The following is a 135,097-nucleotide window of genomic DNA, read 5'->3' as shown; positions in this document are numbered from 1 at the left end:
CAATGATTAATTACATCAGACAACAAAATAATCATGCCTTTCTGTCTGCTTCATAAGCTTGACTCATTAATGAAGAGTTCACAAGCTTAAGATCCTCTCTTGGGCTTTAGCGAGCTGTTATTGATAGGAAACAAATCAGATAACCTCACATACACCCGTGAATGGCGGAAACATTAACTGTGCTAACATGTTGATGCTTCTCATATCTCTGATTCATAGAGTGAAGAAAATCTCACAATTCAGACTCTTTTGATTTCTCGTGAAATGTGAATTTATATCTTGCAGTTCTGATTTCTTTTCTCAGATTTGTGAGATCTACATTTGCAATTGAAAGTTTTAAAGTCAGAATTGCGAGATAGGAAATGGGTTGCGAGATAGGAAATGGGTCCCATGGGTTGCCAGATTGAGGACTTGCAACAGAAATGAGTGTAGACTATGGAAGGTGATGAGCCTTACGTTGTTAGTTGATGAGTCAATTCATTTGCATTTGAATGTTTCTGGTCATAGAGTTTTTTTTAGATAGTCACCCAGGCTTTAGGTCTGGTAGAATCTGTGATCTTTGATCTCTGGCTTCCATGGCTGCAATACACTGTTTTCCAATAACTGGCAGCCCAGGGTATCAAAACACTATTGGATAAATTGGCAGTGGGTGGACTCACACAGACCAAAACAAAAACAGACATTTTGACACAGATAACACATTTTAAAGCCTATGCTACAGCCCTTAATAACTGGCTGTAGTATTGTTTTTTCACAGGAACAAATATATGAGCTTAGCATGTTTCCAAATATCTGCAAATATATTATGGTAATTTTTTATGCTTTAGTACGATCGTAAAATAACATGCAGCACAAGTTTGCATATTTGAGGAGAGTATATATCTGGCCTTGTTTGTTCACCGGTGATAGGCTTTAGCATGCAGCACTATTTCTTCATTATGCCCAAAAGAACCAAAAGTTTCCAAGTTAATTTAATCAGAATAACTAGTTAAAGTAAAAGTGTGGTTCTGTCCTAAAAAAGCTAATTGAAACTGTCTTTCTTAAACTGGATGAATGAATATGAAAGCTGTGTGTCATCTCAGAGTGATTAATCATAATTAGGAAGCTATTTAGTGGTTATACTTCATAGCAAGATGTCATGTCTCTGCCTCTGATAAAGTGATAATTAACCCCTAATCATCTTCTTTCTCAAGGAGCACCACCTTTATTATGATGAATATAAGGAAGTGGACAACTGGGATTGCATCCAAAAAAAAAAAAAAAAAAAAAAAAAAAAACAAACAGCAGAAGGTAAGAGAAGCGCCACGTGAGCAGAGTATAGTTTTGTCACCAGTGCATTGTATTGTGCCTTCCACATTAGTGCCAGACCAGGTCACCCTATATGAGATAAATATATAAAATGCAATAAATACAAGGGCAACAATTTGTTTAATTCATATTGAATATGTAGAGTGACAACAATTACTTCGTCATTAAAATGTTTCCAACAAAGAAATGGATTGACAACAGTCAGCTTGTTGAACAAACACTTTATTGGGATAATCTACCTAATGTTGGCTGAAACAGTAGCATGTGTCCAGCGGGCAACACTGTTTTCAGGGTAATCAGATTAAAGTCAACGAAATTCTACAAAACTTAAGAGAAAAAATTATCATGTGTAGTGATAAAATAGCTTTCCTGCAAACGATCAAATGAAAAATGTGAATACTAAACGTAAAGGCAAAATCAAAACAAAAGATTTACAGTTACAGTAAAAAAATAAATAAAGTTTGGTAATGGTGGAATTGAACCCGGTCGATCGCATCAAAAATGACTTTGGCAAGCACATTACTATTTACGCCACTGGACTTGTTGATTAACTGTTGTTTTAATAGTGAACTGATGTTCAGCTGTTTTTTTAAATAGTCAACTTATTTTCGAGTCATTGTCATAAAAGCTTTGTAAACACGGTCATGGACATGAAGATACATCTTTCATTTCATCATGCTGAATGCTCAATAAATGACACGGTCATCACGTTTTCAGGCCATTGCAAGTTTAGTCATTTAGCACAACCCTATAAACACACTCACTAGACCGAAAATCCAAGATGGCGGAGATGTGCAATTAGCCCATTACCCCCCTTTAACCCAAGTTCATTTTAATGACGCGTTCATAAATGAAGATCAGCGCAGACAAAGGCTGCAGACAGCACACCTTGTTTGTTGTCTTTATTTTATAAAAGCACAAAGTTTTGTTTTTATTATGTCTGTATACAAAAAAAGTAGACCCTTTACAGATTCGATTGATGTATTGCTCTTATCTGTACGATTAAAACTGAATGTGTAATTTAAGTTATTTTCAGGGTTACGAGGAGAAAATGCCTGGTAAGCATCCACTTGAGTATTTTGCAGTGTGCTTTCAGAGTCCATATGAAACCCTCCACCTTCCCCAGCTCCACTTGTCTAGGTCTGCTATGGGTTATTTCATCTGCTATTTGTGCAGCAGCAGTATCTCTTAAATACTCCCAGCACCGTAACACCAAAAGCACCGGCAGTACGTTTCTGTACTCGATTGCAGCAGTAATCTACAACTACAGCAATAAACAACAGCAGCAGCAATCCAGCAGATCTATTCCGCCAAATACATTAACATTGTTAAATCAGTTAACATGCCGAAATCTTCCAAGTCTTGTCATGATAGAAATATATAAATATAAAACAAATGGACATTTATCTAAATATTGTTCTTGAATAAAGATTGATTTGAAAAAAAAGAAGGAATTTACACCAATGTGATTTAAAAAAAACAAACAATTTTTTTACCTGTTCATAAATTATCCATATGAACTCACTGAGAACAAAGAAATATGCCTTTACTCATATTTGGCTCTTAGGCATTAATTCTGAACCTTTTTTCCTGAAAGTCTTCAGCTGCACTGAATATTAAATTCCCGTGTGTTAGCTGAATCCATGAGGGGAACGGAGTTCGCAGACGAGCATGAATACGCCATATTTACAGTTTGTGAGGATTCTTCCCGAGTGCAGTATCACGTTCAGCAGAGCTGGGAGCTAATTTTCACAGTCTATGAGGAGGATGACCACATTAATCACTACTTTGAATTTTGAATCCTGGCACTTTCACGCAAGGCAGCTTTCCATGCCTTTGAGGGAGATAAGGCAATCTTTCACCATCTCTAATAGAAGGAAAAAAGAGAGGGGGTGAAGCAGATCGAAAAAGAGGGCGAGGGTGGGCGAGGAGTTTGTCCACCCTTGATTTGATCCAATCAGCCCAGTGGACCATTCATTTACAAAATAGCTAAAAATGTATATTACTCATAAAAGCAACCTTTAGTGCTTCGACGGACTTGCCGAAGAGAGACTCTATGCAAATGCGAAAGACAATAAGATAAAAAATTACATAAGAGAAAATCTCTGAACTCGGAGAGATAAGCCACTGATGGCTTAGCCAAAAAGAGAGGCTCATTTGCTGTGATGATTATTCACATTTCAACAACAAAAAGTTTCTCTTTTATAACTGAAACGTACAGTGAAAATACTACTTAATATGCATCAAAGAGAAAACTTAATAAAGCCACAGAATTCAGCTTATTTTCATAGACAGGTATGAACAAGGCTTTAACAAATAGTTTAGATAGGATTGAAGCAACATGCATTGTGCTTTTTTAATAATCTGCTTTTAAAATATTTAATTTGTCTCTGCTATCTGCTTTTTTAAAAGACTGTTAAAAGGTTATTTGCCGCACAGAATAAAAATAAACCATAGGCTTTAACTTTACACTTATGATGAATAAGAAGAAGTAGTCAAATATTAAAGGATCACCCGTTAATGAGAAACAAAGACGGTCTTATTATGATTAATTTCTGACTGAATAAGCAAAGTCCCTCTCGCTGTTGTTCCAGAGCTGAAGACAACATAATAAGATCAGCGGGCGGTAACCTGTCATGACTGTCGACTCACTTCATGCTTGGCCTCTAATGTGAGATGCTAGAGGTGTGGGATTTTTGCAGAGGGCTAAACTTTGAATGTCACATTGATCACACTTGCTGATTCGGCTGTCAGGATTGTAATTAATGTCGTTTTAGATGTTCTCAAACTGTCATCGCTGGTAAGAGTACAGATGTTCTGCATTGGGTCTGTGACTTGCGGTGTATTTTTACCACAGTGCCATTTATGTTTTAAAGGGCAGTTGACAGTCATATTAGCAGTTTATTTTAGGCATTTTGATACTTGGTTCCCAATAATGAGTTATAAGAAGTGGAAAATGAGGCCTTGTAGCAATGGGGATTAAAATCTAAATGCTATGTAGAGCAAATTATTAAAGAACAGTTATAAATGAAATAGATTAAACTAAAAAGTTACATAATTAAAAATATTACTATAAGTGGATTTTACAGTAAATAAACATTGAAGAGTAAACTAATATTATTTATGCACAGCAAATTATATACAAATAACTCAAATCAAAAACATTTGTTATTATATTAAAATGTTATTATTATATGAAATGACTTCAAATCAGAAAAAAATATTTTGTAAATACACAAATTATATATTTTAAAATTACATTTACAAATTCAGTGTATTAAAGTTATACACTGAACTTATGTTGAGAAAATTATAAAAGAAAAAATATAAATCAAAAAGATTAAATAGAAAATTATGAAAAATTATAAAATTAAACAATAGTGCATTTCTTTGAAAATACATTGAAGAGAATGTTAATATTGCTCATGTACAACAGATAATAAAATGACTAAAATATAAAATTATATAAAAAATACAGTGATGAGATAATATATACACACACACACACACACACACACATATGGGGTGTTGATGACACAGTGGATAAGACACATGCCTTTGGTGTGTATATATACAGTACAGACCAAAAGTTTGGACACACCTTCTCATTCAAAGAGTTTTCTTTATTTGCATGACTATGAAAATTGTAGTCACACTGAAGGCATCAAGGGCTATTTGACCAAGAAGGAGAGTGATGGGGTGCTGCGCCAGATGACCTGGCCTCCACAGTCACCGGACCTGAACCCAATCGAGATGGTTTAGGGGTGAGCTGGACCGCAGACAGAAGGCAAAAGGGCCAACAAGTGCTAAGCATCTCTCGGGGAACTCCTTCAAGACTGTTGAAAGACCATTTCAGGTGACTACCTCTTGAAGCTCATCAAGAGAATGCCAAGAGTGTGCAAAGCAGTAATCAAAACAAAAGGTGGCTACCTTGAAGAACCTAGAATATGACATATTTTCAGTTGTTTCACACTTTTTTGTTATGTATATAATTCCATATATAATTCCACGTGTGTTAATTCATAGTTTTGATGCCTTCATAGTGAATCTTTAATTTTCATTGTCATTAAAATAAAGAAAACTCTTTGAATGAGAAGGTGTGTCCAAACTTTTGGTCTGTACTGTATGTGGTTTTCATATCCTTTCAACAAACAAGTCAAAACTTCCATTTGTCTTTTTTCACCACTGAAATTAACAAAAATAAAAGACTTGCAGTAAATCAGCTTATTTACTTTGTTAAAGCCACTTGGCAAAAATGTGACTGAGTGTGTTATTTTTCCACTAACTTTGCATGTTTAGCACTAGCTTGTTTTGTGTGTCATAGCAAATTCTGGTGATTTTTGTACCTTCGTCATGGTTAGCAGAGCTGCAGGGTTTCCCAATGTGATTAGCTTAAAACTGGCTCTGAATCCTGCCATGGAGAAAGTGATTTGCTGGGGCGTTTGAAGTTGGCGGCAATTTTAGGAAGCCTTTGAGTGGCTGTTTGAACTGCATTTGACCCGTCCGTTCCATCCTTTCAGTGTTTGGTCTGGCGTTCGGAGGGTGTTTGATTAAAACTTCACATTAGCCTTTGATGAGAACAGGCTTCTCCTTTGTAGTGCACTCTCCATCTGGCGCTCCGGCCACCATACGGCTGCCATCTTCATTGTGACATGCCCACATTCCCTCCAGTCACTGTTAAAGGGAGACTCCCCCCCCCCCCCCAAAAAAAAAATAGTGTCAATAGACTCACTCTCATTCTAAATTCATATGAAGTGTTCTTTTTGATTTTTTACACATTAATAATAGTATTATTATTATTATTATTATTATTATTATTTTAAAGGTGTCAAATGATGCAGTTTCACATTTTCCTGTCTCTTTGGAGTGTTTCAAGCTCTTGGTGCATAAAGAAGATCTGTAAAGTTACAAGACTAAAGTCTCAAATCCAAAGAGATATTTTTTATAAAAGTTAAGAGTCAACTATGGCCCCCAAAACACCCCCACATGTATACGTCACGATGTTGGAAGATTTGCATAATGCCGTCCATAACTTTTCGCTGTAGTATGGTTTTTGCCGCCATGTTGTTGAAAAGCTGTGTTTTGTTGTGAAAGCGAAACTACTTTGTTTGGTCTTCCAAAATAGGGTGATATCTGCTTTATCATGCCTAGAGCTGATCTGTGCTGGTCGCTGAGGAAATACATCAACTTCACGCTGTGAATTGCCAGAACGGCTTTCACCATGGAAGAGGTCCAGCCCCGGGGTCGTCAAATTTGCCTTTTGTTGAATCCTCTGGCCACACCGTTTTCTTACCCACCAGCCATTCCTCACTCAAGCCCACGGTGAGTGATGCATTTTACGGAGCTCTGAACCTGTAGACAAGCCTACAATGGGTTTGTGCTCAAAGGCTGTTCTATATAGTTTGCAAGGACAATCTAGCGCTTCTGACTCACAGTCTGTAAGTACTGTACATGTTTTATATTTAAAGAATTTGCCAATCACAATGAACTGGATAGCTGGCCAATCAGAGCACACCTCACTTTTCAGACCGATGAGCTTTGTAAATATCGACACGTTTCAGAAAGGCGGGGCATAGAGCAGAAACAATAATGCACAGTATGTGGAAAATAATGTTTTTTTTTTCTTAAGGGGGGGGGGGGGTGAAAATGCTATTTCATGCATACTGTGTTTTTTACACTGTTGAAGAGTTGGATTCCCATGCTAAACATGGACAAAGTTTCCATAATTAAGTTGTACGTTTGAAGGAGTATTTCTGTTCCAAAAATACCTCTTCCGGTTTGTCACAAGTTTCGGAAAGTTTTTTTCGAGTATGGGTCTGTGCGACGTTAGATGGAGCAGAATTTCCTTATATGGGTCCTAAGGCACTTCTGCCGGAAGAGCGCGCGCTCCCGTATAGCGAGGCTTAGAGCACAGACATTCACTGATCAGAGCGAGATCGAAATGTCACAAAAGAAGTGTGTTTTTGGTTGCCAGGGCAAGACAACCCTGCACAGATTACCAAAAAAAACAGCATTAAGGGACCAGTGGATGGAGTTTATTATTTTTACAGAGCATCAACGGAGTTTTGCAAGTGTTTTTGTTTGTTCCCTGCATTTCGAAGATGCTTGTTTTACAAACAAGGCCCAGTTTGACGCCTGATTTGTATATTGTTTATTTCTTAAAGGATAATGCAGTCCCAACGAAAAAGGCTCACGATCGTGTGTTGGAACCGCAGGCGGTGAGTAAAACTGCTTCAAATATCTCTGTGTTGTTAACTTAGCTATCGGCGCGTAAGCACATCAAGTAAACAACATGCACTTTCCACATGTACACCTTAAAAAAAAAAAAAAAAAAAAAAAAAAAAAAAAAAGACGACATGAAGTGGAACTTAGTCATTTTCCAAAACCGCTAAGCAAATATATAGAGTTTCAATACATACCACATAGAGACGTCCTGCTGTAGTCGTTGCTGTGGCTGCTGCTCTTGTTCAATTTCAGCCTCTGGATCTGATTCTGGATAATTAATATACGGATGAATCTGACTGTTAGCCATGCTTTGTTTTGGATGATGTTTTTTTCCTCACGGTAATGTCACAGCTTCCAGCTCTCAACGCAAAAGCCTACTCGCGCTCGTGATTCTTTAGCTCCGCCCACACGTCACGCCTCCAGCCGCTCGTGTTTTTCCGGGAAAAATCGGTACAGATTATCTTTCTCTTATAAATATAATAAAACTAAAGATTTTTGAAGTTATGAAGGATGCAGTACTACTCTATAGGTACTCAAGATTAACAGGATATTGAGTGAAAGTGAGCATTTCACCCCCCCTTTAAACAGCATAAACACATTGCATTACACCAAATACACAAAATATTGTTCTTTTTAGCGACATCATATTAACCCTTGATATACACTCACCTAAAGGATTATTAGGAACACCTGTTCAATTTCTCATTTCTCATTATCTAATCAACCAATCACATGGCAGTTGCTTCAATGCATTTAGGGGTGTGGTCCTTATCAAGACAATCTCCTTAAGTCCAAACTGAATGTCAGAATGGGAAAGAAAGGTGATTTAAGCAATTTTGAGCGTGGCATGGTTGTTGGTGCCAGACGGGCCGGTCTGAGTATTTTACAATCTGCTCAGTTACTGGGATTTTCAGGCACAACCATTTCTAGGGTTTACAAAGAATGGTGTGAAAAGGGAAAACATCCAGTATGCAGCAGTCCTGTGGGCGAAAATGCCTTGTTGATGCTAGAAGTCAGATGAATGGGCCATCTGATTCAAGCTGATAGAAGAGGAACTTTGACTGAAATAACCACTCGTTACAACCGAGGTATGCAGCAAAGCATTAGTGAAGCCACAACACGCACAACCTTGAGGCGGATGGACTACAACAGCAGAAGACCCCACTGGGTACCACTCATCTCCACTACAAATAGGAAAAAGAGGCTATAATTTTCACAAGGTCACCAAAATTGGACAGTTGAAGACTGGAAAAATGTTGCCTGGTCTGATGAGTCTCGATTTCTGTTGAGACATTCAGATGGTAGAGTCAGAATTTGTAATAGTAAACAGAATGAAAACATGGATCCATCATGCCTTGTTACCACTGTGCAGGCTGCTGCTGGTGGTGGTGTAATGGTGTGGGAGGTTTTTTCTTGGCACACTTTAGGCCCCTTAGTGCCAATTGGGCATCGTTTCAATGCTACGGCCTCCCTGAGCAATGTTTCTGACCATGTCCATCCCTTTATGACCACCATGTACCCATCCTCTGATGGCTACTTCCAGCAGATAATGCACCATGTCACAAAGCTCGAATCATTTCAAATTGGTTTCTTGAACATGACTGTGAGTTCACTGTATTAAAGTGGCCTCCACAGTCACCAGATCTCAACCCAATAGAGCATCTTTGGGATGTGGTGGAACGGGAGCTTCATGCCCTGGATGTGCATCCCACAAATCTCCATCAACTGCAAGATGCTATCCTATGAATATGGGCCAAGATTTCTAAAGAATGCTTTCAGCACCTTGTTGAATCAATGCCACGTAAAATTGAGGCAGTTCTGGAGGCAAAAGGGGTTCAAACACAGTATTAGTAGGGTGTTCCTAATAATCCTGTAGGTGAGTGTATATATCATGTCTCTGTGTGTGTGTGTGTATGTACAGTACATATATATATATATTGTCCGCATCCCAAGCAGCAAGCAGCCAAATGTTCCATCTCATCTTTTTTTTTTTTTTTTTTTTTGTGAGATAATCATGTTTTTTTATAATTTAAAATTATTTTTGGATGAAATATTCCTTTAAATATTTTTCATACACCGGGAAAAGTCTTTGAAAAGTGTATGTCTGCAAGGTTGTATCAGAAAAAAAGAGCAAGAGATGATGTAATTGCAACAAGAGAACAACAAGTCCTGCCAAAAACAGATGACGTAAGACAACAATGTATGCCATGATGACTTAATACAGAGCAGTATTTTGCTAATACAATAATTTTTTTGTAAACCACACTCATCTTATCCGTTATCTAGGCATGAGCATGATTCACCGCAATACTAATTATTACATTTATTACGTTTTCTCCATAAATAGGCGACTCCATTAGACTACACGTGAGTGCTGCTGCAGGTTTATATATAGACCCGCATAGTGACCCTTACCATCTGCTGCCACATAGTGCCACAAAATGGCAGGCCGCGGGGAAGCGAGGCAGGTAATTCAAGGCTGTCGTGTGCCATACGCGCCACCCGAGCGTCCATCAAGCTCCCCAGCAGTGCCTCTCATGCTGCTGTATGTTGGAGTTTATGGAACACTTGGAGGCAGACACACGGCTGGTTAGTGCGGGCTGTCCCGCATCACAGTGCAACAGGATGAGATGGGACATTTGACTGCTTGTTGCTTAAGGGATATGGACAAAGAAAATCTTCGTTTTAATTAGTACTGTCAAAAGATTAATCACGTCCAAAATAAACATTTTTGTTTACATAATATGTGTGTGTAAGGTGTATATCTACTATGTATATATAGATACAAAAAATCTGGTAGCACTTTATTTTACAGTCCTGTTACTCATGTACATACTATGTACTTATTATAGTAATTACAATAACTATGTAGTTACCTTGTATTACCAGAACTTTCTTAGATAAATATACTGTAAGTACACTATAAGTACATATTAGTACACATACTGTAAAATAAAGTGCAACCAAAAATCTTAAACATATTTACATGCATATACATTTATATATTTGTATTCTTATATTTTATATTATAGAAACATTTAATATATAAAAATAACATAGTTTTCTTAAATTTATACATGCATGTGTTTGTATTTAGACTGAACAAAATCATAAATGCAACACTTTAGTTTTTGCACCCCTTTTTCCTGAACTGAACTCAAAGATATAAGACCTTTTCTATGTTGACAAAAGGCCTATTTCTCTAAAATATTGTTCACAAATCTGTCTAAATCTGTGTTAGTGAGCACTTCTCCTTTGCTGAGATAATCCATCCACCTGGCATATCAAGATGCTGATTAGAGAGCATGATTATTACACAGGTGTGCCTTAGGCTGGCCACAATAAAAGGCCACTCTAAAATGTGTAGTTTTATCACACAGCACAATTCCACAGATGTCACAAGTTTTTTTAGGGAGCGTGCAATTGACATGCTGACTGCAGGAATGTCCACCAGAGCTATTGCCTGTGAACTGAATGTTCATTTCTTTACCATAAGCTGTGTTCAAAGGCATTTCAGGGAATTTGGCAGTACATCCAACCGGCCTTACAACCGCAGACCAAGTGTAACTGCACCAGCCCAGGACCTCCACATCCAGCATTTTCACCTCCAAGATCATCTGAGACCTGCCACCCAGACAGCTGCTGGAACAATTAGTTTGCATAACCAAAGAATTTCTGCAAAAACTGTCTCAGGGAAGCTCATCTGCATGCTCGTCGTTCTCATTGGGGTCTCGACCTGACTGCAGTTCGTCATTGTAACCGCCTTGAGCAGGCAAATGCTCACATTCGATGCCGTCTGCACTGGCTTGGTGCACTGGAGAGGTGTTCTCTTCCCAGATGAATCCTGGTTTTCACTGTAAAGGGTAGATGGCAGACAGCATGTATGGCTTTGTGTGGGTGAGTGGTTTGCTGATGTCAACATTGTGGATCGAGTGGCCCGTGTTGGTGGTGAGGTTATGGTTTGTCAGTTTTGTATGTTATTGACAACGAACACAGGTGCATTTTATTGATGGCATTTTGAATGCACAGAGATACAGTGACGAGATCCTGAGGCCCATTGTTGTACCATTCATCCACAACCATCACCTCATGTTGCAGCATGATAATACACGGCCCCATGTTGCAAGGACCTATAGACGATTCCTGGAAGCTGAAAACATCTCAGTTCTTGCATTGACAGCATACTCACCGGACATGTCACCCATTGAGCATGTTTGGGATGCTCTTGATCGGCGTATACAACAGCGAGTCCAGTTCCTGCCAATATCCAGCAATATCCAGTTCTTTCCAATATCCAGTGATAAAGTTAGAGTGTCAAATAAAGATGGAAGAGATGTGTTTTAAGACGATTCTTGAAGATGGCTAAGGACTCAGCTGCTCGGATTGAGTTGGGAAGGTCATTCCACCAGGAGGGAACATTTAATTTAAAAGTCCGTAAAAGTGACTTTGTGCTTCTTTGGGATGGCACAATCAAGCGACGTTAACTTGCAGAACGCAAGTTTCTAGAGGGCACATAAGTCTGAAGTAACAAATTTGGGTAAATGGGTGCAGAGCCAGTGGTATTTTTGTAGGCAATCATCAATGCCTTGAATTTTATGCGAGCAGCCATTGGAAGCCAGTGCAAATTGGTAAACAGAGGTGTGACGTGTATTCTTTTTGGCTCATTAATTAATCTTTCTGCCGCATTCTGAATTAATTGTAAAGTTCTGATATAATTGGCTGGAAGACCTGCCAAGAGGGCATTGCAATATTCCAGCCTGGACAGAACAAGAGCTTGAACAAGGAGTTGTGCAGCATGTTCCGAAAGAAAGGGCTTGATCTTCTTGATGTTGAATAAAGCAAATCTGCAGGATTGGACAGTTTTAGCAGTGTGGTCTGAGAAAGTCAGCTGATCATCAATCATAACTCCAAGGCTTCTAGCTGTTTTTGAAGGAGTTATGGTTGAAGTGCCTAACTTGATGGTGAAATTGTGATGGAACGATGGGTTTGCTGGAATCACAAGCAGTTCTGTCTTGGCAAGGTTGAGTTGAAGGTGATGGTCCATCATCCAGGAAGAAATGTCTGTTAAACAAGTTGAGATGCAAATAGCTACCGTCGGATCATCAGGATGGAATGAGAGGTAGAGTTGAGTGTCATCAGCATAGCAGTGGTATGAAAAGCCATGTTTCTGAATGACAGAACCTAATGATGCCATGTAGACAGAGAAGAGAAGAGGTCCAAGAACTGAGCCCTGAGGCACCCCAGTAGTTAGATGTTGAGACTTGGACACCTCACCTCTCCAAGATACTTTGAAGGACCTATCTGATAGGTAAGACTCAAACCATTGAAGTGTGGTTCCTGAGATGCCATTTGCCAGTAGGGTTGATAGGAGGATTTGGTGATTAACCGTGTTAAAAGCAGCGGACAGATCAAGCAGGATAAGTACTGAAGATTTGGATTCTGCTCTTGCCAGTCTTAGAGCTTCAACAACTGAGAGCAAGGCCGTCTCAGTTGAATGTCCACTTCTGAAACCAGATTGGTTGTTGTCAAGGAGATTGTTGTCTGTGAGAAATGTAGAGACTTGTTTGAACACAGCTCTTTCAAGTGTTTTTGCAATGAAAGGAAGAAGAGAAACTGGTCTGTAGTTCTCTAAAAGAGATGGGTTGAGGTTGGGTTTCTTAAGTAATGGAGTTATACGTGCCTGTCTAAATGATGAGGGGAAAACACCAGTGTGGAGGGAAGTGTTGATGATGTGAGTGAGTGCAGGTATAACTGCAGGAGAAATGGCTTGAAGAAGATGAGATGGAATAGGATCAAGCGGGCAAGTAGTAGGGTGATTAGAAAGGATGAGTTTTGAGACTTCTGCCTCAGAGAGTGAAGAGAAGGATGTAAATGAGTGTAAGTTTGCTGGTGATATGAGCTTGAATGATTGTGGTGTGGAAAATTGTGCACTAATGTGTTTAATTTTATTAATGAAAAACGTTGCAAAGTTGTCAGCTATTAGAGATGAACTAGGAGGGGGAGGAGGAGGACAAAGAAGTGAGGAAAATGTTTTAAAAAGCATGCGAGAGTTTGATGAATTGTTAATTTTGTTATGGTAGTATGTCTTTTTAGCAGAGGAGACATTAGCAGAGAAAGAAGATAGGAGTGACTGATACACAATAAGGTCAGTAGTATTTTTGGACTATATATATATATATATATATATATATATATATATATATATATATTGTTTTGGACATTTGTTTTGTAGATATGTTCTGCCAGGGAAACTACAGTAGCTTTATGAGGAAGAACAGACTCCATGTTGTGGCGGTGTTAACGAGAGATGTTTCAGTCCCACGTGATCCATCAATGTGTGATCACTTCTTCTTTCTTAGATCTCTTCAGCTCTTTCTCACAGAAGCACACAGTGTTTCTTCCACAAAATACCACTTGTCGTATGTTATTTTGATCGTGCCTTAATGATGTCCCATTGACAATTTCTTAGGAAACAAAGAGCTGCACTCGAAGAGAAAGGAAATATTCTTGATTTTAATGAGAGGGTTTGCTTATGAGCTATGAGATGTATGGTTTACACTGATTACAAGTTCTATCACATTCTCTCTCTCTCTCTCTCTCTCTCTCTCACACCCACACACACACCCACACACACACACACAAACAAAATGGCTGCTTTATTGTTATCTTAATTTTTTTCTTTATTAACCTAAAGTAGGGCAGAACTTGAAATAACAAAAATCCACCATATGTTCAGATTTGGGTACATCTGTGTATTTACTTAATTCTTTTTTGTGTGTTTTTGTTTTTGCTGTTAACTCAGAAGTCATGCAAATTATGTTTAACTTCAGTTATTGCTTATGCTAGCGTTAATAATGTAGAAATATATATCAAACAACCACTGAACTCTTTCATAATGCTGTAAATGCCACAGCAGCTTTGATGTTGAAATTTAGTTATATGCTTTAATCATGTGATTGTTCTTGTGGCACTTGTGGCAAATTTTTATGGAGCATCATTTGTGTGTGTGTGTGATTCTCCACGTCTGGTGAAAGGCGAACAGCTGTAAAGCTCAGACGCCGGGCTGCTATCGTCTCCTCCTGAGGATTAGTAACTGGAGTGCTAAAGAAGCCTCTGCTGCTAAAACGCTAACGCTAGTGCATCTAAAAGCACACTGCAGAGGAAATGAAATCATTTTCTGTGCCTCTGTTAATCTGAACACTATCTGGATATTCTAGGTGCTAAAGGAGTCTATTTGAAAGTATGAAATCAATCCGTATGATTTAGTCACCCATCCTTAAAATGTTCTAGTCTCTTTTCCACACCGCAGAGGCACAATAGATGTTCTTGACCTTAAAATAGGCATGTATAGAGGAAGGAGCCGTAAACGCTGCAAAAAGTATTGTTCCCTGTTAGAGCTTTGGTCTGGAAGATAGTGTATTATGTAATAAAGTTGTTTGCAATTTTTTTTCTTTGTCACAATACAGTTTGAATGAAAGTATATACGCAGCCATTTAAAAGTTTGAGGCTGGTAAGATTAAGAAGGAAATCTCTTATGACTTAAAGTCTTTTAGCTGATACTGTATATGGAAAAACGTGCTTTCTGCATTCATAATCATTTTTTTTTTGTATATTAATTACCTTACAGTATGTGACATTTACTCAGTAGTTGTACTTGATTTTGCTAAAAATCTATCTGACCAGTGCCACTCATTGCACATGTTACCATCTGGATGTTTTACATGCTCAGCTATTTGTTCCTTGTTGCCAAGCAACATGACACTTTTATAATATATTTGTGAAGGTTTATTGTTTGCCATCATTGAAGTCTGTTAAAAATGAACAGGAAAACCACAGTTTCAAATGGCATGATTTGAGAAATCAAGATGTCTGCAGCACAGATGTTTAGTACTTTGAGTTATGGAATAGCTCAAGCACAAATGAACAGGCCATGCAAGAGGTAGATGAGTTTGTTTGTTGTTGAGAAATTGAGCATTACATCACTTGCTCACCAATTGTTATGAAGGGAGTCAGAGGCGTTCGGATCCAAATGCAGTATTTATTTAGCGAATGGCATCAGGGATAACCGGAATCGAAACCAGAAACAAGCAGAGATCGGGGCAGGCAGCAGAGAAATCAGAGAGTCAAATACACAGTCCAAAGGTCAAACACGGGAATAACAAACACAGGGGGGGAAAAACCGCTCGGAAATGTCAGACAGGCTAAATAAGACTTCACAGTGAGTGAAAGTAATTGTGCTGCTTTTATGTGTGTGTAAATGAGGTGCAGGTGTGGCAAGGTGATTGTGATGCAGTGACTCATGGGGAATGTAGTTTGGGTGTGGTGCAACAGTATGAAAGGTGCTAGTGTCCAAGTGATGATATGGTGACATTTGGTGGTTGATGGGTGGAATGGTCCTGAGTGGAGTGCCCTCTACTGAAGTTCATGGGCACTCCATCTAATGATCGTGACACCAATGGATCCTCTGCAGTTGCAGTAAATGGGTGCCATCAGAATGAGAGCCCAAACAGCTGATTTAAAAACAGATTATGGACTTATGTTTTAACCAGAAGAAACTTTTAAAGTTAAAAACATCTTAATGATGAGTTTGTTTATTGCAATCACAGCTTATTTTTTTTTTTTTTTTTTTTTACCAGATGTTATCTGGAGTCGTGTGGAATACTGTGATGTGTTTTTTTTTTTTTTAGCTGTTTGGACTTGAAATTTCTCCAAATCTGTTTCAATGAAAAAAACTCATCTGTATTATGGATGACCCGAGGATGAGAAAATTGTCTGCAAATGTTAATTTTGGGGTGAACTGTTCATTTATTTTTAAGTATGAGGAATAATAACTGAGCAACAATAGCATTTGAACAACATATAAGCTCTAAATTGGCCTGGAGTTCTAAATAGAGGCTCTAGACTCATCCAAATGTCTTGGCCCTCTTGCACGTAGGCATCTTGCTCACAGGAGCTAGCTGTGACCCAGCACAACATCTTCCCTGTGTTCTCAGCCTGAGCAGGAAAGACATTGGCAGGCGAAACGCAGACCCTCCCTTTGGCCCAGAATCCCCCCAGTGTCTCTCCTTCCCTCTTCCTCTCATCTTCTGTCAGTTTCTCTCGCCCAGCTGCAGAGCAAGAGATGGAGCAAGACCCATTTGTGGTAGCACTGCTTTACTACAAACTTTTATTAATGACATTTGACAAATGCTTATTATAAAACAAATCATTCTAGTTCTGTTTAGAAGAACTGTATAATTCTACATGATCCTATGGAATACTTGACTTTGACCGGTCAATTGTAATATTATTTTTGTCAGATATTTTGATATAATGAAAAATTATTATAAAAAAAATATAAAGATATACTGTATTTAAGTTTCATATCTCTCATGTGACTCATGCACTTTCTTTTTGCATAGTGAAATAATTTGGTAACACTTTACAATAAAAAAAACACTTTACATCGATTCACATATGAATCCTGATTCTGCCTTCTAGCGATTCGCATCAATTCACAAATTTCTAAAATCGATTTTCTAGATAATATAATAATAATAAAAACATGATGTTGTCGGAAGAAAAAAGCATTAGCAATGGAGGAAGTTTCAATGACTCGCAAATTAATAACCTCTCCCTCAGACAGGTGTGTTTTTATAACGAAATACTGGTGCGTTTGATGTCCACTGTGCACAAAAAATGGGATTAAAAATCTCAAATTTCTAAAAATGAATATGAATCGAATCATGAGGTACCGAAAGATTCCCACCTATACTTTCCACAAAGGTTAGGTTTATTTACATTAGTTAATTACATTACTTCTACATCATTTATTAATATTGACATCATTTATTAAAATTAATACATTTTTCAAAACAAAAGTTCTACAAAAATAGTTAACGCACTATAAACTAATTCTAATTCAAACTAATTCATATTTCCTCACTTAGAAATGTCAATAAACCATGATTTCGGGGGTTTTAATGACTTAATGAAAACAGAAAAAGTTACCAATTTTCTGTATAAGCCATACTGTATATGTACAATCAAACAGTCAAACATATTGGTTGATGGATTGTTTACATTTGAGAAGATGAGCTTTATGCATGAAGTAAATATGCTGCAAATTAGCATAATGTGTAAAAAATATATTTTCCAAAGCCAAAACGTTTGTGCATTTCAGCAGAAATCTGAAATCTGTTATGCAAAATGTGTTGATGCAGTGATACACTAGCAGAAAAGGAGTGTTCTGTAGTGAGAAATTGAGATTTTTGTATGGATTAAGTTGAATCAATGTGAGCAAAGCAAATAGTGACTCCAGTTTGGAGGTTGGAGGTCTAACTGAATCAGATATTGCAATGAGAAATGCTCTGAGAAGAGATGAAGCTGCAAGCCGATACGCAGACATCATTTTATCAGCACCTGAAGCACTTAATCAGAAAATCCATCAGACGACGGCGACGGAGGTGGCCTCTTGTTCATAAATAATAACAGACTGATCTGAAATTGAATGTCCTGCTTTTTAAAAGGAGGGAGGAAGGATTTTTGATATCCAATATGCAGCATCACTTTGAGATTTTAAAGATTCTGATAAAGTTGTACTATTTATGTTATTCTTTACAGTACTATCACAGTAAACCAGTTTCGTTGACCATTAAATAATTAAAATTAGTGCTGTATTTTAAGCGCATTTGGAAAGAGTTGTACGGTAGATGCCATTTGAGATTAAAAAAAAAATACAAAATTATCTAGATATTGAAAATAAAGCAGGAAAATCTGAATACGGTATCTGGTTCTAATGTTTGCTATATTCAGTCAGATTAGACTGTGTGTATGTATAAGTGTTTTAGTAGTGGGTTTAGTTAAAAAATGTAACATTGATATTTGCAGTGCTATATGCTGTCATAAAGGTTAAAAAAAAAAAATACCCCTTATATTTTATTATTAAATAATTATTTATTGTACCTTGGTAAACTAAAAGTCTTTATTATGTAGAAAAAAAAAAATAGAAATTATAATAAAACATATAACTGTCAAATGTATAATATATATGTACATATACATACATACACAATATATATTACACAAGTGACATTTTTTCTTATTAAAATCTGAAAGCAATATTTTTTTTAAACAAATAAAATAAATACATTCAAAATGTATTTATCAATTAAAATATGCATAGAAATGTGGCCAGAGATGTAGGAGGTGTGCGGGATGTAAAACTAGGGATGTGCATATTCCAAACCCTTGCCTTCTGATTGGCTGCTCTCTTTGACAGGCACTGCTGGACACGCCCCCATGCTGCGCCTGGTGGTGTTGCATGTGCCCAAGTGCAGGCAGGCAGTTTTGAAAGCAGTTTCTGATCGAGACTACTGCTCCGATTCTACACTGGCAGAGAACGAGAGAGGGAGTGAGCGAGGGCGAGGGGAGAGCGAACGAGAGAGAGACAGGGGGAGAGAGAGAGAGAGAGCTTTCTCCCCGTGCGCTGGGTCCACATTTGCACGATGGCATCAGATCCAGGGCTGCTGCCCCTCTTAGTGTGGACTATATCAATGCAGGTCCTGGGCTCCAGAGGAACATCTACCAATGAAGGTGAGCGTGGATGTGTGTGTGTGTGTGTGAGTGTGCAGCAAATAGAGACAGGAATTTATGTTGTCTTGCTTTCAGATGACAGAATGATATATATAGGGAGACCGGGGCTAGTTGTCACAAGGGGAAGTTGTCACAAGCTTACTATGATTGTCAGTGTAAAGTTAATCAAATGTGTTTTATCTAGCAGAAGGTCTTGAATTTTAACAGTTTTTATTCTGCCCTCCAAACTAAAATTCCTTTATCATCATATTTTTGTTACAGATGTTAGATAAATGCAGTAAAACAAGAGTGACATACATTAAGATAAAAGCCAGCTATATAATGAACATAGATTTGAATCATGCTTTTTAGGACAAGGTTGTTTTTCATAAACACCATATGTAATTGGGGCAGGTTGTACCAAGTTGTTTAAATGTTTCAATAATTTAATATTTTTGCATTCTACGTTTTCTAGTTTTACATAATTTGGAATGAATTACACTGAAAAGCCTATAATAGGCTGTTTAAAGGTAGATTTCCATTGTAACTATATAGTCTATAGTGTGACAACATGCCCCGCTATCACTAAAGGTAAATCTGCGTTCAGTAAACTGCCCAATTATGGTGCAAATGGCTTTTTATGTTTAAAAAATATTGATTTTCAAAAATCAACCTTCTTTGAGAAATATTTAAAGTGTGACAACTAGCCCCGGTCTCTTCTTAGTGATACTTGGTGATGAAGTATTTGTATGCGTCAGTGCAAAAGCCAAGAAAACTTTATTTGAGAGAGACGTGCATGTCTGCGTATAAACAACAACAAAACGATTCTGATCATAGAAAGTCCTTGTAAGTCATATAATTAAATAGATGTGAGTGTGTGTGTGTGGGCTGATCTGTTGTTGTGAAAGAGGGAACACGCCGCCTGTTTGGATCTGTCATTGTGATTGAACTGATGCCGTCACTTTTTCTGAGTTCTGCTGGGCTCATCGGTGCGATGACATACACAGAGAGAGCGTTTCTGATTCTTCTCAGGGTTGCTGATAGAAGTCTACCATCATATCATACACTACATGTGATTCTTAATAGCAGCGATCCTATATTTTTAGCACTCAATTGCCAAAAAGAGCACTGTCTGGAAATATATTAGATGTACTAATGTTGTACAGCTTATCATACCTAACATCAGATCATCGCTTGAGTTGTTCTTTTACACACACACACACACACACACACAGACACACACACACACAGACATGCTGTGCATTGTTGTCTTGTTAAGTTGGCAGTGTCCTGTGTGCTCTGTCCGGCTCTGTCCAAAATAAAGGATGAAATAGTCTGGTGGAGGAAAAAAAGGTAGATAACCTCTGCTCTACACAAAAAACATTTACATTTGAAATGATTTAACAATAGCGTTACAGTCTGATGATGTCAGCATGCTAATCTCGTGCATAATGGAAGGTGTTTGTTCATAAAATGTGCATTTATCTTTTAGATAAACTAAAACAGAATCCTATGTACATATTTACATTTACCTATTTAATTAATCTCTTTTATTATAAATAAAGTATATTACAAATGATACATTCTGAATATATGTATATTTACTATGTATAACATAGATATTTCTGTGAATAAGTTTAATAATACTTAAATTGTTTTAGTTGATGTCAATAATTCTTTATTTAACTTCATTACATATTTACAATTACATATTTATTTAGCTTATTATGAAATACAATATATTCTATATTAATATAAATCGCAAATATATTATAAATTAATCTTATGAATGACTCTATTCTATTCTATTCTATTCTATTAATTTTCTGTTTACTAAAGTAATAGTAGTTAAAGTAATACACAGTGTTTTAGTTGCTGTTAATAATTCTTTACTTAATATTTAATGAATTTAGTTTAATATGAAAAATATCATAAATTAAAATATATTACAAATATATTATGAATTCCATTCTATTCTATTCTTTGTAGAATATAATCAGAGATCTGATTCAGATTCACAAACAGTTGTACATCTCTAGATTACTGTCAATATTTTGTTGCGAACAGTAAATAGATGTTAACGTACTGTATCTTTTTTTTTTTTTTTTTTTTTTACAAAGAAATAACTGTGTTTTAAATCGCAACGTTACTGTGGAGCATTGTTGAAAACCCAGGCTGTGGAATATTACAGTCATCGGTGGTTGATTTCTGTTTTACTGTCATATCGTATTTGTTTACTACGAGGACAGGACACAGTTTTGACCTGGTGACCTCATCCAGCCTCTGGATACGTGACTGTTTTCCCCCGGTTTCCAGCCGTAGCATGTTTTTGATCTCAGGGAGAGGGTTTGCGTGTGTGACACGGATGTTCTGCTCAGACACACTAAGTGAACACACGGTTCGCGTGATGTCTCTGCCTCCCCAGTCACTGTCACAGACGGTTCAATACAGCGTAAAGACCGCTGAGGTGAGAGAGAGCTCGAGATGCAGTCTGGAAAACACTCCAGACGAGAGAATGGACGACACGCAGGAAAGTTCTCACAGTGGCTTTATCTCTCCGTTTTTAAGACAGAAATCCAATGCATAAATGATATTTAAGATCAAGACTTGAAGTTGTGTGTCTTTACAGGAACTGGCTTTCAGAAACAAACCCATCCTTGAGAAATATCCACTGAAGAAAGACATGTGACAACTAGCCCCGGTCTTCCTTATGCAGTATAAAAACAAATAAACCTTTCAATTTCAGCTTTCATTTAACACCCGATGCTTTCAAAGACTTCTCTCCTGAAATTTGGTGTGAACGAGTTGCAGTGACAAAAGAAAACAAGGCACCTATTTTGAGCTCTCAATTGATGAAACGCATGTTTGAAATTCGAAATAACTGTGTTCTTTAATGCTATGCCGTTCGGTGCATTACTGCTGATGCATTTGGTGTTTCGCCAAATTGTTCCATTAACCTACACAAAAGTCCTTAGAAAATTCCTGTCGAAATGCATTTTTACCTGCCCTAAAGTACTGTAGCTGTTGTGCGAGTGCAAAATGAACCTGGAGATATGCAGTGCAAGTGATTTTTCTCTGTCGTGACAATTGTTAAAGATGAATCGTTTGGTATGAGACGCTAAAACTCAATGCATGTTTTGTCATCATTTAAAAGGACATTAGAAAATGTTGACATCAAATACACTAACAAAGAGAGAGAGAGAGAGAGGAGTGGTTATGAACAGAGCAAAAAAAAAAAAATACTTTAAATTAAATGTTTTAATCATCGGGCATCCAATCAAACATACTTATAACTATAGATTTGGATAATTTTAGAGTTTGATTGATAAATTGACCCAGTTCTAAATCTTTCTTTCTTTGCTGAAAGACATTAACAGAGGAAGATATACCCAGTTAATTTCACATTTCTGTTGACTGAAGGACAAGTGCAAGGAAAAACATTATTAAGAGACAAAAAAAGTTTGGTTAAGTGCCTTCTTGTCTAGAGTTTAGTTCTCCGCTGTGTAATTTTCTAGATTGGCCCTTAATCCAGAACATCATTGGAATACTTATCAGCGGATCTGTGCAATCCATATTAGAAACCAAATCAATTTTAGTCAGACAGTTTCTCAAAGACTCCTTGCATGGTGATAAATGAATGAAATATTGTTTGAAGCTAGACCTTTTCCCCTACATGATTGGCACCTTTCTGATTAGAAAAGATTAGCGTCAATGTTGTTTCGTCTAATATTAATGCTCTGTTCATACACTGTAAAAAGATTATTTCAGTATTACATGCTTAATTTAATTGTTTACTTTTTTCAGTGTATATGAACTGTTCTTTTCTAAATCTTACTCTAGAAATTAACTGAATTTAATTCGGATGAAACTATCTCCTTTTATCCAAAGCAACTTACAAAAGAGGAAAATAGCAAGCGATTCATCATAAAGAGATAAATAAACATAAGAAGTGGTCACAAGTTTCGGACAAGCATTTAGATTAGTATTATTATGATATTTAAGCAGCACTGAGATATTATTATCGTTTGTATTAATATATTGAATTTTCTGTTTTCATTATAATTTTAGTTAAGTTTTAGGTTTGTTGTGTTTTTAACAGTTTTAATAGTTTTAGTGTTTTACCGTTTGTTTTATGTAGACATAAAATAAACACTAAAACACTTAAACTATTAACTATTAGTTTATTTAATAAAGTAAATCTATTAAAAACATTTTCAAGAATTGAAATTATATATATATATATATATATATATATATATATATATATATATATATATATTATTTTATTTCAATTCATGAAAATGTTTTTGAATAGATTTAGTTTTAGTTTCTGTTTCAGTTAACTATATTAACCCTGGATAGATTATAGTAAATATCACGAGTCCATGAGTCATGGTTATTTATTTTTTTATACATTAAAAAAGTGTTTAATTCATAAAATCATAATTGATGTATTATGTCTGTAAAATCTGAGTATTTTGTAAAAAAAAAAAAAAAATGCAAATTGTGTAAGGTGCTTTGTTTTCTAAACTTAAGTATAGACTTAAGTGAAAATTCTTCGAGTGCAACAAACAAAACAGAAAATTCTACTTTATATTTTCTACTTGTGCCGTATGTGATCTAAATTCTACACGCTTCCATTTCTGCATGTAAGTTACATCAAGCTTCGATGCCTTTAAAAGAGGGAAGAAAAGTGACTGTTGAAGTGTAACAGTGGGAAAGAAAAGATCCCAAAGCAAATCCTTATCTTCCCATGAAGGAAACAATAATTCCCGAACAAGACTGTCAAATCCCTTTCGTCTCTTTATATCCATGCGGGAGGCCGAGGAAAGAGACGGCAGTCCTGCTCTGTAATTGGGGTCTCAGCATCACAGGGTTCATGCACGATTTCAGGTGGGTTACGCACAATTTCCCCGATGTGTCCTGCTGTTTTGAGGTCTCGCACTGCCCTGCTTTTGCAGGATGCATTTGCTCTGATCTGTTTAGTGTTTTTTTACAGAGCGTCTTGTCTGAGATGCATTACGATTTCTTACATGTCCGTCCTCGGCGTTGAGAAAAAGCAGAGCCGAAAACCTGCATGTGGCTCTCGCCGTCTTGGGAATCTGATATTGATTGCGGTCCGTTTGTGACTTTGGTAAGTGTGAATTTGGCAATGGGTGAGAGACACTAGGCTTTTCAAGGGAGGCTGTAGTGCTTTACCATCTGACTGATAACACAAAAGGCTGTGGGTTCAGTTCCCAGAGGAGAACAAGAGGGACACTGAGAGCCTGTAAAGATTTACACTGCATATAATCATCTTACTCAGCCTGGGTTTTGCTTGCTGTTGCTCCAAAGTTTGGGGGAGTAATTTTAATGCAGTAAAATAGTGCTTTTACTCAAAAAAATAATTAAAACTAACAAAAACAAAAAAATAAAATAAAATAAAATAAAATAAAAGAATATAAAATAAAATAAATAAATAAATAAATAAATAAATAGAAAAGAATCATGTTTTCTACAAAAAATAAAAATCTAAATAAATAAATAAAATAAATAAATGAATAAATAAGAAGCACTACTGTTTTAACATGAATAATAATAATTACAAATGTTTATTTGTGCAGCCTTCTGAACGATCAAGTGACACTGAAGACTGGAGGAATGATGCTGAAAAATCAGCTTTGCATCACAGGGATAAATGACCTTTTACAATATATTATAAATAATAGAAAAGCATTATTTGAAATCGTAATGTTGTTTCAAAAATAGTATTGTTTTTACTGATTTTTGATGATATACATGCAGCCTTGGCGAGCATATATTTATTTATTTTTTTATTTAAAATAACAATCTAACCAATCCCATGCTTTTGAATAGAAGTGTAGATCATGAAAAAAACTTGCACGTAAGCAATTTGACTAAACCTGAGCAATTACAGTATGTATTTACTTCAAGTTCACCAGCCATTCAGGATCTTGCTTTGCTGAAACGTTTGTCTAAGGCACAGTGTTATCTGTGCAGCATCAACAGATAGAGAGCATCTTTAACAGACAACACTGTTGACTGTCTGGGTTTGCAGCTGTGTGTTTGCAGAACTGAACTTGTGTTACAAGGATTTCTAAATCAATACAGGCAGTTTGGCGCTCGTGTTCAGTGCAGCCAAGGCTTCAGATCGCGAAAAACAATGAGAAGACTCCAGTTTGGAGACTCGATTCACAGAAATAGCATACGTTATTTGATGTTGCTGAATGCATTTTGCATTTGTTCCCGACCCTATAGTGAAATGATGTCAGTCTGTGCAATTTGCTCTCTGCCAGCTGCAGTACAAGCCTGACAGAGACGAACAGACCTGACAGGGAGAAAGAAAGAAAGAGCCACTTGCTGCTGTTTCTTAGGAGGAAGGGAAGGCGATAGAGAGTGTGAGAGCACTAGAACGAAAGGAGATAGATGGTGGAAAATGGAGTGGCCCACAGCAGACATAAACGAATGCCCGTGTTGAACTTTGTGGCAGTGCTTGTGCCGTGACAATCTACTGCTCCAGCCGGAGGGCCTGTTTCTGTCACGCTGACCAGATGCACCTCAGCCTCTCTGCGTGATGGAGAGCTCCTCAAATAGTGATTCTTCACCCCGCAGAGACGCTTCCTCCAACTAGAGATCAGCCCGCTCTTCGATGAAGGAACTAATCTGCTTTGAAATAATTGGATTAGGTTTCGTCCCAAACATTTATTAAACCGACAGTCGCCATTAATTGTGCCAGGCCAGGATTAGGCTTTATCTGAACGGACACCTTTTAAAGTTTGGTTTTTGCCAGAATTGGGCACAATCTCATTGATACACATTTATATACTGATTTTTATTTTTATTTTAATTATTGAAAACTTTAAGAATGCATTTTTTATGTATGATGACATACAATAAGAACATAAATACAATAAAAGTGTGTATGTTTTCATTCAATTCATGTATGTTTTCATTCAATTCATTCTTATATTTAATTAATAAAAAAAATGTCGAGGGATTAAGAGATGTATTGCTCATAGTTTTTGAAAACACATTAAGATATATAGATACAATTTTAATATAATACTTCCATATTTTATTCGTTACAATCTAAATATTTTTCAATACAAATACAATACAAAATATATATATAATTTATTTATTTATTTATAAATTCAACACTTTTACAATATTGTTAAATAAGCATCTACATTATTAGGAGAAAATTGATAGCCTGAATGCAATGTAAGTCACTTTGGATAAAAGCGTCTGCTAAATGCATCAATTTAATTTAATTTAATCTACATAAAATATTATTATCATTTAAATATTATTATTGTAATATATAGGAGTTCATGATAATGTTAAGATTGGTATGTTTCTTAAAAATGTCTCTCACTCTCTCACACACACACACACACACACACACACACACACACACACACATATTATAGATATTATTTTGAAATTATTTTATGATGTTTTCTTGAGGTCATACTATTTAGCCATGTTGGAAAAATATATATGAATATGTGTGTGTGTGTCTGTGAGTGTGTGTGTGTATATATATATATATATATATATATATATATATATATATATATATATATATATATAAAATATGACTTTAAGAAAACATCATAAAATGACTTGCATGTTTAAAATGAGAATATTACATATGTTACATTTTACTTTTTTGCCTTTACAGTTTGACATTTGAGTGTTTTTTTTTTTTTAAGAGTTTAATAACTCTATGTGTTCAACATGAAAACAAATACTGAACTTCTAAGAACTAATTTCTAAGTACATTTTTCCTTTCTTTTCATCATCTTGGACGTCATTGACACGTTTATAAAGATTTGCAGATGCATGAAATGAGATTTGAGTTTAAATACGGATTTATTGTGACATCAAGTCCTATTTAGTCTTTTTTTTGGGGGGGGGGGTGGAGGGGCTCTTCAGGTGCTCTCTGCTGTCGGAGATTGAATTGGGGAATATTTTGAGTCTGGAAGATTCCTCTGTGTTCCACCGCGCTCTGCGTCGCAACGCCAAACAGTGTGATACAGCGTTCCTGAAACTCTCTCTGATCCTCGGTGATGGATCTCTCCCTCTTTTTTCATGGTGGAAATGTATTTTAAACCTCATAATCTGCACATAAATCAAAGGTTTAACCTAATTCAGTGATGGGGTGAAGGTGGTGGAAAGTCTACAGTGAGATCTCCACAACCAACACGCGCGCCGCAATATCGATGCTTCGCACTCTCGCACATTCATCACATTAAAAAGTGACGAATAAATTCATCATTTAAAGCAAGCGCAGATGCTACAGAAGGTAGGGAAATTAATAAAGATTATTTGAAGGAGAGAAGAGCAGCAAACGGAGCTCATTCTGAGGAAAAAGATTTATTTAATATCTCTTTCAACCCGTTGCATCAGCGTACAACAAGTTTTTCAGGCTGCGGCTCAGATTATTGGAGAAATTATGTAGCTTGCGCTCGAAAGGTTTGATAGAGGTCTAAACGTGGGGCTTGGTGTTTCTCACAAGCGAGCGTGCGTTAAATAATCGCCTGTTTACGTAAACAGCACGCTTTTCTGAGGCCTGCTGGGAAATCAAGTTTAGGTGATGAAAGAAATAATCTCTTTTTCCAAGCGTCGAGTTTTTTTTTTGTTATGTCGTTCAATTTTAGCCGTTTTATAGTGTCATATTGTCATATCAGTGGTTTTGAAAGGCACTGGGCATTTTCAGTCGAGCGTGTCTTGTCATTTCACGGGGTACGGCTGAAACTGTCACATGCAGACGTGCCGTTCTATCAGCGAGCGATCGTTTAGTATCTGCTCTATTGTACTGGACTTATTTCCATTAAATGCTAGCAGAGTGTATAGATTCACCTCAGTGCTTCCGATGAATGGCAGCCCAACACTAAAGCCTTTTATATGCATTAAAATATGTCTATCTATGACTGTCAAAGACTTATCGCTGTTCATCTGAGATAGACTCGTGTCGCGACTTATCCTGACATAATGCTAAATGAGAAATCCCACATTGCTGGGAAGGATTTACTCATTTGGACTAATAATTTTGGGCTTATGTTTGGAAACTGTGAGAGAGACGTGAAGTTTAAAAGAAGGCTTGTTTATGAATTTCTAAGCAATGCAGATGTCCGTCCCCCGCAGGGACACCGCAGGCCTGCGAGAGAGTGTAAAGATGATCACTCTGTGACTTTGAGGAGTATCTTTTAGAAACAGAGGGACACATGAGTTATCAGAGAGCTTGGTGGGATCAGTTATTTGCCAGTGACATGGTAATGGTAACTATTTTATATATTGTTTTTGTTTAAATTAACGAAAAGTTACTGTATATGTTATACCAGCTTCATTTTTATCAACTTATTACTTTTTTTTCTTTTTTATGATTCATAAATACTCCCAGTAGGTTAACTTCTTTCAGCTATCTTTACATCTAATGTCAAGAGAAACTCTCTGTAATTCATCTAAGATGGTTCTTTCTAATAGTAATTCAGTAGATGCTAAGCGTGCAAAAATACAACCTTTGAGTTAAATTATTGCTGATTTCTGTATTATAGAATATAATACAATATGATTTATTTCTATTAGACAGTATAAAGATGATATATTGTTTTAAACTAGTACTCTGGCGTTGTAGTACCTTTTATCAACGTGTTTCATAGAGAAAAACAATACAACGTCTACAAACACACGCACGCACGCACACACACACACACACACACACACACACACAAGTGTGCTGGTGTTATACAGAGTGAAACTAGTCCATAGTTTAACTTTGATAGTGTGATATTTATATGAAATGTGATTTGAAGAGGAAAGAAATCAAATATGCCCTTTGTCTGCAGGCAAGTGATTTAATTATGACTTTTACTTGTGTTGTTCTATTTGTTCTATTGCTTAAAGCCATGTTTAATTAAAAACATAAAGGAAACATGCATTTTATTTTATAATTAAATTAAATTTAAAATACCTGTAAAAAAAGAGAGGAAACTCATTTTTCTGTCTTCTAACATTTTCTTTCATTTAATTCTTACTTTCTTTTTTTTATTAACATTTTGACTTCTATCATTTTTATTTCTTTAATTATTATTTTATAAAAATATTTCTGTTGATGTTTCTAATTTACATAAGTTATAAATAAGTTTACCCTTCTTTTTTTTTACTTTGTAAATAGTGTTCAATACTGTGGTATAGTGTATATTTTACCGGCATTAGAATAGAAATGTATATAAATTTCCAAATTTTTATTTGATTTAATCTTTGTCTTGGTCTGATCAGTCGTATTGGAACAGTGTAGGCTGGGATTTAGGTTTATCCACCGAAAATTGATTGGCTTGTGCAAAGTGGGTGTTACAGACTGTTTTTCTTTTTCTTAAATTGAACATGAGACGGTCAGTGGTCTGTACCGTTTAAACCTCTATGAACAATAGTGAACATTCATCCTCATCTCATCACTGCTAACTTACTCAAGTGATACTAACTGAACTGTGCTCCACACAGTAGTTCAGCTGTGCTTTCCCTCGTCCAAAAATAGCTTCGCAGGTCTTTCCATCCCTCCAGCAAACAAGTGCGCAAACACACCTCAGGGACCGTCCGGCTTTGACGCCGCGTGGCCGTTTGTGCCACCGTGTCCTCCAGGGAGCGACGGCGCTTGTGTTCATGTATCTTCAGGTCTGCGCTCACCTCAGGCCGAGGAGAACACCAAGCGCTGGCATAAACCGATCCGTCAGACAGACAGTCTCCCAAAATAATTGAAGTGTCAGGAGAACAGACAGACGCATGTCGTACAGCGGGGGAATTTATCTCAGTTTCTGAACACCATCAACAATTCATTACAGTTCACTGAAGTAGTCCTGCAACTAAAAGCAGCCGGATATCAGACAAATAGTGGTGATATAATGACCGTTTCCTACAGGCGTGATGTGTTTTCAGCGGAGGGCCTCTTCGGGGCCTTGAAGAAAGATCATGAAATGAGTCTTCAAGGATTTCTCCGCTTCAGATGATAAGCTGAAGCAGAACGTTGTTTTAAATGCACGTGTCGTGTCGCTCGCAGACTCCCCGCAGCAGCTCTCTGTCGAGCACGAGGGTGTTTAGACGTCCTACCTTTGTTGTTTTCCTTCTGAAGTGTTGAAAGGATGTGTCATTTCAAACGGAGCGAGATGGCCGGTTTTCCGGCTGAGAAACAAAAGCTCTTGCACATAGTCGCTGTTTGAAATCTGAAGTCAACTTAATTATAATGGAAAACAATATTTGTCAGATCGGCTTCCTGGTTAGGAGTCCTAACGTGAAATTTGCCTTAATCAGTCACAGCATGCTGAGAGGATAGATAACTAAGCAGCTGAAAACAACGGCCTGGTTAGGTAAGCCTGTTAAGTTGGTACCACGGCAAGGTTTTCTTCAACTTCTGAATGTTTACTTTAGATAATTTGGTTATTATGTTAGATACCTGGTTTACTGTTAGCAGTTTTGTCTGTGTGTGTGTGTGTGTGTGTATATATATATATATATATTTTTTTTTTATTATATTTTTTTTTTTATCAGCTGAATACAAAGGCCTTGACCAGTGGTTCTCAATTCTAGTCCTCGCGCCCCCTTGCTCTGTACATTTGGTATGTTTCTCTATCTTATCAAACGTATATGTTCCATTCAAAGTGCATTGAAGTGTGCGAGACGTGAATTTAAATTGTATTTATTTACACAGGCATATGATGTTACACTTGTCTGTGTGTGAAGATGTTGTGTAGCGCAAATCCGTGAATGAATGTTCCGAAGTGAGGTAAACTTGAACAGATTTCCCCTGCTTAGGGAGTAGGGAGCACTGAACACTGTGTAGGGACCATATCAATGGGAACACAGTTCATAAAACGGAGCTCATTTCTAATATAAACTTGTTTAGATTGTGACCAGATTAGTAACTAGTCAGGGTTTTCTTTTTTTTTAAGTTAAAAAAATTAAGTCCAGATGCTGTCTTATTTTTACGTATAATCAGCTTGGTTGTAGTCATTTCAACTTACATTACATTACACCAACTTATATTTGCAATTATTTGAGAATCACTTATTTGAATTTATTTAACATGAAATAGTTTATTTTATTTTATTTATTTTAATATATTGTTCTCCAATTATTGACAATGCTGTTAGATTCCTAATAATGTAAAAATCAATTTCCATTATAATCTGTCTTGTATTTTCTTTATTTGTTCTATTTGTAAACACTTGAATATTTTATTTCAATATTTAATAAAATATTTTTTGTGATGTTTCCTTCGAAATATTTCTCAATTAATTAAGCATTGCTAATTTATTTAAATAATATTTGAAATTTCAAATTAAGAATTGTATTCAATATCATATTAGTTTTTGATACTTACATTTTTTATTACGAAAAATTACATTTCACCAGCGTTACATACTTCTGACATTTTCAATGTCAGCCTGAAATTGATTTTATTCATAGAGAATTGTTTAGAAGTGAGTTGTGGTTGTAAAAAAAAAAAAAAAAAAAAAAACTGAACTTTGTGCATCTAGAACAGAAGTAAGAGCTCAGGAGAAGTAACCATTGTCTCTAACCATGAACATGGCCAATTAGAAAGAAAGAAATATTAATAATAATAATAATAATTCATTACATTTATATAGCACTTTTCTAGGCACTCAAAGCACTTTACATAGACAGGGGGTATCTCCTCATCCACCACCAGTGTGCAGCATTCACCTGGATGATGCGACGGCAGCCATATTGCGCCAGAAAGCCCACCACCCACCAGCTTTTTACTGGTGGAGAGGAGACAGAGTGATGAAGCCAATCAGCAGATATGGGGATTGTTAGGAGGCCATATAATGACATTTTCAACACGTTATCCCCAAGAAGGGATAAAACTACATCTTTGTTTATTTTTAAGGACTTTGCTTTTTCATGTGTTCCTTTCGTGGAGTAGAAGAGCAAAGGAAGAAGAGATAGATCAGTGATTTGACTGATCAGAATGGAATCAGTCAGCTGTGGAATTACAGCCATACGGACGTCCTGCCCATCAGAAGTCATCTTAAAACCTTCATCAGTACTTTGCAAAACTGCGTCTGTTGATGTTGCTCCATCTGGTGCAGACACGGAAGGAACAGATAGTTGGTTCAAAACTAGAATAATTTTTGCTCATCTTATTTATCTATGATTTATTTGAAAAAAGAAAGATCAGAGATTTATTCTGTACTTCTGAATAACATTGCAAGTCTGATCATTTGAGTTAGGTACCAAAGTTTAACATTTAGCATTAAACTTAATTCAAATCCCTAACCTTAAGCGTAAGCGATAATATTAGCGATTAGTGCTCAGAGATCTCCATTAATGTACTGCCCTACGTTGAGCATTTGAAAATATGCTTTGAGTAATTAAATATTCAAAAGAAAACAAACAAACACAGGTATATATTGTAGAATCCTCCTCTGTTTGCATCATTCACACGTCTGTTCATTAAAAATACATTCCATACTAATGATAAACATTATGGTCCTATTCCCATCAGGATGGCATGCTGTACATATTCCTGACTCATTAAGAAAAGCTTTACATTTCTCTCCCAAAATGCATTGTGCTCAGTAGTTCTGAGACTATGGTGATGCATTTTCTGAACTTGCTGAGACGAATGCTTCACCCTGTATCGTGTTAGACACTGTAATTTCTCCGTCAGTGACCCCGAGTGTTCGGGCAACAGCGGCCCTCCATCAATCCTCAGGTCTGATAGACACTTCCGCCTGAAAAGCCAGAAGGACTGAAAATTGAGAACAGTTTTCAGGGTGTAAAAAGAAAAGATGGAAAAGTTAACCACTGCCTGCGGGACGTCTCCGTTTGTGAATGAGCACAACTGTAAACTTATTTCACAACTGGTCTGTGACTTTTCTGGTTTTGATGGATAGACTCTTTAAAATTATATTTTCTGAGGGGGCAAAATATTACAAATTGTTTTTAAAAATGTACACCTAATTCCCTGCAGAGATGCTTTTGTTGAGGAAAGGCATTTGTCACCGCTGACAGGCATCTCCATGTGTAAGTGGGACGCGGGCTTCTGAAATTGGCTGTAGTAAACAGCAGGACGTTGATATTAGAATTGGTGAAACTATCAGGGTAGTTTAAAATACCTGTAGAAATCACTTTACCCAGATATGCAATGTGATAAATCTGTCAGTATGAGGAAAATGACTATTGATTGGCTGATAGCACTACAAAAACACAAAGGTGAAAGGTACTTTTCTCTTTTTTTCTGTCTTACCTGGACTGAGAAATTCATGTTAATTGCTAGTAAAAGTCTGCTGGTTGACACAAAACACAATATATTATATTAAACCAAATATGAATCCTCAGAAAGAGTCTTTAGATATGAACATGTTCTATGTTTCTCTGTGTGAATGAATGGCACGGTTTCGTCTACCACACATACTGTAGCATGCTGCTCTGAGAGCATTTTACCATTTCAGTGAACAAAAATAACCATCATAACGTTTATGCATAGAAACTTAGAGGTCTTAACGAAAATCAGTCAAAACAAAACCTCACTCCCAAGGATTTGAATCTGGTCAAGGCCTATCCAATAGGAGTAGACTGGGAGTGGCTTTGGGCAACAACGTGCCTAGTGCATTATGTGTCCTGAAATTTTCCTGTCTATATATATGCAGAGTTGTTTGATTTATAGAAGTGTAATTATGTGCAACAATATAAGTTTATTCACTTTTGACCAGTTTAATACACCTTTGTTGAATGTTTTAATTAAAAAAGATATAATAATTCTTAAAAAAGAAATACAAAAAGGGAAAAAAATTCCACTTAAAATTATGTAATGCATTAAAATTATATTGTAGCTTTTACCAAACTGTAAGTGGAAAAAAGAATAGATGTAAATCAATAAATTTTGAATAATTTACTGCTACTATGAAATGTGAATAATTGTAATAATGCAATCCATAAAAAGTAACTGTAATATGATTATGAACATTTAAAATGTAATATAATTTAATTACAATTACATAATTTGTTTATTTTTTTTATAAAGATAACGTTTATTTCAAAATTTGCTTTGATGTTTTCGGTGATGTGAGCTCCAAGGCGTCAGTTAAGAGCTTATGAGCCCATTGAGAGAAGACTAAGATCGGCCAGATCTTCTGGAACCTCTGGCTCTGATGTCTCTATAGTGGTTCAACATGAGATATAATCTGTTTTCTGTAAATCTAACGGGCAGTCTTTCGTCTCATTAATCTATTATTTTTATATCAGAGCGCTGCCTTTGTATTTTTGACTGAATTGCCTTGCAAGTTTAATGACGGCTGTTGTTGTTGTTTATTAAATAATTTAATTAAATAAATACTATTTTATATAAACAACGATAGTATTTAATATTGAGAAATGTGTGTGTTCGTAATGGTTTAGTTCGTTCAGATTTTAGTTACAATTTTCTGCCCTTAGATGGCGACAAGAGACTTTTTATAAGTGAGTCACCAGTAAAGACTTTTATATTGAAAGAGACTGAAACAGGGTTGTAAACAAGGATGCTTATTTTACTTTTTTAATAACAGTAAGATGCAGCCAACACATGCACTGAGCCGCGCTGTCATTGGAAATCACTCATAACAGATGAAAGGATAGTATGACAAAGATATCGCTTTCCTCAGTGTACATTCAAACTGTTTTTTTTTTTTTTTTTTTGAGAATATGAGATTGAGTTGAAGAATAAATGCTGGATCAGATACAGGTTATCAGTCACTCAGTCCATCTCTCTCTCTCATAATACTCTACTCCAAATACAGTAATATACTGTAAAATTGAGATTTAAAATTGAGATTTAAATCTGAGCTGGAAGGAAGTAGTTCTGCACAAAATAGGGTTTTTATAGACACGCCATCGTTGTCTCTTTTTTTTTATTTACATGCTTGTGCCATCAAGCTGTTGTATAAATGCAATATCACACTCGTAGCAGTGCAATATGGCTATATATTGGCATGCTGCATGTGCAAATTGTTTAATATTGCTCATAGATATTTCTAATTTTAGTATATGCAAAAAACTATATAGCATAAATATCAACTATATTGCATAAATGTAATAAAATAACTGCCAGCTATCTTTGAACATCAGTAATAATGATTTTGCATAATAATCACATTTTATATACATTTCACTGTCAGAACTCATTTTAATTATAAAGTCGAGTTAGATGGTTAGACATTTTATGTATTGTCCCTTTTCAATGCAGTGTCATTACAAAATGACAAGGACTTATGCTGATATTGTCCCACTTTATAAATCCCATTTTGTCTATGGTATTTACGGACTTTTGGAGGTGACTCTATATGTATACAGTGTGTATGACAAACTAGTTTGCTTAAACAAAACCAGATTCCCAAAGTTTCAGGAGGTTGTGTTTGATTGTCATGTTGGATTCCTTGGCTGTAAAGCTGCATGTGCATAAAGCAGAGTGACAAAAAAGCAAGGTTTTGTCATGCTACAATGACACACACACACAAACACACACACACACACACACACACACACAGACAAAAAGCCCCAGAATGTAGTTAACTTGCACAGTGTCATTGCCAGTGCACTTCCAGTGTATGAAACATGATGACATGCAGATGCTAGAGCTTCTGTCCTGTAGTGTGTACTTGGCATCGCTATTTCGAAAGCAGCTGTGCTACTGTCACACTACGGATAAATGTTAAGTTAGTATCAGCACTACTTGTAGTTAGTACGGGTTTCTACGAAGGAGCCAAAGAGCGAGAAGGAAGGAAACCAAGAAGGAGAGAGAGAGAGGCCATCTGTTCTTACTTTCTGACCCAGTGCTCTCATCAGAAGCAGCCTTTCTAAATTAGAAATCCAATCACATGTGCACTAATACTGCTGATTACAGCCTGCAAGCGTGGGACAGAGACAGAGAGAGATCAGAGAGAGCTAAAATAAAGTTCTCTAAGTAGAAAATTAACCAGGGTGATGACATTTAAAAGAAACTGAAAAAAAAAAAAAAAATTGCACGGACAGCCTGTAAATGAACAAAATTTGAAAGGTTCCCTAGAGTGTTGTGTTGCTTTTACATGTAAAATACAAGAAAAAGAGCTCACCTATGGCCTGATGTACATGGGTGGTTCTTCTGTTATACGGTCAATTCATGTTCATGCATTCAGGCAAAGGCAAAGAACAAATCTAAATAACCTTAAATAAAGAGATTTTATCCCAACATCCCATCATGAAGACGTCTCCTATGACATTTGCCAGTGGAGGTATGTTTTTGCTGACTTTGAGGATTGCTTGGCTCATAACAGTTTCATAGTAAAAACATTTTCCCTCAAATAAAGATCAGTCTGTTATGTTTGTTTCCCTGCATAATGACAGACACAGCAGTAGTCAGACAGATCACTGGTCTGTGGAAATGTCTCTTGATGGTTGTCTGGATAGGTTTGATGACATAGTCCTGTTGTGGTTGCACTTTATTTTACAGTACGTGTACTTACATGTACTTATAGTGTACGTACAGTGTATTTATCTTAGAAAGTTCTGGTAATACAAGGTAACTACATGGGGTAGGGTTAGGTTTAGGGATAGGTTCCGGGTTAGTACCTAGTTATTTGTCAAGCAGATGTGCTGTATTGTTAAAGTTTAGCATTAAACAAAAAAAATGAGTTCTTAAACCTTCATTTAAACCTGAAACTGATCACAACAATAACCCGAATGTGACCTCCACGATATTGTCCCCCCCAAAAAAAGCATTGTGTTTGAGCCACATATAGGCGTAATGAATGGAATGTGGAGGTAACGGCAAGCTTAATTTGTTGTTTTGTGGTACCTATGGGATGCTGAAGCCGGTTTGTGTTATCTGTTAGCGCTCTACCCGACACACGTCCATGTGGCAGTTGGCATTTTTTCAAATTGAAGGTGACTCCTTGTTTACCCATTTCCAACTAGATGGGTGCACTGAATGTAAAGCAGCATTCAGGGTGTCTGGGCTTATGGGGGTAAAACTGGGTCAGGTGAGTGGCTCACGCAGACTCCTCCTCGCGCACAGATGGGCGCATCTGTCACAGCTTCCCGCGTCAAGTGTCACGCCGGCAGCTCAGGGCCAGATGCGCAGCTCCTCTCGTGTTCCATAGATGGATGGGAGCAGGAAGATACAGTTTACAGTGTTTATCCGTGAAAGAAATGTAGCACGATTTGGCCCTCGGCTACAGTCACAGAGAAAAAAAAATGCTTGTTTTGTGGTGACCTTGATTCGTACCGAAAAACAGGCTGTAAGTGTCTGGTCATCAATAAAGCCGTGGGACGGCCCACTGCACATGCCAATGCTACAGCTTAACATACTTCATCATGCTACATGTGGACCCCTGTATAAACTACACTGCAAGAAATGATTATCTTAATTGTTATTTTGTCTTGTTATTGTGTTTTTTATTATTGTAGTAAATTTTCTTTAAAACAAGACAAACCTACTTAGGAGAAACTACATTATCTGTAAACAAACTAACTGTTGTTTTCATATAATACATCTTTATTAAGTTATTTTTTCATAGCCTTTTGGTAAATTCTTTCTAAGCAAAAAATAATTTGGAATATTTTAAACAGAAATTATGTTGTAATGGCGCTGACTCTTGCCTTGAGAGCATGATCCTTGTGACCCATTCTGTCCTGTACATACAGTCAAGATCATGTGTTGAGGTCAAAGGTGAGCATTGTACGAGCAGTTTGTTTGAATGAGAAGTGTATCCTTGCAGTCTATCAAAATGAACTCCGATGTGCATCAGCTCATGTAACTGGGTGTGCTTCAAGATAATGGAGTACCAGGAATTATGATAAAACGTTCTTTTGAAAGCTGTTTGTAATGTGTTTTGTGTTCAATTTACAGTGAATCTCCTGGACACAACCAAAATATCAGGAGACTGGGGCTGGCTCACGTATCCTTCACATGGGGTAAGAGACGTGTGCTTCTTTATTATTGTATGTTTGTTTTGAAAAGTTTTAAAACTGAAGTGTGTAGTTATTTATGATACGATGCGTCTGAAGAATGCAAACATTGTGGCTCCATTCAACTCTCCAGCATGTCAAATTGTGCTTTAACCTGTGGTGTATGATTAGCAGATGAAGTGTTTGCAATCAGAGATCCTTTGAAAGCCACTAGTAAATGAACTTGCTCTTCCAGCTCAAGCCGGCTGGCTTTCAAATCGGCTTCTTTAGTCATTTTCATTTTCATTTGTTTGCCTTTGTCCATTTCTTTCTGGCACTAAACCTGCGGTTTTGTTGCACGATTTGCTGTAAGTTTTTTATGATGAGTACGCTATGTTATCAAAACTTATTGGCAGTGGTTTAGGCCGGTGGCACAGAAATTACATAAAGCAGCTTTAAAGTCAGCATGAAATAAAAAAAATGACCTGTTTATGTTCTCATTTCACATTACTGGTCTTATTGTGAACAGCTGGTGCATATTATTCCAAAGAAATAATAATTTCAAAGGTCCTTGTAACCATTCATCAGAATCTAATTATTTGATTCACCTGTGAAACGGGGGTTAAATTGGGCCGGATTGTGTACATTAATATATAAAAATATGCAAAAAAAATGCACTTATATAAATGTTTATTTTCAATTAGGCCATATTTAGACTCTAAATATATATATATATATATATATATATATATATATATATATATATATATATATATATATATATATATATATATATGTATGTGTATGTGTGTGTGTTAATTGTTAAGTTTATATTTGTTATACTCATTAAGGCTGCATTTATTTGAGCAAAAATACAACAAAAACTGAAATATTATAAAATTACAATCCAAAAGAACAGGCTTACATTATAATATATTTGAACAATTTAAATTATTTTGTCTGGATTTAAAAAGTTTTGGGTCAGTACTTGTAAATGCCGTTCTTTTCAACTTTCTATTCTTAAAATAATTATGAAAAAAATAACAAAATCACAATAATTAAATTCACACACACGCACGCACACACACACACACACACACACACACACACACACACACACACACACACACACACACACACACACACACACTAATTCTGATATTCTATTCTAAAAAAAAATAGCCTTTTCTGATATTTGTCACACTAGGAAAGTAAAATGGGCTGCAAAAACACACCATGTTGACTTTAAAATTTTTTTTAACATGTTGTTTTGCTTTTAATTTCTAAAAGGTTTGAAATTTATTTATTTATTTATGTATTTATTTTATTGTACATTTTAACGTCAAATATGTTCAAGACGCACCCTGTCAGCACATATGCAAACACACACACACACTTTCCCTAATCCCAGACTCCTCTGTCCCACTTGTCCCTTTGACACATTATTCAACCATTCTCAGCCGTACCATAAGAGAGAGAGAGAGAGAGAGAGAGAGAGAGAGAGAGGTGTGTTTGTGGGTGGCTGAGGAGAGGACAGAGCAGGAGAACAAAAAAGCAAGGTGATGTTCAGAGTTGGGTGCATTTGCATATTCTAATGGAGAAAATGATGCATGGGGTATTGAATTAGCGGCGCACAAAGTGATCTAAGTGTTGAACTGTCACAATTAGCTTGGGTGGCTGTCAGAGTCTGATGTTGGTGTGATGTCCCTCAGAGCGAGGCAGTACATTGCAGCCGCTAAAGTAACAATCCCTCCAATATCGGCTCACATGTTTAACACTGGCGGACGCAAGTAAATTCCTCAAATCAAAGCAGGAGAGTCTTTCAACTGGAAATTAGAGGTGCTTAGATTGATCTGCTACCGATCGCTATTGGACGATAATCATGTTGGATTGATTGATTTTTTAGTCTCTAAAAACGCAGATCTGAAAAAAAAAAAAAAAAAAAAGATCTCAAGCTGATGACGCTGCTGTGAGATGTTTGGCATGACATGCAGCGGCAATGTCTCTGTCTGGTGCAAGTTAAATAATTATGCTGAAGGTGATTTACTCACCTTCATATTTCTTCATTAAATAACTTATAAAGTAATTTGAAAACCTTGTGTGAGACGTAATTTCACAAACAGCATGAGTGAATCTCTGCAAGCATGCTCTCTCTCTCTTTTTCTCTCAAAATACGCAAATGGCTTTAAATCCTGCACGCTGCACAGTTGACACACGAATTTTCACTTGCACAGTTGAAGAAACATTGCCACTTAAGTTTATAAATTGCATTTCTTTTTAATTCTTGCCAGTGTTTAAAGGGGTGCGATTTAAATTTTCCCTTTATCTTTGGAGTGTTGCAAGCTCTTGGTGCATAAAGAAGATCTGGAAAGTTGCAAAGACTAAAATCTCAAATCCAAAAAATATTCTTTATCAAGGTTAAGACTGCCACGCCCCCCTAAAACAGCTCATTCAAACACACCCCCACATGTCTACATCACTATGTGGAAATATTTGCGTAATGCCACCCAACTGTTCAGGCAAAGAAAGAAGGCATGGATTCAGTAGCAGTTAGTCATGAAGCAGCCATGTCAGGGAAATCCTGTGTGTTGCTAAACGAAAGCAAAAGCACTTCATATGTGTGTGTGTGTGTGTGTATATATATATATATATATATATATATATATACACATACATATATATTATATATATATAAATATACACACATGCATGTGTGTCTGTATTTATATATACATAATAGATATACACAGTACACACACATATTTTTTACACAAAAACGTTTATTTTGGATGCGATTAATCGCGATTAATCAATTGACAGCATTATTTATTTTTTATTTTATTTGATCATAGTTACAGTCATTTTATTATTATTATTGTTACTTTTGAAGAAAAAGTGTGTATTTCTATAATTATTTACAGGTATGGTTGAGAATGTAATTTTTACAAGTCAGTATAAATGTAAGTTGCACTTGCTAATAAAGTTACCTGCAGAACTATTTTTACTCCAATTTGGCACTTAGTAAGTGCTAAGTCTGTTTCCTCCGTGAGAAAGAAAGAGAGAGACAGAGAGAGTTTCTGAATGACTATACAGTCATAAAGGTGCTCAGATGTAATGGATTTCCTCTTGTACAGAGAGCACATTTACTATGACCTGAAAGCTAGAAAATGGGACATACATAATTCACCGAAGAGCGCTTTCGATGCAAGTCAACAAGCCGTACCGCAGAAAAACTGCCAGATAACGAGCATCCCCGTTTGCATTTGCCCTCTAATTACTGTTTGTTAAATGTATTCTCAGTGAATAATGCAAGCTATTTACTTGAACTTTGCCACCTTTCTCCGTTCACATCCACTCAATCACGTAAATAGCGAAGGCCTGGAACAGCGATTAAACCATCTCTTGCGGGAAACAGGCAGTTATTTCCTCTTCTCTCAACTGTAAAAATTATTTCCACAAATAGATTATGGTAGTGTGCATATTCACACTGGAACTGCGAACACATCCTCCCCAATTATTACTTGACAACTCGCTAAAATTAGTGGCGTACTTTAACAGCTCGGCATTAGTTAATGTACGTGTCTGATGTGAGCCCCGACGAATGCATCTCATTTACACAACGCAACGCTCTGCTGCATGTTTGCTTCTCTAATCGCTGTACTTTGCTTTCTTGTGTAAGCATTCAACTTCAGATCTGTTGACTCCAAACACAAAGTCAGCAAAGAGGACGAAAGAGAAAAATAACAAATGAGATCTCTTTAAAATCTCAGTTCTTATAAGCTGGATGGCAATGAGATCAGGTGGAGAGCCATTCTGAGTTTTATTTCTAAGTGTGTGTGTGTGGGTTTGTTTTCAAGATAACAAAAGCTTCATATTAAGATCTCGGACTTTAGATTTTGGCATATTACGTGAGAAGCAGGACATCTCCAACGTTGTTACTCTTTTCTGTAGGTCTTTTAAAAAGAGCCCCGGTCATTTAGTCTTGACTGAATGAGAAATATTCCAAAATAAAAATATGATATAGTAATATTAATAGTAGTAATAAATATTACTGTTCATATTAATATATAATTTATATATTATATAATATATATTCATGGACGCATAATGCAATGTTTTATTTTATTTATATTATATATATTTTATTTTACCAAAGTTATAATCAAGAGCCTTTCTTTCTCTTTTTAGTTTATTTTTTCTCCTTTAAGAAAGTAATAATTTTTTATTTATAAATATAAGTAGATCATATTGAGATCGCTTTTGTCTCCTAGCAAATGAGATTTAAGCATTTACATTTGTTCAGTTTAATCTCATAATTTATTTTAAGCAAAAGCAATTGAGATAATATTTAAAAAAAAAATCATATCAGTAATTTCATATTAAAAATATCATAGATAATTTATTCTGGAAAGTATTTGATGAAGGGAGTTTAAGGAAACATGATTTTTTTTTTCTTTATCTAACGTCATTGCTATTTATAAATTATAATGTTCTAGATAATTTATTCCTTATATAATCTGATACTGATACAAACTAAGGTAGTGCTGAACGTAAAATAAAGTGCAAGAGGAAGATCTGGAATAAATGAGGAGTTTACTGACTACGAAGGGAGAATTCAGACAATATACTAGATAACATATAACATTAAAATACAGATGCACATTCAGGTAAGGTTACAATACTTTTACATTCAAACATGCAAACATCTAAACAATCACGGAAGAGGGAGAATTCAACAGAATGGGTGTTTAAACAAACAGGAGGTGATGAGGGAACTGGAAACAGGTGGAAACAATCAATTAACCAAAACTAGGAGGAAGGTGACCAAAAAAGGAAACAGATAGTTCATAAACGTTACAGATACGATGTATATATATATATATATATATATATATATATATATATATATATATATATATATATATATATATATATATATATATGTATATATGTATATATTTATTTATTTTTTTAATTTTTTTATTTTTTCTCAATATAATCTTATTGGTTTTTAGAGAAAATAAGATATCTCATTAGTAATTTTTCAAAAACTTTCTATTTATATTTCCTAGATAATTTGGTTTTCAAACAATTTGATGAGGAGTATTCATTGGCCATTGTAACTTGGAAAAAAAAGAAGAAGAAAACAATAGAAAGATTAATCATGAGATCTCATAATTTATTATTGAATTATTTATATTATCCTAAACGTTAATAAATATATGAAAGAATGAGTGAATGATCGGAGACATGCTCTACGCTTTCACTCTACACTTTTAAGCTCTAAACTCAACAGTTGCCTCATTTGTTTCTGCTCGGTGTAGCACACATGTTGAGATCTCCATCTGAGCAGTTCATGATTCCTCCGAGACTCGACACACACTTCCTGTTGTTGGTCTGAACAAAACGCCTGTGCATGCCGATCACGTAGATAGTAAATACAGTTTGGTAGTCACAGGCCTGACCCTGATGTTAAAGCGCTACGCCGCTGTCTGCTGGAATCGCTATTGATGGATTAAATACTTCAGCCTGCATTGTGCCTCTGATTCCCATTTACAGAAGGATTTGCTGCATGGACACTTTCTTCTATATCCATCCGTCTTTTTCCAGGATTCGCCACTTCCATTTCCTTAAGATTCAGTCTTCCTCTGAATGCTGTGCGACTTGGGTGATGTGCGCCTTGCCTCACAATGCATGTTAACGTCAGGGACAAAAAGAGCAGAGCACAAAGAGATTGCACTTTCTATTTGACAGTTTTTTCCCGGTGTGTGCTTGTGACGTATTCATTGTCACCACGGAGGGGCCGCGGCGGCGTGTGTGTCTCGTGGGTTTGATGATAAAACGTTTTCCGTGGCAGATTGTGTCTCGCGAGGAGGACTTCTGTAACTCCGGGTCGCTTTACACACTCGTTGAGCACAGCTAGAAGTAAATGTAGCATATGGTTAAAGAAAATCTGTCATGTGTCTTATCATGTACGTTGGGGTTGATGCTTGTTTGTACTTGATGAGAGTCTTAGAGACCAAAATGAGTTCACTTTCTCTGGTGTATAGTGCAAAATGATGTCTTGAACTACTAATCGTATGTAGTTCTTTGACTAGCGTGTACTGAAAGCATCATCTCACTCATGATAGTAACTAATAGCATGTTGACAGCTGTTCAACACATTTCATTTATATCTGCTTCTTGGCTCTTGGGAGGTCTAGAAGCTTGTCATATCTCAGTTTAGTGGGCCACATTTCAAAGCAGTTTCAGTGGAAGGCTAGAGCTTGATGATTTTATTAATGAAGACTGCCACATACAGTACATGAATGCCTTTGTATATCCTGCCTTTTTCTTTTCTTGCAAGAAATTGTACATGCAGTATTTATTTATTTTTTCGGTATATTATTGAAATATATTTTAATATAGTAAAATCATATATATATATATATATATATATATATATATATATATATATATATATATATATATATATATATATATATATATATATATATATATATATATATATATATATATATTTGTCATTTATATATTTAATAATGATAATCATAATAATAATAATGATAATAATAATAATTTTTAATCTATACAACTTTACATACATTTTAACATATTTGTTTTCTTTTTATTTAATTTGCACATTTATTTAAAATATATAATTAAACATATCTAAATAATAACTAAATAAATTATAATTTGGATGTATTTAAATATATTTAATAAGTCAAATGTTTTTATTTATTTTTCTTCATTTAATATGCAAATTAAATGTAAATAAATAAATAAATAATGTTTACAAAGTTTAGTGTGTTTGTGTGTATATATATATATATATATATATATATATATATATATATATATATATAAACAAAATAGATTTTCATACATTTAGATATTTAACAAATACAAATAAGAATATAAATACATAAAATTTATATAACGTTTTATGATTTAAATATTTTCTTTTTCTTTATTTAATATACAAATTTATGCAAACAAATAAAATGTATATAAAGCTTAGTATATCATTTAAATATATTTGAAAATTAAAATAATTAATAAATAAATATAATTTTCATATATAATAGTCATATATTATATGTATTTTTCTTTAATATAATACAATTTTGAAAATGAATGAATGATTGTATGAATTAGTTAATGATATATACAAAGTTTAGTATATGATTTAAATATAATTTATAAAATGTTCATATTTAAATAAAATGTAACTAAAATTGATTTACATAAAATAAGGAAATAAAAATAAATATATCAAATTTATTCAAGGTTTTACATGATTATATTATTAAATATAATTAAATATTATCTTAAATCTTTTCTTTTTAACAGTTATATAAAACAAATTTGTTTACAAATATAGATTAAATATACAGCATGTGGCTTGTTATATATATTATTATCAAGCTATTAAAATATTTTGTTTTAATAGCTTGCACTACACTTATTAAATTAATTATTGTATATCTTTTAATGCACTTTTGTGTGCATTTTGTGTGCAACTCTTTTGTACACGTTAGTATGAATGAAAAATGAGAATGGGCTGCATTCTCAGCAGTAACCTGACAAAAGGAATAAAAGCCTTCTCAAACTCCGGCCCGGGGAGATGGATTAAAATTGGATTAAACCAGCACCTTGACTATGAAATCCATCACGTTCCCTCATGCAAGCAGGAGGCTTATGGAAGTTTGTGCGAGCATAAAGCAGAAAGAAGTGATGAGGAGCTGACATGGACTGAAAAGTGAAGAATCTGCGCTCTTTTTAACCTCCTCTTGTGTGTGCAGTTCACACCTGTTGCATGTGTGATAATATTTTGAATTAGCTTCTGTTTTCATCTTAATTTTAGCCATTTTGTTATGTGCTTTTGTAATTTATATTAGTTTTATTATTATTGTTATTATTATTATTATTGTATTTATTTAAAAAAAATTTTTATATCTATTTCAGTTTCATTTTGAATAATGTTAGTACCTCAACTTATTTTACTTCAGTTAGCTGCCAAGACAATATTTCTCATTTTTGTGATGATCAAGGTAGTGCTTTTCAATCTAATATTTATATTGATTTGTATTTGAGCATCATTTACAACTGAATCGAGGATGCTTTTAAATTCCAGTTAATTTCCAGAATTCTAATTGAATTGGAATGGATTCCTAGCAGACATACATCATGCAGAATTTCAGAATGCAGCAAGTTGAAAAATCTAGTACGTGTGACGTATTTTTTGGACTATAAGTCAAACCTAAGTATAAGTCGCATCAGTCCAAAAATACGTCATGACGATGAAAAAAAAACATATATAAGTCGCACTGGACTTTAAGTCGCATTTATTTAGAACCAAGCACCAAGAGAAAACATTACCATCTACAGCCGTGAAAGGGCGCTCTATGTTTTCAGTGTAAACTACAGGAGAACTGAGCAGAATAGAGCGCCCTCTCACGGCTGGAGATGGTAATGTTTTCTCTTGTTTCATTTCTCTTGGTTCATTTCTCATTCATTTCTCTGGTTCATGTCAAATTAATTTTGATAAATAAGTCGCACCTGACTATAAGTCGCAGGACCCGCCAAACTATGAAAAAAAATGCAGTGCTGAAAAAAATTCAGAAAATTCAGTGCTGATCATCGATAGTTATAGTCAGTGTTGGAAGTAAGGCATTACTAACACGAGTTACATAATCAGATTACTTTTTTTCAAGTAACTAGTAAAGTAATGCTTTACTTTTTAATTTACAAGAAAATATCTGAGATACTTTTTTTTTTTTTTTTAAGTAACGCCAGTTACTTTGTTTTACCATTTATTGACAGACAAGTCCCCATATTGGGATAAATCGAAAGTGTGCACTGTGTGAACATGATGTAGTCCTAGAATAAATGTGAATGTGCATTAATTCATCTCACTCACAATTTAGATTTAGTATTCATCAGAATAAATTAAAACTGTGAAATGACGCACACCTGCAATAATTAAATATGTTAATTAACACAAATGTGTCTAATCCCATTTATTAACCAGTGACTTTGCATCTGACCTTTAATGATCCAGTTCAACCATACTAATTAGACTTTAGATAAACCGACAATTGTGCTTCATTGTTTTTTATTGCTGAAGAGTGTTGAACCTTCTTCTCTTGTGTTACAGACGTGAACAATTTTTCCTTCAGCCTGAGGTTTATTCATTACACTTTTTAGTGTGAAAGGGCTTTTGCATTTGCTATAAATATAACTTTTTATGTTAAAAACAATCAAGCCCTACTCATAATTAAAAAGTAATGCAAAATTTACGTAAAGCATTACTTTCCATTAAAAGTAACTAAGTAACATAATTAGTTACTTTTTTAGGGAGTAACGCAATATTGTAATGCATTACTTTTCAAAGTAACTTTCCCCAACACTGGTTATAGTGATGCTTACCTTAGTGGACGTTTTCTCAGTTGCTAGGCCAATCGAAGTATTAAATATTTAATCCAGGCTTACTTACATAAATGTGGCTCTAATGATAGATGCCTGGTGCTAGGTTTGTGTCTGAATGTATTGTTATGGATCCTCACCGCAGTCAGCCGGCCCTGAATCATTTATGGAGCTTCGTGAACTCATAGTGAGATGTCTTTTTACAGTCCAACTGAAGCTGGCAGTGAGACGGCTGACCCCGCACCGACCCCTGGCAGATATCTCAGCCTTCCGCACATTCCTGCAGGCCTCCAGTCGCCTTCGGCTGTCACTAAGCCAAATCAGTCAGGCCCTTGACAGCTGCTGTCCGATGACTTCATTATGCTCCTATCTGGCTCATGTTTGCCGTGACACGTCTATTGACACCCACCTCCTTTTCCACCCACCCACCACAATCGATAGCAGTGATAAGGCAGACGGAGACGATGAGAAATGGAGTTTGAGAGGGAGATGATATGGATGGATCTAGATGTCCGCCCACTCCCACCGTTCCCGCCAAACACGTCTCCAGATGTCACCCTGCGCTGTCGCATGGATACACAGCGTTACTTTGGGAGTGAATGCAGCACCTGAATGCCGTCGGAACAGTCATGCATGTTTCGCTGTCACAGACGCGCAATGATTGCATCTTGCTGTATCCACGTCAGGGCTGCTTGCAAAGGACTAAGAAACACCCTCGGGTGCCACACAGCAAACTTTAATGCATTAAAAGTGAGTAAATGAATGCTGGGTAAATGCGTGACCAGCATTCAAACTAAGCAAGCAATAAACCATAGTCTCAGATAATATTAAATTGTAAAATATAACATTAATTTATGTTTTCTGAAGAAATTTTGAAAAATATATAAAAAAATATGTAAATACTAAATCAACCTACATTTAAAACTCTAGAATTAATAGTAAAAAGTATATAAAACTATGTTGTAAATGTGTATATATATATATATATATATATATATATATATATATATATATATATATATATATATATATATATATACATATATATATATGCTTTTTACGATACAAATCATTGCAAAGCAACTTTACAGAAAATGTAGTTATAAAATATACGATATTTAGTAGTAGCTTATAAGTGGTGACTGTCAGTTTGTGCGCATATGACAGGAATTTTCAGAAAAAATGTATACAGGACGTAGTCAGCCAGACAATGGACATTATTAACAGCAATTATTATATGATTCATTCACACTTATAGCAATATTTGTTAGTTCTGTTTGTTGATTCAGGGTTAGCATCACCTGTGGTCCTCTGAGGGTCAGCATCATCTCTTCTCCGGTGTTCTGGATCCAGACTGGAGCTTGTGTAAATCACGGGATGTGAATCCCGTGGCAAAACAGAGAAATGAATAGAGACATCATTAGCATAGCTGCTGTTCCAACAACGTAAGATTAATTAGTTTAACCCAAGCTAAAGAATAAGAATGCACATTTGATCAGATGCAACTACACTCACAATTTAAGAGATACATTATTCGAATGCTTGGTGAAAGAGATGTGTTTTTAATCTAGATTTAAACAGAGAGAGTGTGTCTGAACCCCGAACATTATCAGGAGGCCTATTCCAGAGTTTAGGAGCCAAATGTGAGAAAGCTCTACCTCCTTTAGTGGACTTAGCTATCCGAGGAACTACCAAAAGTCCAGTGTTTTGTGACCTTAGGGAGCGTGATGGATTGTAGCATGGTATAAGGCTAGTTAGGTACGCAGGAGCTAAACCATTCAGGGCCTTATAGGTACGAATACCATAGGACCTGCCCCAGATTGCTACCCTAAACCCTCGCAGTCTTCCTCGGAGTCCACACTTTTGGGATGAAATGTTGCTTTGACAGTCGGGTAGAAGTCTGCCGTGGAGTATACAGAGTGCAGGGTGTGCATCGAGGGTGCACAGCAGCCACAAAAGCAAGCAAAAATGATGAATTGGACACCCTATAGGCTTTGAAGACACTTGTTGTTGTTTCTTATGTATTTATAGACTTGTGCCATTGAACCATGTTGTTTAAATGCAATATCACACTAGCCATTAGTTGTATTTTGCCGTATATTGGCATGCCGTGATTACCTACATCTTAATCACAGCAATGCCAATATACAGCCATATCGCATTGCTAAGAGTGTGATATTGCTCATATATAGTATGGAAATAATGTATGAATACACTATAAAATTGTAAAAAGTAAATTTACTGTATTACTATGAAGGAATTTTCTGTAATGTTTTTTTTTTTTTTTTTAAACAGGTGTTTCATCTGTATTTTGAAGTTTAGATTTTTCTAAACTTACTGTATCTTGTCTAAACACAGGTCTGTGAGGTTCTGATAGTTTAATGGTGGTTCTCTTTTGGAGTAATTACATTGAGAAAAAAAAAGTCTACTTATCTACCTGGAACAGCTTCATCTTATTAAAAGGAGCAGGACATCCTCTCTCTCTCTTTCCTTCTGTCTGCTCAGGAACACAGGAGCTTGAATAAATACTGATATTTCATCACCTCTGAAGTAGTGAAGGGAAAGCAAAGGTCTTGAGCAAATATTTAGTAGGGTCCAGAAGGTTGGTAGATGTTTGTTGTCAAGAAAATGTGTTTGTACAAGAGCATTATATCAGTGGTCAGTGAAGACATCTGCTCAGAGGAAAAATGAATTGCTCTTTCATAGCACAGGAGACTTACTGGAGTTCTGTGTTTAAAATAATAGTTCACCCAAAAATAAACATTTGCTGAGAGTTTACTCACCCTCAGGCCATCCAAGGTGTAAATAAATGTAATGAATGTATGCATTTAGCAGACACTTTCATCTAAAGTGACTTACAGTGCATTCAGACTATACATTTTCTGTATAGTGTGTGTATTCCCTGGATGAGTGTATTTCTTCATCAGAACAGATTTGTAGAAATGTAGCACTGCATCATTTGCTCACCAATGGATCCTCTGCAGTGAATGGGTGCCGTCAGAATGAGAGTCCAAACGGCTGATAAAACATAATCCACAAGTACTGTAATCCACATGAATCCAACACGTAATGTCTCATAAAGGAAAAAGCCATATTTCCATCATTAGCAGTGTTTCCATCATTAAGATGTTAAACTTTAAAGCATTGTTTAAAGTTAAAATAAAAATTCTCTATCTATAATGCTTTCTTAAGTAAATAAGCCGTTTAGTCTGAATCAGGTGAGAACTTTGCACAGATCAAGCACGGTCTAGAAAACGAAACCATTTAAAACCGCTCTACACAAATATGGTGGTGGATTTTGATTTGAGAGGAAAACAAGGGCTGGACTTTTTCCACTTGAGGAAGCTTTATTATTAATCATGGACTCATATTTTTGCAGGTAGTGACAGTTTAATCTTTAAATGCCATAATGATTTATTTGTTTCTTACAAACGTGTAGATTTTTACTTCGAGGCATTAACTGATGGACTGGAGTGGTGCGGATTACTGTGGTGTTTTTATCAGCTGTTTGGGCTCTCATTCTGACGGCACCCATTCACTGCAGAGGATCCACTGGTGAGCAAGGAAAGGAATTAATCTAAGTACAACTTAGAGAAATAAAAGCAATCTGAAATGAGTGAATAGTTGACATGCAATGTGAACATATAGCTCTAAACTAAATGTGGATAGCTGCATAAATCATTTAATGTTTGCACGAATGTAATATTGAGAGACTTTTGATGGCAGACTTTGGTATCTTAGCAAATCCGAGCACCTTATTTTCATTTAATAAAGCACTTTCAACATTGAGAAATGTCCCTAGAGAAAATAAAATCCCCACATTATTGGATAAGAATACACTGCAATCTGTTTTTGCCTGTTTTTACAGAGATAGTTCAACCAAAAAATACTTTTGTCATAATTTACTGACATTAATGTCATTTCAAACCTGTATGACTTTCTTTCTTACAGCTAAAAAAAATCTAAAAGAGTGTAGTAAAGGATGACAGAATTTTCATTTTTGGGTGAACTGTGCCTTTAAGTTAACCAGCCAAACCCTGACACCGTGGTACTTCTCTGTTAGTGTTATTTGCACATTATTTTGGGAAAATGCTTACTGTAGATTTGTACAGAAGAAGTGGGAACAAATGCTGTTTGTGTGAGTATTTTTTGGTGACATCTTCCATGAATGACTCCTGGGATGTGTTTTTGAATTGCTTTAATTCTCTAATGACTGCATGTATGTCTGCAGCTGTTTGTTCAGTGCTGCGCTCGTTCCAGGAACAACGGCACGGATTATGAATGGATGTATTCAGGAGAACGATCTCCCCTGGTTCTGCACTGACGGCTTTGACATGTCCCATAAAAATGAACCAAAAAAAAAAAATGAGACACTACAATATATTATTCATACAAGGATGGCAAAAGTGAGTTAATGAGGGCCCCTGCATACATACATAGGGAGAATTTGGACCTATATTAGTTATTTTTTTTATTTTATAATTATATTTCTGTACATTATTGTGTTTAGTTTTATTATTATATTAATATAATTAGAAAAAAAATGTCATCTATATTTTCTGTAAAGCTGTCATGAAGCTGTGAATAATTTATTGATAATCCATTTTTAATGTATAATATAATGTAATTATTTAATGAATATAAGTTAACATTACATTATTATATTAATAATATATAGTTAAACACATTTTATATATTAATTAATTTATAATGAATTTATAATGTAAAGTATTTTTTATGAATTATATATTTTTTTTGTTTTGTAATTCTTGTAATAATGTTCTTCAAGTGTGAGTTTCTCATTGAATAAAAGTTTTTTTGTTTCCCATGATCTGAGAAGCCATGGATCTGCATTTAAATAATACCTTTATATCGATATGGAGATTATGCAGATTAGTTCAATTTACATAAAAAGTGTCTCTATTAGATGAAAAATATCGGAGCAGCAGGATTTCCATTGTGGCTCATTGTACCGTCACTTTGATTCATTTCAATCATTTTCTCTCACTGATCGTCTAATATGTGATGTAGCTAAAACAAAAAGCAGACTTTTATCGGAAACCTCATGAAAGAACTAAGCGAATTACCCGCAGCCCTCGAGCCGACCTGCAAAGTGTTAGATTTGAACAGACTCTCTAATCTAATCATTAGTGAAAGGACAAATTAAATTTAACTGCTAAAGACTCAAAGTGGGAGGCTGGTTACGGTGTTCGCTCGAATCCAACATTTTAATTACCGCATCGGGCTTTTCCTAGTTTCCCCATGGGAAGCGTGGGCCGAGGTGAGGCCAGGGAAGCGAGGAAATCTGCTGCTTTGGAAGATGTTCTCGTGAGGAGGGGCCAAGTTCACGGTGGCCGAGCTCAAGGCTCCTCTGAGGTCAGCGGTTTCCCTTTCAATTAGGACGGTCCTGTCCGTAATGTATTCAGAGGAGGAGATCTACCCAAGGCCAGTGGGAGCTGAATGCTAGTGTACTGGCTTTACTCTGACGGCCTTAAACCTCTGCTTTTTCAACCACTGTTTATACATTAACACTTTTGCCCTTGTTAGCAATGAAACGATTTAGTAAAACATGTTTTGACTGATAAAAAAGCAATGTATGATTTTTACATTTTAGATTTCCATTTTTCTTTCTTCCTTTCTTTCAGTTTTCGCATTTATTTTAGTACTTTAACTTTTTTTCTCCCTGTTGGTTGTCAAGGTCATTGCCAATAGCAAATTTTTCTTAAGGGTTTTGAAAATATCATATATATATATATATATATATATATATATATATATATATATATATATATATATATATATATATATATATATATAATTTCGGTTTTATTTTGAATGAACTAAACTACTTTTAATATTATATTATGATTGCCTTGCCCACTTGTAGTATCTGTTTAAACACATCCCAGCCTTGTTTTATGTCTCCTGATATTTATCTGGCTGTATATCATGTAAGGGTTTGTAATAATATCCATAGATGAGAAAATAGATGTGAGATTAGCCTTGAAGAGTATCAGGCTAATAACAGAACATCCCGAGGCTCTCCACAGGCCGCAAAACCATCATTTTTTCATAACAACATACTGCTACGTGATGCTATTTTGCTGCTACTACTACGACTATGGCACAGATGCAGATGTGAAACCTTTACCATTATTTTAGTATTGTTTATATAATATTATTATATGTATTCATATTTTGATTTAGTTCTTTTTAAATGTATTCATTTATAGAATGACAAATTTTCTGTTTTTATTTTAATTGTTGTTTTTAAATTAACTTATTTAATTAATTATTTATTTATTTATTTTAGTGCTGTCACATGATTAATCGTGATTAATTGCATCCAAAATAAGTTTTTGTTTACAGTACATAATGTATGTGTATACTGTGTATATTTATTATCCACACATAATTACACACAAAATGAAAATTTTAAAATAATTTCCATGTATTTCCATGTATATATTTATATTAATATAATTGATATTATATATAAATATTTTAAATGTAAAAACATAATATATTTTTCTTAAATATATACATGCATTTATTTTGGATGTGTTCACGAATAATCTTGACAGCATTAATTTATTTTGATTTAATTTATCTATAAGTTTTAGTTGCTTATTTTATTTCAGTTGGTAGCCAAGGCATTGGACAACTGGCAATTTTCACTTTTTTATATACAATTATTTATATTTACATTTCATTTCAGTGTTATTTCAATTTTAATTGTATTATTTTAATTAATTAATTGAATTGAATTTTAATAAATTTTTTAAGCACCAAAAACTAATTTATGGTAAATAAACTGGCAGCTGTGCCTGTCAGAACTTTACTGTAAAAAATACAGTAGCAACATTTTAAAATATTACAGATTAAATTTTTTTATTTATATTTTTAACTGTGTGCATTAAAAAAAAAAAAAAAAAAAAAAAAGTTGCTGTTAAACTGACAGCCAAAAGATGTAGCACAAAAACACATTTATTTCAATTAAAAACAATCTACAAATGTGAGCAGTCACATACTGTAGGCAGTTCTGGGAATTTTCGCTGCAAATTATAAGATGACTTGCTCTTTTTCACTTCCAAAAACTGTACATTTAAGAATATTTTACTCTAAAACTACGTGGATGTATTTTAATTCAAAGTTGCTAGCTATAAACATTTAGTTTTAATCATTAGTAACTAATCAGAAACCTAACCACAGAAGATGTCAGTTTACACTAATAGTGACTATATCATGTTGTTTGCACATTGTAATACAGCATCATTCATTCTTCACAGTTTTCCTATAGTTTTCTGAGCTTCATCATCTGTCCACTCAGTCTATCCAGCAGCGCTCTGTTTGTAATTAGCAGTGAATATTCATTGCTGGCTCGCAGAGCTCCAGAGATGAAAGCCGTGCTGTGTGGCGGCACGTAGTGGTCCTCCTCACGAGGCTCTACGCAGTCGACTGGATGTCTTTCACAGCGCCGCTAGCCTTCAACTCTCTGCTTCACTATTTCATGAGCAGGAGCAAAGAGAAGAGCTAAATACCCACAGACAGCTCTATCAAAATAAGGCCTTCACAGAGGACGGCCGTCCATACACTCTGCTTACACCGAGGAGAGAAGACTGCTGTTGTTCTTGACCGTCTACCTGAAAGTCACTTGTGTTCACGCTGATGAAAGCTGTAAAGCATATTTCAGCAGTGTTTCTGGAAGTCTCGAGGAACCCAGATTTTAATTATTTATCATCAGTGTTGAGGAAGCTGCTTCATGAATGGCAAGCTCCTGTATTTATTTCAAGCAGGGATAGAGAATAGTTACATTCTGCTGTTTTTGACTCTGTATATCCTGTGAAGTGGCATATTTTCTTATTAATTTATAATAAGATATATATACTGCAAGGGAAGGGAGGCAGTGTCTCCTCAAAAAGTTGGATAAGAAAGGAATCGATATAATAAGATGGCTCAAAAATGACTAAATATGACATTAAAAGTCTAAAAAGTCACTTGTTTTTATAAAGTAACACTGTCCAACAGTGAAACCAGCAGGTATAGTTACAGCGGAGTCTTGCCTCCCTTCGGTCCATTGACTTTCTTCATAGACCCTAAAGCTGGAGGCTCATTGAGATGTATGGAGGGAAGTCACATGAGAGGAGGCAATGCCTTCGTCGCGCTATAGTTGGATATGTTCGGTTATGTTGGTTCCTGCAATTTTTGTGTGAGCTTTTGGTCTGAATTAAGAAAATTATGCCGTTATTGGCTAATTATAAAGTAAGTAAACAACTAAATATCACTACTTTGTGTCACGTCAAAATAAAACTTGAAATGGTCTGAAAACGTGATGACTGCATCAGTTTTAGTTCAGTATGATGAAATGAAAGATGTATCTTTGTGTCTGTGGCACAAAGCTTTTATGATAATCACCCGAAAATGAGTTGACTATTAAAAAGGACAGCTGAACATCAGTAAACACACACACACACAAAAAATAAAATAAATAAATAAATATATATATATATTGGTAACATTTTACAATACGGTGTCATTTAATGATTTAACTAACATGAAGAAACAATGAACATTTATTACAGTATTTATTAATCTGTTTACATTAGTTAATACAAATACATTTGTTCATTGTTAGTTCACAGTGCACAGACTAATGTTCAGAAACACAACTTTTCATTTTAATAATTCATTAGTAAATGTTTAAACTAATATTAACTAAGATTAATAAATGCTGTAGAAGTAGGCTATTGTTTATTCGTAGTTCATGTTAACTAAAGTCGTTAACTAATGTTAACTAATCAAACCTTATTGTAAACTGTTTCCAGAATATTGTTCAAAATGTTACAGCCTTTATTATTTTGGAATAAATATAAAAGTGCAAAAAACACTATAAAATATATAATTATTGTTAAAATATTAAATTAAATAAAAATATATATTAATAAAATGCAAAATATAATTATATTTGTTAAATTTTTTATGTAATGTATGTATATATATATTTATATATTTATATTTATTTATTCAATAACCCTTATTGTTTCTGAACCAGAACTTTGCAAGTTTTCAATTTATTATTTATAATATAATATAAGCTTTCTTAAATAGCTTCTTTGCAGTTAGTTTCAAGTAAGAACTATTTGCATTACAAACAATGATTATGATAATAAATTAAAATAATATGATTACAAAAAGAAGTAAAATAACTGGATTTTGGATTTTAGTATTTTGAAAACAGCTCATGCTACTGAATAGTGTAGCAACAACTTTTAGTTATTTTGTCATCCGGCACAGTCATGTATTGGTTTGGTGTTCTGTGACCAATACAGTTGATGGTTGTGGACGGCTTCATTCACATTGTTCAGCATTTCCATTTTTGCTTCAGGCTCATGATATGAATTTTTAAGTTCATTTGCAACTCATAATAAAATATTTATTCATGCCTGATTATTTGCACTGCATAAGAAACTGCTTAAACCGCACAAAACCACCCATGAATAACAAGGGATTCTGAACGTTATTAAGGAAATGCAGGCCACATTCATCATGATATTAATCTTATGCACTGCAATGCATATGTAAACGTTTTAAAGAAGCTCTCACGCACGTTCCTGTGAAAAGTGATATGCTGCTGAAATAATAATGGACTGATTTGTAAGAATCTTCACACTGTAAATAAGTAAATCCACGAATAAGTCCTCTGTCATCTTAAAGAGATGTTTTGCAAACAACACATTTCAAGCGTGTAGGTTCACTTTTTTTCTATATTCCACTGGCTTTATTTTATTTTATTTTATTTTATTTATTAAGATTTGATATATAGATAGATAGATAGATAGATAGATAGATAGATAGATAGATAGATAGATAGATAGATAGATGCTTTATTTGTTTATTATGTTTTGAGCACTGCCTAAAATAACTATACACACACACACACACACACATACATATATACACATACACACAAACACACATATATATTGTTTTAGGCAGTGATCAAATCATAAACAGTTTAATATTTAAACAAATTAATCATCTATCTATCTATCATCTATCTTTCTATCTATCTATCTATCTATCTATCTATCTATCTATCTATCTATCTATCTATCTATCTATCTATCTATCTATCTATCTATCTATATATCTATCTATCTATCTATCTATCTATCTATCAATCTATCTATCTATCTATAAAAAACTATAAAATAAATAAAATAAAACTTAATTGTAATAACAAAATACAACAAAATTAATTTTAATAATCAAAAATTAATTTTAATAATGAATTTTATATATATATATATATATATATATATATATATATATATATATATATATATATATATATATATATATAAATCAAAAACCGAAATAAATCTGAATTAAATTAAAAATTTAATTTTGTATTGATTTTAATTTTATTTATTTATTTATATGCTATTATACTATACTATTATTGTTAATATTTTCTGTTATCTTATTTTTTGTTTTTATTTAAAGTTTTAGTAATTTTGCTTTGTGTTTTTGGCATTTTTTTATAATTATTACTTTTTAATTTTTATTTAAAGTTATTTGTGAACTTTAACGAAAATTGGAAATGTTGCAATGCCAACTAGCTGAAAAAAATACTTTTTTAAAATCTGTTTTTTAAATTTATGTTTATTTCATTTAAAGTAACGATTAAAAAAAAATATATATTTTTTTTTTTAGTTTTAGTTAGTGCTATAAACCCTAATTATCTTTGTTTCTTTGCCAGTGGGATGCAATCAATGAAATGGACGAGTATTTCAGCCCCATCCACACGTACCAGGTGTGCAACGTTATGAGCCCGAGTCAGAACAACTGGCTCCGGACCAACTGGATCCAACGAGATGGCGCGCGGCGCATCTACATCGAGATGAAGTTCACGCTGCGAGACTGCAATAGCATGCCAGGCGTGCTCGGTACCTGCAAGGAGACCTTTAACCTCTACTACTACGAGACCGACCGCGATGTTGGCACCACCATCTGGGAGAGTCAGTTTTCCAAGATCGACACCATCGCGGCCGACGAGAGTTTCACCAACGTGGACCTGGGGGTGAGGAGACTCAAGCTCAACACTGAGATCCGCGGCGTCGGGCCGCTCAGCAAACGTGGCTTCTACTTGGCCTTCCAGGATATAGGAGCCTGCATCGCAGTCGTGTCCGTCCGAGTCTATTACAAACGCTGCACGGGAATGGCTCGCAACCTGGCCATCTTCACGGACGTGGTCACGGGGGCAGACTCGTCCTCGCTGGTGGAGGTCAGAGGTCAGTGCGTGGACCACGCCGAGGAGAGGGACACTCCTAAGATGTACTGCAGCGCTGAAGGCGAGTGGCTCGTTCCTATTGGACGATGTGTGTGCAGCGCCGGCTTTGAGGAGCACAGAGACAACTGCATTGGTGAGTGACAATATTATTTTGCATACATTTTGAATAACTCAGACCAATGGATTTTTTTACATTACCCAGTCCAACTGATGATATTCTGGTCACTAGATGCAGCTTGAGTCTCTTCTTCAGCTGAAGGAAATTGTTTCTGCCCGTTATATTATCTGCTAGAATAGGAGGGTGTGAGGATGTTGAGGATGTTGCATGTGTTGGATAATTAGGGATAGAGGTTTGTAAAAATCAGTAGACTTAGTCTATATGTGTGGGTGTGGGTATACACATTTGTGTGTGGATGAAAATGTCTTGTGGATGTCGGAGGTCAGAGGAGAATGGGCAGATTGGTTAAAGATGATAGAAAGGTAACAGATGGGCTACAGCAGTAGAAGACCACACCGGGAGCTGCTCCTGTCAGCTAAGAACAGAAAACAGAGGCTACAATTCACACAGGCTCACCAAAACTAGACAATAGAAGATTGAAAAAAACGTGGCCTGGTCTGATGAGTCTAGATTTCTGCTGCGATTCAGATGGTAGGGTCAGAACTTGGCGTAAAGAACATGAAAGTATGGATCCATCCTGCCTTGTCTCAATGGTTCAGGCTGGTTGTGGTGTAATGGATTGGGGGATAATTTCTTGGCACACTTTGGGCCCCTTAGTACCAACTGATCATTGTTTATACACCACAGCCTACCGGAGTATTGTTACTGCTGACCATGTCCATCTCCAATTTCCCAGATTCACATTGTTATCTCTAATTATTTTATAGCAACTGAATTCAGTTACTTATCCTATAGTTACATCATTAAGCCTGGAACCATCAACATTATCTATGAGGTTTTTAAGGCTTACTTCATTTTGTAATCACAGAGAAAAGACTCTCAAAAACATTGTGAGTATAAGTTTATCATAAAACCCCTAAATGTCTCTACAGTCTACTCAGACTCATAGTGCTTTTTGGAAACTCGACCCACTGGCATAAAGTTGGTTTTGCGCTAGACGCTCGATATTCGCAAGTTTAGAGACCATCTGTAAGGTTACATACGACATTGGTATATGCATTATAGATTTTTTATATTTATAAAATAACCTCAAATCATATGTAAATATTACTGAATATACCTGACTCGTAAAGGACAACTTTACCGTTGGTTTTGTGACTGTAAGCTATTCTCTTAAAATGCTATTGGAATTAGAAACGCATATTTAACTTTAGAGATGGTCCCTGAATTTGCAAATACTGAGAGTCTAATATCAAGCCAACTTTATGTCAGTGGGTCGTGTTTCCAAAAAGATTAGACCATAGAAGTATAATTGGTTTACGATAAACTCATGATCACAATGTTTTTGTGAATGAAGATTTTCTCTGTGATTACAAAATGAACACACGCCATAGAGACCTCCTCTGATCGTGTCTAGAGGCGTCATCAACTTACACCATTGACTAATGACCAATGTTGATGGTTCCGGGCTTAATGATGTAACTATGAGGATAAGTAACTAAATTCAGTCGCTATTAAATAATTCAACATAATAAATGGGAATCTGTGAAATTATATTGGAACTCTTCAGTTAATCTGGCACATTCCACTCTCAAACTCTGATCTCTATTATTAGTGTAATCTGAGGCTTCTGCGTGAGCTCTCAACCAATGATTCACCTGCGATCCACAGGGACTGCCTCCCTCATTTAGCAAAGTAAAAATAAATAAATGAATAAATAAATAAATCTGGAAATAAATACACGTGGGAATAAATAAATACGTAAAGTAAATAAATACATGAACAAATACATTTAAAAATAAATTAATTAATTATTTAAATATGAATGAAAGTATAAGTAAATAAAAGCTGAAAAGAATAAAAATAAATGTAAAATAAATACATAAAGGAAAAAAGTATTTTAAAATATAATTCAGGATTAAATTTTATTTCAAATGAGCTATTTTTGTTTTTATCACATCATTTATGTATTTATTTTCCTTTTAATACATTTATTTATTTTTTTATTTCTGCAGGTTTGGTCCTCCATAATAATGATGCCCATGTAATTATATTATATTATATTATATTATATTATATTATATTATATTATATTATATTATATTATATTATATTATATTATATTATATTATATTATATTATATTAATTTTGGTCCTAATTTATAAGACTTTTATTTTGTCATTATCTAGTTTCTCAGTTATAGTTACCAGCTAATTTTTGCAGTTTTCATTGCACTAGAATGAGCAGTCACTGTATATTTTAGAGGACACATGACTAAATGCTGTGGAATTGTTAGTAATTCAATTTCCCTCGTGTTGCCAGTACCGCTGCATTCTGTTTTGACCATATTACTCAAACCGTCTCAAACTCATAGTTTGTCAGGTAATTTTCTGCTCGATCTGTGGCTAATAGCACCCACCGCAATCCATTTCCTTTTCCTCTGCCTCCTTTCTAAAGGGCTGCTGCTGTCTGCGCGTGTCAGTGAAGGTTAAGTGTCTGAGCCGCAGAGTCAGGCTTTTGGTGTCTAAACTGGGTTGCTGTGCTAATTCTCTCGGCAAACGTGGCCTCCTGTAGTCACGCACATCTCAGGGACAAACCCGGCACAGCAAACTGGGCTGATCTTGGAAACCGCAAAAAAAAAAAAAACCACACAAAAAAAAAACCCTCAAAGTCTTTGGCGCAGACCACCATGGACGGATTGCATGTCGGCGCAATAGAAAATGTCAAAAGGCTTCCTGTTTTCTTTGGCCGAGAGTCGAGCGATGGGCTTTAAGTGGCGATCAAAACAGAGCTGTAACTTTACGTCTCATTCCTGTCTGTTTCATTTTGGGTTTCTAGTGGCAGCCATTGCTCCCGGGCCTTCCGGTACAGCGTGAAAATGTAGGAAATATCCATTTCGGAGGCGATGAGATAGTTCATGCTCATTGGGGTAGCAGGAGCCTTGTCAAATCCACTCCATTTGGTAACTTGATTTAACCTACTTAGATTCAAGGCAGAGCATCTTCCCCACATGTTCAGCCACCGCTGTGGGCTAACTTATTCATGAGTGCTTGTAAACAGGCTTCTATGCAAAACAATTGTGTTTGGAGGGCTGATGATGCTGTGCTGGGGTCAACAATCAGAAAATACTGTTGGCTCCAGAGGTCTCAGTGCATGCTTACTGTCAGGGATTGAAAATCCTGTATATCATTTTCTTATTCCTGTTCTTATTTGTACTTGAGTTATGTGTCAGAGATCATATGTTATTATTGGGGACTTACACCAGCTTTGGACAGATTTTTTTTCTAAGGCTTTAAATACAAAATGGTATTTCACATACTGTATGTAGCCAGTTTGGAATCACTGAATATGTTAGAAAAACGGCATTGATTTTAAATTGAAATCTTTTTGTGACTTTTAAAATGTCTTTACTTAATTGGATGTGTCCTTGCTACATATATGAATATAAATGAAGTATTAATTTCATTTTTAATTGCTTCACCTAAAATATCTTAAACTAAAACGGAAAAAAAAATCGTAGACATATTTTATGTCAATGATAAAACACATGACTACGGAGCCCCGAACATGACATGCAAGAAAAAAATTAATAAATTGTGTGCACGATTTACTAATTCGTTCCCTCAATGTACTAAAACGTGCACACAATTACTATTGCGTTCCCTCGATTTACTATTTACACGATTTACTAATTTGTTCAGTCGATTTGCTAAATCGTGCGCACGATTTAGCAAATCACCTGAACGAATTAGTAAATCGTGCGCACAATTTATAAATAGAGTGAACAAAATAGTTAATCGAGGGAATGCAATAGTAATCGTGTGCATATTTTAATACAATGAGGGAACGAATTAGTAAATCGTGCACATGATTTAGCCTACTATTTTTTCCTGCATGTCATGTGAGGGCACCAAGTGAAGCTTAACAAGAATGCCGTACGTTTCCTAAGAAGAAATAGCGTTTTTTTTTTTATTCGAAGGGCTTCAGAGTTCAGAGTTCTTTATTCAAGTCTTTTGTTCGTCGTTGAGTTTTGTAAAAAGCTTACAAGTCTGACTTCGTAACATTTCCTGACATTAGATGATTTCAAAGCCAATCAAAAGCTACTGTACATTGTTGAAGAGGCCAGCTTTTCACAATCCAAGCCACCAATTTCCACTTTTCTTGCACTCACAGATTATAATTATAAACTCCTCCATACAATCTAGTGTGTGCTAGTGATTGTTAGGCATCTCGCTGGCTTTCATGAGGCGACACATCAGCAGCCCGCTGGCGTAAGGGAATTTCAGAACGCTTTAGTCTGTCACTCTTAGATAATGATATTTATTTTCTGACAGCGTACAATCGAATGAAAAGGAAATCAAGAGAGCTGTAGAGTTTTAATATATATTGCATTAGATCATACGTCTGAAAGCAGTCAATCAGTTTATGGATTTATGTCACATAGACACTTAATAGACCTCCAGCTGTAAGTTATTTATTTGCATGTGTCATCTGTGTTGTTTTAGGTTTCTGTTCACTGTAATACACATCTCACAGATCGGTTTTATGTGGCGCGATGAAGTCTGTTTACATAGGAGGACACCATATGTGCTCAAACAGTAAATAAATCAGCTGTATAAATGTATTTTGCAACACACTTCGTTTGAAAATGTAATAATCAGAAATATTTCTTGAGCAGCAAATTATCATGTTAGAATGATTTCTGAAGGATCATGTTACACAGAAGACATGATGCTGAAAATTAAGCTTTGTGTCTGTAACAGAGACAGTGGTGTGCCAACTGCTACAAGGTGTTCAAGCAGTGGCGGCACCCCTGCTCTGGATGTACCGGCCGATGGAGGCGTGAAAAAATGAAGTGACGTGCTGATGAAGACAAAAAGTTGGTGTTTATTCCAAAATGTGAAAAACAAAGATTTTCCAAAAAAAATTCAAATTATATTTACAGTGTAACTCGAAAAGTAGAAAAAAAAATTGTACAAAGTTTAAATGTACAAACAAAACTTTTGGCTATGTCAATAATTTGACCCAAAAATCAAGCAAGCAACTTTTCCCCGACTCACTCTACGAGCTCCTTTTTTACCAGACTGAGAGAAACACTTAAAAAGTATAAGCCCCTCCCCCTAGGACTAAACCATTAAATAATTGATGGTAACAAATAAGTTCAAGAAAGACAAAACAATTAAATAGCAACTTAATTGTAACAAAGGCATAACTATTAGAACTAAAAACATGCAGAAATATACAACCATTTCAAACAACACAAACTAAATTCATTATTATGGTTTACCAAAGCATCAAACAAACACCAATCTCCCCCTCCGGCATGAGACCAATTAAGTGTGCCTACTATTGGCGGGAAACAGGTATTTAAAAATGGTGGCAATGTGGTGCCTGGGTTTCTTCTGTTTTTTTATGAGAAAATGTTCCAGTACGCAAGTATGACTGTTTACTTTATGTAAGTGGATAATTGAAAACAATAAACATTTAACATGTCAACCGGTGTTGTTTGTATTCTTAACAATACACAAATTAACAAAAAAAAATTGACTCACCAAGTGTTAACCTAAACAAAAATGGTGAGAACAGGATCAACACTTAAACAATACACAATCAATTACATACACACACATACCTGGTGTTAACTGGTGTTACATTGCGCAAAACAAATATGTGTTGTTGTATGAAAAGTCTATGCATGCCTAGTGTGTTGTGTTCTAAGTCCAGTGCCAGTCTCTAGTCACAGTGCCCCACTGTGACATTTACCCCTCCCTCTCCAGACACCGACTGTGGTGTCCTCGAGAGAAAGTCTGCGGTGTAATTCTGTGACCCTGATCTATACAGCACCTCAAAGTCAAACGGCTGCATGGCCAGAAACCACCTAGTAATGCGAGCATTAGAGTCCCTCATGCGGCCTAACCAGGCCAATGCTCTGTGATCAGTCTCCAACCGAAATTTTCGTCCAAGCAAATAATACCTTAAAGAGTCCAGGGCCCACTTAACAGCAAGGCACTCCTTTTCAACAGTGGAATAGTTTACCTCTCTGGGCAGGAGTTTCCTACTGATGTATACAATCGGCTTGAGTTGACCTTCTTCCTCTTGAAGGAGTACAGCACCAACGCCATGTTGTGAGGCATCAGTCTGTACTGTGAATGGCTTCCCAAAGTCAGGACTCTGAAGAACTGGTTCCTGACATAGTGCATTCTTTAAGTCTTCTGGTATACCTCTGCCAGTCTCTCAAATGTCAGCAGATAGTGCTCAATATCATCAGAGTCCTCCAGTCTCGCAAGCCGTGGCTCCCGGTCTAACACCCTTGGCGCTGGTCTGTCGCACCTTGCTCCATGACTGATACGTTCCACATCCAGTTGCATCTGCGTGACATGGTGACTGAGCACTTTAAAATTTTGTTCTCGTCGAATTGTCTCTCTCTCTTGTCGATCATCTCGATCCTTTTGATATTCCATAAAGGACTTGAACATCTGCGCCAGAGCAGTAACAGCAGTATCAGCTCCAACCCCAGAAACCATTGCAGACTGCACTTCTTCATCTGGATCATCCTCAACTTCACTCTGGTCGACATCTGGCCTTGTTTTTTCACCAGGCTGATTCCTTGTCTTTGGTGGCATTGTAAAAACAAGAATGTCCACGTCACCTCAGCGGTACAAAAAAAAACTTCTGACACCAACTGTAACAGAGACAGTGGTGTGCCAACTGCTACAAGGTGTTCAAGCAGTGGCGGCACCCCTGCTCTGGATGTACCGGCCGATGGAGGCGTGAAAAAATGAAGTGACGTGCTGATGAAGACAAAAAGTTGGTGTTTATTCCAAAATGTGAAAAACAAAGATTTTCCAAAAAAAATTCAAATTATATTTACAGTGTAACTCGAAAAGTAGAAAAAAAAATTGTACAAAGTTTAAATGTACAAACAAAACTTTTGGCTATGTCAATAATTTGACCCAAAAATCAAGCAAGCAACTTTTCCCCGACTCACTCTACGAGCTCCTTTTTTACCAGACTGAGAGAAACACTTAAAAAGTATAAGCCCCTCCCCCTAGGACTAAACCATTAAATAATTGATGGTAACAAATAAGTTCAAGAAAGACAAAACAATTAAATAGCAACTTAATTGTAACAAAGGCATAACTATTAGAACTAAAAACATGCAGAAATATACAACCATTTCAAACAACACAAACTAAATTCATTATTATGGTTTACCAAAGCATCAAACAAACACCAATCTCCCCCTCCGGCATGAGACCAATTAAGTGTGCCTACTATTGGCGGGAAACAGGTATTTAAAAATGGTGGCAATGTGGTGCCTGGGTTTCTTCTGTTTTTTTATGAGAAAATGTTCCAGTACGCAAGTATGACTGTTTACTTTATGTAAGTGGATAATTGAAAACAATAAACATTTAACATGTCAACCGGTGTTGTTTGTATTCTTAACAATACACAAATTAACAAAAAAAAATTGACTCACCAAGTGTTAACCTAAACAAAAATGGTGAGAACAGGATCAACACTTAAACAATACACAATCAATTACATACACACACATACCTGGTGTTAACTGGTGTTACATTGCGCAAAACAAATATGTGTTGTTGTATGAAAAGTCTATGCATGCCTAGTGTGTTGTGTTCTAAGTCCAGTGCCAGTCTCTAGTCACAGTGCCCCACTGTGACAGTGTCGCAGGAATAAATTACATTTTAAAATATATTAAACTACAAAAAGTTATTTGAAACTGTAAAAAAAAATTTTCTCAAAATTACTGTTTTTACTGTATTATTTATATAAAAGCAAAGACCATTTTTCAAACCTCATTCAAAAACTTTTTTAGTGTACATATTTTTTCCCTTTATTGATAAAATGGGAAAAAAGTTTCTATGGATGAACTTTGTTATGTAAAAGTCCACTAGTTGTCTTAAAACTACTAAACAGTTTCGTTCGGCTATTTTTTGCATGTCATCCAAAAGTGACCTGGTCCTGACATTTTACATTGATTGCATTACACTGCTTATTGTCTTTTGTAAAAGTTAAACATGTTTTTCTCCACATTTTACTGACAGAAGAGTCCAGACAGTGGCAATCAGCAGCATGTCACAGAACTTATATTGAGCCCAGAATGTGTCTATATGTCTGTCGGCTCGTAGTTAATATCCTACATGCAAGTAGTAATTTACTGTTTCATTTGAGCCACATTATATGTCAAATAAAGCAAAACAATAGCAGCCAACAACACATTGGTGGCCATGATAACAAACCCAGATACTGCGGCAGTAAATGGAAAGAATGAGGATTTGTGAGAGGGGGCGGAGTGGTAGGGTGGGCGACTAATTAGCCTTTTTTGTGTCTTAGCTGGGCGTGCATTGTGTACAGCATGAGGGTTTTCTGGCCAACATATTACATGGGGATTAAATGAGGAAACGGGGGTCTCCAGTGGACAATATTAAAGCCCTGCACGCAACTATGCCATTGTGGTGACGCCGTTTAATCTGTCAGACCACCACGCAGGCGGGCGGACGGAGGAATAGTGCTGGAGAAAGGCAGAGGAAAGGGCTTTTTCCTGATAAAGGGATGAATTTTATCTCGGTAAGACTGAGCCACACCATGTCACTAAAAATCTCAGCCCCCTCCCCAACCATCAATATTGGCACTTGTATCAGAAATAGTGAGAAACAGTTGGCAAACAAAAGCTACGTTCATTTATTCCATGCAGTTGCCATCCATATATTAGGAGATAATTTATGGGGCTCTGTAGATTCAAATTCATGTGTTTGCCAATGTAATGACACTGGAGGGACGTGAATGACAGTGTGGTGCTGATAATGAGAGAAAATTATTAAACACGTTATATAATCTGATTTTTAGATTGTGCTTTTCTTTCTCGCACCCTCTTTTTTTTTTTTTTTTTTGCAGTTAATTTAAACCAAACTCTGCAGACGTGAAAAAACAGGCCTGCCTCCCCGTTCGCATCCCAAAACCGAATGTCTTATCAGCCTATTTGCATTGCCATTGTTCTCACACAACAAACGGGCCGTGTGATAAAAATCCACAAAGCCGCAGCATCACAGCAACTTCATAAGATAGATCAAGTCTGTGTAAAGCCTAGAGAACAAGAAAAGCATGCTCGGCTTTTCTCTGGTAATTGCCACACACAAAACATCAGAGTTTCTCATTCAGATGACTTCTTCTTGTCAGAGGCACTGTAAGAGCCTCACTCCGCATGCTTCAATTAGACACGCTTAGATAGGTGACAGCAATTCAATCAAACAATTAGCAGCCATTTAATGCTCATTAACAGACATGCGTTTGTCTCATTTGATGTGGCTGCACAATATTTCCAAAGGAAAATGCTGTTGGATTTTTGCCGTACGCTTACTGTTACACAAAACCAACATGAACACCTATTGAACAACACACTTTTAATAAGTTATTCCCATCAAATACAAAATGTGAGAAAAAAAATTGACATGCTACGATGAATTAGATGAGTTAAACATTTAACAAAATATTATTTTCAAATGTAATAATATTAGAATGAGATCTATAGCTACACTGTAAAAAATAAGTGTAATTTTAACTGTAAAATTTTGTAAAAACGCTACGGAAAAAAACTGATAATAGGTTAACAGTAAGTTCCCGTACTATATACAGGGAAAAACTGTAAAAGATCTAACAAAGCATTTAATGTAAATTTACAGTAAAATTCTGTTAATTATACAGCTTTTAGAAGTAAAAAAAGAACAAATCAATGTATAATTTACAGTCTAAAACTGTAAACTGATATTCCCAGAATTCCCTGCGTGACACTCCACGTTTGAAAGTATTTTGTTTAAATAATCATGTTTTTAAATAGTTCTTGTTATCAGTTATGTACATTTGAGCTTTATGTTACATCTTCTGTTGCTTAATGAAAGTTTTTTGCATTATTTAAGTATCACGTGTGTTACCATGATGGTGTTTTGTGTTTCCATAAATGTGCACCTTCTATATGTTAATATATACTTCTGCTTGTGGTGAAGCTACTTGTGATGAGCTTTGATAGTTCATGTGGCTTTCTCTTATACAGTACCATCTTTATTATTATGGTGGTTGTCAGTATTTTCAAGGTACAAAACAGATTTAATTTTGTGTGTTGTTGAATTTACTGGTTTATATTCACATTTTCTTGTTTGTAAATTACAGCTTTATATTGTAAAATTAACAGTTTTTGACGTAAATGTGTTTACAGTTTTCTGTATTTTTACAAAATTATTCTGGCAACCACAGCTGCCAAAAAGTTTTTGTAAAAACAACAAGAATTTTTTTACAGTGTAATATAACACAACAACAACAAAATGATATATTTTTTATTATAGAATTTGTATAAAATAATATTAAATTAGAAATAAATGCTAAATATTTAGACTTTTGGACTCCACTGTGCATATTAATTGAAAATAAATCATGATTCTTTCTCTTCTCTTCTAAGGAAAAAAGTGAATATTATAGCAAGATATAATAAAGGTTATTTAAATCAACTGAGTGACTAGTTTTGCTAAGCCTATTGCACCAGAAATGGAGATAAATGCTCTTTACGCTCTGTGCCAAGTGGGGCGGCATCTAATCATGGACTCGCTTTGCTACATAGCTTACGCACTTCCATAGCTGCTAAAATTAATGCCAGCCCGTGAAGATTTTAATATCTGTGCTGAGGTCCCTTCTTCCACCAGGATTTGTTAACGTGGTGCCATGTTTCATTTTTGCCTATTAGTGCATGTAAGAGACGTTTAAGAACATAATTAAAGTGGGACGCCCCTGTGGGAGCGTTCAGGTAGATTAAACGACTTCATTAGCTTCACGCTACAGCAAGTGTGCGATGTAGCCACCGGACAGAAGCAGTGGTCCGAGGTGCAGGGCTTCCCTGCTGGGAGTCGACTGTCAAGGATCGCACAGCGCGTGCACATGCATCTCGTTAGTGAGAGTTTCGACGGCCAAGCAAATTATTACCTCGCTGGTTGAGATATTTTTGAGAACTTTTCAAACCAGTTTGGACTAGTTTATAGCATTTTAAATGGCCAGTGCTGGCCCTTTCAGAATTTTAAAAATAAATAAATAAAATGCCTAAGGTGGTTTGCTGGTCTTAAAAGGTTTGATTTAAAGGGCTAGTTCACCCAAAAATGAAAATTCTACACAAGTTTCTTTCTTATGTTTAACACACAAGAAGCTTTTTTGGTAACCAAAAAGTTGGTGGTAGCCATTGACTTTCATAGTATGGAAAAAATAAAATAATCAATGGCTATAAACTTTTTGGTTACCAATATTCTTTAATATATCTTTTGTATATGTGTTTGTGTGTGTGTGCGCGCGTGTGTGTGTTCAACTTCATAGAGGTTTGGAACAACTTGGGTAAGCAATGATGACAGAAATTGTCATTTTGGGTTGTACTGTTCCAGAAAACCTAAAAAATTTTGTTCCCCTTTATGTTTTTGTATTTGCCAAAGTAATTTTTCAAATGAGTCATAATTTTCCACTTCAGTAGCACTTACATCCATCAGACTTTACAGTTTTATTCTTAACTATATTCTGAAGGTTTTTACAGAGGGGTTAGTTCATGCATCAGTTGCCTGCTTTTACTCAATTTTACAACTTATCTTATTTAACTGTCTGTTGACAGTATTTTATGATTTATAGAGTGATAAAAACTATTAACAATCCTTTTTGTAAAAACCTTTAACTCTAGTATGGTAACAAAATAAAATAAGACTTTTGGGTAGCACTTTATTTTACAGTCCTGTTCCCTATGTACATACTATGTACTTCTATAGTAATTACAATAACTATGTAATAACTAGGTACTAACCCTGAACCTACCCCTAAACCTAACCCTACCCCATTGTAGTTACCAGAACTTTCTTAGATAAATACACTGTAAGTACACTATAAGTACATGTTAGTACACATACTGTAAAATAAAGTGCAACCGACTTTTGAACCTTGCTTTATCTCATGTTCAGATTAGATACCTTGTAATCAATCAACTGGGGAAGAATGGTAATTTCTATTAGTAAAAAAAATAACTTTATTCACCTGGGGTGTTTTCCTGAAAATGTACTCTGTCTCAGGCCATCCAGGATGTAGATGACTTCATTCATTACATCATTTTCTCACCAATAAATCCCCTGCAGTGAATGGGTGCTGTCAAAATGAGTCCAAACAGCTGATAAAAAATAAAAAATAAAAAAAAACTTCACTATAATTCTTAAGTAATCCACACAATCTTGTGAAGTGAAAAGTTCCATGTTTGTAAGAAACTAATACTGGTATTTTCAAACCTAAAAAACTCAGGAGGGAAATATGCACAGATATATATTGGTAGATTTACTGTAGATTTTTGAGTGAACTGTGCCTTTAAGATGGATTTTGTTTCCATAAGCCCAACTTGACCAGTCAAAAGTCTTTTTAGTCTTTTTAGCTCATCCAGGTTTTTTTTCTTTAGTCAGTAAGTAGGAATGATGTTAAATGTTCAGCATTACATTTCAAATGAATTTATAACAAATCATTTGAATTCTGTTAAATCATTTATTCATGTCTTTTTGCATATCATTGGCAGTCGAGTCTATCTGCGCAATCACAAGGATTCCCCAAGTCAATAAAGTCACCGGCCGCATTTCTCCTTCTACTGTTAATGACTCTTCAAGGTCGCCCCCAATTTAGACAAGTTGGTCTCCATCTATCAAGCACTTAGAAACAGGCGCCACTTTTCTTGAGTAAATTGATCTGATAGCAATTACCCTCCTGCGCTTGGAAAGTTTAAGATGAGATCTTTGGAGGACACAGCCTAACCACAACTACAGACAATAAGATTAAGAGCCAAAATAGAAAACCGAAGCAAAATTGGATGCACGTCCACACAGACCCACACACACATATATCTATGTGTATTAATGCAAGTATTTGAGAGTAAACTAGATAATAGACTTCTCTGCCCTCGTGCTCTATGCCACACAGTGTAGTTAATATCAGATTGCGAGCCACAAACAATTAACTCCTTACGGCCCTCTTATATATCCATTAAAAGCCTCCCTCTGGGATAAACAGACATTTTTACACATGGCCGGTTTCGAATTAGGCTGCTTTCTTCAGGCCAGCACAAGCCATTTTCACAAATTAAGATATGCTTGTGTGTCAAAGGTATATGGCTATTTTATGCATAGGGGGTTGTGTTTATTGGCTTTATAACTCATGTACTTCTTCTTCTTCTAGCCTTGGGATCAGTTAAAGGAATAGTTCAATGAAGGTTTGTCCTCTTTTAGCCCTTTATTACCCTGATCCTGTATTAGTTCCTTTTTTTATAGATGTACATTTACGCATACATTTAAGATTTATGTATATGAATTGCATAAAAAAATAATAAAAAAATTATATTCTATCTGGATTACAAAAATGTTAACATAAACCTATCAAATTAATGTGATGCAGATACTGTAAAAAATAAATAAATAAAAGATTGTCAAGTTATGAATAATAATTAAAAAATATTCTCTTTCTAATTTAATTTGTCACATTAAATTAATTTTCTGTAATTATTTGTGAAATTTCTAAGTATAAAATGGTTTCTATACCATTTTTATTCCCAGTCATAAATAAATGAAACATTTGCAGCTATTTGACAAACCAAATGCATTTTGGAAATATTCATATTTTAAATAGTCTAAATATTTCCAAAATGCATTTGATTAATGTAACAAAATAATAATAATAATAATAATAATAATAATAATAATAATAATAATAATAATAATTAAATTCAATTATATGTAAAAAAAAAAATTGTGAAAACAATTACATTTATTTATTTAAAAGTATGAACATAATTAAAATATGGATATCATTTATGCATTAGTGACAAATATGCATTAAAATGAGTTTATTAGTTTATGTTAAAACTGTCTAATCCAAATGAGTATGCAAATTTTAATTCATAAATCATAAATATTGTTTAAAGTGTATGTGAATGTTGCAGAGCCTGGCCCAGACGTCCACTCAATGAGAAAGAGAAACCAGAGTTGGATGTTTTTTTACCGGTTCTCTGTCTTGTTTCGATCAAAAATTACTTCTATTAAAATAATTTGTGGTCAGAATGAAAATGGGGTGGATAACAAAATGTATTTTTTGAGTGCACTGTGCCTTTAAATCCACAGATGATATATTTAATAAAACCGCAGACGTTATTATGACTGAAGTCTAATATGCAGGTAAATCCTTGTATTGTAATGCAAAATACGATCCACGCTTTTTGAAATCAAAGACCTGTCTATTTAATGACTATCAAAAGGTCATGTCTGTATTCGATGTTATTGTACTCTTGGTTCTGCTTGAATTTCATGCATGAATTGGCATTTTGATAGTCAAAGACGAAGCTTGAAGGCCCAACCGTTTGCGAGCAATTCATCTTCTCCCCTTCTTATCCGTCCTTATTTATTTCTTTATTTATTTTTGCCCTCTGGATGTTCGATCTTGAGACTCGTTCCCTTGTGGTTTGAGGGCCAGTCGGCATTAGGTCTTATCGTGGCTGCACGGCTTCGGGATCTGGACGGTGCCAGTCATGCTCGGTATCACTGTTGCTGCTGGGATTTTTGCCTGGGGACGGATTGGCCGGCTCCAAATGTCACTAACCTTGAATAATGTCACCCCTAAAATTGCTGTCATGGAAAAAAATGGCAGAAGCTTATGCTTTATGATTTGGGAGAAATAATACAGCAGGTGCACAACCTGTGGAAAATCTTTTTACCTTTTGATAGTTAAAAGACAATGTGCATCGCAATGCAGCTTCCTCTTCAGTCCATCCAGGAGTTAACTCGGCATCAAAAACGGGTCTTTCAGGAATCTGCTTCATGGTAAATGCTCCAGAGAGAATAGATTTTTAATGATAACATTCAGTGGGTTCAAGGATTTCAGTCTTGACATGAGCATGAGCTGATATGCCTCAGAGGTGCATTTATTTCTGTAGGCATGAGATTCTAAATGTTTTAAAGTAAATAAAAATATGTTTTTGCTTGTATACGCAAGTGTCATTCAAAAGTTTGTGTATAGAATGTGTTTTTTTTTTAAGTAAATCCTGTCCTTTTGAACTTTCTATTCAAAGAAACTAGTATTGTAGAAAATATTGCACAAAAGTTTGAACCGATAATAAATTTGAAATGTTTATTAGAATATTAGAATGATTTCTGAAGGATAATGTGACACTGAAGACTGGAGTAACGATGCTGATTGAGTTTTATCACAATAAATGAATTATATTGCATTAAATTGTATACAGAGTTGGGTTATATGTTATAGGTTATAGTTTACAAGTTACCCTATTTAAAATGTAATAAGTAGCGTAACTGTTTTAATGACTTCATTAAAGTAATGTACATCTGACTACTTTTTTATTATTTTTTAATTGTTTATAATAAATAAGGAAAAGCATTTATTTTGTTTATAGGCTTATATTCATTATATTTAGTAAGCCACTGTTTATTAATATATTCCATATTATTTCTTTAGCTGTGTCTTGTACCTATTTGTTCTTTCCCCAGTTTTCTAACACTTGAACTTTTTAAAATCGAAAATATAACTAAAAATATTACTTTTATGAAATCGCATGGAAAAATACATTCAAAACTCTGAAAGTTCACTGTTGTTCTCTACATTATTCATAAGCTCATTAACATATGACCGCCCGCTTTAGATATTTATGCCTATTCAGCAACTACTACTATGGTTGTGATGGGTTATCCAATCATGACAAAGGTTATTTAAATATTTTAAAGGATTCTTAAATGTACAGTAACTGTTTAATAGAGTCAAAAATTGCATTAAGAAATTATAACTTATTGGACTTAATAACAGTGCACTTTTGTATGGCTTTTAAGGATTTAGCCGTTATGTCATGTTAAAACAACACAGCAGAAGTGTCTGCCTTGTAAATAAAAGGCTGAATGGGAACATCTGTTTTATGGCTCTCACAGGAAACACTCATTACAGTAACAGTACAGCAGGTCTCCATGCATCTTTAAAATGGTACACTGCTGTGCTGTACATGTGGCTGGTCCAAATCTAAAGGAGGACAGCAAGTACAAGGCGAATGACACACTAACATGAGTGTACTGGATGCGTCTGGACCCTGAGCAATCAGTAACCCCTTCAGTGGAGATGGGGACATTTACAACACGTGTGTTTGGAGGACCTGTGATGGAGTGCCCCATTTCCAGCTATGATTTCACAGACAGAATCATTCATCACTCAGACAATCCTCCCAGCTCATTAGCAGCTGTTGTTTGGCTCCCATAAGTGTTCTGAGCTGTTTGTGAGGAAGAAGAGTGTTTCCGTGTGTGTTTTTGTGTGTTTTCAAGGATACTCATTGTTAGTCTCTTAAAGAAACTGTTTGCCCAAATTAAAGTCCTATCGTTATTTATTCACACTCATGTCACTGCTTTTGTGTTCCACAGAAGAGAGAAAGTTTGAAACAACATGAGGGTGTGCATGATATATAGTATATTGACGAGATAATTTTCATTTTGGGTGAACTATGCCTTTAAAATTATATGGTCAGATATTTGACCTGTTAACTCTAAATTTGGAAATTCACAGTTTCAGGACATTTTTAGAGTTATAATCAGACATAATCTTTTGCGTAACACCACATCTTGTAATCATTGGCCAAAAAAAAAAAAAAAAAAAAAAAAAAAAAAAAAAAAAAAAAAAAAATATATATATATATATATATATATATATATATATATATATATATATATATATATATATATATATATATATATATTATTTATTATTATTACTATTATTATTATTATTATTACTATTATTATTACTGTTGTTGTTTTCAATGATTTACGTTATTTTGGACAAAAAAGTACATTTATTGAATTAAATTTATTGTATTTCTGCAGTGTAATTGTGGACATGTAAACGCATATATTATATTATATTATATTATATTATATTATATTATATTATATTATATTATATTATATTATATTATATTATATTGTGATTTATATACTTTTTAGTACTGATTAATCTTTATCAGTTGTATTTTTTTATTTTAACATTTGTTATCTTTTTTCAATAATAAGGATAATAAGTAAACAGTAAGAAAATATTTGTTTAAGTTTTATTTACAAGTTTTAACAATAATGATATTATATTGTATACTGATTAATCTTAAAAGTTGTCTGATATAGTGCATCTCTTTCAGTCTTATGACTTTTTAAAAATATATTTTATTATGCTTAAAAAAATCAAGATAAGTAAACAATAAGTCAGTTCTAGTCAAAATTGTAGCTAAATTCTGTTGTTGGGGTTGCATTTTTAATGTAATTAGATTATTTTCAAGTTTTATATTAATGTTACGGTGTGTGGCTGTACAAAAGCGCATGACTCAGAAACAGTCTTTAATTCCAACTAAAACTCAATAGACAGGAGATCTAACAACTATTATATTATATTATATTATATTATATTGTTTTTTCTAATCTTGACATCCAATCCATTAGTAAGGAGAATAGGATATTTATTAATGAAATATATAATTCCACCACAGTTTTCAACACTTACTATGGAAAGGCACCCATTCATGACCTTTTAGTTGAGCGTGTGATGTCACTCTATGGTTAATAAAAATATTGTACGTTTTGATGCTTTAATCACCTTGTTCTGCTACAAGACCTTGCATAGTCTGGTAATGAAAAACACATTGGCGGTTATTATTTTCAAACCATATTTATTTTACCATCTACGCAAAGAGTAAAAATCAAGGTCAGTATACAATGGCTGTAAATATTCATTAAAATTCATTGTAATGCAAATGTGGATGCAATGAGAGCGGTGCTCTGACAGGTGCTGACAAACCAAACAGTGTGCCAATGTGCAGGAAAACTAAACAAAATACCAGAGAACAGCAGCCCTAATGTAGTGCATGTAAACACTGCTGAGTCTCTTCTCACCCCTCAGGCTTTTTTCTTATCTTATCTGCTTTGAAAAAAAAGAGTTACTAAGTAGAAAGAGTCTTAAAAGAAGGATTTCAGCCCAAACAGAAAAGGTCACCAAAGTTCATCATGATTAAGTCACGTCTGTCTGTCGGTGTGTATGTCGAATGTGTGCTTCTGATTGCGTTGCCAGAGGTATTCTGTCAAAAACTTCAAAGTGCTTAGACGTCACTGTACTCCATGAGCGTACGGCCCCAATGTTTATCGTGACCTGCTTTTCAACTCAGGAGCTTTTCAAAAAAACATCAAGGGAGGGAAGGATTAATCGGATCAAGCCAAAAGAAGAAAAAAAACATACAAGAATAAATACTGCAAGAAGGAATACTTTTTGGACTCCCTGGGGTTTCTGTCAGTGGAGATAAAGAACTTGCTATCACTCGATGTTAAATCTCGATTCTTCCACTCCCCAAAGCTCAGATTCCTCACCCTTGTACTTGTTGTCCTCACGTGAACATTCGTTTTGCAAACTCTGAACCGCTACACTTGAGAGTGACTGTGCTTGCTCACAACCTGTTGCATTTCATTTCGTTCAAATAATGTTCAAAACGATAAAAAATGGCAATTTCAACCCTTTTTTACTTGCATAATGTGATGTATTTCTGGGTTAAACAGGATATTCAAATGACAAAGTATGTACAAATAAAGGTTCATAATTTCTCCAATCAAATAAAAAAAATTGTTCAAAGCAATTGCAAATTTTTAATCTCACAATTCTTTTTATTCTTGGAATTGCAAGTTTATATCTTGTTATTTGGACACAATTGTGACTCCATTTCTCAGAATTGCGGGTTTATATCCAACCCATGGCAATTTGTACATATTTTACAAGTTCCCAAATTCATATGAATTTGTATGAATGACCTACCTCTTACCCCTGTTACTGGGATCTGGACAAATTGTGTGAAAAAACACAATTGTGTGGGATCTGGACAAAAGTGTGAGGTGAGGTCGTACGAATTAGCAAATTCATAAAATATGTAAGAACTGGTTGTGAGAGAGCATTGTTATATCTCAAAGTTCTTGAAGAACCAGAGTGAACCTTTCAGTGAACCATTGTTGAAAGAACCAATTTAATTTATATATGTATTTATTTTAATTGTTAAAGGCCCCCCCCCCCCCTTTTTTTTTCACTGCAAACAACATTTCGTGTAAAGGTTCCATGGATTCTTTAAGGAAACACCTTTATTTTTAACACCTTAAAAACATTTGGTGTATCTTGTATTTTTAACACACTAACCTCTAACCCAAACCCTTGTCATCCAAGATGTTCATGTCTTTCTTTCTTCAGTCGAAAAGGAATTAAGGTTTTTGAGAAAAACATTGCAGGACTTTTCTCCATATAGTGGACTTTAATGGTTGATGGGTTAAATCGCAGTTTCAGTGCAGCTTTAAAGAGCCAGTAAGATGAAAATTATAAGCTTCCTATCACTGTTTATAAGTCCTGTACAAAAGGTTTAAATCCATCCAAGGTTAAAAAACATTGTCATTTTGTCAAAATTATCATTTTAAAATTACCTCAATTCTCAGAGATCCCCAAACGGTTCACGCAAAGCTGTTCAAAAGATTCAGTTTCCTTAAACCCCACCTTTCGGTAGCATACTGTGTTCTGATTGGTCAACTGACATAGTTTTGATTGGTTGTTCCACACACAACTTCACGGTAAACAATCCATTACCGTCTTTTTGGGGTGAATTATGTCTTATTCCTCTCATCGCGAAGCAAACAGTAAAATAAAAAACTTGAACAGTCTCGATGCTTTTTCTTCTGTGTGGGCGTATTCAAGTTATTCACTCTGGAAGTGAACTAATCCTTTAAACCTGTAACAGAACATCTGTCATTTTAATTTTATGTTGACTTTAAAATACTTTAGGAATATCTAAGTGGCAAAAAAGCAGATTGTGCTGAGTTAAACTCTGTTTTTGTGTTTCTATTAGCATGTGAGGTGGGTTTCTACAAGCCGGTGGCAGGAGATCAGCTCTGTGGGAAATGTCCACTCCACAGTCACTCTGAGACACGAGCAGCTCTGACCTGCCCCTGTGATGCCAACTTCTATCGTTCCTCTACAGATCCATCTTCTTCTCCCTGCACAAGTGAGTCTTCATGTTTGCAAATCATTAGATCAAGAAATCTTCAAACTTTACATTTCTTTAGAGACCGTGGCCTAGAAAAGCATTTGAAAATCCATATCTGGATGCCGATCCTTAATATACATAATATATAAAACATTTAAAATGCTGCAGGATTTTTTCTCTTCACTCTCTGCACTTTATCATTTTTTAAGCCTCAGTGTATTTTAATCGTCTGGTGTTTTGTTGGTTTTTAGAGGATGTACCGGTGGAGATTATTGGATTAACTATGTACTTTATTTTATTTTATTAAATGTATTTTATACATTATATAGCTGCCGTATTACGTAAATAATTTTGATCAGCCTGATGAAAGAAATAAAACAAAATGAATAGATAATATAAAATTAAGTAAAATAAAAAATGATTTTATCTTATTTTATTATTTTTTATACATTATGTACGTAGTATATAAATAATTGTTATCAGCATGTCTAAAGAAATAAAATTATAAAAATACAAAAAGATAAAATTAAGCATATATCTCATTTTATTTTAATTTTTATTTCCTTTTATTCTATAATTTATATAAATGTCTTATTATATACATCATTTTGATCAGCATGCATGGTGCAATAAATTAAATAAAAAATAAAAAATAGAATTAAAAAAATTTAATTAAAAAAAATAATCTTATTTTTTATTTTCATTAATTCATTTTTAATTCATCTGTAATTTATATTTTACATAAAAAAATGTGTGCTTGTGCAGTCTGCAAAACAAACAGAAATATTTTAAATCTAATTTAATCATAATAGTATTTTTTTAACTGCTTTGAGATTCCAAATACCTTCTGGTACCATACATCGAACTCTTTTTCTTTTTCTTTTTTTTTACTTTTAATGAGTGGAAAAATCGTAAGGCAAGATTACTTGTTGAACCGTGGTCGCGCGGTTACTGAAGTGCAAATTCAATCATTCTCTTTTGATCAGCTAGCCCAATAACCACCAATTCCCTCAACCCCACTGATTAACCTATAATTAAGAACTGCCTAACTTCATCCTCCCCGCAGGACCTCCGTCAGCTCCGGTAAACATCATCTCATCTGTGAACGGCACCTCGGTCAGTCTGGAGTGGGGTTCACCTCTGGACACAGGAGGCCGCAGTGACATCATCTATGACGTCCTTTGTCAGAAGTGTGACAAAGTTGGGGCGCAGTGTGAGGACTGTCGGGTGGGTGCCGGAGGGGGTAACGGGGCGGGGAACAGCAATGGGGGTGTTGCAGAAACCAATGGAGCTGTTAGCGGGACAGTTGGAGGAGGAATCATCATGAATGGACTGGTGGTGTCCCGGACAGGAGTGGCCCTGGTTCGCTTTATCCCTCAGCAGACAGGACTGACAGAACCATGGGTGACGGTGCTGAATCTCGCAGCTCACAGTAACTACACCTTCCGTATTGTTGCTCTAAATGGAGTCACGCACCTGAGCAACGAGCCGCCACACTCTGTGACGGTCAATATCACCACAAACCAGGCAGGTAGGAGACTCTACTGGGTCATTAAAGTTTGATTCTATTAACTCTTCGCATAATTCCTAAAACGTTACTGCTTAAAAATCAAGGTCTTACTAGACTATGACGTGTAGTCTAGTCTAGGCTTTAGCTTACTTGCCTAGTCAAACCTTAACTGACTAGTCCATGATTTGTTTTGAACCTTGGTCAACCTCAGTCAAAGTTTTCTAAAAAGATTGAAATAGGCCCTACCAGCTAGTAATCTAACTTATTAACCACCTAAACTAATTTGAACATGCTAATGACCATATTGACCAGTTTTAAATAGAATAGTCAATGTAATCTAACCAGGTGGTCCTCCACTAAACCAGCTGTTAATCTAATTGATCTAGCTCCTAGACAAGTTTAAACAAGCCAAAGATCATGAGTAACCAGTTTTGAACAGCTCAGTCAAGTTTGTCCACCAGTTTAGGCACCAGTTTAGACATCAGCCCTAACAACATTGAACTTAAAGTAGTTTGAACCACATAATTAGCATAAATAACTAGTTTTGAAACCATCTAAAGCTGGTTTGAATAAACAGTTTTGAACTGCTTTATCAAGGTTGTCTACCATTCCTAAGAAGGATGACCTATGGTCCTTCAGTAAGCTAGTCTACCAGACTAACCCGTTGAAAAAACAAACAAAAAAACAGCATATGCTAGTAGGTACTGTATGTTTTGAGGCATGTTAGCTGGTTTGAGCTGGTTTAAGCCTTAGCAGCTATGCTCAGGACCAGTTCATTACCAGTTCATAACCAGCTCATGAACAACTAAGGACCAGCTTAAGTCAGCCAATCTCAGCTGCCATGCTTCAAAACAAACCTAACCAGCACATGCTGTTTTTTTTTTCTCACCTAACCACCTATAGTTTTAATCACCTAATAACTATAAATAGTAAGTTTAAACAGTTTAGGTACCAGTTTAGGCATCAGCCCTAACCAGGTTGACCTCTGGCTATCAGCAAACTAGTCTAGGTGATCTGCTAATCCTAAACACATTCATCTTGACAGAGCAGTGGGCAGCCATTTATGCTGCGGCGCCCGGGGAGCAGTTGGGGGTTCGGTGCCTTGCTCAAGGGCACCTCAGTCGTGGTATTGAAGGTGGAGAGAGTGCTGGACATTCACTCCCCCCACCTACAATTCCTGCCGGCCTGAGACTCGAACTCACAACCTCACTGAAGGGCCCTTCATGTCTTTGTTTTCACAGCTCCGTCTCAAGTGATGGCCATCCGACAAGAAAACGCCAGTCAGAACAGCGTCACTCTTTTCTGGCACGAACCAGCGCAGCCCAATGGAGTCATATTAGAATATGACATTAAATATTATGAAAAGGTAATTTCTTTATGTTTGTGATTACACTCCAGGTCCCAAAAGAGTGATATTTATTCATTAACTGAGAAGGTCTCATCACTGAATGGCTTAAATGCTTAATGAAGGTTCACATTTTATAGACTAGCCTGGAGTCAAATATCTCAGTTTAACTACTCGGTTTATTGGCAGCTCAGGCTAATTGAAAGGAAATTACCAACCAATAGTGCTCTCAGACTGATTCGGCGAGATTATTTAAAGTGACATTGAAGGCAAACACAGAGAGCCCTGCCAAACACTGGAGGGAAGTTAATTGTTGCGTGAGCTGGGAGCTTTGCTGCCTAATGGTGAAAAAAGAGATCTCAGCTGTGACAGAGAATTAGTATACAGTGCCTAGTCAACAATGTCGCTATGTAAATGTGATTTACGTGCATTCCCTGTATGCCAAGCCGCTGCCCATGTGCTGGATCCTGGGGAATGGTGCTTAACAAAGACCACGCAGTGGTTTTTGATGGATATACGGCGCTGGCAGTCTCCTCAGGGGACAGAGGAGCATCAAAGGCTTTTTAACAAAGCGAAATGCTTCGGAGGGGACAGAGTTCACGGACGCAATGGGGTGAAGCGGAGAATGCTAACAGATTAGTGAGCACTTCAGTTTAATCGGTCCAATCCTCCAGCATGGGTCTCAAAACAATGATTTTGTCAGGTCCTGGTGTGAATTGTCCATTATTGTCTATATTTATGGATTCAATGACCTTCAATAGAATCTTCATTTGAACATAACCACTCACTGACTTACTGGTCCGTTTTCACAGGACAATGAACAGCAAAGTTATGCTACGCTGAAGTCAAAGAACACTAGCGCTAAAGTGTCAGGTTTGAAGCCAGGCACGAGCTACATCTTCCAGATTCGGGCCAGAACCTCGGCTGGCTGTGGACGATTCAGCCAATCAGTGGAGATACAGACTGGTAAAGCACGTGAGTGTTAAATTATTACTAGTACCTAGTGCTACGGAAATAAATAATACTTAAATCATGTGTATTGTTGAGGAGAGATGTGTCAGGTTTATGCATTAAAAATATTAAACATATATACATACATACACACACACACACACACACACACACACACACATATATATATATATATATAAAATGTAAAATAATGAGTTAGAAAGAGTGAGTTAGAATAGTAATACAAATTTGAGTCAGTAAACAGAAAATCAAATGAAATACATTTAATTTAATTTTGTCACATTTAATCTCTTAATCGGCATATATTTATAATTGTCATTTGTTTTGTGTACATATTTATATTTGTTTATGATCATTTTTTAAATATGTATTTTAGTTTTAATTTATTTATGTATAAATTATTATTTTTTTAAAATAATTTTAAATCATCAAAATTGTGTTTTATATTTAATTCTTTAAAAATATGAATTCAACATAAATATATTGTTCCTGTGATTCAGTGGCATTGTGTTATCAGCGCAAAAGGTAGTGGGTTCAATTCCCAGGGAACACATGTTAGGTAAAATATGTTAGCCTAATTTTAATGTAATTTAATATTATAAATGTTGACATTAATATATATTGGAAGAAGTGAGCTTTAATATAATGTCAGCATTTTATTTAGATTTTTATTAAATGGTATATTTGTGTTAAGAACACTAGTATTTTTCATTAATCTCAAAGTGTCTCAAATCAGTGTCCTATATCAGACACCAAAAATGATTTGAAAAATACAAATGTGTACAGTATACATTCAGTTTGCATATTCGTGATGCACCGTATACTGATGGTTTCATGCTGATTTCGTTGTACACAAACATGCCAATTCTGTCCGAAAGTCTCCTGCAGTGAGAAAACTGGCGATGATTCAGAGTGTTTAATGACGCGTTTGTGTTGATATTTGGGTTCTGTTTTTCTTCGCCAGCTCCCCTGCGAAATACCAACATGACGATTATCTGGATCTGCATGGCTTCAGTAACGGGACTGGTGACATTTCTAGCCGTTGTCATCTGCAGAAAACGGCAAGAGGAGTACTTTGAATTGTCTGCATTCATTTTCCCTGCTTTATTCTGTTACATATGTTAAAGGGATAGTTCATCTAAAAATACATTCTCTCATCAGTTACTCACGCTCACGTCTTCCAAAACTGTATCACTGAATCACTGACTGAATGAGCTGAATTTTGAATTATTCTGAACTGAAGCACATGATTCATAAAAAAAAGAAAAAAAATGTATATGTATATATATATATATATATATATATATATATATATATATATATATATAATATTAGACTCAAAAGAATGATTTATTCACAAATGAAACATCTCTAATAAATGCTTCAAGAAGAGTAGGGTGGATGTTTAGATTTTAGTTAAAATATTTTCTGTTGTCATTGCAGAAGTAATACAGGTTTAGGACAATGTGAGTGTGAGTACAGTTGTCATTGTGAATTGTTCGTGTAAAAGAACATTCTTGCCAGCGTCCCATCCTGAAATGATCCCACTTAAACCCCTCTATGACTCATTCTGTAATTATCTATGAAAGGGGCTATATTTAGGTATGTGTACACCCTCACAGAGGAAACTTGACTTAATTGATTTTGGACTAATAACACTGCAAAAATATCCTTAAGTCACATATAGCATAGAAATAAATTAAAAATCATTTTCTCCATATAAAAAGAAGCTGCAAAATATCACTAAAATCCTGAAGCACTGTGAATGATTCAAAGTAATGCTTGCGTAAGTTTGAATATTTTGTTATTAAGTTCTAATGTATTTCATACATGCAATAGTATTCCCAATAGTTCGGTTTTATACCATTGTTTCTGATTTAATCATTTCTTTCATCATTTAAAATACTTTTTTTTGCTTCAAAACATATGATTCATCTCAGAGCTGCTTGATTTGGCTCATAACTTGAACTCTATTGAAGAAGTTTATGGAATCTCAGTGGAGAAAATGAATTTGAAAACGCTGAAAAGTGGGTGGTTTCTGTTGCTCTGTTGCTTTTTGATGACCGCAACTTAAAGTTTGTGTTATTATTACACTTTATAATCACTTACTTCAATGGACGGACACTTTCTCAGTTTGTTTGATATCTATAAGGCACTGGATTAAGGCACAGAAGATGTCTGGTATCCACATGTGAAGCAAAAATGGCTTGAAGTTCTTTGTTAATTAAACATCGAGTTAATTAAGTTTTGTTACATTCTTTATTATTAACATGTGGGTTGTAAACCACAAGGCTCTTTAAAAAAAACACTATTTCTGTTTCTTCTTCTGGTTTGCGTTACAGACGTTGTGGATACAGCAAAGCTTTCCAGGACTCAGACGAGGAGAAAATGCACTACCAAAATGGCCATGGTACGAGAGACACACTTTTCCCCCATGATTTCTCTTTTAATGAATTTTAGGCAGGAAACTATTGCTTTTTTGGTCCAATATCTTGCTGTAGCTGCTGTCTGGGCCCTTCAGAGATTGTGGCTGTGACTGAAAATTGCTTTCATGCCGCAATATGTGACCAAATGCTAATTCTGTTTATTCTAGTATCATTTCCAGAAGCCAGATTTTATATTGATCCCCACACATATGAGGACCCCTGCCAGGCTGTCCACGAATTTGCCAGAGAAATTGAAGCGTCCAGGATCAAAATAGAGAAAATCATCGGTTCAGGTACAGCTGTCCTCTGTGATTGCGTGAAATACACCTGGGCATCTGGGGAATACGTGAGGAATGTTGGAACAAGATCAACAGAATATAAAGTTCTGCTCAAAGAATATGCAAGATGCTTATCAATTTTATTTGAAAAGGGACAAAAAGCCATGGAAGAAAAATATGTTACTTGAAATAAAATAAACATTAACTGCAATAAAATACAGTATATAAAAAACATATGCAGCTTCATCAGGGCAGTAATAAAACAACAACAACATATTTTTTGCAATTTCTATGATTTGTTTCTTATTTAAAAATGCTTAACATCTCGTGAGAACCAGTGTGTTTAAATGTATCGTTTTGGTATCAATATTAAAGCGGTCAGAAATCATGAGTTTCATTGTGAAGGTGTTTGAATGTAAACCCAGCACAAGTGGACACTGTCCAGTGTCTGATCTTCTTTTCTGGCACACTTCAGGGGAGTTTGGGGAAGTGTGTTACGGCCGGATGAAGCTCCCGGGGAAACGTGATATCCCGGTGGCTCTGAAGACTCTTAAAGCTGGCTACACCGAGAAACAGAGGAGAGATTTCCTGGGAGAAGCCAGCATCATGGCACAGTTCGATCATCCCAACGTCATCCACCTGGAGGGAGTTGTTACCCGCAGTGAGCACTTTACAACACTATCAGTGAAGGGCACTTATTAATGGAAACCCTTTGAAACGCATTATTGTGTGCAAATGTATTCTCTACATCTCAAACACATTATTTGATTTTGATTCTGATTCTATTATTGAATAAAATATAAATAGATTTTATAAGAATATAGGTTAAAACTTTAGTATAGGGACCAATTATCACTATTAAGTTCCTTATTAGCATGCCTATTATTAACACACAGTATTAGCTGTTTATTAGCGATTATAAAGCACATATTCTACATGACCATTATTCTACATCCCTAATCATACCCAATACCTTAATAACTACCTTACTAAAACTAATCGTTAATGGTTTGTTAATAGCAAGAATTGGACCTTAAAATAAAGTGTTACCAAAATATATAATACAATTATTATACAAATTCTGTTTTTATTATTGATTAAATAAAAGTTTCATTAGTACAAAAAAATGAAGATGATGGGTTTTACAATTGTGAAATAAATTATAAATATTTTATATAATTATATAATATACAATTATTTAATTATTTTTTTTTTACAAATAATACTATACTATTTAGTAGTAATTCGATTTACGTTAAAAACATATATTCTTTTTTATGACTTTGTATATATTTTAATATACATTTTATGAGAATTATATATATATTATTATTTTTTTTTATAATTTTATAATCAGTGTTGTATCTTTTTACCAAATTAGTTTTGTGTATTTTATATAAATAATGTGTATAAAAATAAGAAAATATATAGTTTATAAGATATTAAATGCAATAGTATATATCATTAATAGCTAATTTATTTAATCATTTTTATTACATTTTCTTATTAGAATAAGATATATATTACAATATTTTATGTGTTTGTGTGTTTAAAATATTATATTTCTTCTGTGTGTGCGTGTATGTGTGTGTATATATATATATATATATATATACATACATACATACATACATACATATATATATTCTGAATAACTTTTTAAATATATATTTATTCTCACACACTCAAGCCAGTTTATCTGTGTGTATTTATTGATGTATGTATTTTGTAAGTAGTCTATCCCTTGAAGTTGATATAGACCACTTCACCTCACACTGGGGTCCTGATCACCCTGTCAAGGTTTTTTTCACGATAACAATCTGATAAATGTACATCACTACTTCACCCAGTAAATAATTCACCCAGAGTTGGGTAAAAAGAAAAGAAAACCCACAGTTCTGTTTCTCTTCATTCAAACTTGCATCACCTCTAGCATCTCCTGACAACTTTCTCTTGTTCTTGTTCTACCAAGGCAAACCGGTAATGATCATCACAGAGTACATGGAGAACGGCTCTTTGGACTCTTTCCTGAGGGTGTGTAAACATGTTTGTGTTTGTTCTCGTATATCTCTGTAGTTCCGCATTGCCTTGCTGAACCGCCCTGACTTCACAGATCTCTCTTCCTCTTCCTGTTTCCCCCCCCCCCCCTGAAACAGAGACATGACGGTCAGTTCACCATCATTCAGCTGGTGGGGATTCTGCGTGGCATAGCAGCTGGCATGACATACTTGGCTGATCTGGGGTATGTCCACCGGGACCTGGCTGCCAGGAATGTTCTGGTCAACAGTAATCTGGTGTGTAAGATTTCCGACTTCGGTCTGTCACGCGTGCTGGAGGACGACCCTGATGCGGCCTACACCACCAGCGTGAGTTACTCTACAATGCCTGGTGTTTATCAGACAGGCTTTGGTTGTGTTTTCTCCCTAATCTTTGTGGTCTTATGTCTTCACTGGATTTTAGGGAGGGAAGATCCCGATTCGCTGGACGGCGCCGGAGGCCATCACATATCGGAAGTTCTCCTCCTCCAGTGACGTGTGGAGTTATGGAGTGGTGATGTGGGAAGTGATGTCATATGGAGAACGGCCATATTGGAACTTGACCAACAGAGATGTGGGTCTAAACTACACTACTGACTACATATATGTTCAGAATAATGCAGAGTTATTATAGTTACAAAATAAACATTACCTTAAATAAATAAACATAACTATATAAATAAACATTCCCTGGGCAGTGATGATTAGCGTTTCTCCTTTCAGGCCGGAACTTTGGAGCCCAGCTAGACTGTATTACAATATTAAAATAAGAAAATTCAAAATATTAATAAAAACAATAGCATCTCAGATATACTAAAATAACACTTAATAAACTGCAAAAAAAAAAAAAAATCTTAATGAGTATTTTTAAATTTAGCGTACTTTTTTAAATATTTCAACTAAAATGCTATTTCTATTCTATTTGGCCATTCTGAGTTCAAAACCTGACTTGAGGACCTTTCCCGACCCCCCACACTTCCTATCTTAATAAAGATCATAATCATAATCATAAATCATAATCATAATAGTAATTAAAAGCATATATTGCATGAAACTGCATTTCCAGTGTGATCCAGAAGTAATATCTTTATTGCATTTTGACTAATACCATTTAAGACGTGTAGACAAATATTTGATCAAACAAATACACACCTTTTAAATGAAATGAGCATAATGTGATATTAAAGCAGATTACTGCTCTTTGTTAATTATTGATCATTGCACAATACAGAGTGCTGCTCACACACACACACACACACACATATATATATATATATATATATATATATATATATATATATATATATATATATATATATATATATATATATAATTTCTTTTCTTTTTTTTTTTTAAATGGGCATTTAGTGTACTTTGTACTGTGCAGCAAGCAGTGTAGTAATTCCATTCCAGACATAGCGAAACATCAGCCATAGTGGAATCACTTTGGCAAGACAAACAGGCAAATCAGTGCAATTCCCCAACTTTTTAATTCAGTCTAATTGTTTTTTCTGCAGGTGATCAAGTCCGTAGAGGAGGGCTACCGGCTCCCGGCCCCCATGGGCTGCCCCGGTGCCCTCCACACCCTAATGCTGGACTGCTGGCAGAAAGACCGCAACGAAAGGCCCAGATTCTGCCAGATCGTCACGGTCCTGGACAAACTGATCCGGAACCCCGAGAACCTCAAGTCAATGGACACATTATGCAGGTGAGCGGCCAGCAATCGATGCGCCGCCTTCAGAGGGATTTACCCGACAAATGCACTTTGTCTGCGTAAGATACGATCCGTTTTGAAAGTCTTGCAAAGTTGACGAGAAAGTTTGATCTGAGTGGCTGGGAATAAGGCGGGCTGCTTTAAGACGCAAGTGTAGATTTTCCAATAAGCTCATCTCAAATAGATGTGTTCGCTGTTAAATAAAAGACCTCTGCGCTATATTGACATTGATCTGCCAAGAACCGAAAAAGAACGCTTCTGCTTTCACAATTGGACTTGTATAAATTGCTCAGCTCGGAGCGCATGTCCTGTCAAGTTGCCGGTGCATATCCAGATGTGCTGATGGGAAGAAATAGGGATTTCATCCCTTTATTAATCTACCCAAACCGGCCAAATCTACAGCCCCCCCCACCCCCCTCCCCCACAACTTCTCTATCATTTTAACTCGTATTGATTTTCTGCCCACGCTTGCCGCATTTCAAAGGTACATCTCGTACACGCCTCCTCACTGCCCCTGCTCTCATTTCAGACTAAACAGTCCTTTGATGAACAGAAGTATTCCTGATTTCACCAGCTGCAGATCTGTGGACGAGTGGTTGGACACCATTAAGATGGGCCGTTATAAGGACCACTTTGCCGCAGGGGGGTATCTAACTCTAGGACATGTGATGAGCATGAAACAACAGTGAGTTGATTGAGTTCTTACTCTGTAACACGATGGAGCGCTTTAGATTGCTAATGCAGAAATGAAGCCTTTGAGATGCATCATCACTGGGTTCCAGCTGGCTACATGGATTTTAGCGGAGAGGTAGCTAGAGGACAGATTGGAGGTGGCTTAAAGCCCTTTGATTTATCGTCACCTCCTAAAGTCAGATTAATGAGCATTAGATGCAGTTTCAGGACTGTGCGACTGTCCAATGGGTCAGTCAATGCTAAACCTGTAGGTCCAGTTTTAGTAGATACATTGCAGCCTTCAATCAAAGGTTTTAACGGATGATTTCACGTTCTCAGACCTCTGCTGTTGATTTGATTTGTTTAAGAGGTAAACATTTACTATATATCCTAAGTCCAAACTTATATGGAGTCATTTCTTTCTACTTTTTCACTATATGCCAAGTCTTCTAAAGCCATTTGAAAGGTTAATGTAAGGGAAAAAAAAGCTTGGTAAATCACAGTGTTGTTACTGTTATCTAATACTAAATTAAAGTAATATATTCTAAAATATTAGATGAAAACTTTAACCTAATGAAAAATGAAAATAAAAAGTTAAATGGAATATAGAAATGTTGCCTTGCCAACTAATTGAAAATAGTTAAGAATAAAGTTGAAATATTCAAAAAAATTAAGGCTACAACTGAAATTTTTTAAAGACAAACTAAAAATAAAATGAAAATAATGCTAAAATCTAATTCAAGATATTAACCCAATATGACCAATTTATTAATTACCACCATAGCATTAAAATTATACTTAAATAGCACTGTTTAATAAATAAATGAAAGCAGTTTTTTGGTCTTTTATGGCTATTTTTTTTTCGTACTTTCTCCATATTTCCTTAAAGTGATGGTTCACCCAAAACTGAAAATTCTGTCATTAATTTCTCACCCTCATGTCGTTCCAAACCTGTAAGACCTTTGTTCATCTTCTGAACATGATGAATTCCAAGAGCTCTCTGACACTTTACATACATACATTTAATTTATGCATTAAGCAGACGCTTTTATCCAAAGCGACTTACAGTGCATTCAGGCTAACATTTTTTACCTAACATGAGTTCCCTGGGTATCAAACCCACAACCTTTTGCACTGTTAACGCAATGCTCTACCACTGAGCCACAGGAACACTACACAGCATGGAGCAGTGGTTCAACCGTATGTACATGTACACGTTGTTTATGGATTGATCTGAACGTAAACAATGTATAGTGTATTCGTATACATGTGTTGCATATGTTGTTTACATATGTGATACTCTCCAAAACGGCACTACAGGGTGACACGGTGGAGACGAATTGTTGAATAAAGTTGTTATTTAGCTTTCTTTGCGCACAAAGCATTCTTGTAGCATAGTGAAATTATTTTTGAACCACTGATGTCACATGGATTATTTTAACAATCTCCTTGCTACGTTTCTGAGCCTTGATCATGTTTGGTCTGTGCTGTCTATGGGAGGGTCAGAGAGCTCTCAGAATGCATCAACAATATCTTAATTTGTGTTTAGAAGATGAACAAAGGTCTTACAGGTTTGGAACGACATGACGTTGAATAATTAATGACAGAAATTTCATTTTTGGGTGAACTATCCCTTTAACCAGGCAATGTGTCTTTGCCATCCCGGTGGTCAATTTTGAATCAAATGCTCTATTTTGCTCAGCAAAGTGCAGCTAGCTCATGTTTCTTTATTATATGTGGTCATAAAATCATCCATAATGTCTTCAGGGTTTATGTTGTGTATAAAACATTTTTCCTTGACCAGCTGCGACTGTGCTGTTTGCAAATCATTTGTTTGTTTCAAAGGTTTTTAATTAATCTTTTAACATAAAAAGCTTCTAATTGGAGCGGCGCAGTTAATTGCATAATTAATCATGTTTATGGTTACAATGGCCATGATTAACTAATCTTGAAAAGGGTCAATTACTGCAATAGAAAGGTTTGTGTAGCATTTAACGAATCGTTCCAGTAACTGTGGAAGATTGTGGAAGCCATGGGATAAATGTAAAAATAAAAAAGTAAATAGGTAATTTGGGAGTTTTTGTTCCATTTCCTAGTTAATCAGAATTGCAATATAAACTCACAGTTCTGAGAAAAAAGTCAGAATTTTGAGACACATTTTTAATAATAAAAATATGAAGTAGAATCAGAATTCAGGTAAAAAAAAAAAAAAAATTATATATATATATATATATATATATATATATATATATATAAATGTGTGTGTGTGTGTGTGTGTGTTGAATTTTTTTTTTTTTCAGAATTTTTAGTTTATATCTGTAGTTAATTACTTTTTAAGTTTTTACATTTCTATGTTTTTTGCATTTCTTGTTTTCAGAATTGGAAGGAAATAAGTCAGAATTGTTAGATAAAAAGTAGCAAATATCTCTTTTGTGGCAAATAATAATAATAATAATAAATTGTATATATACATTTATTTATTTATTTATTTTGTGTGTGTGGTGGAAATAGGATTCAATAATGAATTTATATATCTGCTTAAAATTTGTCTGTAGCCCACAAATAATGAGTGTGTTTTAAGTGTACTGAACACATTCCTCAGCTCGTATTGGATGTTTACATTCAAAATACATTTTATGAATCAGATATAATAATCAAAATTATGATGGAAATAAACCGGACTCCCCAACACCAGCATCTAATCCCATTTCTTTGTCCACTTGTGTCTCAGTGACATCCAGAGGTTGGGAGTCACATTAATGGGCCATCAGAAGAAGATCATGACCAGCGTCCAGATGATGAGAGCCCAGGTACTGAACCAGAGCGTGCCGTCGGTGCACATATAATCACGGACCTCGCAAGAACACAAGAACATATTGATCTGATACATGTTTGGGTCTTGTGTATGTACTCCAAACGACTGTCCCTTCCTAAACGAAAGCTGACATGGACTCTTGTTACCGGGATAAGGATGGGGTTTTTCTTCTTCGGCGGGACTTTCTGCAATTATCTCTTTTACTTTCTTTTGTAAATGTTTGGACTGCCTTAAATGACACATTATTTAAATATTGTTGTACATGGATAAAGATTTTATGAATTATAGAGTCATGAATATGTAAAGAGTGGACCTAGTCATGAATATTAAAAAGATGGAAATGAATATGCATAGTGTATAATTTTCGTCACGCCCACCGCAGCAGCACAACGGCATGGATGAAACTTCACGAGTGCCTCGAGTGCTGAGACATGACGCTGAATAAAAGACGAAATTAAAGACGAAACAATGAGACGCCACAGGAGAACGCGTGTTAAGCTACAAGCATATAATCTACGACGAACCGAGACCCTCAAGAGGAAACATTTGGGCTCCTGACAAAAGCTGCAGAGCGCACAAGAATACGGACAAACGCTGAATTAGTCTCTGTTTTGTCTCTGTGGTCATAAAATGGGAAAGAGGCAATTATGTATGTCATGTGTTTGATTAAACACTCTGAAACTCAACCTGCTGTTATTTATTGCGTGCAGAACGGCGCCGGGTCCCTCTGGAAATGGGAGGAATACATATGTGCAAATGTTGGTCTGCGCGAAACCAGAAATACTTTTAACTTTTCCTTAGACTTGAAATCTGTCTGAAATGGAATCTGTGTCGCTGGATTCAGAGTTCAGCCCAGTTTAAAATATATTTATTGGAAGGCCTACCCTAAGAAAATCATTGAGTATTCTCAGTGTTTGGGGTGTTTTATATCAAATAAATCATTGGTTTTGCTAAAACAAACACATTAGAGATACAGAAATGAACTTGTGTCGTGCTAAAAGGCATATTGCACATAATTGTGTGGATGTTGAAATAGTGGGACTAACTAATTAAAGTCAGCATGAAATCAAAACTGACCCTGTTTACTTGGCTAGATGTTGCTGGTCTTATTACGAACGATTCATCGGTGCATGTTTTTCCAAAAATGTTTGTTTTTGTGTCTTTCACCAGCTGAAAGGACATCCTTCGCAACCACTTTTCATTATTCTTTAGAAAAAATTTATAAATAAATGAAATAAAGGAATTTGCGATTATCTTCTTTTCTCACTTTTATTTAAAAAGTCTTACAGAATTGTGAGAAAAAAAGTTTATAAAGTCAGCATTGTGAAATATAAACAATAAACAACAATTCTCATAAGAAGAGTAAGAAATATAAACTCAGAATTGTGAAACAAAAGTGTGAAAGATGAAGTAATTTCCTTTTTTCATTTATTTTTAGAAAAGATCCCGCCATACATTCAATTTTCTTGTTGAGTTTCCTTTTCAGAGAAGTAAAATGGGTTTTGAAAGCCATTTCATGTTGACTTTACAAAAACACTGGACCTCATTTAATTTTGAAAACAGGGTATTGTCAGTATTTTCATCTTTTTATTTATTAAATTATAATTATTCAGTTTTAATTATTAAAATACCTAACTGTGCATTTGTTTGTAAGACAAAGATGAATGGAGGGAGTTTCCCATGAATCATATATGTAAATATTAATAAAATAAAGTTTTTTTCGCTCTCTCTATATCTCTCTCAGTTTCTTTGTAAAAGAGCAATATCTATAAGCAAACTGGACTGTGCAAACTGTGCAAATAAAAACAAAACACTCCTATATTGTAATGATTGTAATCAATCAGAGAGGACATTTAAATGTAGCATGTCCTTATTATCTATATCATAATTTTTTTAATCCCCCCATTCAGAATAATCCATGTCAACGCAACAAGAGTAAATCTGAGTTATAAAGCATTTTACCACAAATATTATATTTATATATATTATTTTTTTTTATTTCCTTCATTGTGAGATTGTTGCATTTGTTTAATTAAATATATTTATTTTTCTATTATTATTAATAATATTATGACTTTTCATTATGGTAATGGGAAAAAATGTTGTGCGCACAATTTTTTAAATTCAAAAATATGAATTATCTATTAAAATAATTATGCATTGCAAATAAATATATATATATATATATATATATATATATATATATATATATATATATATATATATATATATATATATATATATATATTATTTTCTTAAGTATGCATTGTTTTTGTTTTTTTCCTGTTGATCATGGTACATTTTGACACTTCTTGACAGTTTTTGTGGCATTCACCCACACAGGTATTTGGTGGAACATTATCATGCATTATCAAGTGTTTGTGCATATTCTGTCCCATCTCTCCGATCTGAACTGCAAGCCGACAGCACTTCAGTGACAGCAGAGCAATTGCTTTTAATGTCCGCTGGGCTTTAGCGCTTTCCTCTGAGAGGTTTCTTCATTACTTTAACATAAATCTGTGAATTTAATGTCTTAAAAATGAATCATGACTACACTGCATATATCAAGACACTGTCAGCTTGCATTGTCACATTATGAAAGTTGTCATCTACACGGAGACCAAATATTAGCAACTGTTTTGTTTGTGTTTGCCTTTGCCAAGAGTATAACTTGCCCATTTGGATGGTTCTCTGCACGCTGAAACCATTCGTGCGCAAATGTCACCTTGAAGCGGATTATACCCAGAATTCATTTCAGGTGAATGATCACATTTACAGAACCTGTACATGCCCAACAAGCATCATTATACTGCCAAAACACTTCACTGCATAAAAAAATATAACTGTGACATTTTAAAAGTTTATAATTTTAGAACATAAGTTTAGAATAAGTAGAATGGAACACAACATGTCAATATGATTTTAAATGTAAATGTTGAATATTAGCAACACTTCGTAGTTTGAATATATTATATATATATATCTATATATATCTATATATATATACTTTTAACTCCTTTGACATAAATAAAATACTATTTTGTTTCGTTGTCCAGTGCAAATATCCTTAAATCAAGAAGATACACTTCAGAAGAAAAATCACATCAAATAGGAGGCATTGTTTTCTGAGAAACTGATCAAAATTAAGTAGCTTTATGATTAAAAAAAGAACAAATATCTGCCAACATCTCAGAAAAACAACTTAATTCAAAGAGAAAACTAATTTGCACACACATTAGTTCTTTTTTTAAGCATAAACTTAATTGATTTTGTTCAATTTCTCAGAAAACAAAATGCCATATTTGCATCTCAAGTAAATATATCTAAGAAATGTGTACTGGAAAACAAATGACGAAGATATTCCTTTTTTTTGCAGTACATGTAACATTTAATTTCATGTTAGCTTGTATTTCAATGTGATTAGCTTTTAATTTAAAATAACAATAGATGTGTTGTTAAAAATTTGGATTTGGAGACTTAGTGGTCATTGATGTTAAATGATGAAGAAAGTAAACTTAAACTTTGTTATTTAATGCAAAGACTTTCAGATAGTTTTTTTTTTTTTTTTTTTTTTTTTACATGTCCAAATGCATTTATGGCTTCTTCTTGACTATAAAGAAACAAATTGTCAACACTGAACTGATTTGCACTTCCCACAGACAGTTAAAGTGACTTTCTTCTGCAGTTAGATGTCAAATATTACTCTGTCCCACAAAAGTCTTAGATGAGACGCATTCGATTCAAAGACAGCCTCGTTTCACAGCCTGAGCCTGTCAGCGATAACGGAGTTCACTGTTGTGGCGATGCACGAAACTTGTCCTCCGTCACTTTCTCATTCCTGTTGAGTGAGCACAGTCAGATAGTACACCGGGAGGTCACACAACAAGCTGTCCCACAATGCGCCGCCCTCCCACACTACATAATGCAGACTACTAGAATCAGATTATGTCACAGATTATGTTTCAAAAACAGCAAAAACTTTACCTTCTGGCCACCAAACCCTATAATTTAACCTAAAATCTTTAAAGACCAAGGTCCCTGACCACCTATAAATTAAATAATGTAAAAAAATTAAATAATAATACAAAATAATGAAATTAAATAAATAATGTTTTGTTTGAATGTCACAGCAACTGCAAGTTATAAAACTGATCCTGATGTCAGAATTCAGGATGCAAAGCATGCTCATTATTAATTTGGACACTGTAAACAACACCATAAATTGCTTTTGTCACCAACTGAGTTTAAAACAAATACAATTCAGTACGAGTGTCCACAGTTATCTGAAGGAACAAGCTGCAAACAGTGGCCTTCTTGTTGTTTCCCAAACATTTGCAATACGTGCAGTTTATACAAACTCCTTGATTAAAAATGCATGAGCACCTTGAATGTGGTTGTGTTTGCATCGGGTCTGTTGTAGTCTCAGTACATATGTTCGAAAAGAAGTCCACATGACCCACTTGTACAATGGAAAAGGTGAACTTGTGGCAACAATAACATGTAAGAAAAAGAAAAAGATCACAAATAAGCTGAAAGGAACGTAATTAAAAATGTATGTCCTACAAATATATTCTGCATGCTTCTGTGATGTGTGTAAGCGGCTCTTAATTAGCCTAATGAATCTAATGACTATAGCATGAGTCATAACACTCTCACCCTTGCATGCATAAAGAATTCAAGAGATGCACAGCGAGTGACCTAATTACCTGAACAAGTCGAATAAGGATTTCCCTACCCTGAGAGCAGATATTCATAAGTTACTAATAAAATGTAATAGTGCCCTCATTAGCATATATGCAAATCGGCATCATTTCAATGCAAAACCTTTACTCTGCTGGCCTCGGCGTGCACCCTAACCACTCAAACTTTCCCTTTGATGTTATAAGCAAAGTCTGTCACCGATGATCCTTATTTGCATGAATCTGATACAATCCATGCCTTGCAAATTATCATGCCCCCGGAGATATCAACCAGACAGAGGAGAAATTAAGCTCTAATTCCGACGATAAGATGTTTTAAGGGCCGAGAAAATGCATATGGTACGGGCTGAATGCTGAATCAGGCGGTTCTGTGGTGTTGTTGGCCCAGATTAAACCTTGTTAGTCACAGAAAGGCCTGACCGGCGATTCAACTTCACGGAGCTTATTACCGGAAAAAGATTCGCACAATAGAGCTCAAAGCGTTTCCATCAGTTCTCAGATTTACTGTGCCGGGATCTTCTGGAGGGCTAATTCAATGAGTAATGAATGCATTCCGCTGTTGTCGTTACCCTAAGACAGGGGTGCCCAAACTCGGTCCTGGAGGGCTGGTGTCCTGCAGAGTTTAGCTCCAACCCCAATTAGACACACCTGAACCAGATAATCAAGCTCTAAGGCACACTAGATACTTCCCAGCAGGTGTGTTGAGGAAAGTTGGAGCTAAACACTGCAGGACACCGGCCTTCCAGGACCGAGTTTGGACACCTCTGCCCTAGGAGATTGTTTTGAACACTGAAATAAAATGTTATTATCAATTTTTTATCGTTCTTGTGGGTGTTTTAAATAACAAGAGACGGCATAAAACACATCAGTCACATCAAAACCTTAATTATTATTTTTCATTCCAGCATGCTCAGCAAGACCAAAGTCAGACAAAAAACAAAAACAAAAAAACAGTAAAGCTAACTAAGTAGGCTACACTTCATATTTGCTCAGACAAATAAGAAAACAAAATTAAGTCTTTCTATTCATTAATGGTACGGATTTTTCAATTCAGTCTACTCTTTCTAGAGGTTACGTAGTTACTGTCTTTTACTGACTCAATCAACCGATTAGCTTATTCCTTCATGAGTGAGTCATTTGAATCATTCACTAAAACAATTCGTTCAAAATGCTGATTCATTCAGGATAGAAATGGGAGTGTGCTAATTGTTTTTGGCTGAGAAAATAACTGGCGATACTGGGACTAAAATGTACAATAAGTTACTCGGCTTTTTCTTCTTGATGTACAAAAAATCTTTTCTCCCTCAAAATTGTGATTCCTATTATAGGCCTACTCCATGTTTTCGTTATTTTTGTCATAAAAAAAAAAAAAAACACACAATAGGCATTGGACAATGATATTTATTAGTATTATTGTTTGTTTAGGGTGGTATTTGACCCACACTGGATTTGAGATCTATTCTTGAATCTATGGTAGCAGGCTACAAAATCTAAAAAAAATTTAAAATTGGCCATAACAATTTATGCATAAACCCTAACAATGTCCCCTTCAGTTACATCTTTTCTCTTCCGAGGCTGTGTGTTTGGAAAGCAGTGTGACTGTTTGAAAAGTTTGGAACCGTCCTAGTTAACGCACTGATCTTGCCTGTGGATTGTTTTCCCAGCATGCCGTAGCTCCCCACCGTTGTAGTACAAGGGGGCGGCAGCATGTTTTCAGGCGCAGCGATGGGTGCGTTACCCCAGACGGAGTGTCTGTCTATTCCTTTCAACATTTCTGAAATTCAGATCCATGGATGTGACCTAAACGTTTCAGACTTTCAGAAATCAAACAGAACATGAGATTTGAAAAGTTTTTGAGTTAATCCATTAAACCAGTGTGTTGCTATGCAATTTCTAAGGTGTTCTATTGATGGGCCTCTTTATCCATGTCACTATGGGACTTTTAACTTGTTTTTCTTTGATTGATTGGTTAGAAAAGTGCCATACCTCTCTTTATGCTTGTTTTGCTATTGACAAAGCAGTCATATGCCCACCACATAGTTGAATTACACTGCAATTCAGTGACCCAAATAGAAATGAATAGATGTAAATCCACATATGGCTGTAGTTATGGATAAAAAAGAAGGCAAGCGAGAGTTGCCGGCAAAATTTCACACCTGTATCGCCGTGCATGTTTGTGTGGACAACAACTAAGCAAGACTGATTACCGTTCTGATTACTCTATGCAAATTACACTAATGTCCATGCCAAAAATACATTTCAGGGAATCAGCACGTTTCAATCCGGCTCTCATTAAGAACTCCAATGAGGAAGAGAGGTGGGAAAAAACACGTGTGGAAATGGAGCACAGAATTTCTGTGCATTGATCTCCGAACCCCTGGAGCCTCAGTCGAGCCCTAGCCTGATTTTCTCCTCCGGTCCGTCCTCTGGGCGCACATGTTCGCTGGCTGAACCTCTCACCGCTGGTCTGACTCTCCCGTGTGTAATCTACAGGCCAGCGAGCTTCCTCACGGGTTTTGAGCAACAGTGCTTGTGTCTGATAACATCTTCGCCACTTTGAAGGGAAATAAAAGTTCAGCACTATGGATGAAAGCGAGCCGCTTCTGTCTTTACGCAAACGAATCCTGCAGTCAAATTAATAACACAATATGTGAGGTCTGAACCCTTACACTTTCTCACCTTCAAAACCTGAAAACGTCCTCAAGATAGACGACCATGGCAGCAAAATAAATTAGGCATCACGGTAGCAGTCTAACTGATGTGTACAATATTATAGTCCATTCTACATCTATTAGAACCCTGTAGTCCTATATGTTAGAACAGGGGTTCCCAGTCGAACCCCTTTCATCTAAATGATTTACTTGAACTATCCCTGAGATAATAATATGTTCTAGCTTAAAAAAAGTAATTTTTTTAAATTGGTGTTTTTATCGTTTTGATAGAGTATGTGGTTGCTAGGGTGTTTTGGGTCGTTACTAAGGTGTTGCTAGGTGGATGCATAATTTTTTATATAATTTTATGTCTGTAACTTAGTCATTGTCCCGAATGTGTTTAGCACCAATGTCTTCTAACTTTTACTGCAGCTGTAATATACGTAAAAATGATAAAAAAAAAAAGTTGTAGCTCAATTTAAAAAACTACTTTTAAATTTCATGCCATTTTATGTAACTTGCCATTTCTATGCGATCAGTTGTGGAATTTAAAACTATTTCTACAACCAAATTTTCAGTGTATATAATATTTATGAAAGTGTTACACTATAAAGATGACATTTTGAAAAATTATTGCAAAAATAATCTGGAAATGTTCATTTTAAAAAGATCAGAGAATAGGTTTTTTTTGTTTGTTTTATTTTACAATTTAAATTTTACAATATATGTTCATATTTTGCACTCTCTATTTGTACAGTATTAGGTAATTTTTAAAAAACATAAATGATTTTGCCTATATGAATGTTATTTTCAGTTTTCAGACCTGAACCTGACCCAAACCCACCAGTTTGTATGTAGGTCCCATTAAGCTCGGGTTTGTTTGCAGATCTCTAATTAGAAAAACACAGATGGAGCACTGATTAATCAAAAATTATTCCAGGTGGAGGTCAGAGAATGGAGTTTGTTCCTCGTGCATGGTCTGTTTTTCTTTTAAACTTTATTCAATCTGAGTCACGCAGTCTTCAGAACAGCAGCAAGGCCTCATGGGTCGCTCTGCCTGTGAGACCGCCGGAGCTGCACGCACATTCAGACCGTACCAGTTTTGCATGGAAACGACCGAGTGCCATCACTCCATCACCTGGTCTTGCCATCCAGCCTCACTAATTCCATGCTCTAGCCACCACCAACTCTCAATAGAGAAAATATTACTTACATATATATTTTTTCAGCATCATATAAATGGGCTGCCTTTGCATGTCGTGCTGCATGTGAAGTGTGTTTGTGTCTGTGTGCTTGAGCGTGTGAGCCTGTTGAAGTGAAGCGGCTCGTTTCATTAGCCATGATGTTTCATTCATGAGAGAGCTTTTCACTCAGCCTACACACCGCAAGACTCATAGTCACGAAATGAGCTGCACATGCAAACTCGCATGAATTCAGACCCACAGCACTTTGATCCACGGCTTTCTGTGTCTGGCTTTGCTGATGTTGTTAGACCAGAGCATCATCTGTCCATTCCCTTGATGAAAAGCATTCATCTGTAGTATTAGTATTGCTATAAAAATTTGATTTGTTTTATAGATTAGACATTTTAAATATTTTATTCACATGGTACAAAACCCTGTAAACAGGATTCTTAGCTATCACAAATTAAGTCTTTTCACAAACAGGGAAAATGCAAAAATATAATAAATGAATTAAAGTCATGCAAATCAGAACGTCATTATTATAATTAAATCAATTATAAAAGCATAAGCAACATATAACAAGATATTTTTTTATTTTAATGTAATTTTTCTAATCCATACACATACGTTTCAATAAAATGCCAAAATGCTTTATAGATTTTGTATTATCTGTACATACGTTTAAAACCTGTCCTGTCTCAGCTGAAATGTTCAGCATTTAGTGTGTAAATATTAAAATAAATTTTCAAAAAATGTCACCTATTTCAATATAAAAACGTAAGTTAATTTGCTGCCTTTATTTTTAAAAGTATAATCAACTTGATCGCATATGTAATTAAAACGTGTATGTACTGTATATGTAACTGAACTTATTTTGAGGAGCTAAAGTAAAGTAGTTTCCATGACTGATCATTTTTTACAATCTCTCAATTCAGATAAACCTTTCAGTCATGGTGCATTTTATTTCTGTGGTTGTTAATTTAGCAGTTTTAAACTTGGTAAATATGTAATCTTGTTACTTTATACAATGACACTGTCTAAATATTAACTTTCGAAGTGGTACACTCCTAAAAATAAAGGTTCTTTATTGGCATCGATGGTTCCATTAGGGACCTTTAACATGCATGGAATCTTTCCTTTCCATAAAATAATCTTACTAAAAGTTATTTAGGTTATTATAATGGTCTCTATGCTCAAAAAATAAAATTACTGAAAAAAAAAAAAAAAAGATTATTTGGGGAGCTAAAAATAGTTCTTCTATTCTATTGCATCATCACTCCCGCTTTTTTAAGAACCGTTGAGTTTATATTACTTTTTTCAGCTAACAATCGAAGTTCCAGATGTTGTTTGCCATTTGCTTCCTTCAAGCCGAGACTTAAAATGATAAGAAAGTCACCACGAGAGAATAGGAGAAACAATTTCAGCAGTGCCACATCTGTGTAGTACGGCTAAATTGAAGAGGCTACGTGAAAGCGCCATTTGATTTGATTGCTTCTGTAGATAGAGCTGGCAAAATGTTTCCTCGGAGCCTGTTTGCACAGACTTGAGGCAGAAGTAAATCCTGTCTGTGTCTACAGCACTCGGAGGAAGACAGAAATGCATTACTCATGCGGCACCTTATCAGCTAAAAGAGTTTGGCTATTGGTGCGCAATTAGACGTGCTAATCCTTTACTTAAGAAAGAGTAGTGAAACAGTCGCCATGTTGGGTGGGCTCTGACAGTCTCAACCTTACCCGAGTTACTAATGTTTTTGTTTGTGGAATGAAACCCAAGCCCTAAATACCACCAGGAACGCCCATAAAAATTACATTTGTGATTTTTGTCAAAATATGCAGGTGTTAACATTTAGAAGCTTGCACAGATAGGTAAAATAGCTAACAATAATAATAATAAAAGATGTAGAAGCAGTTTTCACTCAGAAATTGCTAGTACATTTCACAATAATTAATAAAGTAGTCAAAGTAACACATTGAATTAACACAATCCAATCAAGGGCTGCCCTGTATAACGTCGCACTGAATAATCTTTATCCTGACTTAGTAATACCTCCCATGAAGCTAAATGTGTTGCAATCTTTATTTGTTTTTTGTGTGTTTGTGATTTATTTTAAGTTAAAAGGCATTATTTGGTTTTGTCGTTTGATACTGGCTGATAACCCAATGGTTGTAGGTTCAAATCCTGGAAATCTTCAACAGTACCTATCACTTTTAAAAATATGTTTATTTTAAATCAGAATTAATATGTAAAAAAACAAAGGACAAGACACTAATATAATGACTTAAGCAAATATTTATTTTATCCTTATGTAGTATATGATCATCATTAACTGGGCAGTATAAGTTTTAGATCCCACAAGGTTGATGACAGGAATGTGTTTTAGGGCGAGACTCTTGCCTGACAAATATTAGCGTGTGGTGAAGAAGACACACTGACTTGAGTCGACTGCTGAGAACAACAGATGTCACTGCTGGAGACGTCCTTGAAATGACACCAGGATTACAAAATTACTTTGCTCAGATTTGCCCTATTCAGGGGTGAACCAATTAGTAACACTGTTCTTTAAAATGCAACTTACTTACAGTACCTTTGCCCTCTTGCACTTTGACCCTGAACATCCATTAGGCACAGTGAGTTTATGCTGTCATTAGCAATACACATATTTTAGAAGAATTTATTTTAAGGTCGCACTACAAATCATACATTTCAGCATAATATATTCTTAAAAAGTGTGTAAGTAACGAGCTGTCAACTTTTGGGATCTAATGAACCTACCTGATCATTTAAAGTCAAATATAAATTATTTGCAAACCATTTCTCTTCCATAATGTTTAATTTCAGAGTAAAAAAAAAAACTAAAACTATATAAACAATAACTGATTTGATCATACAAAAGGAGTGTTTTCAATATGGCTTTTTTTAGTGGCAAAATGTACTGTATGTAGAGTATATTCCTAATATGTTTTAAACAGCATGGCTTTAAAATAAAGCTTTAGGGTAATTTAAATATTGACATTCAAAATTGTTCAACAAATATATATACGAATATATGTACATTTTAAGATATGTTTGAAAATGTATATCGCTTAAGAGTCCATGTGGCTTGGGACACGTCGACCAAAATAGCTTTAGAGACTTGCGGTTTCAAAGACACATTTTTGTCTCAGAAAACTACATTTTGATCTAATATTATGAAGACGAATTGTAAATGTGGTCCGTTTTTTTATTTTATGTTGAATTTAAAATCATACATAATGGCCATAGTTTGTGAATTATAATGCAACGTGTCCAATTCCTCAAACAAGATCTCATTCACTCCTCTTCTTCCAAATATTTCCTCTCTTCTTTCCACTATTCTTCTCACTGTCAAAGAGATGCCAAGTAAGACATTCATTTGATGAAACGTGCTTGTTATTGCAGTAAATATACAAGGCCTGATTAATGACTTGGTTTATTGAAGTGTTACCTGCAGATCCTGCCCTCATTTGCATTATTGTGCTCTTACTAGGATGCCATTGCTTTGGCTGCTGCCCAGCATACACTTAGCTTGGGAAAAGTCTGGAGCTCCTCCAGCGCCTCCGTACGGCTGGCAGCCGGGTGCTTCTGGGAGTCAGGATTGTGTGATAACACTTTGAAATGATAGTTTAGCCCAGGAGAGCACTTGACACGCAATATCTTCCCCGCTCCGATCGACAGGCAAAGCAAGCTTAGAGCAGGGTAAACATCGGCTCAAGGCGAAGACACACGGAGAGATCCAGAGGAAAGAGCGCTCATCACACGCCGAGATGCAGGAACGCATCCGGTCTGCTGCACAATTACCACTCTGTCCATCACGGGTCTCATCACCGGAGGCTTTTCTCACCCACCGTAGACGCATTTATTCTCCTCTTGGCCTGTCTGTGTATTCAGCCTCGACAGCTGCAAATAGACAGCAGGTAATGTATTGACAGTCTAATAAAGAGTGTTGGCACTGGATATAAATCACACAGTGCTGCATGTTTATTTGTGGGGGCGACTCTCACCTCTTTGTCATATTAATAGTTATCCAGATGAGACAAAGAAGGTGTCAAGGGAAGGACGAAAGGTGTACTGGCACTGAGAAAACAACCAATTGTGAGTTTACTCTGTTTTCTTCGTATCTCGTGAACAAGTCGAGCCGTCGCTCTCGCTAGACAAAGACTGTTAGGCTCAAAATGACTCAACTGATGGGTCACAAGCTGTTCCCCCTCAAGGGAACTTCGAACTGCGTCCTCTGAAGGGACACTATGGGGAACACCTCGTCGTGACCCGTGTCTGAAGCATACTTTGAAAAAACGCCAACTCGTTGGCCGCGACAGCGTCTGACGTCACTACCGGCGCGACTATAAATAAGCGACCGGAGAGCACGTCATTTATCTTCTTCGTCTTCATTTGACTGTTTTGTTTGAAGTGTGCGTCTGAGAAACGACCACGGTAAGAGCGATCTTTACTTTTGTTATCATGGCTTCCACTAGCAAGGCGTTTAGACAGTGCGTGCATCCGTGTCAGCGTTATTTGACACCGGATGACACACACAGTCTTTGCGTTTTTTGTTTGGCGAAGAGCACGCGCGCGATGTCCTTGAGGGGGCGATCTGCGTGCACTGTGAGCGTTTTTCCATGAAAAAGCTCCGCTCTCGTTTGTCTCTCTTTTCGAGGAAAGAGGGACAGCCATCTGTCTCCCGCGGCTCAGGACCCGCCGCTGTTGAGGCACGGAGGAGAATGAGCTTGTGGGGATCACAGGTGGACCTCGTTGAAGAGTTTAGAGAGGGACTTTCCCTTTCTCGCTCTTCGGCGGCGGACGAGAATGAACTTCAGGAGGAAGACGTGTTATCATTAACCCTTTCTGATACTGAAGTTAGTGCTCTGCTGGGTTCTACCCAGGAAGAGCAGGAGATGTCTGAGGTTGGCGAAGAAGCTGAGGCTGAGCCTTCTCAATCCTCCTGCCCTGCGTATGAGGAGCTGTTAGAGGTTATGGATCGTGCCACAGCAAAGTTAAACTTGCCATGGAAACGTACAAGCAAAATAACGCCGCGAGGTCGCCTTGATGAGCGTTATTTATCTGACCATAGCCCTCCAGCCCAGGTGAGCCTTCCATTCTTGCCTGATTTACATGCGGAAATCAAGAAAGAATGGAGGAGGCCATTTTCTTCTCGCATCCATCGGTTTCAGCATACGAGTTATGCTAACATCGAGGGCATGCGCGAAAATGGCTATGAGAAGATGCCCCCTGTAGAAGAGACGCTGGCTAGCTATCTCTCTGTGGGGGAAACATCCTCTCTTAAATCTCCCTCTTTGCCATCTAAGCCCCTCCAGGATACATCCCGCTTAAATGGCAAAGCATACGCAGCAGCGGGTCAGGCTGTGGCTTCATTGCACACTATGGCGGTGCTTCAGGCCTATCAGGCTGACCTGCTGAGGGACCTGGATAAAGGCGAGGGCCTTTCAGCTGATCAGGTGGCCGAGCTGCGCCGCACCACAGACCTCTCTCTCCGTGCTACCAAGCAGGCCGCCTCCGCCATGGGTAGGTCTATGGCTGCCATGGTAGTAACGGAGAGACATCTGTGGGTGAACCTGGCAGACATCGGGAAGAAAGAAAGGGGCTTTCTTCTCGATGCTCCGGTCTCGCCTTCTGAGCTTTTCGGTACCTCCGTCGAGATGGTGGTCGAAAAGTTCAGGGAGGCAAGGGCGCGCTCAGCTGCTTTTAAAACCTTCATCCCACGAAGGTCCAGGTCCGAGCCCGAACAACATAGGGGTCCTGGCCCGTCTCGTTCTGAGGATCAAAGACGGGCGCAGAAGGCTAGTGTCGCGACTCGCGCTCCTCCCCCGCCTATGGGCAGGGGCAAGAGGAATCGTGGGTCGCGAGGAGGTAAGCAGGACCTGAGGGATGTGATTCAGACGAGGCAGCGTTCTCGTCCGAATCAGAGCGATACCTAGAGAAAATGCTTTTTATGTTTAACTTCTGCTCTTTTCCTCCCTTGCCTGAATTCCCCTGCGACCACCAGCTCTCCACCTGATCGAGGTTAGGTGGGGGAGAATTTCTCTCATAACAGTCTCATATGCTGGACCTATGATGTTTTTGGTTGGTTCTATGTTCATAGTAACCACCTTACTGATGTTCTGGACTATAAGGAAGCGCCCTGTGAGCAGGGTCCCACTACAGGAGGATGGGTGAGTATGTAACCCTTTTTTCTGTATATACTTATGAGTTGAATTGCTGGTGGTCATATGTCTACTAACTTTCTAAGTGAGTCTCTTTTACAGTGCTCAGTTATGGCATCTACTAACACCCGTCAGCACCGTCCTTCCGGCCTCGTGCTCTGGTATTAGGCGGCCGAGATCACGGGCTTCTGTGGGAGCCTCGCTGATCATCAGAACTGGCACGGCTCTGCAGGAGATTTCATGAATGTTGGCCAGGTCACCCTGAGGGGCCTCCTGACCGCTTATATGCACTGTCACATCCAGTTGGAAGGGAGGAGGTGGTAGTTACAGAATTCTTCCTGTTTTTTACTGCCTCAGGTGATGCTCCCCTCGTCCAAAGAGGTTTGTAAGTTTGGAGCTTGCCTCTCCCGTGTGGCTCAGATCTCTGCAATGCTTAGGAACCTGTAGGTACGCACGCTACATTCTGTGTACTTCTTAAAGTGGTAAATGTGCACGCAAGTCTCTGCACATTTTTCTGAAATCCTGTATGGTAAGGGTTACGCGCTCAGCTTCGTTCCCTTTTTCGAGATGTTTAGACTTTGGTTCCTTTGGCTCCTTTCAGCCGGAGTGCATTTTTGTTTACACTCAAGCATTGCTTCCCTCATCAAGGGATATTTGGGCGGTTCTCGCAGTAGTTTTAACAACGGGCCCCTTTTTCCCAGAAAAGGGTTACGTGTTAGTACGCTACTCTGAATTCAGAGTTCCTCTCATTTGACGGTGTTCTCTGTTTTTTCCCCTTCAGAGTGCCATGAGAACCCCTCCCTAGAACAGTATTTTAAAATCCATACTATGGTAAGTGTGCACGTGTATTCTTTGCGCACTTTCTGAAATCCACTCTGTGGTAAGTTCGCACGCTAAGGCTCTGCGTTCTTTCTAAAAATCCTTTATGGTAAGGGCTTCGCGCGGTTGCTTCGTGCCCTTTCTTGAGTTGGTGTAAAGCCCCGTTCATCTTGGGCGCCACTCCATTCAGGTATCCTTGAATACCTATCTAGCAGGGTTTTGCTACCAGGGTTCTGTTGAGACAGCTCCTTCGGAAAATTTAGCAAGAGCAAACGGTAGCCCCTGTGTGACAGGCAAGACTTTGTATAATACTGGTTTCTTAGCCGTATCCCTTTAAAGGAATCCTTCCTATTCCAAGCCTTTAAGCTCTACCCCGGGTCGAGGCCCTGATCAATTAAATTGGGTATGTAGCTTAGGCCTTTGGCCGTAAGGGATAGTGTCACAGACAGCTGTCTAAACGTCCTAGGGGCAACTCCCATAGGAATGGTAGAGTTGGTACTTAGTGTTCGCCATGGTCTGGCCTGCGCTCCCCTCAGCATGGCGGCGTGGGTATACTGTTCCCCATAGTGTCCCTTCAGAGGACGCAGTTCGAAGTTCCCTTGAGGGGGAACGTCTCAGGTTACGAATGTAACCATGGTTCCCTGAGAGGGAACGAGACACTGCGTCCTCTAGATCCCTTGCCATGCTTCGGACGCAAGCTTCACGAAGAAGATAAGTGACGTGCTCTCCGGTCGCTTATTTATAGTCGCGCCGGTAGTGACGTCAGACGCTGTCGCGGCCAACGAGTTGGCGTTTTTTCAAAGTATGCTTCAGACACGGGTCACGACGAGGTGTTCCCCATAGTGTCCCTTCAGAGGACGCAGTGTCTCGTTCCCTCTCAGGGAACCATGGTTACATTCGTAACCTGAGACGTTTTCTGGTCTGAAATGTGTCATGGACAGCTGGGGAAAACAATGCTATATATAAAAGCACTACACTATTATTTTATAATAATCTATATATTTTATTAAGTCTATTTATTTGATAAAAAATGCAGTAAAAAACCCTGGTGGTCAAGTAGTGCACAACCAGTGTTGAGTGAGTTACTCTGAAAATGTAATCAAATTACTGATTACTGATTACATCTTTTAAAAGTAATTACGTTACTGTTCTGATTACTTTACTTCAAAAAGTATTTAGTTACATTGGTAGTTACGTTACCTTTTTCTCCATGAAATCCCAGCATAAATGCTCCTGATAAATGTGTTACAAAAGCATCAATATTCTCAGAACACAATAAATATATGCATAATGAATCTTTCATAATGGCTACAATGAGAGGATTCGCGAGCATGCAAATTTCAGCACTAGCCTAAATAGAAACTCTGCATACGTTTGCACATGTTAATCGTTTATATTTTTTTATTAGTTCATGTTGCTTTTGTGCAACTTATTTATTTGAGATATTGTATGTTTAAATATTTCTATTTTGCAGGAGTCCTGTGAATCATTTAATCATCAACTGCCTACCCGCCCGCACCAGCATCTTGTCCCGTGCGCTGCACTCTGTTGCGTCGGGTCTCGTGGGAGCAGGTTTCTAATCCGTTGGCACTTGACTCGACAGTGCATGTGCTACATCTTTTTTACAATCTGTAGATTAAAAAAACACTCTATTCTTTCAGCAATGTAACATGGTAGTAACATATAGAGACCTCAGCTTGCAACTATACTCTAATTACTATTTTGAAAATTATAATATGTTAAATTACTCCATTAGGTCTACTAAAAAAGTAAGTTATACTAAATAATGTGTCACTGCCCAACAATGTGAACAGCACAGCAAAATCTCCATAACACAGGGGAAACAAGACGCAACAAAATGAAATTAGCATAACGCAACAAAAACAAGTCGCAACACAAGGAAGTTGACACAACAAAGGAAAAAAGCTGCAACGCAATAGAAATAAGTCACAACAATGAAATTAGCATAACACAATGGACACAAGTTGCAACACTGCGAAATTAGCTCAACATTAATGAAAAAAAATGCAATGTCTCAAGCCTCGTCAAATCCAGTTAATAGTACATAATCACTTGGCCAGCAGTGATGCTTAACTGACCACTGTTTCTTTCGGCAAATGAATATAGGTTTTATATTAAGTCTGTCAGAAGACAGAACAGAAAAAAAAATAATAATAATTTATATATATATAAATAAGTACTATACTTATGGTACAAAAAATATATATATTATTAAATAAGTACTACTTGGAGCACTGTTCCAGACTAATGTTGTGCAGCACTCTTTAAACTTTCAGTGTGAATTTTCCCAGATGTTTTATTTGAGAAGGGTCTGTCTGAGACTTCGGTCGACCTTCACAGCACAGAAGCAACCACAGCAGCGGTGAGGGTGGGCTGAGAGTGTTTGACAGCTTACATTTAAGGAGATCACAGCAACCTTGGCTGTGTGCAATCATCACACCAAGGACTTTACTGCTCCACAATCCATACAAAGTATAGAAACAACTCAAAAGAGTGCCCAGAATAGTTTAAAGAAATGGAAGAATATAACAATACTGTACATTAGAATTTATTATATTCACTGAATAATAATCTCATAGAGGTGAATGGGAATGCTAACAGATAGCTAGATTACAATAAGATCGACCTTTTTTAGTTAAATGATAAAATAAATGATCATCACTTGGCAGAAACAAGCTTCCACGCTTTTATGAATTCCAGCACAGCTCAACCAATGGTGTGAGTCTGGGGCGGGACTATCTGTTTGCCTGACCAATAGCAGATGGGAGGAGTGTTCATCTGAAACCATTTGAAAAACAGTGACCATTTTTAGATTACACAAAATTTATTTTAGAGAAGTTCAGGTAGGAAACCCATTATTTTGAGAAGTCTAGCCAATAACCGTTACTTTGATACCTCTGACAGCTTATTAGCACCACAACAATGATTTGGAGTATATCTGAGGTGGATTTGCCATAATTAGATTGTCTCTCTCTCTCTCTCTCTCGCCCTCCTGCTGCACTCTTTCATTTGAGTGAAAGATACACATTTTCACTTGTTCCTCTACAGCCCATGAATACGTTATTAATGAGAGAATAATTTTTTATGGCATGTCATGATAGCAATAAATGACAGAATTAGTTACTGCCAGGAACACTTGCGGCCAGATGGCTGGTTTTTCTAAAAAAAAAAAAAAAAAAAAAAAGGATATTAAATAATTAAGTATGGAGAAGAAACAACAAGACATGCTGCAAGGACACAAAACCTGCCAATTTTTTTTTTTTTTTTTTTTTTTTTTTTTTATCAATTAGTTTTTTCAGCATGTTTTACGTTATGTTTGTCAATTAAGAACACTTAGCAGTAATGGTGTCACACGCTAACCTCTGATAACATTTACTCTCGCTTCTCAATAATTAACAGAGTTCTTGCTATCTGTCCCCGTGGAGCATTTGCACATTATAGCTAACAGCATTTTAATTATCCTTCATTAAAATATATGACAGTTTGAAAAAAAAAAAAGTTCTCATTGGTATTTATAGTTATTTAACACATGTTCATTTTAGTAAAATTAAATAGGCACTGAAATATATGCTGTAACCCAGTTTAAAATGTAAATGTAAAAGAATGGGATTGTGCCTGAGGTTTCAACACTAGATTTTCAGAGGATTCACAAAATGTACTGCATGTACATAGATTTATGTTTTAGATGCTGTGAAAACACTATGATCTTATAAATTTCATTGAATAAATGTACAAAAATCTATATGTATATTTTAAGATTCTTTACGAGTTTATCTTCGGTTAGCCTCACGTGGACACAATTTGATTTTATCTAAATGTTATTCATTGTGTTTGGATTATGTTTATGGTAATTGAGTATTTAAAATAACATTTTGTAATTTAAATAAAATATTAATATTAAATAAATAAGAAATTAAAAACAACAAATGTTTGTCAAATAACTGAAATAAGCTAAATAATTGTCATGTCAGCTGTCTGATCACCCTGTTTTTCGGTGTGTGTTTTTGTTTATGTCGTCATTTCATGCGCACATGGTGTTTTGTTTTGGTTTTGATCGTTCGTCTTGCAACTATCTGTGGCGTTCCTCCCTCCCCCTCATTACTACAGTTTCCGCTTCTAATTGTTTGACTCCACTCACCTGCATTCAATGTTTGTCCATCTCTTCCTCTATTTATTCCCGTCTGTCGCGCCAATCGGTGCCAGATCGTCGTTCGACTACAGCCCATGTGTAGTCATTCTGTCTAGTCCTGCTCTGTCGTGCCATTGTCTGCTGCTACTGGTTTTGTTTTGCTTTTTCTATTTTTTCCCCTCCCTCATTTACTAGACCGGACCCCTATACTTCTCAGAAGTGTTTTGGTTTGCTCCGTGACGGGCTCTCTCGTGTTCTCCTCCCTCCTCCACTTCCTACGCGGCCGCGCCATCGGGCGCCCCCTGCCGGGTGTTTACGAAAGGACATTCAAGCCTCTTATTTTCCTGCTGGACATTTTTCTATTATTTCCCGGCCTGTTTTTGTTAGTTGGAGGGAGTTTTTCTTTTGGATTTTTTTTTGAATAAATTCTCACACCATACCTGCATCTGTGTCCAGTTGTGTTCCTGACAGAACGATCTGGCCAAGATGGACACAGCAGGCGCAGATCCTGTCAGAACCGCAGTCACCCAGCAGGGTGTTCTTTTAGGCCAGCACGAAGCCAGATTGACGAACACCACAAGGGAGGTGGAGTTCTTAACCAACCAAGTGGCTGAGCTGACCACCCGCATCCAAGAGCTGCAACGAGAGGCTGCAAAGGGTGGTGCAGCTCACCATCTTCCTCGCCATGAGCTTGAGCCCCGATGCAATAACCCACCACCCTACGATGGAGACCCCAATTCCTGCCGGGCCTTCTTGTCCCAGTGTTCGGTGGTGTTTGCCTTGCAGCCACGCACATACGCTCTTGAGATGTCCAAAGTGGCTTATGTATTGACTCTTCTAACTGGTAAAGCTAGAGACTGGGGTACTTCCGTCTGGGAGACTCAAGCCCCTTGTTGCGCCTCTTTTAAGGATTTCCGCCAGGAGATGGAGAGGCTATTTGACCGCTCTGCCAGAGGTCAGGAAGCGGCTGACCAGCTAGCACGGCTCCGTCAGGCGGGTCGCTCAGTAACGGACTACGCTATTCATTTTAAGACTCTGGCAGCGACCTGCGATTGGAATGAGGGGGCCTGTCGAGCTATGTTCCGTGCAGGGCTTGATGATGACATCCAGGATGAGCTGGCCACTCAGGACTTGCCACGGGACTTTGACGATCTCGTTAATATGGCGTTGCGGATCGAGGGTCGCCTTCGCCGCCGCCGTCAGCGCCTGGCAGTTCGTCCACCCTGGAGGACCGAGGAGTCGTCACCTGTTTCCCCCACCGAAACCACTGAGCCGGAGCCTATGCAGGTGGGGCGCCTTCGGCTCACTCCGCAACAGAAGCAGCAAAGACTCACCCAAGGGCTATGTCTGTATTGTGGCAAGTCCGGTCACTTCGCAGCAGGCTGTCCGTTAAAAGTCAAGGCTCACCAGTAAAGAGGGGGATCCTGGTGAGCGCTACCCCTTTATTGCATTCCCCCTCCTCTCGCACTCTCCTTCCTGTCTCAATTCAGTTTGGTGATATTTCTAACTCCTGTGCAGCACTGGTTGACTCGGGAGCTGAGGGCAACTTTATGGACCTCTCCCTAGCCACCCGTTGGGGGATTCCTGTCATTCCTCTTCCTGAACCTATTCCTGCCCGTTCATTGAATGGCACTTTGATCACCACTGTCTCCTATGCTACCCCTCCTGTCAGTCTAATAGTCTCGGGCAATCACCGTGAGGTAACCACGCTGTACCTTCTTGAATCCCCGAGTGCTCCCATTGTCCTGGGGCACCCGTGGTTGGTGCAACATGGCCCTCACGTGGATTGGTCGAGCAACTCTGTCTTGTCTTGGAGTAAGTTTTGTCATGCGTCTTGTTTGGGTGCTGCCTCTTTTCCTGTGTCTGTGTGTCCTGTCTTACAGGTGGAGGCTGCTGATTTGAAGGGGGTCCCAGTGGAGTACCACGACCTGTGCCAGGTGTTTTGTAAGTCCCGGGCCACCTCGTTACCTCCACATCGTCCTTATGACTGTGCCATTGAGCTCCTCCCAGGCACTTCTCCGCCCAAGGGTCACTTGTTTTCCCTTTCAGGCCCTGAAAGAGAGGCCATGGACAAATACATTAATGAATCCCTCAAAGCCGGTCTCATCCGACCCTCTTCATCTCCTGCAGGTGCTGGCTTCTTCTTTGTCAAGAAGAAGGATGGCTCCTTGCGTCCTTGTATAGATTACCGAGGCCTGAATGACATCACTATTAAGAACAGGTACCCCTTGCCTCTTATGTCGTCTGCCTTTGAGCTATTGCAGGGAGCCAAGGTCTTCACCAAGCTGGACCTTCGAAATGCCTACCACCTGGTTCGTATACGTGAGGGGGATGAGTGGAAGACAGCTTTCAACACGCCCACGGGACACTTTGAGTACCGGGTCTTACCATTTGGTCTGACCAACGCCCCAGCTGTCTTCCAGGCCCTGGTTAACGACGTGTTGAGAGACATGGTGAATCAATTCGTCTTCGTGTATCTTGATGATATCTTGATATTTTCCCCATCTCTGCAGGTACACACTCAGCATGTTCGCCAGGTGTTACAACGGCTGCTGGAGAACCAGCTCTATGTTAAGGCGGAGAAGTGCGTTTTCCATGCCCAGTCGGTTCCGTTCCTGGGGTTCGTTGTTTCGGCAGGGGAGATCAAAGCCGACCCCTGTAAGGTAAGGGCCGTTGCCGAGTGGCCAGCTCCTGACTCTCGTAAAGCTCTGCAGCGGTTCCTGGGGTTTGCCAACTTCTATCGGCGGTTCATCCGGAACTTTGGTCAGATTGCTGCACCTTTAACGGCACTCACCTCTCCCAAGGTACTGTTCAAGTGGAATACTGGGGCACAGGAGGCCTTTGATAAATTAAAGTCCCGTTTTATCTCTGCTCCTGTCTTGTCTATTCCAGACCCTGAACGTCAATTCATTGTTGAGGTGGATGCCTCAGATGTCGGTGTGGGCGCGGTCCTATCTCAGCGGTCACACGAAGATGGTAAGGTGCATCCCTGTGCCTTCTTCTCCCACCGCCTGAGTCCCCCAGAACGGAATTACGACATAGGTAATCGGGAGTTGTTGGCAGTCAGGCTGGCTTTGGGGGAGTGGCGTCACTGGTTGGAGGGCGCAGCTCAGCCCTTCCTGGTCTGGACGGATCATAAGAACCTCGAGTACATCCGTTCGGCCAGGAGGCTGAGCTCCCGACAGGCTCGCTGGGCCCTCTTCTTTGGTCGGTTCAATTTCACCCTGTCATACAGGCCCGGGTCCAAGAATATCAAGCCCGATGCACTCTCTCGTCTTTTCGAGGCTCCTGAGGGGAGGGAGTCTGCAGACACCATCTTGCCCAAAGGGGTGGTGGTGGCATCCCTCTCTTGGGACATCGAGAGACGAGTAGAGGAGGCTCTACTTAAGGGTCCTGTGCCGAAGGGGGGTCCAGCGGGTAATCTCTTTGTTCCCACCAAGTTGCGCTCTGAAGTGATCCAGTGGGGTCACTCGTCCAGGCTAGTCTGTCATCCAGGAGTCCGGAGGTCGCTGGCTGCCATCCGTCAGCGATTTTGGTGGCCATCCATGGCCAAGGATGTCAGGCAGTTCGTGGCTGCCTGCTCTGTGTGCGCTCAGAACAAGACTTCCAATGCGCCCCCCGTTGGTCTGCTCCACCCGTTGCCCATCCCTTCCCGCCCCTGGTCACATTTGGCCCTTGATTTTGTCACTGGCCTCCCAGAATCCATGGGTAACACCGTCATTCTTACGGTGGTGGACCGTTTCTCTAAGACGGCCCATTTCATTCCCCTTCCCAAGCTCCCCTCTGCCAAAGAGACTGCTCAGGTGATGGTTGATCACATATTCCGGATTCATGGTCTTCCGGTCGATGTGGTCTCCGATAGGGGTCCCCAGTTTGTCTCTCGGTTTTGGAGGGAGTTCTGTCGGCAGATCGGGGCCTCTACGAGTCTGTCATCAGGTTTCCATCCCCAGACCAACGGGCAGTCCGAGCGGGCAAACCAGGATTTGGAACGCACTCTTCGCTGCCTGGCATCCCACAATCCCAACTCCTGGTGTCAACAGCTGTCCTGGGTAGAATACGCCCATAACTCCCTTCCGGCTTCTGCCACAGGTATGTCCCCATTCCAGTGTTCTGTTGGTTATCAACCTCCCTTGTTTCCCACACAGGAACCCGAAGCTGCGGTCCCGTCTGCTTTGGCTTTTGTCCGACGGTGTCGACGCACCTGGAAGAAAGCTAAGGCGGCCTTGGCCCAGGCTAGTAGGCGGACCAAAGCAGCGGCCGATCGTCACCGGACTCCTGCCCCCCGCTATGTGTGTGGTCAAAGGGTATGGCTTTCCACCAAGGACCTGCCTCTCAGGGTAGCCTCACGCAAGTTGGCACCCAGGTTCATTGGCCCATACCGGATCACCAAGGTCCTGAGTCCGGCGGCGGTGCAGCTCAAGCTCCCTACCACGCTTGGTCGGGTACACCCTGTTTTCCATGTTTCCAGGGTTAAACCTGTGTTCCATTCCCATCTTGTTCCATCTGCCCCAACCCCCCCTCCCCCCCGTCTAGTGGATGGCTCCCCGGTCTATACGGTGAGGAAGTTGCTAGATGTCCGACGTAGGGGGCGGGGCTTTCAATACCTTGTGGACTGGGAGGGCTATGGCCCAGAGGAGAGGAGCTGGGTCCCGGCCCGGGACATCTTGGATCGGACACTGGTCGAGGACTTCTACCGGCGACGAGGTGAGCCCCTTCCTGCGGCGCCTGGTGGCGTCCGTCAGAGGGGGGGTACTGTCATGTCAGCTGTCTGATCACCCTGTTTTTCGGTGTGTGTTTTTGTTTATGTCGTCATTTCATGCGCACATGGTGTTTTGTTTTGGTTTTGATCGTTCGTCTTGCAACTATCTGTGGCGTTCCTCCCTCCCCCTCATTACTACAGTTTCCGCTTCTAATTGTTTGACTCCACTCACCTGCATTCAATGTTTGTCCATCTCTTCCTCTATTTATTCCCGTCTGTCGCGCCAATCGGTGCCAGATCGTCGTTCGACTACAGCCCATGTGTAGTCATTCTGTCTAGTCCTGCTCTGTCGTGCCATTGTCTGCTGCTACTGGTTTTGTTTTGCTTTTTCTATTTTTTCCCCTCCCTCATTTACTAGACCGGACCCCTATACTCCTCAGAAGTGTTTTGGTTTGCTCCGTGACGGGCTCTCTCGTGTTCTCCTCCCTCCTCCACTTCCTACGCGGCCGCGCCATCGGGCGCCCCCTGCCGGGTGTTTACGAAAGGACATTCAAGCCTCTTATTTTCCTGCTGGACATTTTTCTATTATTTCCCGGCCTGTTTTTGTTAGTTGGAGGGAGTTTTTCTTTTGGATTTTTTTTTGAATAAATTCTCACACCATACCTGCATCTGTGTCCAGTTGTGTTCCTGACAATAATAAAATTGCTAAAAATTAAAACTGATAGAAAATTATTTAAAACAGCAAAAAAAAATCTAATTAAATCGAAAATTATTATATACTAATATATTATATAATACATGTATAAAACCTTTTTTTTTCAATATATGGTGCTTATTTCATACTATTACAACAGCAACAAAGGCAACATAATTTTTATCAATATTATTTATAATCTGGATTATATTAAACCTCTCTCTCTGGCAGTCTGTAATCTATAATAACTGTTTCCACCCTTTTGTCATCATACAGCTGTGTTGGGTCATTCTACAGAAACGTCCACATTTGGTATGGCAAGATCTCTTAAAATTGATTTCTTTTTCTAACATTTAAACTTAGACCACATTATTGGATTACCCTTTGACTTTATGAGTACACATAAATTACAGCTTAATGATTTTTTATTTTTTGTGTGCATGTATTTAAAGACCGCATACACCATTTTTTTGTCACTGGTGTTACCTTACTTCTTTAGCGATATTAAAGGTGTTATGAAATATTTTTTTTTTTTTTTTCAGCACATGCAGTCAGAGGTACAGAAAATTAATGATGATCTAACTAATACAGTGATTATGTTTTATTTATTTTAATCAGGTTTGTTAAAAGTGTGACTGAATGATGTTAGTTCAATTGCACAACCATGTATTTGCTATAACAATGAAAATATTTGAAAAAAAGGTTTTAAACAAGCAATAATACAATCATTTAAAGCTTAACTCTTAAGTGCAGCAGAATTAAATTAATTTAAAATGATCATTATGCCACATATGACAGATTTTATTTAATGTGTAAGAAAAAAAAACAGTAACACCAGTGACACAACAAATCACCAGTGACATACATAACATATATGACTCATTTCATAAGAACTGAAATCAGAGTTAGAAAAATATTATAGACAACATTTTAACTTAACATTTTAACTTCATTTCTTCACCATTTCACCACTTCATATAGTTTCTCTATTTCCCTTTGTGCATCTCTCCTACGTTGTCGAGTGAGTGAGAGAGAGTGTGTGTGTGTGTGTGAGAGAGAGAGAGAGAGAGAGAGTGCTCTTGTTTCTGTATCATATCAGGACACAACTCTGTATAATGACATGGGTATGACACAGGTATTACAAGGAGAGGGTGACGTATGATGACATAACCCTTGTCCCTTTTTTTCAAAATGCATATAAATCATACAGAATGAGTTTTTTTGAGAAAGTAAAAATGCACAAAGTTTCCTGTGAGGGTTAGGGTTAGGTGTAGGGTTGGTGAAGGGCCATAGAATATACAGTTTCTACAGAATAAAAACCATTACACCTATGGGATGAACATACTTTTCAAAAAAACAAACGTGTGTGTGTTTGTGTGTGTGAGAGAGACAGAGAGAGAGAGAGAGAGAGAGAGAGAGAGAGAGAGAGAGAGTGTGTGTGTGTGTGTGTGTGTGTGTGAGAGAGAGAGAGTGAGTATGAGTGTGTGTGTGAGAGTGTGTGTGTGTGTGTGTGAGAGAGAGAGAGAGAGAGAAAGAGAGAGAGAGAGTGTTTGTGAGTGAGTGTGAGTGTGTATGTGGAGGTACTGAATGCTATGCACTTTTATATCTCTTTTACCATTTATTTCTGTATTTGTAACAGTTCAGTTTGTACCTTGAAATGCTGGGTGATCTATCTGGTGATGATGGGGGGGGGGGGGGGGGGATTTGGGTTTTGCTGACGGGCCCTCCATGCCTTTCGCTCATATCTCTTCTCCCTTTCACTCAAATCACTTACTCTCTTTCTTTTTTGTGTGTCAATGTCACGGACATAGCTCTGTTACCTTTTCTGCAAATACTCTGCTCTGTGTTCAGGATCATCATCCCTACGCTTTCTGTATAGTCGCTGTTTCTCAGCTGCGCTCAGTTTAGCCATACCCTCAATTTAGAAATACATGACCAAAGGAGGATTAACAATGACAAAGAAAAGTTAGAATCATAATTTTAGTGCTATTTTATGCAAAATAACTAAATGAATAGCTTTGAACAAAGTTTATCTATAAAAGGGAGTCACTGGTGTTACCCATAAGGAAGGTGACACCAGTGACAGTAACACCAGTGACAATTTTCATGAAAACGGCATTTTACAAAATGGCTGCTGCAAGGTATCAAACCACATGTTGTCAATCATGGTGTACTCACTAAATTAAGTAGTTTAATCCATTTGTATTCTAGTTTTTTACAATGCCCAAACAATAAAAGAGGTCATACCAGTGACTTCAACTAAAAGCTTCATATGAAATCATGAGATAAATGAGAAGATTTCTGATAATTGAAAAGAGACAGTGGACTTGCCAATGGCTTCTCTTCATAGATCTCCAGAAAATTGGAAGAAGGAAGTCGAGCGATGTCATCAGCGTGATTGTTATTTCAAAATAAGAGCTTTTTTGTTAAACGGTAACACCAGTGACACAACTCCAGGGGACCACTACTTTCTTTATATAATTTATTATATTTATTTAGCATTTTGTTTTTTAATGTAATTTATATCATATATTTGATAGTTATGGACACATGGTTGTATTTTAAATGGAAGAAAACACTGTTTTTGACCTCAAAATAAAGCATTTTCCCTCTGTACATGACTGTGGGGACGAGCACTTCTGTGGTGCTTGGAATTCTAATTAATTAATAAAAATCAAATATTGCCACATTGATGGCTCAAGAAAGTGTAATTGTTCAAATAACATATTGTTTCATTTTAAAATATAAAAAAATTGTAAACCTAAAGTGTTTTTCAAGTGTAATATTTCTGTAAAGGCTAGGGACAGAAAAATGGACATTTCCGTAGAATGACCCTGTTATTGTTTTTGTTTATATTTTTCTCCCAATTTCTAGAGGACCACAAGATGCCATAATTCTGTATCCATAAGCCAGCTGTCCCAAGATCTTGCAAAACTTCCTGGCACTCAAGTTCGGTGCATTTGCATTTGACACGTGCCTCGTTTTAACCGTACGCACTGGGCTATGTAATGAGAGGCGGCTGTATGAACGGCTGATTGTCTCCCAAAGTTGATGTATTCTGCTGGGAGGGCAGGAGGTGAAGATCCCATTGCTGTTACACCTGAGGCAGCTGGTTAAACCCCTTCAGCTGTGGAAGTTACGACGCCTCCTCCTCTGACAGGAGCAAACTCCTGATTGAGCTGCACTTTTGTGTGCCATCATTATCGTTAAGTAAGCTGCTGTCTCCCTGCCTAATGAAGACTGAGATCATTCAAGCAGGACATTATGAATAAGGTAATCAAAACTGAAGCGACGCCCTCCATAGTGCGAACTACGGGGGAGCTAGGGGGAGCTCGGCTCCCCTTAATAAGACATGGGCTCCCCTGAAAACGAGAAATCTGAAATTTTGGGGGGTCTCAAAAAATACTGACAATGTGAATATTTTTAATTGCAATTTCAGTTTTGTAATGTGATTATGATGGCAAAAATATTATTCATTCATGCATGACGGCGATTAAAACCTAATTAACTTCAATAAAGATTAAAGACGTCACAGCATCAAGGTGTGGGGGTGCTGCGCTGCAAATTCCACATGTTAGTATGTCATAGGTTCGTAGAAAAAAATAAACGTTGGAGGCCATTTATCGTGCGCAAAGTCCTTCCATTACGCAGTTATAGCATCATAGCTAGGGCAAAAAGATAACAAGGTAGTTCAATTAATTTTGGTATTATTAAGAAATTGTGTAGTGATAACGCACGACTGATTCACCTGCTGCAAGCACTGGTAAACCTCAAGCCAAGCCCACTGTGAAAACGCATGAAGCTGAAGAAAAGTAATCTCTGGGATCCTAACCCCTCTTGCTTTCTTGCTTCGAGTCCTCTCTCGCGTTAAACTGGAACAGCCAGCAGTGGAGAGACTGGAAGAGCCAATATACATGGCTGTGTGTTAAGGATGAAGCTTGGGGTGCATCACTTTGTAACGCGTTGTGTCAGGAGGGGGAAAAATATGGATAGCTCACAAAGTAATTAGGCCAGACAAAACTCACGGAGGCGATTGACATTTAACAACGACTCGTTTTATTTCTCCAATCGAACTCGGGCAATTGTCTGTCCCATGTTCCACCGTCCACAGCGTAACCAAAACAAAACAAACAAGATTAAAACAAAATGATTTCCAAACAGAGATTACCCGCATACATGGGGGATTCGAGTCGCGCGTGTATACATTATCATACAGAGTGCATACCGTTTTACAGGGAGCGCGCAGCTCTTAAAGGGGCCAAATTTTTTTCCACTCGTTGCAACTTGTAAGGACGCAAAAAACCTTCTTCTGTCTGAAAAGGTACCTGGCACGCACTTGTCTGAGGAGTGGATTAATGATTAATGCTCAGAACCAGCTCAGAAAATTATATATAAATACAGGGACAGCATTGCACACAAGATGGCCATTGAAGTGGCATTGACTAAGCAAAAGGCGATTCTGGCAAATAAAGTAACTGAGGTGAATTCTAAATTAACGGAGGAGACCGCAACATCATTCAAGGCTGTCTTCCTGACCTATCAATTTGTGTCGATAAAGTATAATAGTGCATATTGTAGCTGTTATGTATCTTTGTAAGTCATTATATGTCCTTTTTTGAGGCACTCGTGTCGATAATGTATAATAGTGCATACACTTGTAGCTGTTGTAAGTCCTTATTTGAGGCATGCGCATGTGCACGACCCCCCCCCCCCCCCCCCCCCCCAAAAAAAAAGAAGTGGGCTCCCCCAAAGGACATGGTATAGTTCGAACACTGACGCCCTCTCTAAAATGATTTCACGAATGGGTCACATTTATTTATGGATATGAATATGGCAAATTAACAAGTGCGTGTGTTAATTTTGTCTCATAATTGTCCTTTTATTGCAAGTTGCCTCCGTTTACAGATCCTTAAACAGACTCCAAAGATGACTTAAAGTTGATTAGTACTTGTTAGAAAAGCTACATCCTCCTCTAGATTCCCTTATCCTGTCTCTTATTGTTTTCTAATTGTCGTTATGCATCCTAACCACAGATTATACATTCATTCACTCCTCAAAATAAAGCCGATGCTTTCAGATACTCAAAACACCTGCTGGCCACAATTCCTCAATTAGTGGCGATGAGTGTACAAGCCTAACTGAATAATACACAATCTAATGCCACATTCAAGTCAGAAATGGAAACAGTGACTGGAGTTGAAATACCATTAAATTCATGCATTTGTAAACATAGGAATTCAATATATTTGAGTGCCTAATCTTACCTCCACCCTTCTAACATTTATCCATTTAGAAGACTTAAAGATTGGCTTACAAAGTGACTAACAAATATGGAATACAATCAATTCAACTGAAAGAGACTATAGTAATATTGTGAGTAATGCAACATTTTAGACATTGATTAGAAGAGTGCAGCTAAATCATGAATCCATTAAAGGGACAGTTTCCCCCAGAATTACCCTATTGTTTACTCACCGTCAAATCATTCTAGGTGTACATGACTTTCTTCTTTCAGATGAATACACTTTTTTATATATATATATATATCTATAGAAAATTCTTGGCTCTTCTAAGTTTAAAAATGCTAGTGAATAGCTGTTGATATTCAATAGTTTATAGAGGTCTGATAAAGTGCATTCACGTCATATGCTGGAATGCCACTCTCTGGTGAACACGGGTATGACAAATAGCTGAAGCTTACGGTGGCCGAGAGAACTCAACACACTGCAATTTAAGAAAACACATGCAAATAGAAAAAACACCAGCAAATAAAAAAAAAAAAAAAAACATCTTCATCAGTTTGACAACACAAGTGTTGCAAATCCTCACAATACATGCATATAACGAAACACGCTGCAAATAATCACAACACATGCATATAACGAAAAACGCTGCAAATCCTCACAACACATGCATATAACGAAATGTGCTGCAAATCCTCACAACACATGCATATAACGAAATGCGCTGCAAATCCTCACAACACATGCATATAACGAAAAACGCTGCAAATCCTCACAACACATGCATATAACGAAATGCGCTGCAAATCATCACAACACATGCATATAACGAAATGCGCTGCAAATCATCACAACACATGCATATAACGAAAAACGCTGCAAATCCTCACAACACATGCATATAACGAAACACGCTGCAAATCATCACAACACATGCATATAACGAAATGTGCTGCAAATCCTCACAACACATGCATATAACGAAATGTGCTGCAAATCCTCACAACACATGCATATAACGAAATGTGCTGCAAATCCTCACAACACATGCATATAACGAAATGTGCTGCAAATCCTCACAACACATGCATATAACGAAACACGCTGCAAATCATCACAACACATGCATATAACGAAAAACGCTGCAAATCATCACAACACATGCATATAACGAAAAACGCTGCAAATCCTCACAACACATGCATATAACGAAATGTGCTGCAAATCCTCACAACACATGCATATAATGAAATGTGCTGCAAATCCTCACAACACATGCATATAACGAAACACGCTGCAAATCATCACAACACATGCATATAACGAAAAACGCTGCAGATCCTCACAACACATGCATATAACGAAATGTGCTGCAAATCATCACAACACATGCATATAACGAAACGCGCTGCAAATCCTCACAACACATGCATATAACGAAATGTGCTGCAAATCCTCACAACACATGCATATAACGAAACACGCTGCAAATCCTCACAACACATGCATATAACGAAATGTGCTGCAAATCCTCACAACACATGCATATAACGAAACACGCTGCAAATCCTCACAACACATGCATATAACGAAATGTGCTGCAAATCCTCACAACACATGCATATAACGAAACACGCTGCAAATCATCACAACACATGCATATAACGAAAAACGCTGCAAATCATCACAACACATGCATATAACGAAAAACGCTGCAGATCCTCACAACACATGCATATAACGAAACACGCTGCAAATCCTCACAACACATGCATATAACGAAACACGCTGCAAATCATCACAACACATGCATATAACGAAAAACGCTGCAGATCCTCACAACACATGCATATAACGAAATGTGCTGCAAATCCTCACAACACATGCATATAACGAAACACGCTGCAAAATCTCACAAACACATGCATGTAACAAAACCAAAATAAAATGTTGCAAGCATTATTTTTCATTTCAATATTCATGGTATTCTTGGAATTCCAATTTAGTTAACTTTAGTTATTTAGTTAAATTTAGTTATCAAGTTAACTTCTCCTGTGTTGTTGTTTGGTCGTAGTTCAAATAGGATGTAGTGGACGGTTGGTCGGTGAGGTATTTGTCCTGGCCCTCTCCCACTGTGATTGGATGGCTCAATATTAAGAGACAGTGGTGTGTTTTACCCAAGTAAACATTTTTAAACTCTGAGCAGTGAGAGAAAAAAGAACAGTGAAAGCAAATAGTTTATTCATTTATTTATTTTATTTTTTTACAGAAGGATGCAGGAAGTGCTGACTGAAGAGATGAGTTTTCTGCTGAATATTGAAAAATGTTCTCGATTTGGTGTTCTGGATAAGGTTGGGATGATCACTCCTCCAGTAAGGAACCGTGAATGAGAATTTTCTGGAAGGTGTTTTATGTCCCTTTCTGTGATGATGCTAAGAGGCGTCAAGTGGTGGCATATGGGGCTGTTGAGCCTGTGGCTGTTCTGTATGCAAGCATCAATGTCTTGAACTTGATGTGAGTCGCAGACAGTAGCCAGTATAGAGATAAACAAAGGACTGACATGGGCTCTCTTGCACTCACTGAACACTAATTCTGCTGCGTTCTGAATCAAACACACACACATACATGTATATTCATATAATACTGAATAAATGAGTCACAAACCTGTATATGCAAGCTGTATGTTCAGGCTTGCATATGTATATTTTCAATCACATACTCAACGTTTTAAAAATTCATTAAATAAATGAAATTAAGTTTAAATGGGGGTCACAGAGCTTTGCATTCAACAAATGGCTTTTCCCAGGTGTTGGTCGATAAAAGAACATGCTCATAAAAACATAATTTCAAAGCCATGCTTATGGTTTGGACCCTAGAGGTTTTTTGCTGTGTAGCTCTCTCAATGTCATCATAAAAGAAGCTCAAGCTCCCTGCTTGGTTTGAGTCCGAGTCAGAGGTCAAGTGTTTGAAGTGAAAAGCCATGTGAAAATCTCTATTGTATGTAGAAGGGCGAAGCGGACTGACAGTCTTTAACAGTTAGCAGAGTTGGTTCAAGGTTTTTCCTTGACATCTGAGAGCATAGAGAAGGATTTTTTTTTTTTTTTAAGAAAACTAAAAGAAGAATGGCACAACTCTTTCTCTGTCTTTAATACATGTTAGGTTTATCTTACAAGAGAAATACAATATTTGCTTGTTCTAGAAGTTCTAGAACATTAGTATGTTTGAATGAATTTTAGTTGAATTCAATCTTATTTTTATATATTTTACATGCATATAATTTTATATGAATGTATTATGTAATGAAAATCAATTTAAAAACCTTTAGGTAAAGGCAAAGTGTAAAAACGGTCATCATACAATGGTGCAAGTAACCTGTCTAACATTTTAAAATAAACTTAAGAAAATAACACATTTTGAAAACGTACTGTACATTGCAATTTGCATCGTAAATCATTGCCTTTTAAAATGTTTAGAAGAGAAATAAAACAGTCTAGTTGGACTATTTTGGCATATATATTATGGCGTGCAAAAACAGTCTGACCTCTGAAATTAAGGTGACTGACTCGAAGATATGCATTGATGTTTATAATATTCCTTTAGCGCAGTGAAGCTCGTGTCCCTGGAATTGACTTCTCAAAAACAGATTAGTGTGGGTTGACTGCATCAGAAAATTGCTGACCTTTCCCACCTTGTAGCAACTAACACAGTTCTGTCACTGTAACATCTGAAGTGGCCAATAAAGTTTAATCGTCCAAACATTCATTCTTCCATTAACAAAGTGCAGAGTCGCCTCTAATGGAGTGAGGGTCAGGATTCTCTGCTTGTGTCTCTATGCAAGATCTTTCTTCAACACAATGATACACACACACACACACACACACACACACGTTGTGTTTACATGTTTTATGGGGACATTCCATAGGCGTAATGCTTTTTATACTCTACAAAACAATTTTTAATCGCTATACATCTACACCTAAATCTATCCCTCATAGGAAACATTCTGCATTTTTAGATAAAAAAAAAAAAAAAAAAAAATATATATATATATATATATATATATATATATATATATATATATATATATATATATATATATATATATAAAATTTTTTTTTTTTAATGATTTTATAAGCTTGTTTCTTCAAGGGGACCTTAAAAATGTCCCCAAAAGATCAAAATTCACTGGTATCACTATCCTTGTGGTCATAATAACGTACAGTACCACGTACACAAACATAATCACACGAAACACTCTAAAACATACACTCACATAGAAAGACTTATAAAGCTGCCTTTAAAATCTAGATGAGCTATGTTTAAAGCTGTTGATTTAAGTTATTAACATTAGCAAGTTATTTTATAAAATGCCAGCAACAGCAATTTCAGTGTTGAGTGCAGAGTTATTACACTATTATTACATTAATTTATAATAGACACTTACAATAGACATTTATATGCCAAACATTATTGTTCTACAACTCCGAATAGCAGCAAGATGCACTGCAACAATAATACATTAGCATTAATACTAAGGTATTCTTTGACCATTTGACCTAAGCTTTTTTTTAGCAATCCTATAAGATTATTGCATGTCACACTGTGACATGGATCTAATAAACTTGGCTAGGACATGGTTGTAGGAGGATGACATATATCGCCTTGTATGCAACAAAAAGCATGAAAAATCACTCTTTAGCAGTTGTTGTTTTTATGTGTGCTAAGAAAAGTGGAAGTGGTGAAGGAGGAAGGGATAAGAGCTTGAGGTGAGCAGTTTTATGTTTTACTGCCATGTCATGTTGATGCCACATTTTTATTGGTTGGTCAGTTACGTGGATCGTACCAGCACACTGTGCGTTGATCATGCTGTATTGTAGGCTATCTTTGGTCGCGAGACCATGACAGTGGTTGTTTGTTTTTTTTACTTCTTCACCGTGTGAAGAAGCTTTGATTGTTTTACAGTGTGCAATATAACGTGTTCGTGTTTCGCCTGTAAAAAAAAACACAGTATTTTTCACACAATTCACTTATCTGTATACCGCCGTTTTCACTGTCATAAAAATGGGCTGATGACTTCCTTGTTCTATAAAGTCCCTCCTTCAGAAATACTTAACGAGTTCTGATTGGGCCAGCGGTTCCTGAGTTGTGATTCGACACCAGCTTAGAGAATGCTGCCCTCCTGGAAACGCCCCTGAAAAGTTTTTTTTTGAGAAGCAAGTGGGCAGGATTTGTTTTGAAAACCTGGCAATCCTGATCTGAACGCATGTGATGGAGATGTACTTCTAATCACAGAACGCCTTTACTGATGAGATGCGCGTGAAAATCGCATTCGATTTTTTTTAACAGCCCTACCATCTAGTTAACAAAGCTAAACAGCATTGCCCTTTGTGTAATAAGTTGCAGAAACTGTTAAACGCACCAACTTAAATAATAAAATACACTTACCTTTTGTGGTCCATAAACAACGCCTTCTCCAGACAAAGAGGGAACTGCTCCATCTTTCAGGAATAATCTTTGTGCGAATCCGGCATTAAACTGATTGAGATTGAGGAAGCTGTCCTCAGCAAAATGTGCTGCATATAGTTTTACATCTGGATTTTCGGGAACCGAGTTAAACATAAATTGTAACCATTAATCTCTAAGTACAGCGTCCCTGGGAAGGCCAAACAAAGATGATTGGACTCCGAGACGAAAATAACAGCGTTTTGACGACATGGCGACAAACACACTCTACAAACGCAACTCTTCATTCTTCTCCGTCGGAGCGCAACAAGACCACGCCCCCTTTTTTGTGTATTCATGTGGGCAGAGGTTAGTCAAAAAACTGTTCTAGTGACGTCATACTGCAGGAAGTAAAGGGATGTAGTCCAAACGAGTCGTTCGATGTAGGCAAATTCTGTTAAATAAAATATCTCGCTTGGCATTGAACTTTGAGCTTTAGAATTTTACAGATATTATTTATACTCTAACAACAACATGACACACTAACTAAAGTTTAAAACATGGGATCATGAAGAACGTGACCTTTAAGACTCATCCACTCATCCTTAAAACACCTCGTTTAAACACGCCCACACATGTCTACATCACTGTGTGTGAAGATTTGCATAACACCACCCTAATTTGTTCACGCAAAGAAACAAGGAGTAATGTTGATTCTCGCTGTAGTATTGTTGCTGCTGCTGTCATGTTGTGGAGATGCTATGTTTCATTGTGAAAGTGAAAATACTTTGTTTGGCCTTCCAAAAGAGGGCACAACTAGAAATCGGTGGTTAGTCAGATGTCCGGATTCCGCTTCCCATGCAACTGATACTCAACTGCCATTGGCTCATCTGCCTCTGAAGTGAAGGGCTTACTGATAGGTCAATTAGGATGACTAACTGTTACTTATAAGGAGTTGTACCTCAGTTCACATAATTGGTGCCTGACGAAGACCTGATGGTTGAAACATTGCAATGAATATTTCTTATGGAGCAGTTATATCAGTGTGCAGACAATACGTTTGTTCTAATATACAAAGTTGCCACTGAATATTAGGTGAATATTAGAAAATAAATAAACACTATTACTTGTATATACTATATATATATATATATATATATATATATATATATATATATATATATATATATATATATATAATATTTAATTACATTAATAAATTAAAAGAACATTTTCAAATAGGTACCCGAATTAAACTGAAATAAAATAAATGCTGTTGTATATATAAATAAAAAACAAAAAATGGTCAAAGGCACATAATTACTAAAGTTAATTCTACCACAATTCTACAATTCCATTCCACAACGCTTGACGTCACTCCATTCAAAGTAAATGAGAGGCGTTGACGTTGATGCTTCGTGTGAATGGGGCATAAGACCTTTCTGCCCTTTTACAAAAGCAGCAAGGCAATCAAGACCACGTGCTAGTGATTCTATGATAGTTTAGTGCTTTTCTCTACCAAACAACATTTTTCTCCATTCTCCTCTTATGCATTTCATCCCTTTTTGTCATATAATTACTGACCTGGCTCCCTGAAAATTCTCCCTCCCTGCACTCCTCTCCATTTCCCTTTCCTTTATTCAGTGCATAATCAGAGTGCCGTTAAACAATCCATCCTCTGGTCTGAAGGAGGTCTGGGTTGGCCACAGCCAGCCGAGGCTGTGATGGAAACAGTGATTATCTCAGTGGGACGCCCTCTTAGAGCGAGTCAGACCAGACCCTTGATGACCCGTGCAGCCCGTCTGTCTCTGTTTGTAGGGCAGCTGAAGTCAATCTCCATTCGAAGATGTGGAAATTACGGATGAAGGAAGACGTGCTTCAAATTTACTTGCATTTGCTGAGGTTGATGTGTCCCCTTTGCAGATTCTCCTTTCATCTTTGGCACACAACTTTTGGAGTCTGTTTGAGTGATGATGAGTGGCAGGTGGTGATGGACGGAGGAGAATAAACACTGGTTGAGATGCGGGGCAGTTCTTATGTTGTGTTTGGAGGTGAGAGAAAGTGGTTTGGATAAGTTTAGTGTTGACAGGCTGCCTTTAGGGCAGAGCTGTGATCAAAGACTAGACGGCAGGTCAGGAAGAAAAACAAAGCTCGGAGCGCTGAAGTCGAAGATGCAGTTAGGAGAATAGACAGACTGAGATGTTAAGAGGATGGGGTCACATTGAGGCCACGGAGATCAGGTGTGGTTTATTAAACAAGAATAACACACTTAATCATAAATATGATCATAATAGCATCTCAATTTTGCAGAATAATTGTCTGTATTTGCATAAATGGAGAATTGTGTTATTAGTTTAAATTATTTATATGACGACATGACTGTGAAACCCTAAAATAACTTAAAAAAAAACTCAAATAGTGCTGGGCAGTGATTAATCACAATTAAAATAAAATTTAAATTTTCATCCAAAATAAAAGTTTTTGTTTACATAATGTGTATACTGTGTACATTTATTATGTATATTTAGAAAATATTTACATTTATTTACGTGTGTGTGTACTGCGTATATGTATGTATGTGTCTAATCGTGTCTAATCGTTGCCCATCTGAAATATTACAATTATTGTAACAAGAGTTTATGGTTACTCTTTATTTTAAGGTGTCATTGTTACAGTGTAATTTTACATTTCCGTACTGTGTAATATTAATTAAATACATGTACTTACTGTATAGTTAGGGTTATGATTAGGGATTGGCTGAGTGTTACTTGCCTGTATTTATGCATAATTATTTGTTATTGTAATCGTTAGTACATGTCAAAAACTACTTAAAATTGTATTAATTAATCATTTTTGCTTTTATTCAAATCTTTTAAAGATCTTTAACCACTAAGCCACATCGTAAATGACTGATTCACTAAAGATAATTTAAACACAAGTTTTCTCAAGTTTATGTTTCTTTGGTCAAGATATATATACATATTATTCTTACTCTGTGTCGGACAGAATTGTCCTTTTTCAGTGTAAAGTGCCTTGCAGTGCAACCATCTGGTATGAAGACCTCGTCATTTTCAGACACAGCGGGTTGTTTGTTAAAGCTACACTTTGTCAGATGAATTATGATATAATATATTCAAAACACCTGTGGTGTTGCGGAATAACTAGATAATTGAGGGCAAATAACAAAACTACATCCGTCGTCGTTCCACACCTTATTACTATGAATTATTATTCATAGCATGTGATATTCAGTGGAGTTGAATGATTCGGGTCTGATAATGTATTTCCCTTATGGAATAATTATTTCTTGATCTTTTTTTGTTTGTTAAATTTAGAAAATATACCTGCCAGTCAGTTACAGTTATTTTACTGATTTGCAACTAGCACTCACGAAGATTAGCGATCAATGCACATCACTCAGAATGATTAATTAGTCATAAAGGAAAAGAAAAAGGTGGAAAGGCTGAATTGACTTAGCAAGACGGTCAGAGCCAGTTAGATGCATTATTGTGATTGGTTAAGGAAATTATTTAATTAGACTTAAAGGGATAGTTCACCCAAAAATGAATATTATGTTGCATGCATGTTCACGAGGGGAAGTGCAGCATAAGCTCCAGTGAGAATAGGCATTTTTTAATATAACTCTGGTTGTATTCGTCTGAAAGTAGAAAGTCATAAACAGCTAGGATGGCTTGAGGGTGAGCAAATCATGGGGTAATTTTTATTTTTGGGTGAACTATCCCTTTAAAAGGCTTGCAGGACGGTAATAGGTGTAGGTAAATTGCTGTAGGAAATCATTTTCAAACAGAAACAATTTCAAAGAAACAGCAAGTAACACATTAATCAAATTTAATTTTGAAGAAGATAGGCTAATATATATATATATATATATATATATATATATATATATATATATATATATAATCTTTATCTCTAGATCCTAATGGTAGTTCCAACATCTACCAGGAGGGACTTACCAACAAAACCTTAATTTAGAAAAAAATAACTAGTGCTAATGAATGTGTAGTTGCAGTTATTTTGATGCATCAGTCAGCTCAGACAGACACAAACAGAAGTGTTCAGACAGACTGTCAAGGTGGTTGTTCCTGAGGTCCGGAGGGAGCGCTGGTATACGGATATGACTGCAACTCACTGTGACGCCTCCCATACAATACGATACAATGAAAATCCTGCAATCAAACAATGACCATTGTTCATATTGATATGTAAATATAATATCCTTGTGTGCCTCTAACAAAAATGTCACATTCTCAGCTCAGTCCCGGCGATTGCACTGTGCACTCTTCTGTGATCACTGTGTGAATGCCATATTGTCTGAGCGTGTCTGTCTCTGTGCATCCTTGTCAACGGAGCTGGAACTAGCTGGGTCACGTAGACCAGGCTCAGCCCAAACCAGCTGTCAGCTGTGGGGTTTGGCTCCAGCTGCCGTGAGCCGTTCTGGGCCCGAGCTGCAGGGGTTTTTCTGCCGATAGCTCCTGGAAGCCGCAGTCGCTCTCGCAGATGCCTAACTAGGATCTCACCATGCATTGTCTTTCTCCCATTTGGGTGATGTCTGCGCTGCATGTTAATTGCGAACGTTTATTTTCATCTCAGAATAAAGTATAATTATGTTTCCCTCCCCCCTGTTTGCATTGCACTTGCTATTGTGGACAAGATGTTTGACTATTTGACAGTTTTAGAAATAATTGGCAAGTAATTTTAATGAAAAGTCTCGTCGTCACTGAACTGAATGTGACAGATGTTTCAAACTACTGATCAGCCCATGAGCTTCAAGGTTTTTTTTTTTTTTTTTTTTAATTTAGGCGAATCTCAAGAAAACATGTCTGGATTATATAGATATTCCCTAACATTTAAAAGGAAAAATATAAAATGTATATTTTGCATTAAGAAATTTAAGTTGGGGGGAACTTTGACCCTGTTCTTTAACCTGGTTTAAGGTCATTTTGAACTTGTTGATTTTTTTTATTTTTATTCAAGTAAAGTAAAATGTACTACAAGAAGCATTCTAAATAAAAAAATAAAAAAATAATTATGCATAAAAAGCAGTAGCTAATAAGTTTTAATGATGTAAGAAAATCATAAATATGTTTGATCCTGTAATAGCCACAATACATCTTCAATGATAACTGCATTAAATGATTAAAACCTAATTTCTTATTCCTATATTTTTTTATTTAATTATTAATCAAGGCATTTCTTTAATTCACAGTGATAATACTGTCTTTGAAACTTCTAACTCAGAATTAAATTATGGAAAAGCAGCCCACACAGTTCAGAGCTGCAACAAACGTATTATGCACTTTTTTTTCCAGTTTCAGACAGGTCTGCTGATATAAAGAAATACTGAACAGATACAGTCCTGAGACCCTGGCCCTGTTTTGTTTACACCTGTTCCTGGTTTTTAACCTCGCATGACAGGCATCCCGCCAGGAAATTAGCTAAAGATAAACACCTCAGCAAGCAGGTGAGCCATTTCTCTCTGGACTGCTTGATTAATGAAGCTTGCGCTGAGATGGAGCACAAAACCAACAGCTCAGAAAGAATAAAAAACACATAATAACAGGAAACGTCATTTAAGAGCAGGATTCATTCAGACATGGGGGTGAAATATAGTTCCTGTTTTTCAACAGATGCCTGCTGGGGGAAAAAAGTGTGGAAGGTGGAAAACAGTATAAGATTTTCAAGTCATTTCAGCAGCTATGAGATTTACATCCCCAGAAAGATCCAGGTATTTCTTCAACTATGACCACGTTTGGCCATGTAGAAAAACTCATAAAATGCTGCTTGCACTCTATCACCAGTATAAATTATGTGGACAAACATGGATCATGAGAGAATTTTTTATTTTACTTTTATTTTATTTTACTACATCTTTAATAGCACTCTGTAATTAAAATCACAGTGGAAATTACTTATACTAAATCAAATGGATGTCTTTTAATTAATTAGCTGTCACACCTCTTTAGTTGTGCTTTCTTCCTTATGTGCTCTGTGTGACCTAATTTTCCCTCATGTCTGATTATTGTCATTTTGGCTCAGGTGTGTGCCATTAATTACCCTCATCAGCCATCCTATTTAAGTTGTATCCAGTTCACTGTTTGTCCGGTCTGCTATGTCCATACTTTGTGCTAAGTGTGTTTTGGGATTACCCTCTTGTGGATTAATTAAAGACTATTTGCATTCATCCTCATCTTCTTTGTGCGTTTATCTCACCGTAGCATGACAGAAGACCAACACAAAAGTGATAATAAGTATGTGGTGCCTTTCCCCACATTTTCTTTTTGTTTTTGTTCTAATGGAGAATGCCGCAATATTCACCACTCTGGCTCGGATGCCAGACCAACGAGCCATGGCCAAAGACCGTGATAGTACTGAGGATCTCCCTGGAATTTAGAGCCCAACACATCTGTCCAGGTAAAAGAGCCAGCTACAGAACTCGCCAAGGGGGAAAGCATCATGGACAGTGAGAGCGTGGTGGAAGGCTCCTTCCACTGCACCATGGTTGAGGGTGAGCCGAGCTCAGTGGACTGTAATTATGATAGCAGACATGCCCCCTCTTCGCCTACGTCTAACTGTCTGTCTGCCC

The 135,097-nt window shown here is 36.7% G+C and overlaps 1 protein-coding gene and 1 long non-coding RNA gene across 4 annotated transcripts; both read left to right on the top strand.

Annotated features, from left to right (window-relative positions):
• The first annotated feature begins 18,837 nt into the window (after nucleotides 1-18,837).
• Nucleotides 18,838-93,418, top strand: LOC127968662 (ephrin type-A receptor 8). Of its 3 annotated transcripts, none has more exons than XM_052569994.1 (17): nucleotides 18,838-19,107; nucleotides 37,976-38,040; nucleotides 58,208-58,871; nucleotides 78,827-78,982; nucleotides 80,031-80,495; nucleotides 81,716-81,840; nucleotides 82,632-82,794; nucleotides 83,756-83,861; nucleotides 85,134-85,201; nucleotides 85,385-85,510; nucleotides 85,971-86,156; nucleotides 87,468-87,529; nucleotides 87,652-87,861; nucleotides 87,956-88,105; nucleotides 89,049-89,239; nucleotides 89,775-89,930; nucleotides 92,649-93,418. In XM_052569994.1, exons 1-17 carry the CDS (start codon nucleotides 19,020-19,022, stop codon nucleotides 92,761-92,763), a joined length of 3,096 nt encoding a protein of 1,031 aa, XP_052425954.1. In that variant the 5' UTR covers nucleotides 18,838-19,019; the 3' UTR covers nucleotides 92,764-93,418. The 3 variants fall into 3 exon arrangements, with proteins under 3 accessions (XP_052425954.1, XP_052425953.1, XP_052425955.1); XM_052569993.1 differs by having other exon boundaries at nucleotides 83,756-83,873; XM_052569995.1 differs by having other exon boundaries at nucleotides 18,839-19,107; nucleotides 83,756-83,852.
• A 27,434-nt stretch (nucleotides 93,419-120,852) lies between these two features.
• LOC127968494 (uncharacterized) lies at nucleotides 120,853-134,675 on the top strand. The gene is made up of 3 exons (XR_008155989.1): nucleotides 120,853-121,078; nucleotides 133,830-133,975; nucleotides 134,142-134,675. It is a non-coding gene; the product is annotated as an uncharacterized LOC127968494 (long non-coding RNA).
• Nucleotides 134,676-135,097: the final 422 nt, after the last annotated feature.

The sequence above is a fragment of the Carassius gibelio genome, chromosome B11, assembly GCF_023724105.1.
Source record: "Carassius gibelio isolate Cgi1373 ecotype wild population from Czech Republic chromosome B11, carGib1.2-hapl.c, whole genome shotgun sequence".
Taxonomy (NCBI): Eukaryota; Metazoa; Chordata; class Actinopteri; order Cypriniformes; family Cyprinidae; genus Carassius; species Carassius gibelio.
The sequence above is the reverse complement of the archived record's forward strand: the minus strand, read 5'-3'. Positions and strand labels throughout refer to the sequence as shown.

Excerpts from the sequence above, each read along its gene's own strand:
- LOC127968662 (XM_052569993.1), top strand. The coding sequence starts at position 19,020 with ATGGCATCAGATCCAGGGCTGCTGCCCCTCTTAGTGTGGACTATATCA. Across the intron at positions 78,983-80,030 it reads ATCTTCTTCTCCCTGCACAA|GACCTCCGTCAGCTCCGGTA; the intron begins GTGAGTCTTCAT and ends TCCTCCCCGCAG. Across the intron at positions 80,496-81,715 it reads TATCACCACAAACCAGGCAG|CTCCGTCTCAAGTGATGGCC; the intron begins GTAGGAGACTCT and ends TTGTTTTCACAG.